The sequence below is a fragment of the Sceloporus occidentalis genome, unplaced genomic scaffold (assembly GCF_023333645.1).
Source record: "Sceloporus occidentalis isolate IW3139 unplaced genomic scaffold, rSceOcc1.0.p SCAF_221, whole genome shotgun sequence".
Lineage (NCBI taxonomy): Eukaryota > Metazoa > Chordata > Lepidosauria > Squamata > Phrynosomatidae > Sceloporus > Sceloporus occidentalis.
The window spans coordinates 1,195,037-1,305,000 of NW_028317201.1; the positions used below are offsets into that span (position 1 = coordinate 1,195,037).

The 109,964-nt window shown below is 44.0% G+C and overlaps 1 protein-coding gene across 1 annotated transcript; it reads left to right on the plus strand.

Moving 5' to 3' along the window:
* Window positions 1–10,930: 10,930 nt before the first annotated feature.
* LOC149277043 (regulatory-associated protein of mTOR-like) lies at window positions 10,931–101,186 on the plus strand. The gene is made up of 34 exons (XM_089503127.1): window positions 10,931–11,083; window positions 43,377–43,479; window positions 46,829–46,911; window positions 70,246–70,404; window positions 73,175–73,321; window positions 75,012–75,187; window positions 78,350–78,409; window positions 86,810–86,910; window positions 87,658–87,802; window positions 88,984–89,059; window positions 89,221–89,322; window positions 90,161–90,244; window positions 90,868–90,978; window positions 91,337–91,411; window positions 91,958–92,023; window positions 92,534–92,725; window positions 92,828–92,968; window positions 93,083–93,200; window positions 93,279–93,419; window positions 93,646–93,804; window positions 94,644–94,762; window positions 95,465–95,568; window positions 95,668–95,854; window positions 96,869–96,979; window positions 97,197–97,302; window positions 97,662–97,776; window positions 98,222–98,346; window positions 98,439–98,543; window positions 99,564–99,670; window positions 99,850–99,977; window positions 100,153–100,239; window positions 100,328–100,444; window positions 100,667–100,796; window positions 101,118–101,186. Exons 1-34 carry the CDS (start codon window positions 10,931–10,933, stop codon window positions 101,184–101,186), a joined length of 4,002 nt encoding a protein of 1,333 aa, XP_089359253.1.
* Window positions 101,187–109,964: the final 8,778 nt, after the last annotated feature.

The window sequence follows — 109,964 nt, forward strand, 5'->3', positions numbered from 1 at the left end:
GTAGATCCCAAACCTGGAGCTGCATTGTCATTTAAATACACGGGAATTTAAATGATAATGCTGACTAAACATGAATATTTAATATATTAAATGAAAAATGATTATATTTGATACACATATGACGTTAAATGACATTGTAACCATCAATCCTGAGTGACTCAAACAGTAAAGATTAAATTTCTATTTAGAATATGGGGAGAAAACAATGAACATTTCTTTACTTTTTGTCTTTTATTTTCTTTTGTATTTTTGTATATTTTTCTCTTCTAAAAGAAAAAAGTGCCACTTACCCTCATTGGAAAAAAAACGCAGTAAAGGGTGCTTGACATTGATAATGTCTAGCAGTGTTCATATAGAAGTTTGTTCACTAAGGCAAAAAGTTGAGTGCACCTCATGGTCGATAACTACAAAACCATTACCTTTGTTAGTGAACGAATTAACAGTAAGTCAGATAACTGTATCTTGTAGCACCTGGGACCCTCTCAAATCCAACTGGCTTTTGAATTGAAGCAGATGAACATAGGATGGACCTGGCTTTGATAGCTTTGCAGAAATTTGCGATGTCAAATGTCAAACCTAAAGGATATAGGTTACTCATATATAAAATCCTTTATATATAAATATATATATATATAGATTGCCACTGAAAATATAATATCTGCATGTTTTCTGTGACTCTTCGGATTACTCGTCTATAACCTGATCTGAAAGGATCTATTAAGCTAAAACAAGAGCCAATTAGAAATAAACCATGATTCAAAATCAGTGTTAGGTTGCTTGATGCCTCTTGTGTCCTCTCCTGGAGGTGACACAGGCAGGCTGTTAGGGGCAGAGGTGGCACAGGCAGACTGTTAAGGGGCAGCGTTGGCAAAGACAGACTGCTTAGGGGCAGAGGTGGCACAGGCTGGCTTTTTAAGGGGGCAGAGGTGGCACAGGCAGACTGTTAAGGGGCAGAGGTGGCAAGGCAGACTCTTTAGGGGCTGAAGTGGCACAGACAGTCTGTTTAAGGGGGCAGAGGTGGCACAGGCAGGATGTTTAGGGGAAAAGGTGGCACATGCAGGCTGTTTAGGGGCAAAGACGGCAAGGCAGGCTGTTTTGGGACAAAGATGAGACAGAGGAGCTGCTTGGTGGCACTGACATGCTGCTTGAGGGAACAGATGGCACAGGCAAGCTGTGTGAAGGGCAAAGGTGGCACTATGTGGCATATTGCCTGTGAAGTTTAATTTTTTTTCAATAAAGAAACATTAGAGATAGCTCTTAATTAACTGCCAGTATAAGGGGTCATATTAACGCATAACCATGACACCAAAACCCCAGTAACATAACATGGCTACAGCTGTTCACCAAATTACAGATTCTGATCATTTAACGAGTTGTATTTATCTAACCCTGTTCCAGAAGTGGATATACCCTACTAAATATAGTTAAAAAAAACAAAAACACGCGAACACTCAGAAGTAATTAATTAAACCTGGAATGGAGAATTCAAATGGAGACAGGGAGAGGATCCAGATGTTCGCACGTCTGGCAGCACCTGTATATCAATCCATCAATTAGTGAAAGCCACATGAAAAAACACATGTATTTATATAACAAGTTTCTTATTAGCCAACAAATCACCCCACGAGGCATAATGTGTAAATAACAAATAATCTGAGCTATGGGCTTCCATGTACACAACCATGATATAAAAAAATGTCGATATTCTTTCAGAAGAGCATAGATACTCCTATACTCTTGGCCAGCTTCTCTACTGGAGACGGGTGTCTATCTTCAACTTGGCACGTAGCTTCAGGAAGTTTCAAAAGGGAAGATAAAGAACCTGCCAAGTCAACCAGATCAGCCAACTCTGCCATAATGAGCAAAGCGATGGCAGATAAGCCTACTATCACGTCTGTGGCTGCTCTATACTAGTGACTTGGGGGGGGGTACCAGAAGTAGTTGACATGATACTCAACATCTGATGCGTTTACAGACAAATGAAGATCTTGATCACTGGGGACCAACTTATCAAGCATAGGGGGGGTTGGAGCTTAAAAGACCTCTGGATATGTGGACTAATGGGTCCTGAAGCACTTGGGCCGTGAATCCAATATCTTAACCACTAACTCGCTGAATAAATACCATTAAAAGCTATAAAAGTCCAGTGAGACGAATCGAGTAAAGGAATGATCCTGTCCCTGGGGGGAGATGATAGAAAAATATGACATTATGACTCTTTTCTAGAATGAACAAAGCTCGCTGGTCAGAGTGCACTATCGTCATTTTTATGGAAACAACAAACAGATTGTGTTTTAATAGACTGCCAGGATTAGCATTAATAATGTATAGTACCTTTCAGAGATGGTGATGCCGTGTTTATGTTGATAAACCCACTGGCTAATGTCCTACGACTGGCCAGATTTAGCAAATATACATAAAAAATATGATGCATGCGATGTTAAATCTAGAAAGGTACACATTGTGTGCATTAGTTCTTATTTATTGTGTGTATGCGCAACCATTTATGGTTGTGACTATGGTCACCTCTTAGATGTAGACGACTCTGGGGGGTCTCTCTATTTTATGGGGGGGGGTGAACGGAGGAAAATTATTCTCATGACACAGAAGAGGAGAGGAAATGACTTTATTTTCCCATTTCCAGTGAATTTACCCCTGCCCTCCGAGCAAAAGAAAACGTATCTCTTGTGAATGCATCTCGTATAACGCTCGGGATACAGAAATAAAAATGTATATCCACATAAATATTCAAGGTTTTTCTGTCAAATAAAAATTATAATCTTTCCATCTGCCGGTATGTTATTCAAGGTTATTGCCCATGAAAATGCAATTTTATGAGTATTGTGTGTTTTAAAATCATTCCATTTGGTGGTGATGCTGTTTGCTAACGTTCTCATGACCCAAGTTTCGGTGTCAATGCCTCCAAATGTATTGAACTAGGCAGAGTGTGGTAATCAGGGGCACGCTGGAACCTTCTGGCCTGGGGGGACAAGTAAAGTGAAGTGGCCCATCGTGCCTCCCGTCCCCTGTAACTCGCATATGAACTGTCACACATTTTTACGCGTACATTCTCGCACATACACACATATTTACACTAGCACGCACTCACATATATTTACTAACACATACTTACACATAGATAGCCATGCTAAAACACACAAACACTTATACATACACATTCATGCTCACACACATTCATTCTAACAAACACTCCCTTTCCCATATCTTGAAATTATTACTTTTTGGCTATAAGTAAGGAACATTTTAGAGACACCTCATTTGTAAAAGAATGTCGTTTCATATACCAGGAAATTATATTTCTATGATAAAACTTTCTTTAATCCTGGCAAGTCTTGCGCTGGTATTTTTCCATCACTCTCTAACCTTTTATATTTCTGTTCTGTAACTCTGTCCTCCCTTTTTTGCTGACAAAAGAAAAAAAAATAAAGTGTTTAATGATGGCTATCTAAATCTTATCCCACACCATCAAACTCAAAACATCAGCGACCTGAGTGTAGGAACGTTACACGCCACATTACTCCGGACGTGCCTGAAAGTACTGAGTTAGGAAAATAAATCAAACTCAACCAGAAACCATCCATTAGTAGCCGACTCTTCCACTGTTCCCAAGTCGGGCTATGGAATCTTGTTAACAAACAAAACCGTCAATAATAATTCTGCTTCTGGAACTATGTGAAATTATTTCATTTTAGGTACCCACAGGTTGAGGTACACCAAAAGAAAAGGTATGGCTTTCTTGAAATGTTTCCTTCCATGTCACCTTCTAGTTGAGTAAGAAGACCACGGTTCGGGGGTCCGGTTCCCAGATGATGTTTCTTGGAAAACTTTTGTTACGAACTATAGATTTAGAAACATCATCCACCTATATAGGTGGTCCTCAACTGACTTCAGTGTGACCACCCACTGACATCACCAAGACCGCCCACCGATGTCAGCAGGACCTCCCACCCACATCCTGCGATCTGCAGCAATAGATGTCCATATTAGCATAATCTATGGACCGAACCACACCCACTTTCTGATCATGCCCCACCCATTTATGCATATGCTCCTCCCACAACACAAGGCACCATCACTGGAGTGGTAGGTCTACTGCAACCGGGAAGATTCTCTCTGGCAACCCCTAACAAAACATTTACCCCAGGCACTGATTGGGTTAAAAGATGAGCTTTAGATTGTGGACAGATAAAAAAGCAACAACATTTACTGAAAAACAAATGAAAAGGCAGTGAGTCATTTGTTATTTTTACGAAAGTAATTGTTTATTCATTTATTCATCCATTCATTAGTTCCGTTATTTCATCTATTTGTTGTGATATCTGTGCCAAACTCTGTGCTTCCCAGTAATTCTAAAAAGAACTATTACTGTTATTTTACCATTACACTAAAAAACATTCACTGTGCCTTCTGGCACCCTGGGCAAACGGCCGGTGGACTACTGGCCGCCAGCACCGCACACTTACCCGATCTGCCACTCTGTGTGTTCTGACGCCTTTCTATCAGAACCAGCATTAACTGTTTCACCAATCTGAGCTACAGCAGCTCGTCTGTTGGATTTGACCACACGGGCCAGCCTTCCCCCACCACGTGCATCAATGAGCCTTGGCCGCCCATGACCCTGTCACCGGTTCACCGCTTTTCCTTCCTTGGACCCCTTTTGAGCTGCAGTTTTGGAGATGCTCTGACCCAGTCGTCCAGCCATCATAATTTGGCCCGTGTCAAAGTCCCTCAGATCCTTACGCTGGCCATTTTTCCGGTTTTTAACACATCAACTTTGAAGACGAAGCCTTCACTTCTTGGCTAATATACCCCCCCCCCCAACTGACAGGCGCCAAGGTATATTCCATTGTTGAATTACCCCACTTGACTTTTTGCTCATATATCCTTGTCCATGTGCCATGTTTGTAATAAAAATATACACATTCTGCTTTTATTTGTATATTGTTTTGTTGTAAAGAGAACATTCTGTAGCATTTACGAATACAGTGGCAAATTATGTCCATGTCGCTACAGTTTAAATATTAAATATTTTAGCACAAACACTTTTTTTAATTACATTCTGAGCAACAGTTTACCTTATCGCACACCAGGAAGTGAAGAGTGCGAATGAAAATAGCTTCCCCCGGCCGACAGGAAACCCCCCAATTCAATGTAAAAAAAAACATATATTTCTCAGTGCTGCAAATGAATAACCATTCAGAAACCTACATGTAAATATAATTTTTATTCACTCTCCAGCCTTCACTATCCTGACATATCCCTCATCATATCTTTCTCCCACGAAGTGTGTGCTTGTAACAAACAGATGAGGCTTTTAGATAATAAAAGGGGTCCTCTCCATTACACTCGCAGACCCCAGTCTGGGTAGAGGCTCACATATTTCTTCCCTGCAGATAATTAATTCATCTACGTCTTGCATAACCATCTAGAAAGCTTTGTAAAGCTGCCTCCTGCCTGTGCCTGCTCTGCATCCATCAATATTGCATTACCCAGGCTGATGCTGGGATGCAGGGTCATTAAATATTCAATCTGCGGTTTAAAAAATGCAGTATTCTGTGGATTGCTTCGCAAAAATATGCTGTTGTATTTTGGTAGCATAAATGAAAAAAAAAAAAAAGAGGCACAGAGCAATAGCGTAGAAATGTTAGTGACAGCTGTAATGCATTGTTCCTTTATCCGTTTGTCACCCGTGGGATTAGCCAACATTCCGTTGATTGCCCCCGGATGATCCTATAAGGGTTCAGAGGGTATTATCATGCAAGGGATTAACAGTGAGTGCTAGTGCCTAGGGGTTAAATTGAGGAATTTATACCAAACTAACGTCACTTAGTAATACTTGTTAATAATAATAATCCTTTGACACTTACAGGGGTTAACACTTATAATGTTCTGTGTGCTGGAAACAGGAGATCCAGAAATGATATCGGCTTCTGTAAAAATGTGTTGAAGAACGCCATTTTTAATAAAAACTCAGGGTCCAGACCTAGAGGGGGTTATTTAAAGTAAGAGGGTGCAAGATTAAAGGGTAATGCAAGAAATTCCTTAATTTAACGAAACATGTAAAAGCAAAACAAGTCAAGGAAGATTGGGATGTCCATAAAGCTATCCTAGAGAATCAATATTAAGTAAGAAGTCCTAATCCTAAAAGGAGATAGTAGGGTTTTCTTTTTTGCAACAGCGGTTTGGTCCAGAGATCCGTTGGAATTAAAGAAAGTGTAAAGAATAACATTTACGAAATGATTCGTTGAGATTAAATTAAACTGGGACAGGTTGTCTTAAATAAATGCCCCAGAGGTACTTTAGCTGGGATGCTATAGAGAACAGTGAAATAAATCTAAATCTCAGAATGTTAATTTATTCTGTGTGATCCACTTATCAAGCAGATCAATGGTATTTGGCGTTTTGTAGTAGACCATTGAGAATAATATAATTTTGGGGTTTGATTTTGAACATTTCTTACCTTATTTTATTTATTTATTGGTTAAGCTTCATAGTGCACCTTGTAGCAAGGCTTGGAGTAGTCATGGAGTAGGCTCCATGGAGCGCCCCCTCTTCCGGGGGAGTGGCTTCACATAGGGGTGTGGTTAGCCGCATACAGCCTTCAGTCTGAAGCGGGTGGGGAGCAGGGAAATATAGGCGGGGATTGCGGGAAATGTGGGTGGTGAGCTGCTGCACCTGTCTGGATAAAGAAGAAAATGGTCCGGAGACTCGGGGAAGTGTGGCTTTTTGCCTGGAGACTCTGGGTTAAACTCAGAAGTTTCCGAAGTATAATGGTAGGCTAGGGTGACCAAATATAACCACTTTTAGAGGGCAGTTCATTGATTGAGACTCCTGTCCCTAATCTCCATTTGACCCAAGAAATGTCTGATTTATATAGGTTTAACCATCAGATAGCTAGTCCCACGGACGCCCGCTAACACCCTAAATGCCCCAGTAAATCACTCAGTGCTTGAGAGCCCTAATGGGAAATCACAATGAAAATGTGTTTGATGAAAGCCTGAATTTAATTGCTTGGGCTATCTGGTGGGTGGTGAAGAAACATAACGCCCTTCCTAATGAATGTGTCAGAGCCTTGTGCTACGTCAACCTAGACAATCTTCAATGCCTGGCCACCTGCAAAGAATTCTGAATGGCTGGAGAGACCTCTGCTTGCTGTTTGTCAAAAAACATGAATGGTAATCAATGCGTTTTACAGGAATTCAAGGGAGTTCCCTTCCAGGAATAGAGAACATAAGCAGCTTGTGGAAATCCTCAGAGTACTCATGAAACGATTCGGAGCCGTGACACGTCCCAGTTAACTGCACAGGCTCTGAAACCCTAAATGGATCATTTGGCAAAGGCATTTTTTTTAAATATTTAAACACAGCATGATATAACGTTCTTCTAAACTTTTTTATATAGGTGCAACTTTGCATAAAATATTAACAGTGTGTGACTTTTATATATCTGGATTAAATGTATCTACTTGGCTTTGTTTTACAAGCCTGGCCATGCTGAAGAATCGTCTCTGACTCCGGTAGCCTCTGGCCAGTAGAATCCGTAATGACAATACTTAGTATAAAGTTGTCAGGGAATTTGGCATACACAAGCCAGTCCCAGGTCCCAGGTGACGCCTTAATTCATGCTCTTTTGCCAAACTAGAAGAGGACCTTGTGGCAGAAACCCTTACTAAATACCTATTTGCCTCTATGGTAGCGTAGACCCTGAAGCCCAACAGCTTACATCAAAGTTAACAATGTCCTAAGGTGTTGTATTTAGACGGCAGCTGGTCTCCAACCGCCTAAAAAGGTTGACAGCCAGGACTAGACTGCCCATGGTGGGGTGGTTTTGAGCCCTTAAAGGCCAGCAGCCGCCTGACGGCGTAAGTGCAGTCGAGGGCTGGACATGCGCGGCATCTCCATTGGCCGGCTGCATGCTTCATCTCCTGATCAGGCATTTGCCCGGTGTGCCCGATGGACAGTTCCGACCTGCTGACAGCTTAGCACTTCATTCAACACACTACCAGTTGGGAAACGCTCTTATCTGCCATCAAATTCTGCAGCATATGCATAGAAACATTGATACATAGAATTTGACAGCAGATAGGAGATGTCTATGATCTACCAGGGGACAGTACAAGTGTAATGTTCTATTCCACAAGACGGGGAAGACTGGCGGACCTCCTAAAGGCAGAGATGTAGATGATCATACATGGGACCCTCTTCTTCTACGATGCTAAACCAAGAGCCTTGTGGGCAAGTCCACTGTTCATACTCTATTTTATCAGCTTGTAACCGATTGCGGCACTACTGTGGGGGTACTCAACAGCTCCTCTTAGTCAAGGGGCCTCTAAGTGTCTCTTATTGAGACACCCAGGGATATTACCAGGTCTGATTCACATTCCCTTCTCCATTTAAATATTTAATCACTGGAGGTCATTAAACGGTAGAGCTAAAGCATTAATATTTGCATTCTCACCAGTATGGTCTAAATTATTATTTTCATTCCACTTCAGACAAAGTCTTTGTCTAACCTATCGTTAGGAATCTGGTGCAAGCGGCAGCAGCATTTTCCTTTTCACAATTAACATATTTATATCTTTGCCCTTGGCAATGCTGTCCATTTTCCTCTAGACCAACATAACTTGTTTTGCTAAAAGATGAACCTGTTGTCTTGAGACCTTGCTTGGCTGACATGATCTCACGCTTAACTTGCTGACTAAAGCAAGGATTGATCCCATAACACTGTTAAATCTGTTCTTTTATACGCTTTTATTATTCTATGTTCGTCCGATATTAGCATGCGGCTAACTGCTGATAATGTTAGATTTGGGTGTATAATTTTCGGATGTACCGCATTCTGCATTTACTTTGATGAGAAGACTTTCAAATGGTCAAAGAGGGACATTTTTCTTTTAGATGGACCGATCAGAGGTTGCAGCTTTACAAAGACTTTATTGTGACTATTATTTATTTATCTATATATATGTATGTATAAATGTAGGTTGTTGCTTTCATACACATTATTGTGGCATTATAATGCTGCGGAATACTGGGGGGGGGGTGAAACATTGACCCTGGCACGCTAAGGCTAGCGGCGGATAAATGACATTCGGACGGAAGCTTCGCTCTTACATTATTGCAGCATGTGACCATGTATGTCCAGCTATAAACTGCACAAGAAAACATTACAGCATCGGCAAAGAAACATGGGGGCCACTTTTGGGCTCTGGCATACTCTCATACCCAACAGGTATGCTGATCTACTAGAAAAGAGGGATAGAGGCATGGGCAGTATGCCACCGGGCAGTCTCATAGGGTCGCTTGTTTTAGGGACTGTGGTAAGAGGTTATATAGGGGGCCATTTGTGTTACTTTATTATACATTAAAATCTACTTCCATAATTGAGCATGGCTTTTTGTGTCTATTGTTGCTTTTAGGGCTGTAGAACGCCGGCATACACTGATACCCAACAAACATTCTAAGCTCTTTTGACCGGGTCCTCCCTTGCGTAACTCTTTATCTATGACAGTTGCTAAGCATAATTCGCTGTTGTACTTTTTCTTAGAAGGGCTATAAAGATTACAGAAAGTGACATTTTGAGATTAGAGGAAAGGATTTTGTTATCGTATACAGATTGAGTTGGGAATTAGCTAGAAGAGATTATGTGTTGGGACTCATTCACTTCCTTAGGGACATATTTTTGAATATTCGTATTTTTTATTTGCCGGCCGACCTAATATTGTATAATCCATTGGTTTCCAAGATGATTGCCCCAGAATAAATATATATATATATATATATATATATATATATATATATATATATGTATAGGGAATGTGTTTTGGTAATTGTAACACGGATAATATTGGCCGCAGTTTAGACATGGACCCAGTGGGAAACACAACAAAGACTGACCTTTTAAATGATCTTTAGTAAAAGGTCTGAATATTTGTATTCTTATTCAATCTGCATTCTCGATCTTGTGTACACATGCACACCTTCCCAATGACCTTCCTTCCTAATCTACAACTTGTGAGTCACTCCTAGTGTTATACATTTAGCTTATTCTATCGCAGACTATATAAAAGTGTTGGAGTATATGAATAATAAAAAAGCAGGTTTTATGTTTGTTCTACAACACAGGTACAAAAGGTTCAATGCTGGCTTATTAGGTTCAGGGCTGCTACCCCTAGGACTCCCTCAACAAATACTAGGGTCGCACAATGCCTATGGGTGCGATTGGGGACTGCAAGGCTCCAACACATCGTCCATTGGGATAAAATACCTTATACGAATATGTGTATCTAAATGGATTGCTTTATTGGATACAATGCATAATGTATAATAATAATGTGTAATAATGTATAATAATTTGTCTTGGTGTATATACTTTAGATGGATAAGTAAATTTGTTTTGAAAATCAAATTTATACAAACAACCTTCCATCTTCTATGTATCGGTTATATACATATATATATATAAATATATGTGTGTTAAGCACAATAATAATAATAAGATTGTATCATTATTACTACCTTATAAATATGCAATTTATAACTATACATATATTATATCTCTCTCTCTCTCTATATATATATATATATCACATATATGTTTATAAATTACATATGCATAAGGCAATAATTATTATAAATTATCTTATTATAGCGCTTCACATATCTTCTTGCACTATAAGCCTCGTGTGAGACATACAGAAGTCTGTGTGGGTCAGTAATGTCATATTTCCATGGTAACAGAAGTCCCCTTCGCTTTGCATTGGCCCTGCAGCTCAGTGTTTTGTCCCTAGCCGGCCGCCGCAGCCGCATTGCATGGTGGATCCTGTCAATATGGCGCCGCCCGTGCCGCTGCGCTGAAGAGCTTTACTTTGTCGGTTTCCCAGTTTAGAGAGAGTGGCCCAGTCCACGGAATGGAGCTACCGAGCCCGGCCATGGTGCTGGCCGAGGACGAGGAGACCGAGCTGAGCGACTGGAACATGCCGGCCGCCTTCATGAAGAAGAGGCACTGCGAGAAGATCGAGGGCTGCAAATCGCTGGCACAGAGCTGGAGGATGAAGGACCGGGTAGGGAGAGCGGGAGCTGGGCAGTGCCGCGGGTGGGCAGGGTGGCATGGGTACTCTTTAGTGTACTGGAGGCGCAGTTTGCCCCTGTGACATTAGAGGGGGGGGCAGGAGGGTAACATATGGGACGTTGGAGGCGGGACGCATGCTGAGCACAGTGGAAGGTGAGGCAGCACATGGTGGGTTTTACCCATACAGATGGCTGCCCACAGCTGGACAGGTCGGTGGTGGGAGGAGTCAGGCCACAGCCTGGGGACGAAATGATTGGCTGGAGGAAGCACTGCATTCTGTGCGTAAGGAAGGGGCAGATGGGGCAGATGAGGGATTCTGCCCCTCTGTCACAGCCCCCTCCTCCGCTGTTGTTTTTAGTACTTGCCACAAAAGCTTCTTGGTGGAGTCCATGCTGTGTTAAGGAGTGCGAGTTACAGAGCGATGACGGGAATGATTCTGCTCCCCGTGTGCCGGGGTTCACGCCGTCGCCTGGTATGCGGGTACACAGTATTATGTAGACGTGACAGATCCCTGCTGCACACGTATGTTGTTCTCCATACACCTGACAGGTTGATTTCTGATGATTAAGTCCTTTTGAACGAAACGCGTCGGGCGCTCTCTGACGATCGCTATCTGCTCCCGTCTTTTATTGTTTTTTTTACTTTTTGATCTAATAAAAGCGATGTCTTCACTTGAAGAGTTTGGGCTTCACTTCTATGAGTGCCGTATTGCGAAATCTCCGCCATTGCCGTCTCTTTTGAGACGTGTTCCATAGACCTGTTATATTTGTCAGCGGATCAGTCCCATTCTGCCCCATTTAGTGTGCCTGCTTTTTCCTGCTGTAAAGACTCAAATCTGAACCGGTCCTTGATCTTGTCTTCAGGAGCCATGTACCCATCCCATGCATGTTTAAATCCCCTCGCTGCATTCAACTTTACCACTTCTACTGGGAGGCTCTCCCCCGTATCTACCGTTGTGGTTTCATATTGACGTAACGTTCCTTCCGAATTTACTGGTGGGTTCTCCTAAGAACTTGGACACGCAGTGTGGGGTCCTGTGGAGCCGGGTCAGCAGCTGGTATTAAATGATGCTTTTATAAGCTGTTTCCCTTGGGCACGGGGTGAAAGAGTATTGGCTCAGACATTGTGTTTTTAATAGCCTTATTGTTCTCAAAAATGTTAAAAAGCGGCAGTCGAGCGACAAAATATTGTGTTTTTGCGTCTTGGCAGAAACTCGATGGACGTGGAAGCCTGGAACTGTAATGTCGTTAAAGTGATGTATTAAAAAAGTTTCACTCGTGCCGTTGATTTATTGCTCAGCAAACCGTTGATAACTTGCTACATAGAAGCCGTTCCTCTCTTTTCTTTTCTTGCCGTAGAAGCCGTATGATATTTGCTCGGTGCTGTTGCTTGGCTGGTGTCGGCCGGCGGAAGGCAACCTGCTTTGTGGTGTCTTCTGCCCGTTACCTGGCGGGCAGACCGCTGAACAGCGCATGTACGGCTTATATATACCCCATTTGTCATTGCGTGTCTCCGAAGAATGATTTGTAAAAATCACCGATATGTTTAATCCGCCGGTAGAAAAGGTGGCATATGGTTGGGCGACGTTCTAAGCTCCCAGGAAGGTAATATAACCAAATGCCTACCCTACGGTGGCCTGGTTGGCACGCACTCCGCTGAACCCTGTGAACTGCGGAGGCTTTTTTGGTCGATTGGCTCATCGGCTGGTTTTATTTTTGAACAGAACTGCCTCGGCCTGCGATTTTTGGTTCTAGAACAGTCTGGAGATGTGTTATGAGTAAATGTAGGTTATGTGCAGGTACAGCCACTTTTAAATGCTTGAAATGAGGTTTGTTAGTGTCAAGATCTGTGTATATGTGTAGGGACAAGACGGCCAAACCACCGGGAGCCCTCAGAGGTTTACTGCTGGCTCTCAGATTTGTTTGGTACGTCTCCTCGTTGGCTACAATCTATTCCTTGCTCCGAATTGTAAACCCCCTGTATTAAAGTATATTGGAGGCGGATCGGTGTTATGTAGTAGAAGTGGTAAAGGTAATAATCAGTGCTGTACTTAGTTAATATGTAAAATCTATATTTTCTTAAAGGTGCCCGTTTATAGCTTTTCTTTACGTCACATGACTGTCTTTGGCCAGGCGGCGGGTAAAGTTGTAGATTAATAACTGGAGCCACCTGTTGGCATCCCTTGATCCCAGATTTTTCTTCTTTTATACTGAATAAGTGTATAAAGTGCTTTCTGAAGCTTCGGCATTTGACAGGACTTTTGCATGTGCTTCAGGCACGTCGGCAGGTTGTAGCTGGATTAAACCCTTTACCCTGCCATTATTGCATTGGCAGACGGGCAGGAAAATGAATAAATGGCGTTTTAAAACGGGACTCTGTCCGTTAAGCTAAAAGAAGCACATGGGTGCAACGAATAAAAACAGATTACCCCCTTTTACAGAACGGTAAACCCGAAAGCAGAGGTACGGCTGGATGCCGAGATAAAGCGTAGAGCGTAGACTTTTAAACGTATAGAAACCGCCTGTTTAAAGGTATTCACGATGTGCAGTAAAATAGGACATTTCAGTAGAGGAATATTAACAATAGATGAGAACCGTTACCAATAGAAACGAAAACTCTGTACAAAAATCACGTCATAAACGTGTTCGCTGAGAGAATGTGCTGGAGATTCACGATCTGTATTGTTTAGTCAGGGCCTTCTTATGTATATTTATCCAAGATGACAGAGTAAACAATGTTCTCTTTAACAGAAAAAAGAGAAATTTAGAAATTGTAGAAATTTAGAGAAAAAAATAGAAAATTTTTTTAAAGAAAAAAAAAATAAATAAAACAAATAAATAATATAAACTAATAATATTTGTCTTATGTTCTATTGTAGAATGAGGTATAATAGCCTAATCATTTTGTCCCAAAAGGTTTTATTATTTTAGTTCATTTTATTGTATTTTTTATCCTTTTTGAAGAATTTGATCTCTTCTCTTCTTTTTTTTCATGTCGGTATGCTAGCAGGCGTCTCGGCGAAAAAGTTCTCGGTTCTCTCTGGTTCTCGATAAAGTTCTCGGTTCTCCTGCCCTGCGGCCAATAGCTGCGCGGGACTTGGTACAAGAACTACCCCTTTGTCTTTCTTCTTCTCTTCTATGATGTCCCTCTATTCTAGAAGCTTAGAATGTTACAGTATTTTGAATATAAACAAAACAAAACAAATGGTTTATAAATAAAACGCTTCATATAATCAAGTCTTTGGTAAATCGCTCTTCCCTAGCCACGCCTCTAACCACACCCCCTACAAGAAAAGTGCCCCTTTTTTGGACATTTAAAATCTTAGGAGAAGGGATTTATTGGATCATTGAAAAAACAAACAAACCAGGATCGGAACCCTCCCCCCCCTGTCCGAAAATAAATCCAGACAGAGCACTTAATGTAAATGTTTACATCACTAGCCGTTTTCAGGGGTCCAGGAACTTCATTGCCAACGATGAGATGATTACTCGCAGGTTGTGCGTTTATCATTTGTGCCACAAATTGAATTTATATAACTTTATTATACTCCGGTGTGAACACCGCCCGGGGAACTAATCAGGCCCTCATTTGATGTCATGTCTTCTCATCGCCCCCCTGCTTTGTACGGCTGAGTCATTTGCAATAGAAATCCGGACAGAGAATCGTCGCCATATATTACCTTTTCTTCCCTGACAAATGTTAATCTCGTTGCCGTTCATTAAAAGACGAGCCGTTGCCGCAAATATAAATGTATGCGTATATTCCTGCTTTTTATTTATTGCGGGGGTTAATAGAATATTTCCTTTCTGCCCTTTTTTGTATTTCGAACGGCTTTATTACGCTATCGAATAACAGAATAATAATGCAATTAAGCTGCCGCTAGCCGGTGTAATTATAACATCGCTATATAACCGCGCGTTAGCTAAATATATTACCTAGAAGCCGGAAAATACCATTATGTCGCCGCCGGTACATTCTGAAATCTGGGAAGCGGGAGACCGCGTGGAAATATGACTGCAGAGAGTTTCTCAAAGGCTGATAGTCTGGATGTTTAGAGAATATAAATTCCACCTTTTGAAATACCGGAGTGTGCGCTGCATTAAACAGCGATGGTGGGGGGGGGGGGGGTATTCGGCAGACACGCGCCATGAAATACCGTAGCGGCAGCAGGTAATAAATGAATTTTAAATCACCGTTAATAAAAAGGTTGAAAAAAAAAAAAACATTTTTGCAAAGCAATGATTATATTCAGCAGTTTGGAAGGCGGCTGGTGCTTCGTGGGTACGTGTGCCCAGCGGTGCTTTAACGAGAACGAGCGCTGGCGCTACAACTGCTATCATTCTTGCTGGTGCAGGATGATAGGTATTGTAGTGGGGGGGCTGGGTAATGCAGCTATTGAGCTGTTAGCTTAGACTGTAATTGTCGGTTTCGCGTTCTCAGCTGTTATTGTACGGCATTTCCCCAGAACCTCTGCCAGTCGCTCGCTGTGTTTTTGGCCGGCTGAGGTTTGTGGGAGTTGTCGTCGAGGAAGAAGCTGCAGGTCTGTATCCGGCTACCTGTTTAGAGCCGTGTGCGTGGTTCAGATTTCATACCTGACCTGCCTCCCACCTTTCAGTGCCGTCTCCATTTCTACTACATGACGAATCTTCCCAACAGAAAAATCATTCTAAGGAGAGTATGTCTCTTAGTAAATAGTTCCTGAGTGTTTAGTCGAAAGTTCCAGCATGACTGGATCCTTCCATGTTGCGGTGTTCATTCTCTTCTTGCATGGGCTGTCTGTGTTTAACTGTATGACTTGGGCTAGTCCACTTGGCTGTTGGTTGCCAACCTGCCCTCATACCCCGTTCTGCTCCCCTCCTATCACTTTTATTCTCCTCCTATCTGTTTATGTGGCTGTAATGCCATTTAACTTCTCTATATAACGGAAAAAATCTTTTTAAGCCTCATTTGAGAATTCCAGCCCCCTGAGCCGGATCATTTTATCACCCAGATCTTTCCACCGGCTGTAAATTATTTGTAAAAATGTCGCCAGTTATTAGTGATAAATGTAATGTCGATAATTTCCGTCCGATACATTGACCGGCGCGCTCGCTTGGATTTTATTGACACGGTACTTTTTGCCAGACTATCAATCTTCCCTAAGGGATTTTTAATGAATATTGGTTTTTCCAACCGTCCAGCCGCTCTATCCCACCCGTGGTAGGAGCCCCATCATCACGGCATTACTGACTTCAGGAATAACTGGATGTGAATGCTAGATTAAGACGGCCTGTGATTCTGTTTGCGTAATGCAGAATTCCGTGTTAATTTAATTTTTCAGCCTTTTTTCCTGCTCTAGAGTTATGGCTTCAGTAAAATATGGATTATATATAAAAACAAAACGAGATTTGCGTAAAAAAAAATAAAAAATAAAAGGGCAGCCGTTGGGAATGTTTCCTATGGAAACACTCTGCAGATCTCTGGGTGGTCTTCCAAGGTTACATCACAAATGCATACATGGGTTGGCATACTTTCTCATCTGGAGGAGTGAGTTTGTGCGTGGGTGGGACTAGTCATGTTCGGGGGCAGGACTAGCCCCAGATTGCCTTTTGCTGGCGGGAGTGTGGGCGGGGATGAAGCCAGCTCCCCTTCCTGAAGAAAGAAACGTACCCCGAGCCCCGGACAAGCAGGCCTTGACCTGGAGACTGCGGGACACATGAGACACGCTTGTTTCTTTGTTGTTCTTGTGGCTTTCATAGGTAAATTGTGAGTTTATATTCGTATTCTATACTAATCAGTGGAATGGGGAGATGAACAATGAAATGTAAGCGTCTGTTTTCTGCGAGATAATTGCTTCTCCCACACGCACTGTCATTCTCTTTTCTATATGTGCAAGACAGCGATCCCTGCGTTGGTGCCGCATCCTATTACAATATGCAGGTCTCGCCTCATTGTTTGGAAAGATCACAGAAACGACCCAGCGTTCTTTTTGATGCCCCTGTAAACCTGCATCGTGGCTTGTTTCCCATTATGTTTCAGGTCAGGGACTCCCTTCCCTGCCATCTCATTATTTTGAAACAACTCTTGGATTCGGATCAGACTGCAGTCATAGTCAAGAACGGCACCTCTGGATTTATAGGCCGTGCTCTGGTGCTCTAGAATTACCTTATTTTGTTACGTTTGTGTTAAGGTTTTTTTCCAGGACCGTTGGTAGACGGATAAGCGCCTGCATGAACCCTTATCTTGCGGATTTTTACACTGATATTTATGGTTTTGTGTATGTTTTCCATGTTGGCGTTATAATTGTCTGTGGTCATGTTTTAAAGCTCTACTGTCATTATTAGCAGTAGGAGCGGTTCAGTTAGGGGATTAAATTTCCTTATCTATCCTGCTGGCCGATTATTGAGACCGCAGTTCAGATATTGTTATCTTATTGGTCCGTATTAAGAGGACTTAACACTTGATGTGTTTGAATGAATATGACCATAATTCATTCATGGTCATATTCATAATTCATGACCATAAGCGATCAGCCAATGACACCTATGCTTTACTTTGCTTAACTCTACGTTTTGACCTGGCAGGAAATCTTATAGAAGCCACTGCATGGTTCCCGCTTACCCGCCTGAAATGTCAATGATGTGTGCAGAATGAAGACGAGATGCGTATTATTAGCGATGGGTGGAATGAGGTCGGGAACCGGAAACCATTACATCGATATTTGTTGCACCTCATTGAGACAGATCTCGGAGAGACCCAACTCTTATTGGGAACGATATCTTAACCTCGTGTTCTTCGGGTCTGTACGATTCCTCTCTCCCCCTGTTGTTAAGTTCCTGATTGTTCTTGATTGGTTCATGTGTAAGGTTGGAAGTGAAGAAAGGAGAGAAGTTCAGGACAAGAAATTGCTGGTCTTGCTGCATGCCGTCCTCGATTCCAGCCTCCGTGAGTTAATCGTTTCAATGAAATATCATTGCAGTTTTAGTAAATAAATCTACTGGTAAAAACTGTAATGGCACCAGCTCACGTTAACCGTTTTTGGTTCTGAGCACTTCATCATCTAGTGGTTTCGAAATAGAAACTTGTTAGTCATATCGACACCCACAGCTGTTTTTCACTAAATGAAAACTGATTTTTTTTTTCTTCTCGTTGTGGGCCGGGGAGATGAGAATAGCGAACGGCACCACGTCGAGGATCTGATTCCAAGAATTCCACAACCACCAACACAAGAGTTGAATGCGTTCACTCAAAGCCGAAAATATACTTTAAAAAAAAATTGTTTAATATGCATTCGTAACCTTTTGAGTGTTTATTTTTTTTTTTCTCATGATAATCTTCAGAAACTGCCTACGCTCTGCTTTTATTTTCCTAATCTTTCAAACAAATAGTTTTTCATAATCTTCGACTAATTGAAATTTTAGAGATTTTGCATTTTATAAGGTGGCCATTGGAGCATTTGGCTTCATATCTTGTTCTGAATATTTTTTCCCGGTTAAATTTTTTCAGACCACTGGATTCGCTGGGACTAAATACTTAGTGTGCGTTTTTATGGAATTCTGTTAATTCTGTATAATTCTGTATAATTGGGGCAAATTCCTATTCTAACCTCCCTTTTTAATGCCGTTTGACTTCCATCAAAGGGGATGAGTTTCTTAGAAACTTCCCAAGTATTGAGGCCCAACGCTCTTCTTCTCACTCTTCATAAGCTAGCTGGCAGGGGGCAACTGGACAGGCATGGCTTTGTAGACCTGGTGGGGGTTGAACTGGGCAAGAAGTGAGTTGGAGCTGAAGCCCCATCCGTAGACCAGAAAGCTGGCTTGTAGGTCTGAGCCTACAGGATGGACTCAAAAAGGTAATCCCCGTAGATCGAGTGAAGACAAGGAGTCTGCAGTGAAGACTCCTGCTTGAGTGCACCGGAAATACTCTGCCGTCACGACCGCTTGGGGACACAGCTGTTCCTTTGTGTTATGGGTTTACGTCATTTCTAATCATTGCTGAAACCTGTTTGATTCCTCAGCTGATCCGCACGCCGTCCTCTGGTGATGCTTCTCCTTGCATGTATGTCATCATCTGGCTGCACTTTGATCAATTATACATAGCAGATGTTTCAGTTTTACGCGTTTCCACTAGAAAGTCATGTTTTTCGCTTTGAACTTGCGCTGGCATCTCTGCGCTAAAACATCTTCTGGGGATTGGCCCCATACTTGATAAAGTATAATTACTCCTAAACTATTACTTTCCGGTGCATGATGCCTCCAAGGCTGGATTCCCCATAAAATAGAACTGAAGGGGCAGTAATCTCTCTCTTAGAGGGATGTCACTCATTCTGCTCATTTACCTTCCGGACAGAGGAACCCGTTGGGGGTTTATTCATAGAGGGTGTTTGCTCTGTAACAATACTCGGGTATATTCACACTCAATACACATTTTGGGTTGAAAGGAAAAACCTCCGATGCGTGCTTCCCTAGAGGTAGGGTTCAGGGGTTGAACGTATATATTCCAGAAAATAAGAGTTTTTTGGGATTCTCTAAAAGAAATGGGTTATTTTTAAAGTTCCGCAGTTAAGTTATTCTATTGAGCGGCTTCTTCTCCAGACATCACTGTAAAGAAGCTGCTGACACGCGAATCTTTTATTTGCATTGATTTCCGGTTGGGCTTATTAGTATTTGATTACGTACGCGGGCTCTGCAGCGACCCGTGTATTTTAATTTACTGCAAACGGAGATTTCAATTAACGTTTTTTTAAGCGTCTTCCAGCTTTGTACGTAGAATAAGTTGGTTAACGTGCTTTCGGTCCCAAGCGAAGACCTATTTCGTGTTATATACCGTCAGATGTTTTTAAATATCTTTCAATTGTGGTCAAACCATCACCAAACCGAAATTGCTGATATGTTGACGCACACGGGGTGATATTTTTAACCCCTTCAATGCCACGACCAATCGGAGCAATCGGGAAGCAGGGTCTGGGCTGGTCCGTACGAACGATCAAAGGCTTGGGTGGGGGGCTCGCTCTCTTACTATTGCTGGTCTGCCAAGACTTCACGGTTGCCCCCACATGGGGAAATCTTTAACCCACGATGTACCAGCTACCTCTCTGACCCTCAAGGCACGTTTTTCCCACGATGTACCTGGTAAGTCATTGGTCGCGAAGGGGTTACGTTTTTTTTTAATTATTATTATTAGCATTTCCTATGAAGAGGATACACCACACATATGACTCTCCTTGACTCTCCATGAACTGACTGTTCATTTAACTGGTTTTTAAAGGGACAGGCACCCCAGCGGGATTCTTTATTTGGTAAAAACTACTTATTTATTGTATGTATCTTGGATTCGTCTTGTCTTATAACACCCTGCGTATGCTGGGGAGTGAATAAAAAGCTACACATGCTCACTGTGCACTCCCATACGATAACCCTTTTAACATATTTCTTGCGGGGCTCTTCTGTTTTAACCCCTTCACAACAATGCATTGTCATTAACGGACGACCTGTTGTCCATAAGGGGTTAAAAAGTGTCCACACGTCGGGTTTCAGGCACGCCGAATAATTTCTGAATAATATAGCTGTCTGTGTACAGAATATCCTAGGTTTACTAGCCCCAAGAGCAGTGTTTTTAGCCCTTTAGATCTTACTGGTCACAGAAGAATGGGCTAGCTGAAATTTCCATTCCTTTTAATGGTTCTCCTAAATCGCTTATGCCCCCCCCCCCCCCCGGGTGATTTCAGTCCTCGGCATACAAGGATTGGTTGTGTACCCGCTTTGGTGCATACGACTATTGAATTGTAACGCGTCACTTGTGTTCCCTGCGTGCTCCACGTATGTTTAAAAGGGAACGTTCTTCTATGACACGGGTTTTAATATGCAGCAGTCTATCAAGGTGGTCCTGTATAACACACAGAACATGTGTCTCCCCCGGCCAGCGTAGTAGAAGGTCCGTGGCATCTCCCAGCTGTCGGGTGACGGATGTGTTCCCTCCGTGTTAATGCTAATGTCGTTTGGTCCCAGGCTTCTTCAACTCTGCTAGTGAACAGCAACCTTCCGAACCTTTTTATTGATCGCGAATCGCTATGCACACGAAAAACAGGCTCGGCACTCCGGTTACAGAACAAGCCGCGGCTGAAGCGGAAAAAAGGAGATAACAAAAACTATTAGCAGCGAAGAACACTGGGAGGATTGGCCTTGAACTTTCCTCCGCGATTGTACCGGGCCTGGGTGTAAAGCGGGGGCATCCCTATGTCTGAAGGCGTCAGGAATGTTTTTTATTGCTATTTATTAACGTAGATACGGAGAGGGCTTTTATACACAATGCACAGTACAGGGCCTTAAGATTGTGTACCCGAAATCCAGTGACCCCCAAAACAGACGTCTCATGTTATGTTGGCTGCAAATATTTCTGCCCCAGTCTCTTATTTTGAATGAATGAATGAATGAATGAATATAAGTGAGCTCGTTTGAGCAGGTTGTTTCTGTAAGTCTGTTATATACCGCTTGTCATGTTACCAATAGGTTACCTACAATACCTATTTGCACAGCGCTGCGGAATATGATGGCGCTATAGAAAAGAATACATAATAATAAAATGCTCAATATCTTGTCGTACTGCTACTCGTGCTGATTAACGTGAAGAAACAAAGGTGTTTTATCATCTTCTGTCCAGTAGATTGTAAGCTCATAAGAACAGAGCCCTCTTCTCCTGTACCAGTATGTTTTAACTCGTGCTTATTTTATTCTCAACTTTGCATTGTCTTTTTAAATATTTTGCCCTTTTGTAACTGCGGCACGGGATCTGCTGGCGCTATGTGAATGTAAATGCTGTCGCGAGTATATATATATATAGATACTATAATGCTTATACTGTGGTAAACATTAACCCATTTTTCAAGCCTTTATTTTAGGTAGTTTTTCATTTTTTGCTCATTTTCTATGTTTAAATGAAATGGCCAGGTCTGCTGAGCTTTACGCTTTGTAACAAAATGTTGCGTTAGAAACATTATTGCCAGTTCTGTTCGATATGCAAACATTTCCAGGGAATCTTCGAACGTCTAAATATTTCCCTTCATTGAATATTTTATTCTATGAACGCTTAATGATGCGATGCAAAAGCAGGCACTGGTTTCCATAAATATAATAATATAATAAGAATAATAATATTATTAATATTAGCACCCAACCTAAATCTGAACGAAAACACTTAACGGCACGAGGCTTAAATCTGCGTGACCCCAGGGGATAAATAAGACCCGGGTGCCATTTACATCCTAAATGGAATATGAACACAGAAGACTTCGTTCTCCATCTGACTTCTGGGCTGGTGGGGCTTTCTTAAAGCCGAGAGCGCCTTGATGTGGCCGGTTTCTTGAGATTTATTGTGGGGCTTTTCGTGTTTAGCCTCCATTTTTGCCCTACGTTGCCTGCTTGTGGTTTGTTTCTGCCTGTGAGTTTGTATCTACGCTTAGATTTCCCATCATAGCCACTACTTTGCCCAGACTGGCATTTGGCGGCATCTCCATCACCCTCAGGCGCAGATGATGTATCCGCGTGTCAGACTCTACTCGCATCTCCACCTGGGCGCTTGCCAAGTCCTGACGCCTTAAGCGATGAGTACGTCTGGATCTCGTACGTCTGGATCTCGTACGCTCTTCTCAGCTCTCTATACTTTTTCTCCTTTCGCTTCTCCGATGCAAACAAACAGCAGCGGAAATGTCAGCCGTGTAACAAGGTGATTGTTCGTTTTGGGTACGCTTGGTCGCCTCGTAAATTGTCACTGCTTCTAAAATGCCTTCTCGTAAAATGAGCTTCTAAAAAAAATGTTTTCTGCTGGAAGTACCGCTTCCCCGTCGTCCACAAAAAAAAAAAAGAAAGGAACCCTGTCATCTAAAATACCTCTTGATCTTCAGCACCGCGTCTTTGATTGATGCCAAGATGGATTCATATGAGAAGCGTTGGAAGGAGAACCGACTCGTTAGTTCAAATTGTGCATGATTGGATTTCCATTAAAAAAGTGTTTTCTTATCAGCTGAAGGTAAATCAACACAGAACAAGAGTTTTAAAGCAAAGATTCCAGACTGTTTTAGTTCTGGAATATTCCACGCGTGTCCTCCTTGTGATATCACATAGCAGTGTACTTGATTTAAGTCACAGAGATATTATTGGTGTTTAATGACCGATTTATCAATGTATCTTGGTGGTGTTTGGCCCAAGGGTGACTTTTGGATGTAGTGTGACGCGCAACCTTTTACATGATGGTCACTTACCCGGAATCTACTACTAGGTTGAGTGTGTATCGAAAGGAGCTGGCCAATCGAGAAGAGGGTCGTGCACAACTATTACAATATATATATATATGATTTTTGACAACAGAATCTTATGAAAGAGAGAGTTTCAAAATATATAGACCTTTTTTTTTTATTTTTTATTAAAGGGACAGTTCACTGTCCCTGAGAGGGCCACTAAAGAATGTAGGAGCTTCCCTTCTCCATGGTCTGATTCCTGCCTCTGATTGGCTGCTTGAAACGGCCAACTAGGAAGGACTGGCGGTAAGCATATCACATGCATGGAGACGTGTTCGGAGACTGCAAAGAGGCTCCCTTATTGTAATGGTTGGCCATTCACTTTCTTTTTTTTTTTTTTTTAGCCGGTATCGCTTGCAGTGACGTTGTTGGTTTTCAGCTTTCGATGCAAATCGGAGCCCGAGCGTTTTTTGAGAGGTGTGCGGCGCTGAGAAAACCCTGACCCGCACGGTCTGTTCGAGACCTTTTTAGGTGGGTGTCTGGAGCGCTGCGCGAAAAATCTAAAGAATCATTCTCAGGAATGCACGCTCGGACAATCCATATAAATGATGCTATTGTATTAAAATAGAAAACTGGTTACATAGCGATATTATTATTATTCCGAGAGACCAACTTATTTTTTTTTTTAGTTGGCGCTTCCATCAAGTCTTTCTGTTTGTTTTTTTCTGTTTGGTTTTGGACACTTCTGCCAAAATAATGTGTTGGCGCTTTCTGCTGAGCGCGTATCGGGAGATGTAAACTAACCGTTTTTGATTCAATTTATTTTATACTTGGAAAAGAAAACAGTTTTTCTGCATCTTAACGCGGCGTAGCAGATTATTTTTATTTCTTTAAGGAAAATTTCATTGCATTTACATTATACAACTTTTGTAAACTCTCTGTAAAAGAGGTTTTTTTTTTCTCCCTATTTAGTAACACTTTCTGGTCCACATCGAAGCTTTCCTGTTCCTCCTTGTCCCGTACGGGGTCTCCACCTCTCGCCATATCCATTTCTGCGGACTTTTGTTTTTACGAAGGGCAACCTTTTAAGCCCTGAATGTGAAGGCTCGGTAGCCTTTTTTTTTTGCTTTATTATTTTTCTGAGAGCGCTCCAGCTTGTGAACATTTAACCCCGTATTTATTAAAACCTTTCCCTTTGGCCTCATAACAGTCTTCGATTCACTTATTACGTTTTGTTGACCTCTAACCCGACCATTCATTCTGTATCTTATCTCTGAATTCTAGATTATTAGTACATTTCTAGTGATTTGCTCTCCAGAAGACCCTAGCACGGTATTCTAGGTGTAACTGGCCATATAGAAAGTGACCAAAAGTCCCTTTTTGATGCTTTATCTTTCTGTAGAACCTGAAGTCTCACTGGCTTATCTTGCTACCTCTAAATCTGTAGGTCAATTATTTAATAAACCCCAGGTTGCTTGAAGATTCTTCAGTCCTGAATACTGATTCCACACACTTCTTGTGTCATGGGCAAAAAGGCATCTTTCTGGATAATTATTGTTAAAAAAATAAATAAATAAATGTAATTGGCTCTCATATTGTGGTTGGAAACATCACTTTTTTTCACACTCTGGTTTACGTGAAGATCGGAGCAGAATAACCAGACCCTACCCATGAGCTGCGCTCCCCACAAATTATTGTGTTGGGGGATCTCCGTGCCCCCGAATCTCCCTGCCCTTCTCAGAAGTTATTTTTTGAAGTTTTGGGCACTTTAAGTGGCGCGATGTCCTGGTTATGGACCCTGGTTTATAGTATTACGGCCACCTCCTGAAAGAGTCTCCTTTTCTTGTTGCTGGGTGTTTCCGAAAAATGCGGGACAAGCAAACATAAAACGGTACTTCATGCGTGATTATATCTGAAGGTTTTAGCATAAAAAATGAATGAGGATTTGGAGCCATGTGAATGAAGCTAAACGGAAGGAAACACAACTATTTTTATCCGCATGCAAAGTCCAGTAGAAATCGAACGCTCCTTATCTGTGTCTTCTGTCGATCTTGGCATCCTGTAGTTGAGGACGAGGCGGCTGAGAAATCCGCGGGATCAGAACTTTTATCTCGACTGCCTTGTAAACTTGTCTTCTGCTACATAAACGCGAGAAATATGGAGTCACGCCGGCCATAGGAAGCATTAGTCACACAAGCCTCGGATGATTGGAAATTGACAAACACCGGGCGATTTTATACGACCAATTTTAAAGCTTTACTCTCCAGCTGCTAATGGCTTCCTGATGGCCGTGTCCTCGGCACAAGTCATAACTGTTTTTTTAACTCTTTTGTATAGCGTATATAGCGTTTTACCGTTCCGGAAATGTGAGCGGATGTTTTATATACCCCATTATTATATATGATCCTAGAAAACATGAAATAGAAAAGGCAGCTGGTTGGTTTTTAGCCATTGGGTTTGTAACTTTGCCAAAGACCCGCTGTTGGCTTCAATTATCAGTAAAGCCATTAGTGTTCCTACAGGTTTTTTGGGGGGATCACGTTGGCGTATCGTAGACCCGCGATGCAACCGCTAGAACAGGCCACCAACGTAGATCGGCCATTGACTGTTTAAAGGCCTGCTTTGTATGTTAAATTCGTTTTGATCTTTACATTTTGCCTGTAAAACTGAATATCATGGAGACTCCTGGTAAAATGTATCGGTGCGATGAGTTTCTACACAAGCTGGAAATGACGTCTCACGTGAACTGGAAGTGAACCTCCTTAGGTGTCCTTTCTCCACACGTAGTAGCCTCCTCTCGTCTCACGTTGATGCTGAATATGCGGTTTTAATGTATTTTTCCCTCTAATAAATCTGCACCGCGGTTCATCAAACATTAAGCACGTTATAGATCAACCTCACAGTCACAGTGCTCTCCGTACCTGAACTAACGGCGTTGTTTGAGGCTGACACCATAATATTTCATTGTATGTAATTTTCGGTTGCTTGACATTTATTGGTCGGATTTATTGTCCTTGTATCTCATCAGGAGCTGGGGTTAAGTATCCTCCACGTGGCAGCGCTGTGAGGATCGCTTTTTTTTTTTTGTAAATAATGCATAGAATACTGTAATTATTTTTGTCATCGCTTTCTGTTGGGTCCAAGACGCTAATCCCCTCGTAGAGTAGAATGACGCAGCTTTGGCCGAGACCCTCAGCTGAAGCCTGCGTAGACTCGGCCTTCAGAAGCGTCGTGTGCTGAGATGGCTACGAAATTCATCTCGCGCCTCCTTCCTGACTCGGCGGCACCTCGGCAGGGTGCCACGTTCCACGCCGTGATATAACACGGAGCCCAGCAAAGGAAAATGTGAATTAAATGGAAGAAGCAAAATCAATTTCACGGGAGACGGCTGGTGCAACCTGGTTTGGAGCGTGCCCTGCGATGAACCTGTGCATGTGGTGGCGTATTGTAAAAGATTTCAGCAAGTTCTTACACCTTCTGTGTGGCGGCACACACACGCCACAATGAAACAGATTTAACCAATATGAAAATAGACCTTTTCTTTCCCTTTATAATGCTTTGATTCCGTAGATCTGGAGTTAACCGTTTCTAGAACGGGAATCCGCCGTGATATATTTTTAACGTATGCGTTCAGTCCCATCTTCATTATGGTTCTAAACATTTGTATTTTAGGTTTAAAGCAAATGATGTATTTTATTGGTCAATACACTACAATGGTCTTTATAGTGTAAAATAAGCAATATACCAACTTAACTTCTTGTTCTCATGATCTGCATCTTATTCCTCCCCTTTTAAGGGGATATGCCAGCCATAATATGCACTTCAATGCATGTGGTGGAGACCAATTCAGACTCCAGTGTTCACCGGCTGAAAGGGCTACAATTGATTTTAATGGGAGTGCTTTTCTGCTACTGATTGGCTACTTCAAGCAGCCAATCAATGGCAAACATTGTGTGACCATGGACGAGGAGAACAGCTGCAGCAACAGGGCTGCAGTTTCTACCTTAGGCATATTAATATGCATTTTTTTTATGCTATCTCTACCCTGCTGGGTTTCTTTTGGTTCTGTCAGCCTTTATTAGCGAAGGGCGATGAGAAGAAGACCTCAGACCACGAAACTGATTAGATCATCGCCAACTATAAACACAAAACAGTGACAGTAGTTGGACCGCTCTGAAGACGCCGTCCTCCGACGTGTGTTTATAAGTCTCTTTTCTTGTAATTGTGCGAACTCCATAACAGCATTGCTAACCAACAGTTTAATTTCCCTGCTGCCCCCAGGAATAGATGTTTATTACATTTTTTTTTCTTCATCCAGTCAACTGCGAGAAATACTATTTGAGAGAAAAAAAAATGGCCTCGTGAATTATTGGATTCCGATGCCAGTTGTAATATAACATACTACAACATAGGGTTTATTTGGCTTTGTAAATCATTGTAAGAAGGGAGAAGCCCGAGGCTGTAACTAATGACCGATGCTAGACCCCCCCCATCTCTTTTAAATGGAGGTTGTTTATACACGGCCATTACCGGCTGATTTATTTCACTGCCGTTGTAGTATTAGTAATATTTCTCTTGTATTTGTTGTTTTTCTTAGTGCGGCAGAAAGGTTTTAGGCCGTTAAGTACATATTTAGGCAAAATACATTTTTTCCAATATAATTTATTAGTTTTTCTGCATGCCTGGCGTGGGGGATTCTGCGGCCGTTTCACTTGGGGTATGACGGTTCTGTAGAAATGTTTACCAATCAATATTTTTGGAAAATGTACCTCTTAACTTACAGGCCAGATACAGACAAGCTTCTGTAACGAAACATAGACTTTGAGGCAGATAAGGACCAGGTGGCCCATTTGGTCCGGCTACTTGAATGGTGAACTAAAGCAACCAAACGTGTCTTAGGGGGACTGCTAATGATCCAGTTGGCCGTCAAGTTGCGGAGGCCTCTGCGGCTGGTTTGCCTTCAGTTGACTGGTAACTCGGCCACGTGTCTAGCACTTTTTGGAGTTGAGTTGATAATAGAAAGCATATCATCTCAGGCTCATTTTCAGATGAATTAGTGTTCTGATTCAACCGAAGCATCATGATGAGGTGAAGTGACCCAAAACAGCTCAGGCTCTTAATAAATCAAACCTTCTGCCAACTAGGCTGACAAACTCGAACGCTTGAGAGTATTGACATCAACTCAACACATCATGTTTGGAGAATTTTTGCTTAACAGCGACTGACGCTCAACTCGAGAGCATCTCCGCTCATAAGTCTCTTTTTGCTTGTGGCTTGTGGATCGGCGTCAGGAAGGCAAGATCCCTCTGCAGCTCGACTGGCAACTCCCTGAAACCTCGTTGAGGTCCTTGAGTTTTCAGTTCCTGAGTGTAGCTTAGTGGTTAGTGTTGGGTACATTTTCTTAAAACCCTGCTTCCTATACAAAGCGCACATTACACATCCTGCTTAAGACCGGCTTTTAAGAATAAAGGTGATGATGCAGAAATTTGCCGATTGATTTTTCTCTAAGTGAATCAATTGGTTTATCTTCCAGCGCTATCTGCATTTAACACGCTGCGCTGAGTAAATGGCTGGACCGTCATAACAGAGATGTCAGACTGTATGCGGATACCCAGCCCAACATCATGTGAATAAAGTGCAGTTCCGTTTTATAACATCTTCTGGTTTTTTTCCTTTAGAAGAGGCCGCCCGTTACCGAGAAGATCCAAATGACTTTTACGTCCCCAACCTGTCCTCACAATGACCAGTATCTGCTCCCAGTCCTTCCCCCGTGATCTCCCAGTCCTGGTGAATGGCAGCAATAACCCCCAGGGATAATCATGCACCCCAACTGATGGTTGTCAGGACTGCCTGGCAAATTAGGGACTACTGATGTCTATACATTAACATTTAAAAGGTACAGTGATGCATCTACATGAACCACAAAGTGAAGGGCCCCCCCTCTCTTATATCCTTCCATCTATAACTTCAAGAGCTTCACTAGAAGTAAAGTATATAGTTGTAGCCACTTAAGTCTTACTCTCAGTTCTCTGATTTGTATGTAAATAAATTTACCCCAACAGAGCCAAATATGTGCCCTGCAAGCCTTCATATCGGCAGATCCTAGCCATCAGTGCCGAATCCCACGCAGAACCAGGTTAAACTTCCGAAAACGTCATTAAAGCTGATCCGGGAAGAAAAAGGCGTTTTCAGGATCCTTATGAGGGTTAAACTTGTTATAGTTTAAATAAAATGCACCAGGTGTATTTTAGGAAGTCCCCAAAGATGTCAACTTTCTTTTTCCAGCTCTATTGGTAATAAGATCGCTTTCTTATGGGTTCAACGCCTTTAAGAACCATTAAAAATCTATTACAAATACTGTGATTGATCAGTTTGAGGATTAATACCAATACATGGCTTCATTTTTCAATGCCATGTATCGATTTTGTTAACAATTACCCGTTACGAGTGTATATTTATCAACGTCTTTGGTGTTGGCCGTGTTTGCTTGGACTTAAAATGTGAAAATATTTGGCGTTAAAAATACTCTGGCTTCCAGGGAATAATGGGTCATGTCCATTCACATGTTAAAAGAGGTTTCTTCTTGCATATGTATGTTCTCCAACACATACCTAAATTCCAACCCTGGAATCATACTCGCAAAGCGTTTTCAGGATCCCTATGAGGGTTAAACTTGTTATAGTTTAAATAAAATACACCAGGTGTATTTTAGGAAGTCCCCAAAGATGTCAACTTTCTTTTTCCACCCATCAACAAACCTCTCTTCCCAAACAGGACCTCATTTCTATCATCTTGAATGGAATCACTTCTCACAAGCTCATGGTGAGTCTTCAGTCATCCTCCATCCTTCATGTGTTTCTTCGTACTGTCTTGTTCTTCTGGCACACTCACAATTCTTAAAGTAATGGGGTTTTCCGTGGGAAACACTCCGCCGACATGCTTTATCTCACCTCGTGGAGTTAGGGCAGACGCATCCTAATCGGATTAATCAGGAACTTTGTCTCATAGGAGAAATGACATGGGAACGTGCCTCATCCCCTGATAAATGGCTGCTGCTGCGACAGTTTAACAAGACGAGCCGTTTCCCGATGTCTCCGGTTTATTGAATGGATCTGATTGGACAGAAGAGCAGGTCATGAATGATTGCAGATGTATCGGTACATACACATCTATTCCGAACTCCCATACTCCTGTTTCCTCATTCATTGGGTTGGATGTTGGTCTTCACTATAATACTATCTTTGAAAACAACCCTGAAGCTAATTGTAAGTTAAAGTTACTTTATTAAAATAATAAAATAAGTTTAATTTTTTTTAGCTGACCTTTAGCGGTTATTGAAAGGGGTAAATATCACAGATCCGCTTCTTCACAATTGAGGGTGTTGGACTTAGAAGATCCTTCAGAAGAAAAAATTTGCTTTGTGGCAAAGTTTTGTGTCTGGCCTTATTCTAATCGAAGGCTTCCTGAGCAGATGAACCATTTTCTGTTTAGTGACCTTCACGATTAAAACCGAGTCATTTTAATACCGACGGCACGACTGAACAAGTTTCGGATCTCACCGGTACCTTGAGGATCATCGGCTTGGCTTGGCCTCTTTCACAGTCCATCCCGGGGATAGAATTCTACGCTCACGGGTCTTTCTTTTTGTGAGACATTGTCAAACTTTCCTACTTCAAGGCAAATTAAGTTGTGTCTGAGTCACTGCAAACTGAAAATCCAATTTAACGCAAACTCCGCACTTACATAATCGTTTTCTGCTGGGGATTTCATATCTGTGACATCCGTGCCGGGGGGGCTCTGGCTAAAGCCCTCTCCGGGCAGAGATGTTGTTATAGGCAGGTAATACAATCCGTTAGCTACCAATCAATGCCCTGAGCACCGAAGGGGGAGAGAGGAAACCAGGCTGCCATCAATAGCCGTTGTTTGCTTAGCAATGCATCACATTCAGCTGTAATCGATATATTGCAGCAACTATTGATCAGCTATTGATTGTGTTTCGGAGCTGGGTCTGCAGTTTTACGGACGGGGAGCTCAATCTCGGCCTTCGCCGGGTTTGCAAACCTGGAGTCACTGCTTTTACTTCTCAAAGTGTGAAAAAAAAATTCAAAGACTATTCTTTTTCCTCCTGTAAACCAGATCTGTCATTCCGTGAGAAGGGGTAGGCGGCTTTCTCAGCTGCAGAGAAAACGTTGCGGTTTAATTGGATTTGTACCTTGATCTTCACCCTTCTCATGTGGCAGACATCAGCCATGCACCTTGCTGTGTGGGAAATGGCTCTGCCGGTCTCTACGTTTTAGGGAAGTCGGTTTATAGAATAAAATGGGGGGGGGGGGTGTATGTTTCATTTATTCATTGTGTGCCAATTGCTCTGCTTATTGTGATGAGTTGCAGGCTATGGCGTCAACTGCTGTAACAGTATTTGTGGTCCCCTATATTAAAATGCGTACATAAATACGAGTGTTGTGTTTAGTGTGACATATTTAAACTTTTACTATTGTGACCACCCTGAATAAGTGAGTGGTGGCACTTTGAGTTACCATTTCTCCTTCTGCATTCAGAGTTATTCAGCCTCTTACAGATAAGGTGTTGTTGAACGTCCTATATGCTCAGCAACCACCATTAATGGACCACTGGTGGACCACATACTGCAGTAAGAACGGTTAGCTCGGGGATTCAACCCAAGATGATGATAATTATAATTTCCGGCCAGGGAGTAAGGAAGCACACTCTTTATTTTCTTGGTGTGATTACCCTTAGTGTAAGAACTTCCGCAATATGCCTAAACTAAACAAAAGTAACCTTATGAATGCACTCTGATTTACAAAAAAGTGTAGTCTATTTTCTCCCCAAATAACGTAATGCCCACGTGGCTACCCACAAAGGTCTTTCTCATGGCTAGTGGAGACTACAGGCCTCTCCATGAATTCCTGCCTTAAGGAAGACCCTTGCAGGTCCAAACGTTATCAGGTTATTGCTTTTAGCAAATAAACTGCTCCTTTAGTATTTAATAGATTTGTTTTCTGTGTACTTCATGGATGTTCACCCACTAACCTCCTCCTACTTGCACCTCCATCTCCTAACCTTCTGGGCACCGATGTTCCTCCAAGGTGATCTATGAACCGAGGATGACTTCCATCTCCCCCTCACAAAAAGGGGACACCAGATCGTGTCTAGAAGACAATCTAGATTGATCTATGCTCTCAAGTAGAGCAGGTGGCAAATATCCAGAATAAGATTGGCAGTAAATGTGTTCTGTTTGAAAAGGGGGCCTGTTTCACGCGTTCTGCTGCTGAAAATGCTCCGTTCTCTAAACAAGGCTGGCTCTGTGTTTTCGATATCTCTGGAAAAGTCTTGTATTGTTCTTGCTAGATCCATAGGTGCCTCAGACTCTAAATTTAAGTTTCGATTGGTTGCTAGGATAAGGTGTGTTAAGGATCGTGTGCAATCCATGAAGACGTTTTAGAAACGTATGCAAGAAATGTACATGATACGTATTGTCCTCGATGTTGGGTGCGTAAAAATATTTGTGTGTTTGGAATAACTTGCTATCCCCTCGACGAGCACGTCTGTATCTTCGTTTAGTTTAAGATGACTGTGACATCATTTGCACATTCAGGTTCTTCTGTTCATCTTTAGAAACTTTTGGGAGAAAAGGCACAAGTGGGAGTGATGTAATAGACAAAATGAATTTGCACAAAGATTCAAAGAAAAAAGATCGAGGGCTTATGTTTCCGAAACAAAAACATATTTAAATGCGTTTAAAATCCTGCTCCTAGGTTTTCGTTTTTTGAAAAGTTACATTTAGGAGGCAAGACTATTGTTTGATTATTTTTATGGCTTTTAGCATTGTTCATGGTCCTCTTTAGGATGAGTCAAGGGTCTTCGTGTCTCGATGCCATATAAATCAGGCTTTTGTTTTTTGTTTTTTTTCCACATTTTAATACAGTTTTTGAATTTCCAGCTGTATAAGGTACAAACAAGCTTTACTTTTACAAAAAGTTTATTATTATTATTATTATTCAGCTTGTAATGAATTCACTCATTGAATCAGGTCCCAAATCAATGCACTTATTCCCCTGGAGGTGCGAAGCTTACAAACACAAGAAGACACCTGTGTCATAGAAAGCCCACACAGCCCTGTAGGTTCCCCATTCCGGCTTCCTCTAGAAGTGAAGCGTGTGGTTTTTTTTTGCTAACATCGACATCCTCTTATCTGTCAATCTGGCAGTAGACCAAAGGGTTATTGAGCAAGCGTCGGTCTAACATGGCAGTGATAGAGTGACTGCATTTGAGGACTGATGGGAAGGGATGAATAGCGCTACAACCGACACAGCTTGTTGAGACCATAGATGCGCGACCCTGAGAATCTTCACGTTCGCCAGCAGAACCTCCTTAACAAATGCACCGATTGGGCGATCAGGCTTCCTATAGCACCGTTGCTCTCCAGTTAAAAGGGAGATCCCTGACTGGCCCATCAACACAATGGAGGACTAAGCTGGAAGGGCATAGTCCTCCATATTGTCCTTCAGCCCAGCACCTCCTAAACAGTTGAGTGCCCCTGGATGTGGTGCCATAAATAATACCTCTGGTGTCCCTAGAAAAGAACAACGTATTGTTGACGTATCAGATCTGTGCTGATTACTTAGGAGCTGCGAATGAATACGAACAATGCAATTAAAAACTTATTTTCACGTCACATTATGCGAGAAGTCATTTGAATACATGCTGTTCCCACAGCTTTAAAGAAAGCCTTTGCTTTGCCTGTTCAGAGTTACGTGTTTTTGTCAAACAGAGCAGTACGTTCGGGCATTTTTGAAAGAACTGTTAAGCTAAAAGGATTCTTGCGCTCTATAAATAAAATGTAATATAGTGTCCTTATTCTAGGCATGCGTATAGAAGTTCTCATCAGACCCCCCCCACCCAAAAAAAATAAAATAATGCTAGCCTAGCCAGCACCGAAGGCAACCGAGGGTAAATGTATCACACGGCGGGAGATGTGTTCAGCCGGACGCATCTCTGGCATGGTTATAGCAACAGGGACCACATGGAAGTTTAAGGGGCCCCCTCGGCTATGCATTAAAGCACATATGGTTGGTGTGTCCCTTTTAACTTGATGGTGTACTTGGCACTAATACATACCTGTGCTACAGTCATGCCTTTATTACATTGAAATAACCATTTCCATCACCTTTTTCTTTCCTCTCCAGTTCAATTTTATTTCAAGTTAATTATTTAAAGCTGTGGTTTCGCTATATAATATGTTGAGCAAATAAATCTTAGGAAATCTGTAGTTTTAGCCTTTCCGACACCTTTAGTCACATAAAAACAAGACAAAGTTTTAAGAAGCTTTTTATGTTTCTATGGCAGCAACCTCACGGGTGTCCGCTTTTCCTGCCACACGACGTTCGTGGCGAAAATTAGTAACGAAGCAAGATTTTTTTACATGATGGTATTCTGGGAACTGCATGTAATAGCTCGAGGTCCAAAACATTTACCTCTAGCAAATGCACGGGGGTCCTGCAGAATCCTCGTATGTTTTTATCCATTTCTCAACCCACTAGCTATTTGCCGTGCAGGAGATGTGTACAGCTGATCACATCTCCCGACACGTGGTATACTTGGCTCCTGACGGGGGTCCGATAAAACTCATTGCCAGTGCTCGTAGTGGGAACAACGTTCCTGCCACTGATTGGCTATTTGAAGAGTTGTTCAATCACAGAGAAGGAGGGGAGCTGCAGCTTCTCCCAAAGGCAAGTCTACACCAGGGTGACAAGGAACAGGAAATTGTTCAACTATGGCTTCTTGTTTCACAGGGGTAAAATATTGGGAAACACAGAGGCCGAATTCACTTAGGCATTTATCACATTGGGTAAGACCAAGGAATATAGCTGTGATGTGCGGCAAAAGGTTGTTGAGCTTCACAAAATGGGAAGTGTAAGAAAAATGCCCATTTCCACCATCAGGGAAATAATTAAGAAGTTCCAGTCCACTGGAAATGTTATGAATCAACCTGGAATCTAGAGGATGTGTGTCTATATTGTCCCAATGCACCAAAAAATCTCCAAGGATCCCAGCTGGAGAACTGCAGAAGTTAGTTGCGTCTTAGGGTCAGAATGTCTCCAAAACTCCGACGTCGCCTATGTCACCACAAGTTGTTTGGAAGGGTTACAAGAAAAAAGCATCTACTCTCTTATGAAAACAAATGCAACAGTCTTCCATTTGCCAGACATTACTGGAACTTCAAACGGAGTCGGATTCTATGGTCAGATGAAACCAGAATAGGGTTTTTTTGGCAATAAACACCACAGGTGGGTTTGGCGCACACAGAGAGGTAGTCGTATAGAAAAGTACCTCATGGACTCGGTTAATTCTGGGGGTGGCTCTTGAATGTTTTGGAGGCTGTTTTTCTGCCAGATGACCTAGGATTAGGATACATGGCATCGTGGACTCCTAAAATGGGCTGTGGTTGGATCTTCCAGCAGGACGATGATCCAAAACATACATCGAAATAAACACAGAAATGACCACAAATTCAAGGTCCTACCATGGCCATCCCAGTCCACCGACTTGGACCCCATGGAAAACCTGTGGGGTGAACTGAAGACCAGAGTCCACCAGCTTGTACCTTAAAATCTGAAGGATCTGGAGAGGAATCTGTACGGAGGAACGGTCTCAGATTCCGTGCCATGTATCATCCCACCTTATCTCCCATTATAGAAGACTCAGAGCTGTTATCTTGGCAAAGGGAGTATTGACTAAAAGGATGCCAGTACTTGTGCCGCAGGCGTATTTTCCTATTTTATTATTTTTGGGGAAAACCTACATTGTTTTATATAATTTTGTGTATTTTTTCAAGAAAATGATCAAAGGGTGAAACATTAGACAATGTTTCACAGCATTCTTTGCTCATATTTACCAAGGCTGTCTATATTAGTGGAGGGCACTGTATATGAGCAAAGTCCTGTTTGGTTAAGTGGCCATGTCTGCTAAGATATCATCACTATTTCAAAAAAAAAATTGGCTTCAATTAAAACATTTGTTTTTTGTACTCCAGCAGACCCCATGCATATGACATTTGTTGTTCAGTTTCTCTGGATAGAAACACTGCGTTTCCGTATTGACTCCATCAGAGGAAGCCTTTTGCTCTTTTTTATATATTTTTTTTTTTTAACAACACTGTTGAAAAAAGGTACAAAAAAAACAAAGCTAATCGGAGGCAGCAGAATATTCTATTACCAGGAAGCCGAGCAGAGACTGTTTTTATTAGTTATTGCAGAGTTTTCTTTATCAGTAGATGTCCCTTGATGGCGCATTGCCTTTTATTTCAGCTAGAACTTTGCTTTGTTCCCCTTTATTATATTTTATATTAAATGTTCCCTGTCTCAAAAGCTCTTACAGAACAACCAGGAAATCCACTTTCTGTGCAGATTTCTGCATTCTGTACGTGGATGTTTAAAAGCATCATTCTTTAAATTTGTGGCAATGGGCATTACTCAGGTCCAACTGGACGTTTGATTACAATGACTAATGTCTAAAAACCCTTCTTAGCAACTGCGTAGGATAGTCTTCAATGGGAATTGTCTCCAAATATTGTTTAGCAATCGGCGTAATTGTTTTGAAGACACTTGGACACTGAAACCTGTGGCAAAACTAGCAAAGCAATGTCCTGTCTTGAAGATATATTTCACCACCCTTACAAAGGCTTCTTCAACTAACCATCGTCCATTAGATGGGGAAAAAGAAGTAATAACTTCAAGAAGAGGGAATAATCTTGCAGAGAACGAGCTGCTGATACCATTTTAAACCCATATGGTCCAAGGACCTACTAAGGTTTAAGGTTTTTAAAGCAGATGCTTCCCTAGAGATCTTCATCTTCTGCTCAATAGACCAAACGGAGTGTGTCAGAACATGTATTGAAGCTGCATTGAGGAACATGTCTTCCAGGGAATGGGAAGCAAGTAGATGGGACTGGGTGCCACTTTTCCAAGATCCAAGGGTGCTACGAAGGTCCAACATTAAGCTGTCGTAACTACAGAGTACTGGGCAGAACTAGAAAGGTCCCCATTTGGTCATCGGGCTGTGAGTTCCTCAATCGTACAAAGTAGGCAAGAAGGCCTGTAAATGATGTGGATAGTCTGCACACTCCTATTAATATGTAGGATTTAGGTGGGGTGTTGGCCTGTTTGCGTAGGGGTAAGAGATCTATTTTTGGTTTAAGTTGTGGTTTCATACCAAGCTGTGCAACGTGGTTAACCCAAAGACTCTTCTAAATCCCTACTGGGTCACCAAACCAACAGGTTGTTGGCAATAGTCAAAGAAAAAACCGTAAAACCAAACAAATTAGGTACACCCTGCTTTAATTACCCTGTTACAGCTCAGCCCTGAGCCCCATCACACGTACTGTGAAATATATCGAACACACTTAGTGTTTACTGATCTTTGAACCCTGATATCCACGTTATCGTTGCCAAGCGAAGGCATAAACCAGCAATTCCTATCCTTTTTTCTTTTTTCCCCTCTGGCCTAAAAGCTGTTAAAAACACTTCAGTGAAAAGAAATGATTTGTTCTGGTGGCGCAAATACCTAGTGGACACAAAGAAAATGAACAACTTGATTGATATTCTCTGTTTTTGTCGATCTTCCTGTTAGCTGCAGTGTTATGTAATGCCGAGAATTAAAGGGACATCACAAGCTTTACTTACTTTCTGCCAACTTCAGGAGGACGCTCCGCAAAATCGCCCTAAATGTAATAATAACGTAACCTTTACGGCCTGTAACGCAACTTAGTGTTTGATTATGATTAATACAAAAATAAATTGTGTTAAAATGATCAAAGGCACCATTTGCCCCTTAAAATGGATACCCAACCTTACGTTAAGTAAACCTAAAATAAAAGATGAATGTGTTTTGCTTACTTCTCTCTTACGCTCTTCGCCAAATGAATGTGCGTTTAAGAGAAACGCATTTGAGAAGAATAACGCGATTTAAGTCCTAGGAGTTTTGGGGACATCGGGTACCGCCGCAAATCGGCTACAAAGACGAGCTCCAGGTGAGCGTCTATTGGAAATAAAGAATATGTATCGCGCCGCGTGTTTAACATTCAGCATTTTCCGAAGCTTTTGCCAGAAGACGGAGCGCCTATGTTACAGTCATATAAAAGGTGGCCTTAGGGCAGTTATTGAACATTTTGAATTCTTGCAGCGAATGCGCGGAAATCAGCACGGTTTAAGTGTGAGTTTTCGCCCGAGCAGCAATACGAGGTACCCTTAACTCTCTATAGTGTATTTGCAGCAGTGCCTCGTTCTATATATATTATGGATCAGTTTATCTGCAATGCAGTTTTTTCTTTTTTTACCTAGCACACACTGTGCTGTTTGGATGTTTTGTGTATAATACAACCACTTGTGCATTGTATTCACACCGTGTGTGTGTGTCTAAGGACACGCTAGATAACCTAGATAATGTGTATAGGAGCGGGACGCCATGGTGTTTGTTTAATAAGCGCGCTTATATGCTGTTTACACATTGTTGCCGGTTCTGTCAATGTTTGAAATCGTGGTATTATATGAATCTCTCTTAACCTTGGGCAGAACCTCTGTGGGACCCAAATCCCTTAGCCCCTCTTTCCTCCCCTGATGCCCCTCTTTTTTTAGGAGCGCAGAATGTTTGCTGGGTATGAGGGGATCGCAGGGTCCTCCCATCCTAAAAGTAGCAATAATGTGTTTATCAACAGCCAGTGTGTGTTTTATAAGTTGTCTAAATAAATCCTGGTAAAGCGTCACCCATCGACTTACACCCCTAAAACCCCCATTCAACAAATGCCAGTGTTTGTGTTACAGGTAGTTTTTGGCATGGGGCAGTTATCTCCTATTAATACCCGAACGAGGTGGTGTTCAATTTAAGCGCCTTGGCAATCCCCATCTAATACTGGCCCAGCTTCCAAAATATTAGTATTGGGGGGGGGCATTTGATCTCTGGCCGTGTGAAGCAGCTTTTTGGTCCTGCTACTCCCCAGCCAGTTCTGCCCAGTTTCTACCCTCGCCATTCCCCTTGGGTAGCTAAACCCCACCAGCTCACCTCTCGCATGAAATGGAAGGGACCTCCGGAACACCAAACCTACGATCCTCTGCTTCAAAGAAATTCCAGCAGCCAAACCTGTTTTACTTAGATTAATCATAAACTCATCTGCAGAAGGGACAAGTTGGTCGGATGACTTGGAAGCGACTCGTGGTTTATATCTCCTGGTCTATTGTCTGTCTTATCGGCTTTCTATAATACTTGCTGCATCCCAAATAAACGTACGCACTATTCATATATTTTCATCAGAATTGGGACTGACAATGAAGTATCCCCCCCCCCCCAAAGCCTCATCGCCCTGCTTTGTCTCAATGTATCGACAAAAAAATATATATGGTACCATAGACTCGGAAGAAACACCAGCCTGTTATTGTGAAGTCTACATCGCTGTCACCGTTCTTTATGGCTCAATGCAAAGCGTTCAGCTCATCTCTTGGAATTCTATTACGCTCTGTGGCAGAACCAGGCCCCAATTAATCTGCATGCTTGGGGATTTTGATATAGCATTTTTTAAGTCGCGCGTGCAGCTGGGACGCGAGTGTTGGCTGAAAGCAGCCTTTCATCTTCCCAAATGTATGGGTCCCCCCACCCGCAAATATTCAAAATGCAAGGCTATATAAACACGGAGATAAGAAGAATATTGTTAGTTATTTATAAGAGAGAGATTGGGTATACAGCATACCCGTGCTATATATTTAAAGCAGAAAGCTAAGCCTAATACAAACATTTTACTTTCTTCGTAACATTTCATGTATTGAGCTTTCCCCATTTTAATGACAGTATGGTCTCAATTATCGTGTTTTTTGATAATGATTACGTAGCGAGCATTCCCCTATTACCTGATTTCCAAAAATCATCCTCTATCGACGGTTCAACGAACACAAAGTATTTGGAGCCCTGAAGTTCTGTTCTGCTGAAGCCTTCTCCAAGCGCGCCCATCAGAAGACTACCAAACTATGGGCATGTTGTTGATATTTTGTTTATTACTTTAGATTTATCTGAAATGTTAGACCAGGTCATCCTTATTTTTAGGCTATATTTGGCTTTAGATTATACGCTCCCCTTTCTCAGAAGATGATGGCATTGGAAGGTCAAGGCCATTGATCTGCTGTTTTTTGTTATTCATGTTGTGCAACCTTTCGGCTCACCTAGCTTATAAGAGTTCTTCTTGAACTGCGTGGCTGAGAACATGGTGCATATTTCTAGGTCAGGTTATCTTAAGTTAAACATAATTCAACATGACTCACAAAGTTACTTGGGGCTTGAATTCTTGAAGAAATTCAATGAGAACACAACCCAGCAAGCATCGTTGAGAGTCCACATTGATTCATCTTTGGTGTGAGAGTGGAAGCTCCCCTTTTTGCTGGGAAAGTGCCACTGATGGTCGCATTCCAGAACAGTAATATTTAATAGTATAATTGTGAAATAGGTTTTGAAGTGCTTATGGTGGCTGGAGCGCCCCTTTAACTGAATGAAGGACAGAGGTCCACCATAGCATTTTAAATGATTAAAATGTTCAATGAGCTGCCATGACTGCGAATCAAAAATACTCGTCCTGATCTGGCTTTCCGGAAACGTGAACGCATGTATCTTGTAGATCTGTAGACGCTAAGTAATTTAGAGCTCTTTTTGACTTTATTGCTGCCTTGAGGAGCTCTCCTATAAACTGTGATATCTTGATAAGATAACTTCAACAAATTTTCCTAGCTCATCATACAAAGTTATAACTCAAGATTTTCATATCTAGAATTGTGGAAAACTTTTGAATGGCAAGGAGGGCTTTTTTACGGGAGCCATCAGGGAATGGGCTTTGAGACTTTTCTTTTGACTTTCTTAACTATTTATTGGATTTATGGAGTTATTTGATTAAAGAATAATCCATTGAATTTAGAAACATACTCTATGGTGTTTTTTGTTTTTTTTTTGGATATGTTTTGTGGGACAATGTGATACCCAGCAAACATTCTCAGCTCCTAGAAGAGAGGGGACCACCTTGGAGGACAGAAGGATTCTGATACAAAAGAAATCACTGTCCCTGCTAATGAGCGATACTTACAAAGTAAGTTGTGGCCAGTACTGGCTGAACTCAGATGAACCCAACACTGTGATCTACATGATCAACACTCTTTCTCCATGCGCTTTTAAGCTGCCTCGAGGCATTGCCTTCACACACCTGTGTTCCTGTGTTCTTCCCTATTTGCCCCTTTCTGACTACAACCAAAGTGTACTGGTTGCTCATTTGGCTAATCAGCTCCTCACCATTAATGGTAGAGTTTGTGTGATAAATCTGCCTGCCTGCCCATCGCCCTTCTCTGCTGTACATTCTAGATTCCTTCTTCCCTTATAAATTATACATTTGTGATGACATTGCTGCAAGTTATTCTTTTTTTCCCGTCTCCTCCTGCTCAGAATCTTAATGAAGACTCGGGGGAGGCAGGGAATCGGGGTGGCTTTGCTTCTGACAAGAAAGCACATTTTTAAACCCTCATGACGTAGATGCATCCTGCCCGGTGGCTGTTTGTTGCCCACTTCGTGCAGAGGGGGGTATTAATGGTGTAATGGAAGCAGGAGTTGTGTGGGAATCGTATCTAAGCCACATGCCCTGTACAGTGGGTTTGAATGGAATATTAATCAGTTCATACATTTCTTTACCGACATCAGAACATTTGATAAAGGGATTTAAAGCAGATGGCGTGTGTGTGTGTGTGTGTATGTGTGTGTATATATATATATATCTATACATCTATCTATCCACGGCGCTCCACCTTTGAGTGCACGGTTTTTGTAGCTCTGCCGTGAGCCCTCTCCGTCTTAGCGATCATGTCTTTGTCATCTGTATACGCAGAAGCCAACAGGTCATCCTGCTGTGGAATATGAAAGCGTGCCTGATCCTCCGACACGCTCGTACCGTCTGCTTTTTTTTCCCATCCCTCCCTAATTTGGTTAAGGTTTTGTTCTTCCCTCTCTCTCTGCGAGGCGGTTACGTGCACCCACCACTTATTGCACAAAGCAGGACTAGCTCACGTTTCCTTTCAACTTCTTAGCATGACCTGTACATTCTAGGCTCTCTCCCCTCCTAGAGATTGCTTCCCTGCTAGATCTGTTATCCTTTATTTACAAAGAGGAGTTATTTTTATTGTTTCAGACATCTGAGGATTTAGTGGAGTGAAATTCCAGAATGCGGTTGCAAAAATAGCCGTATTCCAAGCAGCGGATATGCGTATCTCTGCCTGCGTATTACATTCTCCATTCATTCAATGTCTCGGAGATAGAGGAGTGGTTGCCATTCTTCTAGACTTCTTTGTGGTTGCCCACTTCATACACAGAACGCTGATCTGCACATACATCCTCGCGGCTTCCTAACCGCACGGGTGTTACGGTCTTACACTGATTTATTAGCCTCTGCCTATTTATATACCGTACTGCGCGCTGCGTATGACGATTTCTCTTTACTCCTCTGGACGTCTCAGACAAATGTCAGGCGGATTTTCCAGATGTTTTGTTATTAAAGAGATTTTGTGTGGATTCCACACTTTGTATATAGGGTTTGTGTGTGTGTGTATACATAAACATACATACATACATACACACACACATCCACCCAAACACACACCCACCCCCACGCACACCCCCCCATATGTATGTGTGTGTGTTTATAGTATACATATATGTACATGTATATATCTGTATATTCTGCCAATGTACATAGTGCTCTTTTCCAGACATGTCAGCTTAGCACCTTCTGAATAATACATAGGTTTAATGGAACCGGTTCATAGACAGCCCAGCAGAATGAAATTTTAATATCTTTTCATATATGTTATGCAGACATGTGATGTGACTACACGTGTGTCGGTCGAACATTTAACATCGGTTACCTCTGCAATACTTTATTCCCTCTCATCCTGTGATGTTTCTGCTTTTTGCGGAGTGATCTTTACGTCAGTCTTATATCCGCTGCCCTAGGGATGACTTGTTGCTCTTTGGTTTCTTCTAGATGAAGACAGTGAGTGTGGCCCTTGTCTTGTGTCTCAACGTCGGGGTAGATCCTCCAGATGTGGTGAAGACGACCCCCTGCGCCCGTTTGGAGTGCTGGATTGGTAAGTGCTCTCAGTCTATGGGGGGGGGGGTTTGGATCTTCTGTCCGCGGGGCCTTTTGTTATTGTATTGCTGTATGCACCATGCTATATAATACTTCTCTCCTTAACTAAACCAAACCGCTTTCCAGGTGATGGACACAGATGCCTTACGAAAGGAAGTTCCTCGCATTGATTAATCTGGATTAGTTTCCCACAAATGTTATCACATTTAACTTCAGCATTTAATTTATGTTCTGGTTCAACCTTCTGGAAGGCTTATTCCTGAATGTATCATTCATATTATGCCCCCTCGGGACACTCTTATGCCACCTGCTCGCCTTCTATTTAGCAGAAGGCAGTAAATCCATTTTTTTTTAGAATTATTGTGAGAATTGGACCATTGGATATCCCTTTTTACACCTTCGTTAAAGTTGGTCACTATTGGAAGACTGTAAATCCCAGGTCTGATGGCACGGAGCATTGTGCCGGCGACATGTTTTCTCTCCGAGCTTTGTGTCCCTGGCATTGGAGGAGGCCGCGCGTCACGCTGTCCAATCTTTATTTATTTATTTTAAGGTATATTGGACTACTGGGACTTTCCATGTTTACCTGTTGTCAAGCTTTTATTTTATGGCCCAATATCACTTGTTAAAAAAAAATCCATTATAGGAACAATACGAGCCGGTGTGTCACGGGAAGTCTGATCGCGGAGACTACTGGTTATTTTTTTCCCCGTATTTTTTTAATTTTTTCATGAAAATCTGAAATAGGACATAAATATTGAAATCCTGCCATCTTCACAAAAGACCGCATTCATGATCGCAGTATCAGGTTATATTTTTATTACTTACCATAAGCACCTTTGTCTATTATATGAAAAGTGGCCATTTTTGAGTATATGGGGTGGTAGTTTTGGTTTAGTGAATAAACTGTTGTATCTATTTCCACATCTGTCAAAGGGTTAATATCGCATGTCACAATTCTGTTGACAAAATCACAAATCCATCAAGCGCTAGTTAAGGGTACATTAAATTAAGGCTCTAATCCTTGTCTCTGGAGGGTCCGATGGGCCGCGCTGGTGTGAGATCGCTCTCCGCGAGCCGTAATGAACCGATGCTCATTAGGATCCTTATTAACGGTTTGTCACAAGGTTCGGCTTAATGCTTTCCAGGACGAGGTGAGCTTTTAATAACCTCGCGCTCGTTTTAATGAGGTGCCTCGTGTCCCATTTGCCCCCATCCCACTCCCAAAGATTTAGATAAACCATTTGGCAATGATTTCCAGCTCATTAACCCCGAGAATGTTTTCCTTGATTTTCATTAGTGAGACGGGGTGGAAACGTGTAGCCTGTTCGATTTCAGATGACATGTTTTCCTTCGCAATGATTTTCCTGCAGAACCGAGTGAAGAAACCAACCGCTTCGTAATAACGTCAAAGTAGAGGGGGGGGATGATGTCCGTGTATCCACGGCGTAGTACATGATTTGGTGGACGTTCCAACCGAACGCCACAGTTCTCCTTGGATAAGAGGGGATGTTTTCTAACGGATCTTTTACATTTCCAAATCCTCTCCTCCCGAATGTAAGAAGATGTTAGATTTGTAATACATATCCTTGGATACGAGTGGAAACCTTCACAAAAACTAAGCTGAGAAGCATTCAAAAGATGATGAATGGCCTCCTTACCTAGGGGTTTGCACAGAATCCAATTGAAATGACTGATTTGTAAGCAGGCCACTTTTTAACTCTTTAACCTTTGTTTCAGGTTTTTGTTATTGCGTTGCAGACATTTTCAAGAAAACTGGTGTAATAAGAATGTGCGATTAGCCCCAAAGCCCTATTTCGTCATCGTTTAGGTTTCGCACCGTCCATCCTGATTTATCTTCATGAAGTCATGGATTATGTCTGCTCCCGCAGACAGCCCTTACTCCAAAAACCAGACTGTGACCTTTAGCTTCCGGAAAAGGCATATCCTCCGGTCAGTCTGATGAGCCCCCCCCCCCCCCCCCGTCAGGCTACTTTGTATCTCCTAATTAGCGGGAATGAGAAGTTACGTTGCTCTGTGAGTGGAGGAGACGTCTTATCCCGTTCCTCTCCCGCGAGACATGAAGAATGGGTCCGTTTTCTAATGTGTGAGTTTGTAGGGTTGATCTGTAGATAAATGTGGCGTTGGATTTTCATCTCTTCTGTCCTCTAGACTAATTGTCAGTGCTTTGGATGATTATCCTTTTAGCAAAATTGTAAATCCCTGTTAATGTCACATCTGAGTCATTCCCAATCAAAATGGCGATATAATAGTAAAATGTAACTCGAGGGATTCAGGGTAAATATCTTTAGGCATATTTAGGTATATTTTCTCAGGAGTTTTCTTCCCTGCCGTTGGACTTCACTTTATAGGGATTTTGATGATGGGGTAGTTCCTCTTGGGTGACTTTCTTTGGACTTTTCTCTAGAGGGCCTTTAAGGGCATCTTCTAAGGACCCCGGTATCCAGTCAGTCTGGGTTTCACCGCTGTAGAAGACGAGTTCCGTATCGCTAAATGTGCCTTTTAGTTCTTGGTGATGGGAGAAGCATTGATAGAAAAATCTAAAATAATTGGGGTTAAGTGTAATCCTTAAATGTATCCTTTTACAAGGGTCAAAGCTTCTCTATAAGGTGAAAGCTTGAATATACTGCCATTCTTAATAAGCAGGGACAGTTCTAGGTCCTTCTAAAGTTTGGATAATGTTTCAGTGTCCGCTTGTGGATGTCCGGCATATACAGAGGCATGAAAATGAAATCATCGGCACAATATACGTTTCAGAAATGTATTTATGCGGGGCTTCCCTAAGATTAAGTTGAGGAATAACCACGGCTCGATCATTGTGCTGTTCCACATACAAGGAAAATTGAGAAATCAATCTCTGGAACAAAGTAATAATGGAAACAATTTCATGCTGCCCAAAATGCACAGTTCTGTGAGGTTCCTTATCAATAACAATACATCTGTAATATATCTACCAGCTTCCTCCTAAAACTAGAACCTGTCATCTTCTCATCAACATAAAAATCCCAAGACTTATGTCTCTGTCTCTTTGTAATATGACTGCGGTACCTACAACCCTGTAAAATATCTCTCTCTCTCTTTCTCTCTCTGGTCCCACCTGTACCTTCTCATACCTTTTAGGTGAAAGAACCTTTTTAAGGATTCAGGAGACCTTAATGTAACTTGGTTCTGATGCAAAGTCTACCCAAAATAGCATATTCTTCTTTTACACGTCAAGAGTTTTCCAAGCGTCTCACAACAGAATGTCTTTTATAAAATGCAGATTGTGTGGTTGCCTGGAGTATCTTATATCATCATCTTATTTCTTTTATTTGTCTGTTTTACAGATCCTTTGGCTATGGGTCCTCAAAAAGCCTTGGAAACCATTGGGGCCAATCTACAGAAACAATACGAAAACTGGCAGCCTCGGGTGAGTCTCACGGCGTTGCCTGCCCGACTGATGCCTTGTCTATCGTTGTGTGTTATGAGAAGTGCCGTTGCTATGGACTAGGGTTTCAGAAATCGTACTGCAAACAGCCCAGGACATCCCTGCTTGGAAACTAACAAAACGTAACCATTTTGGTGAATTAGTCCAAGTAAAGAAAGTTTTATAAGGATGTTGCAGCATCTTAAGAACCTCAAAATGGTAGACTTATTTACACCGAGGACGTGGTGGGCCATGTCGATCTTGAAAGTTCGAACTCTTAATACAGTTTGAGAAAGTTTCTATCAAAATCTAAAGTGCTGTTTTCTTTATAACCATAGGATATTAAAAACTTGCGCAGGGTTTTCATTGTCGGCTAATCCTAGCAGAGTAACCAAACCCCAGGGATTGCAAGAAAGTCTTTGATGTTTATTCATTTCAGTAAATATATTTAATAAAACACTTTGAAAAGACATTGGCCTGGGGCATTAAATGCGGGTCCCCGATGGAAGAAAGGTCGGTGTGACACTCGTCACTATACGCAGCTGCCGTAAAGAGTTCCTGCCGGCATGATTTCCAAGGAGGTCTGTATTCTGTTTAGAACCCATCTTACTAGGATTTGTAAACTTATTTGGAATCCTTCCGACTGGCTTCATGCGGCGGTCTCTTATTCCCACGACACCGAATTGTTTATCTGATGGCTTAGCGTTTCTTTGCCCGGGGCAGTGGGGAGTTAAAGCGCGAGGCCCTCTTATGAGTGTCTGTGAGACCGGAGTCTGTCTGGAAGGGGGCAGCGTTTGCGAAGCGAGACACGTTCCGGTTTATGGCACTCCGTAGGGCTCTCGAGTCTTTCTGCAGCAATAAACTGAAGTTGATGTGCAGTCCGCCGTAAAACAATGCTTGCATTATTGAGATCTCCCGGCCACATCTTCACGTTATTACTTAGACAGGCGGTTGGCATCTGTGCCAAAGAAGACGCCGCTAGAACCGGCGTAGGGAGGAGAGGGGAGACAGAGGGCGCTCTAACCTTAAAATCCTTGGACGCTATGATGAAGACGGACGCTTCGGCAGAGTATTGCAAAGTAAAGACGCGAGCGCCAGACGCCATTCACTAACAAACAATAAACCGCCCTTTGGAAGAAGTGGTGTGTGAGTGGTTGCTTAGCAATAGACAACGATGGATATGGCTGTTGGGTATTTAATGGATCTGTTCTATTGAGCCGGACAATAGGGAAAGCAGTCAGCGCTGTAGCAGCTTCAATAAATCAAGCCACGCTTCTGATCACGCGGAACACTGCAGAATATTCTCCCGTGCCGGCATCGACGACATCGCTGCGCTCTCTTGCTCTGCGTGGTTGTTTTGCTGGGGACTCGAATGTTTCCAATGCGTCATTATCTTAAAACTAGCGGGGTTTCGACTGCGTAAATTTGTCTAAATCCGCAGAATTATGTTTTAGTCTCCTAAGATGACTGTGCCGCTGCTCTAAGCTTAATGCCGGCCCTGCGGGCTTCGTGAGGCAGGGTGATATATTGACGCTACGTGCAAGTGTTTTGTCAAAGAGACCGCCGTCGCTTTATCATTGGTTTCGTCATGCCCTCCGCTCCAGTGATCAACCGCCTTCTGCACCAGTTCCCCTTCTTAAACAACATTAAGGATCATCCGATCCCGGGTCAGGATCCGCTGTAGAAGGGGGTTCACTGCTCAGCCAAACATAAAAAAGGGCTGTCTTGCCACCTTTCAAGTAGCCCTAATTTTGTTTTCTCCCCAGATGCCCCTCTTTTGTAGGAGCTCTTTGCTGGGTATGAGGGTATCGCAGGGTTCTACAGCCCTAAAAATCACTATAATATCTATAGAAACAGCTTTATGGGTTGATAAACGAAGTTGTTTTAATAAAATACATTAATGTTTAAATAGAAATATGTAAAGTCGCTGTTAATAGGTTGTAGAGTAACCGGGACCTAAAACCGGGACGGGAGGAGCGGGTCCACGAGATGACCAAAACGCAACCGTAGCCAGTTCAAGAGATTTGCTTTAGCAAGGGCTTATCCCCTAAACGGGTATCACTAAAGTCCGACGGCTCGCATAGACCCCCGGCAGACAGCATCGCCTCCCCTTAACCATGTCAGTGCCAGAGTGTCTTCGTCACCCTTGAGTGGTTGCCATGTCATATGAGAAGGGCGCCTTGTCATATCACATCTAAAGTTCTACTCTATTGTGAGCAATAGGTCAATGCAACAAACAAACAAACAAATATCCTTTTCTGTTGTTTGCACGGCTATCCTTTCAACAGATTTCCGTCTCTCGGCTCTTTTACCTCAATTACCTTTAGAAATCTGCTTTGTTTCGACTGCGCAGCTTCATAAATCTGTATTGCTGCAGGGAGGTGTGCGTGAGAGGTGTGGGAATACAATACAGGGGGGGGGGGGGGGGCGGCGGGGTAAAGACAACGGATCGGCTTTTTTTCCTCCCCTAATCTGCAAAATGCTGCAGTCAGGTGGAATTCTGGTTCCCGGTAAGAAGTGTCCAGATGAAAGTTTTATCGAGTGCAGCGACCATTGATTCAGCCGATGCACATGGCTTTCTTTTACGCAGATTGTGCTGTTGCAAAAAAAAAAAAAAAATGCTCCTTTTTGTTACAATTCCGGTGTTTTTCTATATTTTCTTTACAAGTTCTTGAACCCAGGGGCACAAGTATTGCTGCATTGTTTCTTTATAAGTCTTCGTTCGTATCAATGTAGTTACGAAGTACAATACATCAAACCTGGGGCATTGTGTGTCGAGGCGGTGCTCTTGGATAGAAATTTTGATTTTAATATTTCAGTTGCCATGGTTATGGTTTTATGGCAACTTTGCGAAGCACAATCACGGCGTGTTGGCGGTGTGTTCCCGGTGTACTTGGCTGTGCCGCCGACCGGAGAATCGGTAGGCTTAGCGTGTATCTGATGAGAGTCGCTGCTGGCGGAATCGTTTAGTCTAGATGTGTCCCTTGCGTGGCTGCATCAGTCCCGACATCCATGCTCATGTGTCGGCCGTCCCAATCAGCGCTCCAGATGCCCAACGGTCAAACTCGGAAGAGAGGTGAAGATGAGCGCTCCATGGCGGCAGAAGGTCCCATGATGTGACAGCCCTAACCCCTGATGAGGATGATGACCCATTGACCGTATGCCCATACGCACACTCCCGAAATATTTAATCGTGTCACGATCCGGGAAGCCTACTTTTCCAAATCTATGATGGAGAGCGTGAGGGCTTCTTCCGCATCAGTGTTACAGAAGTACGAAGCGCTTGCTTTGGACATGGTGACAGAAGTCAGATGAGCCACGTGGGCTGTGGGCAGAAGTTCAAGGCAAACGCTTCTGACTTAATATAAGATATGTAAATCAAATAAGCGTGAAGCGCCCCCGGTGTGCTTTTATAGGCACTAAAGGTTGGTCCAACGGAACCCCTTAAACTGTACATAAAATAAGAAAGGAATGGCACGAGTGGTCCTCACAGCTGGATTCACTAATGGTTTTATCGCAGACGTGGCCGGTCCTCTCTATGGTGAATAAAGATGAGCTTTTGAATGAGGAGTCATGTCAAGCCCTGCTCGCTTACTAAAGTAAAGTAACGGCCCATCTAGCGTGCCGCCGAACTTCTGTTATGTGATGGAAGCTTCTCTCCTGCTTGTTACTACCTTCGCCTTTTTAGGTTTTTGCAGGCGATCCTCATAATCATCGTATTTCTTTTTCGTTCCGTTGATCTCGCCCACCTTCCACCCTTAGCATGCACCACATTTTCCTCTCCCCTTTCATTTTCTTTTCCCTCCTCCTTCTCCCCTCCTTGTATGTATTGCTGTGATTAGTTATGTTTGTACATCGGTGACAAACTGTAAATGAGTCTCGGTAGCCAGAGGCTCCGGTTTCCTGGCCGCTTTTCTCCGATGCCATAACTCAAAGCCCCCCTGCCCTCTACAGCATCTCAAAACGTTCATTAAATTTGCATGAGATTACTCCGTTGCAATCTTTTCCCCTTTATTTATTTAGTTGGTCAGTTATTTCATTCCCCGACCTTTACCGAGGGTTTATTTACGACCCCGGCAGCTCATTATGGGTCGTAAAACGGAGTGTTGGGTTCGCAGCGGCATAAACAGGGACGTCTGATTGAAGCGGCTACCTGCATCCTTTATACGAGATGTAGCTTTATTATTTATGTATTGTTTTATATAGCGCCATCGTATTCCGCAGCGCTGTACAATGGGTAACCCAGACATGACAAGTACCGTATTTGCTCGATTATAAGACGACCCTGATTATAAGACGACCCCCCAAAATCTGAATATTAACTTAGGAAAAAAGAAAAAGCCTGAATATAAGACGACCCTAAAGGAAAAAAGTTTTACCAGTAAATGTTAATTCATGTAAACTATTTTTTTTAATAAAAGCTATGATTGAGAAAAATATTTTTTTTGTTTTTATTTCTTGTATTTTCCAGCCTGTCCCCCAGTTACGCACATCTGCCCCCAGGCTTGCCACACCAATATGGCACTGTGGCCCATGATATGCCTTTTAACCCTCTATATGCCACTGTGCCCCATGGTATGCCTTTTGACCCCCTATATGCCACTCTGCCTCCAGAAATGCCTTATACCCCTATATCCCATTCTGGCATTTAGGGGGTTAAAATGCATATTATGGGGCAGAGTGGCATATAGGGAGGTATAAGGCATTTCAGGAGGCAGAGTGGCATTAAGGGAGTTAAAAGGCATTGTATAGAGCACTCTGCCTCCAGAAATGCCTTATACCCCTATATGCCACTCTGGCATTTAGGGGGTTAAAAGGCATATTATGGGGCAGAGTGGCATATAGGGAGGTATAAGGCATTTCAGGAGGCAGAGTGCTCTATTAAATGCCCCCTTAACGCCACTCCAGAAATGCCCTATGCCCCCATTTAACTAACACACACACACACACTCTCTCCCCCCCTCCCCTCTCCTCTCTCCCCTCTCTCCCCTCTCAGCCCTCTCTTACCGGTGCTTCCAGCCGGGGCAGCGGGTTGACGTCGCCTTCTGCTGCAGCCGGAAGGAGGTGGAGTTGGCAGCGGGGGTTTGTATGCGTCCGTCGCGTATACTTTCCCCGGCTGTCAGAGATCAGAGATCTCTGACAGTCGGGGAAGGTCTACGCGACGGACGCAGACAACCCCCGCTGCTAGCCACACCTCCTTCCGGCTGCAGCGGACGTTGTCTACGCGGATCGCGTAGACGTCAACCCGCTGCCCCGGCAATACAGCAGGAAGCACCGGTAAGTGTGTATGATGGGGGGGGGGGTGAGACAGGAGGATCCAGGTCCCCTGCAGCGGTGCGGGGGATCTGGATCTTAGTCTCCTAATCAGACTCTATTTGAGGTCTGATTAGAAGACGACCCCGATTAGAAGACGAGGGGTATTTTTCAGAGCATTTGCTCTGAAAAAAACCTCGTCTTATAATCGAGCAAATACGGTAATAATTATATTATATATAAATTAGAATTACAGAAACCTGGGTTAAGGAGAGCTCTGCTCAACGAGCTTACGGTCAACACCATGTTAAGGCAGCTATTGTCTAAGCTTGGCGTTTAAGGTACACTCCAGCCCTATTCGATGGACTTTAACGTGTGTAACCTGATAATTACCCCCCCATTATTAATAAAGTTTGGCCGTAAGTGTGTGGTTTGTAGAAGTTACGGGAAGGTAAAACCTTTTCGGTGGAAACCCTTTACCATCGCTGTCTACACGGGAGGTGCAGTTAGCAGCACCGAGGTTCCCCTCGCAAGATGACACAAAGGAATCCGTACCGACGGCCGCGTTCGTGTATTATACCAATTACGAGTCTCGTTTACATGACGGTAATGAAATTAAACACGTCTATGCTTGGCAGAGCTGAACCTGGGATAACCACGCGGGTGAGACTACTAGAAATACAGGTTTTCCTAAGGGTGGGGGCGATAGGAAGCAAAACGGGGGCAAATGTGGCTTCGAGATTTTCTGGTCTATAGCAGAGATTCCACGCGTTGGATGAGTATTTCATGGGATACACAAAAGGTTGGGGTCACCTAGAAATGTTCTTGTTTTTTGAAAGAAAAGCAGATTTTGGCCGTTATAACAGAAATCCAGTACCGATGAGGTTAATGTTGTAAACATCGGGGGCCACAGTTTAAGGGCAATGGGACTCTGTGGCACCTTGCCCCCTGGTCTTGGTGTAAGCGCTCACAGAGCGAGGTCTCCCGTTGCTGGGTCAGACTCGATTGTTGCCGTTCTATGGCAGGGTAACAGATCGAAGGGTATTAGGGGTTCCTTCCATGGGAATAATGGCGCCTGCGAACTCTCTCCTTTGGATAGGGGTACTCTTACCGAATCAGATAATGCTCCACGTTGGGGGAATTATGGTGTATTTGCCCCGTCTGTGGGCGTAATGGCGCTCTTACTCTTAGTTTGGAGATAATGGTGCCTGTCCGTTGGCGTTGGGAATTGTAACATTGTATCTACGCGGTATGCGTTTCTAGCGAGTATTTTCACAGTTCGTGTTACTGATATTTATAAAAAGTGACCATAGGTAATACGCGTTCGCTCTGTTCCAAGCAAGGAGCTGGTGATACGTTCCACCAGCAGCCGTGAAGAACACGTGGCAGCCTCCCAGGTGTGCTTCCAGCTTCGTGATGGCCCTTGCCCTTTGTGGCCAGTCTCGCTGGTGTCATCGCTGCCGGTTTGAGATCTGTCACCCGGCTTCTGTTTTTCCTGGCTCTGTGCGGTCGGGCGCTGTCGGTGCTACGACGCTCCGTAAAGAGTCTTCCCTTGTTTAATTAAGCGCTGAAGTGTCCGCAGCACATCAAAGGGAGAGCAGCGTGACAGCCTATGGAGAGGGCCATGAAAGCTGGCTGAGCGCAGACCTAATTACTGGGTCACCTATTACCTAAGAGTCTCCTTCCCCCGGCCCCCCTCGCCCTCGCTGTGACAGTTCGGATGCGGCGCGGGGAGTATCGATTCTCCGCTCTCGATATTAGTACAGAGCTTTTAAAGCGCTGGGAAGATTTAGCAGACGCTCCAGAATATAAAGAGAACAGAGAACGTTGTGACTGAATCCACGTCTGAACAGGAGACCCCCTAAGAGAATAGGGAGTTCTTTTGCTGCCTTTGGATTTTCCTGCAGTTTCCTCATTCCTGTGTTTTAATATATATATATATATAAATATAATATACTGCAAACCCCCCAAAAACTTCATTCTGATGAACCAGGACAGATGTGTGCCGTGAAGAAGGAGGGCACATCGAGAAGCATATATGTGTCACCGAATGTGTTGTGACCATCTGCCCATCGTTCTCTGGTAGAGAGCCGATTATCTGGCATTGAAACAAAAATGTAAACTTTCAAAATCGTTTTAATGAAAAAAAAAATCCCTGGTGACCCGCACTGCATTATGGGAAGGCGATCTTCAGCCAAGGGGCAAATCCTGTTAAAGGAAGCAGCGCCAGGTCTCTGCGGGTACGGACCGGACGGGTCGTGTCGCGCACGTAGTCCTGGAACCAGATAAACTTCAGTAGGGAAATCGCTGCAGGTTTTCCGCCCCAAATAAGTCCACCTGTTCCGGTCACAGTCCTTGCTGGACTAGTCCTATCATCCCTAGTCACCCTTTAACCGGCTGTCTGTACTGGGAGTTGCGTAGGCAGTACGGTACGCCCTGTGCTCAGTTTTGGTGACGTCGGATATGTTTTGAGCAGAAAAAAGGGTTTTAAAAAAATCCGGCACAGGGTTTTCGTTACGGGGTGGGGGGGGGTCAAAGCTGGGTTATTTACAGCAGAATTTCTCTCCGTGATCGGCGCGGAGAAACATTTCACCCGAGGGGCCCGGCGGACGACGCGCAATCATCCTGAAATACAGAGGAGGAGAGATTGCAATTTCAGCAAAGAAAATGACACTTTACACCAAGGGCTGTGAACATGCGGAGTCCGCCGACAAGGGAGCCTCTGGCCGTTCATCTCTTACAGAAACCGGTTTAAATTGAACTGTGCCCAACGCGGCTAAGCGGTGTGTTCCTACCCACATGGCTGGGAGTGATGAGAGTTGCATACTTGAGGTCTCGTAGTTCATTTTACATACGTATTGCCTATTCATAAATCTGTCTTAGCCTGCAGTTTGAGGGTTAACCACCTGATTAAGTCTCTAGCCGTGTTCCTCGGTCCATCATCGCCAACTTTCTGCAAGAGGATCGATGGAGCCAATAACGTACAACGTTCTCCGCCAGCAGCGGCGCGCTAGCCTGCACCCGATGAACTATAAGATTCATGGGAGTGATAGTCCAATAACAGCTCAAGGAGCTGTATTTAAGTCCCCTGCTGACTGCGTTTATTATTATTTATTAATATTATTGATTTAAGTAAATCTGCACCAAAACTCAAGATTCATTTTTTGGTAGTGGAATTTTATCCTCGCCCCACTCAGTAACTTAACCACAGGTGAGAAATGACATCATGTGACCATGGAGCAGGAGGTATGGATGGCTGCTCCCGTGGTATACGTGCCAGATGTGTTAGGTGTTGGAGGTTTCTTGTACCGACCTGAATAATGTTTTGTTATAAGTGACAGATCTGCTTTAGAGAGCGTTACCCCGTAATAACCAGATAGAACCCTTGGCTCGTTTTCTTTCTTTCTTCTGTTTTTGTATGTTGAGCTGATCCTAGCGCCATCTCTGCTGAACGCTTAGCGGTAACTCTAGGCTCTGTCCGTAGTTAGAATGATTTGGATCGCATTCAGGAACGGGCATCTCCTCGGTTTGCACTCTGGTATCAGATCTTCAGCATTGTGCATAGAGCTGGCATTTTGCCCCCGTGAGCGGGCTGTTATTGCTTCCAAATCATCGGATCAGGGTTTTTAACTCCTCTCTCTGCTACGTGACGGAGGAAACATGGAAGATTCTAAACCTCTGTTTTTTGTGGAACAGAGAATGACAAAATCAGGTCCCCAACGCTGCGGCCCCACTCAATAAACTGGATATTGGAGTCTGCTTTGCACGTATTACTTCATGGAAATTGATGCAAAAAATTCTTTTTTTGGTGACCTAGAAAATAAGACTTTTTCCATACATTTACTGCTCAGCTCTGTTGAAAGCAGGAAGTGTACCTAAGTACACTTCCTGCTTAAGTACACTTCCTGCTTAAGTACACTTCCTGCTTAAGTACACTTCCTGCTTAAGTACACTTCCTGCTTAAGTACACTTCCTGCTGTTACAGACCCAGGGAAATCAATGGGAGTTGGGACAGCGATACCCTTCGGTTGTCTATTTCTGTTGATTTCATTGGAAGAGCTACATGTACGAGAAGAGCGTTGGGGACTCTGTTGGTAGTCGTTAGACGAAGTAGTCGTATCTTAAAAGCAAGTGAATTGTGTAAAAATAAAGACTTTTAATTTTTTTTTTAAATACATTTGGTGCAAAGGGCTATGTGTTGATCAAGAAGGAGGGTCACTTTATTAGTTGCCATGGTGACTGCCCAACATGTAGAACGCTGTTCCAGTATAATCCTTTATAAATTCTCCTTGGTTTGTCAGTTTATTTCAGCAACATAATGTTCCCGATATAAATAATTATATTAAAATGTTGTGTTCCGTTTGTGCGTTTTTGTTAATCCTGTTTACAGGATGATGACAAAAACCCAGATGTTTCTACTATAGTATATTTCCAACACGTTTTAGGGGCAGATGTCAAAGTTTTCCATACTTTTTATTATTATTATTTTTTTTTTTTTTTAAGGCGAATACAGGATGTTTTGTTCCAAAGGCCCTAGTGGGACATAACATTTTTTGTAATATATTTTCAATGGAGACAAATAAGATGACGCTATTTCTTCAGGGATTATTTTGAATAGGGTCCCCGTTCCCCTTTTTGCTGCCAGGCGGGTTCACCTAGCTTCTGACACTGAAATGGTTAAAATGCCACTTTTTCTTGCTCGTTTTTGTTTGCCCCCTCCTTCCCGGGTAGAGATGGGGAGCGCACGGTGTGTTCGGAGCGAGATGGGAGTTGTGATTGAGAGCACGGCAAGTCTGAGCAATAAAGGTGAGATTAAATCGCATTTTGTGTCCCAGCATTGGGGGAATTATGCGGTATTTTACCATTCTTATTAATCATGTTTGCTGGGTGGCTCCAGGGAGCTCTGCTCACCGCATTAGGGTTTTTACAGCTCCTATGGAGCCTCTATTTCTGAGCCTCCCGTCATAGGGGTGCATGTGATGTGAACTTTTATTAACGAGGAAATCCTTCGGGTTTAGCTTCAGAATTCCAGCGGAAGCCGCGCTGCCTCCGGTAAACGACGCGGGGGTCTCATAAAGCAAAAATGAACTCCATAACTGCCCCCACCGCTGTATATGTCGGCGTCGCCCTCGCTGTGACATTTAAGGGGATACGGTTTGCCTTAAGGTTAGGTTGAGTGGAGACCCGAGGATAACTCCGATTATCGTGTTATCATGCGATATCTGAACAAAAGAAGTGTCGACTCGGCAGATGTTATCCGTGGGATCTTCGCGTGTCCTCTTTGGGTTTATCACATAAAAAAAAAAACACGCTGGCTCCTAAATTCTAGATCTTCCCAGCCAAACGTGACTCCACGGGGGGTTCTTGTAGCCCACTAAGAAAATATGTTAGTTTCATCCATCAGACTAAGACAGGGTGCGAGCTTTATATAGAAAAGATAAAACAAGGATCCGAACATCCTCCAAAAATCTGTTTTACAACTAAAACCGGCGGGACAATGTTAAATGTTTGAATGGATCACCTTAGAATAAATGCGTGGCTTTATTAATTTGGATTGATGGTCTCATCTTTTATGGAGGGACCGGCGCCCTCCGCATGTATTCTCTGGGATTCCGAGACCACCGTGACGTTCAGACGCGTTAATCGCTGCCCTTGTGAAGTAAACGCGGCCGCTCGCGCGCTGCTCGTTACCGCATTACAGCGGACTAAAACGCCAGTAATCTGCCTGCGACGAGCGGCTCCGTGCAGGTAATTGGATCCCCGCCGTGACATTCTGCAGGAAACGCTTGTCTCCGAGCCTAATTACGTGAAGCGCGTCTTCTGCAATCGCGGGTCACGCGTGTTTGGTTGATGACGGTCCCGTGAGTTGTAAGGGCAGAACATCCCCGCAGCGCTCTTCAGGTACGACACCGACAAGTCCCCGCGGCTTGACATCAAACTTTAAGAATTCAATTTGTTTAGCGATGCGATTTAATAACGGCGGCATCCAAATGGCTCTAATAACCTGTCAGGCGGGAAGGTTATTCTCAATAGTCACCTGTATTCAAGCAGGGATTCAGATGTGACATGCCAATAAAAAAAAAAAATTACCAACTGGGATGCTCCGATAGATTAGAATAAAATATGAAGGAGTTGGCTACATTGTTTGCCCTGATACAGGGGTAGAACCCCTAGGGCTTTCCAGGGTATGCAGGTTGGTCCGTTTAATGCAGATCCCTCTCCTTGTTCTCCTCCTTGTTTGTTTTTGAAGCCCGAGTGCTGGATAATATGGTGTTTGAAGCGCTGCGCACCCGGGTTATTTATAATCAATCGATGCGCTTATTACATAGAGTGGCGTGGAGTACCCAGCCTCTGCCATCCGCTGCCAAGTTGTGCATTTAGCTTGGGGGGATGCCCACCCGCTAAGGGACACACAATGCGTCGGCTCTGCCGGGCCTCCGCCAGCCGGCCTCCAAACGATACCAACGTGCTATAAATAAACCGTGACGGCGGAAAACATCCCCTCGGGATGCTGAATTAACCCTCCCCCCCCCCGAGCATGCCTTTCCCCGTCCTTTGTGATTGCAGCTCTTGATACACAACGTAACCACACTTAGTTACAAAAAGTTTTCTATGCATCTCCGAGCCGTCAGATTAAAAGAAAATAGACATGAATCTGACGCCAACGCTGTTATTCACCCTCTCGCCTAACGCATAAATAATCTCCGATGCTGGGTCTCAGTTTATCGGAAATTATTAAGAATAAAGCGATACAAAGTATCCGGCCGGTTTAATATTCTCTCCCTCGGAGCTAGCAATCTAAATTGTGACTCCGTTGGCCACGATCTACGGCTTTGGAAATAGACACCTGTGAGCAGCTTTATAACCGCAGCCTTCTCTCAACTTCAGAGACAAATTAGAGGCTGGGGAGAAAAAAAAATAATAAACGTTTGCATTTATAATCTGTGTTGTAATTAAACGTTTCCTGTCACTTCACCCAAAAGTAAATAATGAAATAAAAAATAATTACTTTAATCAGTAGAGCAGCAAGAACTGTCTACGTTGTGTTAAAGAATTTTAAATTATTAATCAGGTTTTATTAATATATTTCAGTGGTTTACAGCAGTTATTCCAAAAAAAAAATTTTACATTTTTTTTTCTTTTTATTGTCTCCCTTTTGGCAGCTTTAAATGTTTTTCTTTTTTTTTCTTTAGGACCTTAAAAAATACAAATGGTGTAAAAAAACAAAACAAAACCAAACAGGTAGCAATAAAGTGATGTAGAGGGATTATCGTGGGAACAATACATCTTCATTTTGTTTTTTTAATATATATAAATTTTGGATTGATTTTATGAGTTTAGTGTTTCACGGTTCATCTCGTAGCCAAGATGTGGATATTATGAGGTTATATTGTGTTCGTATGCGGCACAGACAGGCTTAAGCATGAGCAATAAACAGGGCTACCTGCCCCAAAGGCAGATGAGCTCTTCCTCTTTTGGGCTTTGTGAAGCTGTATGTGGGGTGGGGCTAGTGGGAGGAAACTGGGAAGGGTTCTGGGAGTGGGCGTGACCAAATGGCACTTCCCTTGCCCGGAGAAATAAGGACTGACCAGGAGACCCAGGTCAACCCCGAGACTCCTTGTCATACCCAGAGAGCTCCCAGGTACGTGGAGATGACCCTGTCCCGGCAGGCTCATCAATATTCTTGTTTTGCCCCAGTTTTTTCTGTCCATATTATTAAGTTTCTTTAACCTCTTTGGTGCCAGCAAGTTAGGTGAACATACCTGAAGCTTTGGGCGTCGAGGACCAGTATGTTAAGGGATTGATGGCATCCATTAGTCAGTTCCACATGTACGAATTTCTAGGGAAAACGTTGGAAGTACGTGGCTCACAAACTATGATCAGATCTGCCCGATCAGGGGCGTTTGGCACGGATGAGGAAGGAGAGGGGGGGGAGTGATTAGATGCTCTAGTTATAACACGTTGCGGTCACAGACCCATGTATCTCCAAAACCGGTTTACTGGTTGGAATTCCATAATAACGAGCTCCAGGTAGTTTTACATAAAAAAAAAAACGTGAAAGCATTTCAGTAATTGAGATAGAACCACCTGTGCTCAAGCAGAAATATCCGGAACAACTCAGGCTCCTGTCCCCAAGGTCTGGAGTTTGACTCCCCATATAAAATGTATAGAATATGGAAATGCTACCCCGCAGGGACATTGTGATGCTATATTGATTTACTTTAGCATCTTTTTCAGGTGATAAGAAACATGAGCCTTGTCATCTCTTTCATGGTTTAGACTCCGATTCTAATTTTGGAGCGCTCTTGTCGTCGTCAGATGTCTCTTTATAGTGATATGACAGAGACCAAACGGTTTTCACGCCGCGAGAGTCCATCCATTCGGGTCATGTCTTCACCGCTGTCAGTCTAATTAGTGATTTCACAGACAGCGTTCAATTACTGATTAATGAGAAAGTAACACTAAAGGGATTCAGCCACAAGAAAGGAGACGTTTAATGAAACACTAAATGCCATGACGAGGACAATCACACATTACACGGCCCTCGGCGATCACGCAGGTATCTGCCGTTGAACCAAGGGAACATAAATGGGCCGCTGCGACTTAAACGTTACAATAATGTGTATAGAAACCGCAAGAAACTTCCCTCTTCCTGCTACTAACGCCTCTTGCTATACGCCCCAGCACCCTGCTTGTCTTTCAAATGCTTTATTGCATTGCCTGCTTACCTTAAAGTCTTCAGAAATAATTGCCCCCTCTCTTCTGTTGTCACTGAGAGGACAGCGTCCGCAATACTGTGTTCTGCCTTGGAATTTTTATTTCCCAAGTGCATTATTTTACATTTATCAACATGAAACTGCAGCTGCCAAACTCTTGACCATTCTATTTTTTCCTTATTTTAATGTAAGGTACTATTATTTACTATTAAATACTTTATATGTTACACTGACCCTGTCCCATTCTACACCTGGACACTGAGACCACAACTGGGAAGATTATCCACAGACATTCTTCAAGGTCTTACCCCCCCCCCAGTTAAGTTCTCCCTTTTTTTTTTATTATTTTTGAAAAAAAAATTCTATATTTACTTAAATTACTATCATCATGTGGTGATAGCGCACTTATTAAACCCCTTCTCTTACCATACATATTCAGACCGTCCTGTGTGGCCACCTATAAATATTCAGCAAAAGAATAACGCTGCGGTACATTAGGCCGCGCACATTAAACCATAAGGTTATGCCTGTCATGAAAAATGACAAGAATGCCCTTAAAGAAGTAAAATGCGTATATTCGTGTTTAGTGTATAGAAGCGCGTATGTTTTTAACTCTTTTCTGCGCTCGTAAGCTTTTGTTAAACAGTAAACAGTATTTAGCAAAACGATTCTTTGTTTCCACATTTAGTGTTTCCCCTCGTCTTCTTCACTGGGAACAGGGCGCGTTGATGGTGTAAAACCTGGGAATGCTAGGGCACGGTCTTCTTCTGAATGCAGCGGCAATCTGAGGACAGCTGTCTAAGTTAAACGTGACAGTTAATAAGTCCGAACCCGGGGTGTGTGACTTATTACACGCACTCCCCATGGCTCATTACTCGCTTAGCTGTCCTCTCTGCTTTCCCGTTGAAGGTGTCCATAATGACTCTTGCCGTGAGTCGCTTCTGTGACAGGTGTCCGGTCTCGGCTTCCTTGATTTGCACCGTATGGTATACCTAGCTTGACTTGATTTAAAGGGAAAGCACACATTGTATGATTGTACACAGCAGGGAATGGTACATGTAATGTAAGGAAGTTATTATTTACTAAGGGGTGGTAGATAAGTAGAACATGCATGGGATAGGATCTACTGAATCTATGGCGAGACTCACGACCCACGAGTCTTTACGGTACAGGTCGGATCTCACGTCAAAGTCTATGTTTCTATGTAATGCAAGCAGGATGCGGGGCTGTATCGCTAGAGACATTAGCAGCGGGAAGAGATGGTGGTTATGCCACATTACAGGTTCCTGGTCAGATCCGGACCTGCGGTAATCCTATGAATTGTTTTCCCTGTATCCGTGTCGGACATAGAGTGCAAGAGCCGCGCTTCGTAGAATAAACATCTCTTCCGACGCGGTGACTGCTGCCGTAAACTGAATGTAAAGTGGGGGAGAAAATTATGTAGAACAAACATAATTAAGTTTAATGGAGTTATTGTGTTTGCTTAGAGAGCTTGCAATGTTCCCTTTTATTGCTTTGGTAGGAAGTCTAGTTCTTTGTTGGGGCAAAACCAATATTCGCAGAAGCAGCGTTATAAAAAGTTGCGTTGTGACATTGATTGGATTATAAATATGTATGTCTTTATAGCCTTCGTGTTGCAGGCAGCTTGTGCCAGCGTTTTCAAACGGGAATAGATTAAATGAAGCTTTCTGGATAGCTTGCCTGTTAAACGAAGCAGTATGCTCAGCCGGGCATATACGCCTCGGAACATGGGAACATATTAAGGTGAGCGTCATATCTCATGATCCTTATGCAGCCAAAAGCCTCGTGGAGATCTATATGATATGGCCAGGTCAACGCTAGGAAGTCAGAAGTATGAAAATAGTTATCTCATGACTCGAGTACTCGACTCTACAGAACTCTAGGTATCGGGGCAGCTTGGAGGTAATCCTATGGTATCATCATCATCATCATCATCGTCGTTCTTTCTTTAGTTAGTCCCACTCTTGCTAACGTTTGCCAGTTTATCTCATGTTACAGGAGAAGCTCACTAGGCTTGACTATTGGTAATGTGCGTTAACGTCATGGAGTTGATATGTTCAGCTCATTCTTTAGTGAATAAGACCCTGAGGTGTCTCCTAGACACACCAGTCACTCAGTACTTCCTGGCTATACATCTTCGTTGATGCTTTCATAGATCAAAAGACAACCAGAATAACCACCTGGTTCAAGAAGGGACCTGTGGCTTCCAGCTTTTACTCCACAAGAAGAACGATGGTCTCACCGGTGGCTGAAATCCCTACTGGAGGAGTCTCATGAATAACGTTTCCACCGAACTCCTGCTGTGCGTAGTCTTCGTGACTGATCCACAACAACGAGTGTGAATCAAATTGTGTTATTGAAATATGCGGCATGTGTTGGATCTTCCAGCCCTGGTTCTTGCGACACTTGCTCTCCATTTCATGGCACGTTTAATCTGTTAACTTTCGTTTTAAAGTTTCTTGAGGACTCAAATGACGCTACATCTGATTAAAAGACCTCTGAGGTGCCGAAAGCTCTTTTAAATTGACATTTTTTTTTTATGTTGCCCAACAAAAGACCCATTTCTCTCTCGGGCTTTTATGGCTTTATAAAGGTTTTATTTCTTAAGAAATGAAAAGCAAATGAAACCAGTCCGAGGACTGCGGATCCTGGAATTTTTCCCCTATAGGTAAAGAATAGAAACATAGAATGGGACAGCAGAATCCGTCTTGACTTCTGTAAAGGGCTTGAAAGACTTACCCTAAAATGCAAAGTGTGGCAGATAATTGTGTTAAGTAAAGAAAAATATGTTTAAAAAAAAATAAATAAAGTATTTCAAAGAAAGTGATTTATTAGGCGGAGAGGAGAGCAGGCGATCCGCGGAAATAAAATGACACCTTAAAGAAAGGGGGCAGACTGACGCATGCAGCCCCCCAAAGCCCCCTTTCCTAATCTTTCTACTGCTTTGGGGAGCTAATCCTCGGTCTCCCACACAATCTGCCTCTCCGCTCACCTCTGTAAATTGAAAGATTAACCTCCAACACTCCAACCCTCATTACAATGCAGCCCCCAGAACAGACGTGCGCCTAGCGTATCGTATGTGTTGTGCGCCTCGTGTTTCCCGTGCTCGTGAATTTATATCATTCACAACAGAAGAAAACCGGTTCTTGCACAAAATGTTTTCCTGAGCGTTCTTTCTTTTAATTACAATAGAGGTGCGTTCTGCTCCACGCGCGTTTCGCTAAAATCCGTGACCTCCTGGAAGATGGCGGCTTCTAAATGGCGGATTTCTTGTAGACGGCGGACAATCGTCATTTCAAGGGTCAATTTTTTACATTTTAAAAAATCATTAACAACATGGATTATAGGAATAATAGCGGCGAGAAGCGCTCCTGTTCTTTTAGGCGCATGCTGAGCTGTGAATGGGTTAACACGCGTTTCGCTTTAGCCGTGGCCTTGGTTACAGAGCTCTTGATGCGCCTTTGATGCAATCCGTGGCCCGTTTTATCCGACACGCCTGCCTTACAGCAGACGAGGTCCGGATTAATTTGCAAGTGTTACTCTGTTACAAATCTCTTTAGCTGTAGAATAATTGAGAATAAAGGGGAGAGGGGGGAGCGCTCTGGAGGCGTAATTAGACGCAGACACAGCAGTTCACTACGCCGTACCCTAATTGCCATACAAACCTTTGCAATGTTTGTTTTGCCGGCTCGGCAGCTTAGCCGCGATACAGACTGTATGTTTTGCCTGAATAAGATGGGGGGGCATGGAGTTGGGGAGCCGGAGTTACGCAGAGGTGAGAAGTTGTCAGCGAGGGATCCGGAGCTCGCTCTGCGTCATACGAAGATACTGGACAGAATTATCTATCTGTTCGCTCGCGGCCATGATTTCCCATCTCTAGCCTCAAAGGCACTAAACAAATTCTATTACGTTACCAGTTAATGAACAGCCGTCTCATCTCCGCAATGTATGTGCAGAGCGGATCCTTACTAGAATATAATTACCAGGATTAAATCTGCTCTGAATGAAATAATCTTTAGGAATGCAGGCTAATAGATGTCCTCACTTTTGAATATTATGAATCATACAAGAATCGTTAAATTCTTAATATACATTTAAAGCCACGCTGCCGCTTTTCCCAAATCTTACATTTTACAGTTCATTACTCTAAATAAACAGATATATAATAGATATATCCATAACATTATGACCGCCTGCCTAATATTGTGTAGGTCCCCCTTTTGACCCGTCAAGGCATGGACTCCACTAGACCTCTGAAGCTGTGCTGTGGTATCAGGCACCGATGTTAGCAGCAGATCCTGTCAGTCCTGTAAATTGCATGGTGCGGCCCCCGTGGATGCATCCGGGTGCCGCGTGTTCTCCAGGTAAGCGACTCACCCGGCCATCCACGTGATGTAAAAGAAAACGGGACTCATCAGACCGGCCGCCTTCTCCCATCGCTCCGTGGTCCGGTTCTTCTGCTCGCGTGCCCATTATAGGCGCTTTCGGCAGTGGACAGGGGTCAGCATGGGCTCCCTGACTGGTCATACGCAGCAAACTGCGATGCTCTGTGTGTTCTGACTCCTTTCTATCAGAATCAGCAGTCGCTTTTTCAGCAATTTGAGCTCCAGCAGCTCGTATGTTTGATTTGACCACACGGTCCAGACATCGCCCCCCACGGGCATCAATAAGCCTCGGCTCCCCATGACCCTGTCACCAGGTCACCGCTTTTCCTTTCTTGGACCCCCGCAGAGCGTGAACACTCCACAAGAGATGCTCTGACCGAGTCGTCTTGCCTTCACGATTTGGCTCGTGTCAAAGTCACTCAGATCAAAAATTTAAAGTTATTATAATCTAGTATATCGGAGAAGCTGTTCTAGCTTCCTGTTCCAGGATCTGCATGATTGTTCCTCCCTGTTCAGTTATCTCTGTCCCGGTAAGTTGCTGATTATTGCGCATTGGTTTCAGGCACCGAATGTAGATAGTTTATATAGCTGAAGGGGAAAAAGGGGGATTTGGTAACTCCGATCCGAGCAGCGTCTTGTGTCTGAGTGTTTGGTAAAAGACAGTAATGTAATTCATTCATGGCTGGGAACCGCCACAACAGCTGCACGCTGCAATATAATAGGCGAGATGATTATATCTGCCGATGGGACTTTTTGTCTGAGCTTCTATTGTATGGCGGGATCCGCACCTTACAAAGAAATGCCATTTAAGCAAAGGCTGTTTGTTCTAAACACTCTAAACGCTGAGATTATGCTGCGCGGGAATTGTCGGAGGGAGACGCCGGTACGGTTGACTACACGGGGCTCTATTGTCATCATTCCGAGTTGATGAGAATCTGTGCATCATCTTCTGCTGTTGGTCTACACCTCTCAACAATCCAAGTCGGGTATATTAAGAACAACTTCACGTTCATTTGCTAATGATTGCTTGGGTGGGAAGAGGACTCTTCTTTCTCATTCTTTCCCCGCACTGATCTTACCCTGCTTCGTGGTCTAATCGGAAATAATGTCACACATACTCGGTTCGGTTCTTCACTAAAACTAGATTAGTATGTACTTGCACTCAGGCTCCAGAACTGGGATCACGGTGCTTTTACCCTGGTGGCTGGGTTCATTATTGACACTTGAAGTGTCTTTTCCACCGCAGCAGGATCGAAAATGGCAGCAGAGTTGGGTGCCGACACTGAGATGATGAGCCGAAGACCCATTGTCTCGACCCAATAGAAAACTCATGAAACGGGGCATTTTGCCAGTGGAAGCCAAGCTGACCTCACAGTCACTGTCAGCAGGGGGCTCTGTGCTCTCACTGTCAGCGGGGGGCTCTGTGCTCTTATTGTCAGTGGGCGGCCCTGTGCTGTCCAAGATATGGGGGGGTGCAGTCTACACTTCTATTGGATTACCCACCTCTACATAAGGATACCCTTTACTTGCTACATTCTATATGTAGCTACACACGTATCGATAGTCTAAAGTGTGGTTGTTCAACTGGGTAGCCAGGAGTGAAAATCCATATGTTCATATTTTACAGCAACATTATTGGCGTTGGCCCTTGAGCCAGTCCATTAGCCCAGTATGTGCCCCTCTGTGTTGGGACAACAACGGTAGATTCTTCCATCAGTTACCCAAACCGCAAGCAATAAGACATGGGTTATCAGTCGTCTGAAGGAAGCTGGAGAAATAAAAATTGCCATCATTCCCCGGAAAAATTTCTTCTGAAATGACAGCAATCCAAGTATAATATGCAAACTGGTCTTTATGCGTACCCAAAGTTCTCAAAAGGTTCTACAACAAACCAATAACAGCAACATTTTGAAGCTGTTCTTTTATTCCTTGGGTGTCTTTAAATGCATGGATTTCAGTGCAGGGTCAGACAAGGTAGTATGAAATGCTAGCGGCAGGGAAAGCCTTGGAGATCGATGTGTTTTCTTCTGCTGGGAGAGTAGATGCAAACCCCGCTCCGTGCTGCAGTCACACAGCCGCTGGTTTCTGCGCTGAGCTTGGCTCGTCAGATATGTAACCTGCTTTCTCAGGCGTTACAGCCCTGTTTTATGTTTGTTGGCCAGCTGGGTCCTCTTGTGGTCCACATGCATCAGTTGGACCCCAGGTCCCTGAGCATTGAAACGCTTTGGTTTTTTTTGCACCAGAGGAGCGCTGACCTCATCAGACAATCTCTTCATCACGCTCCCTCCTCCCTATTCCTTTCTTCTTCTTCTTCTTCTGTATCGATTCGTCCTCACTTTGTTCTTCGCCACAAGCTAATACATGCACATTTCAGAACGTGAAGTGTTTGTGCAACCACTTTATTACAAAGCCCATGTGCCCTTGAAAATTAAAAGCTGCCGTTTTGATCATTCCCGATAAACAGCCTTTTCTGCCTCTTGAGGGGTAAAATGTGGGAATGAGGAAATGTATATTAGTGGCTCTGGCTGGGTAAAGGGAATCTATAATTGTTCCCTAATCCTAAAACTCACACTTTTATACACTAAATTCTTTGTAACTGTGGTTAGAGATATAAGTAAGCAATATATTTGTATTCAAAACGAATTAATTTCAGGAATATGTCACGTGCTCCTGATCTTTGTGATTATTTCTCCCCATTAAGTTCTCTCTCTTTTTTAAGTGGCTGATTGCCGTTGAATGGGTAAAGCAGCCCTGATAAGGGCGGGAGCCGCGAGACTGGAGGGAACTACAGGAACCGGAGGCTACATTTGTAAAGCTAAAGGTACTAGATCACCCTATTTTGGCCCATCATTCATCCTTCAGAGGTTCCTCCGCAGAGATCTCGCGTGCAATAAGGCACCGTGGTGCGCATGAATCTCAGACTGGGTTGCAGGTAACAATATGGATGTCCTCCAACTTCTACCCTACCCAGATGGATTCTAAAAGAACCTGGGTTGCCAGCCGGCTGTGACGCTTTTGAAAATGGAACCTTCAGGATAAAACACTCCCTTGTTTAGAATTCTTATCTCCAGAACAATGACATTACATTGAATAGCAAACAAACAAAAGCTATAAGAGTTTGAATGGATTTAGGCGTGTCTTTCAAATCACTAAATTATAAATATCAGTGAATACCCCAGAGCTGATTTGTATTCTGTTCCTTTCTCCAGTGACATCAGACGTTCCGAGCTTTCTTCTCGCTACGCTTTGTGCTCCGGAACAGCGTGTTAACAAACAGTGACATTTCTGGCTTCATTTTTGAGGGTCAAGTGGGTGTTTTCTGATTTGTAAAAAAAACAAAGCTATTGATGGCTGATTAATCAGCAGAGTCCTTTACGTGACATCCGTCTGGTACACCGCGTACGCAACACGTTAGTCGTGTGTTCTGCAACACCCACAACCTCTGGTCTTACGAGGGCTCCATGAGCTGCAAACATCTGCTCCTCATCTGTTCTCCGATAATCCTTCTAAACTTTTATTTTTGTCAAGCTGGTCTCCCTCGCTTCGTCCTTTGACGTGGATGAAATGCACAGTATTACGCGCATGCTTCATGGATCATTCGATGGGCACGGCCATCGCTGCCAATAAAACAGTTTACGAACAAGGGGAAGTAAAATAAATGATGAGTTCCATCAGAAAACCAGTAGAGACCATGCGTGCGCATTCTAGACGGCCTTACTCAAGCGTGCAAATTCCATTTTCTGTTGATTGCTTGGCATTATAAGAGCCAGTCTTTATCTCCTTTACAGTCTTTCTCATTCAGTAACCGGGTTTTACGGAGTACCATTCATAATTTTTTACGTATTTTGTCATGTTGCACAAAAGCAGGCGCTGATAGGTTGTTTCTATAGATATTGAAAAAAGCTTCCCAAACAAACTTAAATAAAGTGTATATTTCTATTCGCTCAGCATACTGGAGCATGCAATTAATGTTTTGTCTAAGTGGAACGGCATCTTTAAGCCACACTGCTTCGTTTCCCATCCCTTCGACTCGTCGAGAGCAGTACTTTCAGACTTAACACAGCACAAGAACAACTCGAGTAATGAATGTGGGCCAGAGGGATATTACATTTCATTCTCGCACGTAGCCGCGAATGAGGCTAGCAAAAGCTGCAAAGCGTATAGGCAAGAGCTCTCTATTATGCTAATTCGGTTACTCAATAACATTTTATATGTGCAATTTGTGACGATTCCCTGCAGACTGTCCTTTGCAGTAAATTTTAAGTTTTTTTCCTTTTTTTTTTTCTTTCTTCGTTTCTTTAATTTAGCGAGTGTAGCGTATGAATGAAGATATATAGCGCTTCTGTAATGGTTAGTCTAACGCATCTGGTGCTTTGCACCCCCGCCAATAAAGTCACTTCTTTCCTTGCGCACTTTGTATCGTTTAATATTAATCGTGATGCCGTGCGATCAAATTCTTGTTCTAGGTTTTTATTATATCGGCTAAAATGCTATTTTGTTGGGGGGGTTTACTGCAGCCTAAATGGGGGAGGGGGGCATTAACAAAATAAATATATATTTTGGGTGGTTGTTTTGCATAAACGTATTAAGTTGGTGTCGTGCGTGACTTTCCAGGTGAGTAATGGAGTATAACAAATTAGTCTCTGTGTTCTGCCAATTTAACACACTGGGGGACGACCTGTTGGCAGGTACTTTGAGTAACGTGACTGTGGACTTGTTTTTTTTCCTAAACAAAATAAAGTCCTGAACAACATGTCTGTAGATTTCCATGGTGCCTTTTTTGTTGCTGTCAAAATAAAACCAGGGGATGTCCAAAAAGTGAGGTTCAAAGTCATGGGACTGTGCTGAAAGTTTACAAATGGCGCGGTGGGGAGATCTCTAAGCAGCCCTGTTTTGCTGATGCTGCATCTTCATACATTGTTCATAAATACTAGTTTTCCTTTTTTTCTTTTGTGTTTCAGGCGAGGTACAAGCAAAGTCTAGATCCAACAGTGGACGAGGTGAAGAAGCTGTGCACGTCCTTGAGACGCAACGCAAAAGAAGAGCGAGTTTTGTTCCATTATAATGGGCATGGTGTTCCACGTCCCACAGTCAACGGCGAGATCTGGGTCTTCAACAAGGTATGTAATGAAGCCCACCCAACGGAGCATCCTACTGACTACTTGTTGGGGTGGTAACCGAGTTAACAGGGTCTCTGGCATTCTTTGCAGGGAAAATGTCGGTGGATTAGTCTATGAAGGCACTTCACGTACTGGAAAATGAGGCTCCATAGATGACATCGTTTTTACTATCGTTTAGGCTATAAATGTTCATCTAAAACATTTACTAATACTAAAGTAAAATAACCCTCAACCTATACAGTCATAGCATGACCAACCTTTTATTGTGTAGATATGGAACCAACAAGTGGGAAGGATGCACCGATCCTAATGTCTTAGTGTCGCCTTCTTTCTGTGTGTTAAGTATGATGTCATGGGCAGCTCCACTCACTAGACATTGGTGGCAGAATGATGTCACCGGGCCCCACCCCATGGAGCACTACATCACATCCGTTTAAACGGGACATTAACTGGGACTGCAAGCGGCGTTCTGTGCCCCGGACAATGAATGTATATCACACAAACGCGCGGCGTACATACCAACAGCTAGCGATGTGTCGCTTTATGAGGGATGCTTTTTCAAAAGACATATCCCCGTCCGCTAAGCCGTGGAACGCGCTGAGTGATTACTGATCGTGGCTTCTCCATCTGTAGCATCTGTGGAGTCATTAATAATGAAGGGTTTCCAGCCAGGCGTGCAGCGAGGGTTTTTGGCAGAGCTTTTACCTGCGAGCGGGAGCTGCGGGCAGCGAACCACTTCAGCGCGTTACATTAACGAGCACAGAGAACACCTGCCTTAATCACTCCGCTTAATCAGTATTTCCTTAAGTCGCCAGCGTTCCTTGAATGACACAAATGCATACGTTTAACCCTCTGTTACCTGGAACCACCTTTTCCGTTATTTTAGCATGTTTTCGGATGGCGGGTATTTAACATACGGTGAGGACCAACGCCTCGTTTTAATCACGCGGTTCCAGGAGGGCTTTGGCTTTGATCCCAATTTAATGGCAAAAGGATAAGATGTTCTCAGCGTCTTATTGCCAGATTTATTTATGTCGTGTTTTGTGAAGTGTGGGACCTGGAAATCACTAAACAGAGAAACTTTGTGTCGCCTTTTTTTCCGGCCAATGTGAATACGTAGAAATCGCACCCGGATTTAGGCTAATCCTCAGATTAAGAAGAGCAAAAACCATACTTATTTATTTTTTTTGCCCGTTTGCTGGCGATTACATCTAGGCGAGATTTGCTGCCGCGTATGTTCCTTAACCCAATATAAAGAATGCAATTTGTCTGAAAGTTTGTTCCTCTGTTTGCTTTTCCCGGCCCGAGAAAATCCTACTTTATCCAGCCTCGGCCCCCGAGCTGCGATCTCTCACGGTCTCCCCGCTCTCTGATTTCCCGGGTGGGTTTGCAGCATCGCCGCATGGATTGCAGTAAATACTGGCGCCGCTTTCCCGCAAGGGGCCGGTTATTATACCCCAGCCCACAGCCTACTGGCACCGGTAATCGCGGTATTTGGGTGATTGTTATCTGTACCACGGTCTTACAGGACGTGCCGATGGGCGACTGATTGGTTGGAACGTATTTAGAATGCTGGAGAAGAACTGCTTGGCACCGAGTATGACGTCCTAAGGATACGTAGTCTATTGTTTTTACCTGCGGTTAGTTCGGCCCCCGCTTTGAAATGAAATTGTGCCGTGTTAATGTAGTCGGGTCTTGCAGATAGCATTGGATGGTTTTTTTTTTTTCTTACCGCTAATTGTTCACAAACCTCCAACAATTCAAAGATTCAAACTATTTCCTTAGGCACCGCAAGACATTTATGTGACTTTGTGACTTATTGATAACCATTAATGTAAAGGAGAAAGGCTTTTAGAGAAGGACGAATGTATTTTATTTACATAATTTAATTTATAACACGTTTTCTGCTGTTTTTATACACATCGTCATTCAGGCTGTAGAATATTGTGATACTAATAGCCGGCAAACGTTCCGAAGGAATGAGAGAGATTTGGGACTGTCCCTCCAAAAAAGGGATATGTGGTTGGTATAAAATAGCATCTGATGGCATGTAACAGCGATCCAGCTGTACCTTATCTGCCTTGTCTTATGTCCTGGATAGCATTATAACAATCCCAGGCACGTTTAGAGATCTAGAGATTTCGTATGAGACACGAGCGCTCCGTTTGTTAGTAGCGCCCCGGAGACATTTTATTTTTACATGAGAAGTGCAAGTTGGAGCCGATAACGTGTGTGTGATCCGGCCTCTAACTATATCCATCTGAAAGCTTCTTAGCAAAAGGTGATCACTTTTAAATGTGTGATGCTTGTGTCGTTCTCACACATGGAAAAGGGAGGAATAATTAACCAGGTAGAGGTTGGAGAAATCCTTGAGGCTTATATTAAGATAGAAATATTACCTCTGATTATGACATTTTAATAATAGTATGCGGCCACGGAATCCCTCTGCCCCTCTTTCCTCTCCTGATGCCCCTCTTCTCTGGGACCTCAGAATGTTTGTTGGGTATGAGGGGATCGCAGGGTTCTACTGGCCCAAAAGTAACAATAACGTGTATAGAAACAGCAAGAAATCTAAAGTTTAAAAATTAACCTACGTAAACAAAATGCATTCTCTAAAGTTACGCGCTCGGTTACATAAGTAGCTATCACCAGTTCTTGATAAGAAGTCATAGAAGACATGAGAGATCTCTTTAAAGGGTAAAAGGCCGAGTTTCAGTGAGCTGCCTGTTTGGCCGGACAAGCTCCTAATTTATACTCTCTTGTATTTTAGAATTACACCCAGTATATCCCCCTCTCGATATACGACCTGCAGACCTGGATGGGAAGCCCGTCCATCTTCGTGTACGACTGCTCCAACGCTGGGCTCATCGTCAAGTCCTTCAAGCAGTTTGCCCTACAGAGAGAACAGGAGCTGGAGGTAAGAGAACGGGCTGTTTGGGGAGACACTGGGGGGGGGGGGAAGAGCCATTGTACCCAATACAGAACTGTCTGATATCTCAAACATGCCCTGGAAGGTATCCAATGTAAAATGGGCTTTAGTTTCCAGAATCTGTGTGACTTCAGTAAACCTCAAGCAACTCCTTATGGGGGTGACATTTTCAGGAGAAGGTTTGATGTTCCTTTGTGAGGTTATCATCCTTCTAAGGGCCGTTCCACCTAAAAGATGATTTTACACCAGAGTGTGTTAGAATAACATTATGTCACTTTTGTGAATTAAAGCACAATGATGTGTCTAGAATATTTGTATCGGTTCTTGGAAACCTCAGAAGTACATGTTCTAAGCATTTAACACTGGAGGCCGGAACGATCTATAATGGAGTGTTCCGCTTTCTAGGACTCAAAGCTTTTAAGTACTCATGGAGAGGAAAAATATTTTATTCCTGATCAGCCCTTTTTTAAGAGTTTGTAATCCATTAGTGGACAGTCACGTAATGATCTCGTATCCTGGAGTCGTGACATTCATTCATGCACTCTTTCTGTGAATGAGGAGGCTGCTCCGAGTGGCTAAGCGGAGGCTGGTAATAATTAAAAGGAGAGGCCGATCATAATGGTGAATTATAAGATGGGAAAAGGATCATCGTGGTGCTGGTCTGCTTTACAGAGAGTATGTTAAGAGCATTTCAGTGCAGGTAATGGGCACATTCATTCTCACACTCCACTTAAGAGAAGAGGCCATGTGAGCGGATACACATTAGAAGCGAGGACGTGGGTAGTAAAGGGAGTATAAGGGGAGAAAGAAGAAGGTCTGGGGACTCATCAAGAGCTGCAGGTGAGAGAAAATCATTTAATTTATGCGAGAAAGATGTCCCAAATAAGTTTCTTGTGCAGAATTTAAACCGTTTTTTGGATGAAAGGATCTCTGTGTGCTCCATCTTCCCTGCCATGGACCAGAACTCCATCCGTCCGTCCGTCCTTCCCCACCCCCTCCGCTGTTGTATCTTCTTGGAATGTAACCATAAATATGTATTGAGCAGCAAGCATTTTGCTGGGCGATTCCTAATTATGAGCTCTGAGACTATAGAGGACGGCTCATTTATTTCTTAGCTGCTACGAACAGCATTTCCAAAGACCCAAATTGCATTCTGCTCAGCAATAATTGGCACCGAAAACATCCAAATGATTATAATCTTGCTCAGTTTCAAAACAAACATCTAATTTCAGAAGAGGATATTAATAAGGTCAGGAGAAAGGCAGCCACAAAGTAATTCTTGGTGCAAGAACCTGAGGAATCTCGCAGGGAGTAGTAGAGACTGGCGTAGCTGCCCCTGCAGTCTGAAACTGCATTTCACACCTACCCCTTCCATCTGTACGGTGATCAGAAAGCCTGCGGGTGTCGGTCTGTATGTCCCTTTAAACTCAGCCAGCCACGTACCAGGTGATCACGGTGGACTTTCTACTCCAATAAATGGAAGATCACATCCGATCTTCATAACCTATGAGTGGTTTATGGTTTCAGAGTAGGAGATGTGTGAGCGCGATGGAGTGCGTGCCAGGTGTTCTTAGTCTATTGCCCATTTACTCTGCGCTGTACACTGGTTTATTCCCCATATTCTCTAGTGGTTTTACTTGTTGAGGCCGTTAACTCCAACACGCATTGCCTTTTGCAGGTCGCAGCCATTAACCCCAGCCACCCACTGGCCCAGATGCCATTGCCACCCTCTATGAAGAACTGCATCCAGCTGGCTGCATGTGATACCACCGAGCTGCTGCCCATGAACCCCGACCTTCCAGCCGACCTCTTCACCTCTTGTCTTACCACCCCTATCAAGATTGCCCTACGATGGTGAGTACGGGCATCTCTCTTGCTCTGCACGTGGCCAAAAGGGTCAACATTGGACAGGGCCATACGGGACACTCTCGCAAAGCAAGATAGTGCGCAGATCACACCAAGTTAACACATTTAGGGCCACATTCATCAAATCGTCTGCATTCCCGCTTCATTTGTACACAGTTACAGATTATATCAACATCTGCAGATAAGAGGCTTTATCTTACCGCCCTGTTATTACCTATCGCAGGTCTTGGACCTAGTCTAACAAAACAGGTCATGTGATAAATAAAACCCTCAACCTATGGATGTATCGCCCAAACCCCCCACCTGCAAAATAATAGCCTTAATAACCCATTGTATGTTTCGCAACTTTAATGGGGTTATTTATGAGAAACAGTTTTACAAATAAGACATCTTTTTACCAGGATTCCATCAGGATCACTTTCTGTCCGTAATTCTTCTGCTTTCTGGAAATGACTGCGCAGAACAATACAGCGGATGACACTGCTTACAAAAAACCCTAAATCTTTCTGTTTTCACTCATGGCGTCCGCTTTAAATTTCGCGGTTCACCAGGAATAATAAATGTCACAAATCTTTAGCACGGCGAACGTATTCTTCGTCTGCGGTCATAAGAGCCTGGCGAGAGGGCTGTCAGTCATGCGTAATAATAACGCAGGTCTGTTTAAATCATACAGTGTTTAGTTCTGCGATGTGACAGCCGATCGAATTCATTGCATCATAACCGGGTTTATTATCCATGCTTCGGCATCATCGCCATCACAGTAAAGCGCTTCTCCTCTGACATTGATGCTCTCCGTTTGCATAACATCGTATCAGCATTTAGTGACCTCCATCTGGTCTCCATCCCCCCAAATCGCTTGCAGCACCCCTGCTGGTTTGCAGATCAATGCAATCGTTATACGGTTTCTGCAGACGCAGGGTACGGTAGGTGAGGATTCTGAAGCCTGGGCACTCGCTGGTCTCCTCAGAGTATTAATTGCCCTCCACTCTGTCCTGTTGCCCTTTACGCTAGAGCTTGTAAGGTTTTAATAAGGAAGAAAAAAAAATATCACAGGAGGTTTTTTTTTTTCCCTCCTGGAACTCAGAACATTGATTATTATCGTCGTGTGAAAGTCATGAGGCCGTACCCAGAAATCTCTGCCCGCTCTTGACTGCGTTGCAAACCTCTCGACGTGTATCTCTGCAGCGATTTAACCTGTTCAGAGCTTTGTCTTGGGCAACAGCTGTCTAAACGGCTGATAGTGATGAGACATTACGGCCTGTCACCGGTGGGCCAGACGTCCCTTGGTTAAGTAGGTTTTTCAGCTAACATATATAGGCTTTCTGGCAGTTAAGGGGTTACAGTGCAAAGGCTGAGTGGTAGAAACCTGTTAACCACTTCTTGACAAGTCCGACCCCTTCCCCTATGGGTTTTGTATCGACCCTTTGATGCAAAACCTAGCATTCAAAGAATAAATTCCTTCCGTCAAAACCCTGCTGTTTTCTTACAATTCCCAAACTTTGTATTAAACGCAGGATTTTTTTTTTCTCAACTATTTTAATACCCAGAAGAAAGCCCACATCTGATAAATTAACGTATCAGGTCTATGTGCTTTTAATAGGGGTGAATGGTAAAAAGCCTTGGTTACTGAAAGGGTTAACCGTTGGTCGGTCAGTCGGAAGGAGGATTTTACCGGAAGGGTTAACGGCGCCTCCTCTCCTCATTTGCGGCGCAGATGAAATCCATAGCGGGCCGCGTAACAGCCAGTCAGGTAGCGGTAACACGTAGCCCGTCCATCGTAATGGAGCTTGTGCCGCAGCCTTAATCAAACACCCATCAGCTCGAGTAAACATCTCTTCCTCACCTCGGGGGCTGATTTATATGGAAGCTCATGTGCATTATACTCAATAACTTCACTGCTTCGGGAAGTATTATTCAGACCTATGAAAAAGCTGCCAGGAATCCATTGATCAAAATCTCAGGGCGAGCGCGTCTCAGTGTGCGATAATGAAGCTCGGCTCGGAACCGGACCGTCTTCTCCCCGCTGCTGATTTACATAATGCGAAGATGTAATCGCTGGCGTTAATTACAGCCGACGGAGAAGAAGTGCTGTTTTTTTTTTGTTTTTTTTTTATTGTGCTAATAGAAGGTTGGAGCCCAAGCAGATCGAGAGAAAATGAGATAATATTTACATTGTACTCTGTGACCCCAACGCAGAGGATATCTGCAGCCGTTATGTGAATGAATCCTGTGCTGGGGTTATTGGTCTGAGAAAAGTCCTGCTTTTCATACAGTGTAGTCCAAGTGCTGGTTTTATGAAACAGAAGATACCAGGTCACCATGTTTGAGGCCATTACGTAGGCTTAGGTTGATGTCCCATGGTGTGCCTGCTTAGATAAAATGCAATGAGAGGCTCTGGTGACCTTTAACTTCGGCCCTTACCAGCTAATTCCTTTTTAAACCAGGTTTTCAACCGCCAAGACCCTGCTGAAAATCAACAGTTTGTTGGCTTAGGTAGCAGTCCGTCTTTTTATAGCAGGCGTGCAATCTATGTATGTATGTAGGGGCCAGCTGGGACTGGGGACTCCAAAGAAGATAGTCCTGAGAAATTAGTGAGCTGATGTTCACGCCATAAAATGTAACATGGAATCGGTTTTTCAATAGGACAACAAAACGTGACGTTAACAACAGGTCCAAATTGCTCGCGTTCCATTTGGGAGCAGATATACCCCTAGGGCTCCTTCTCTAACCCCCTACTTCCATCAAGCTCCACAGGCGGAGGGCACGGCTGGTTCATTATAAGTGCTTTTATTTGACACACAGAATTGGTCACTACTTTCCCAAACCGATATCACACGCTTGTAGAGGATAGAATTACATGTGACACCCATACAAAGATGTTCTCGTATACCGCAAACTATCTTGGTAATTGCCAAATCCAGGACCCTCTTGCTTTGAGACGGGGTCTTGCTTGGTTTAAAGCCTTGGCAGTTAAAGTTTAGAGAATATGTCCAGAACCATCAGACCCAATCACACTTGTGACCAGACGTGAAAAGCGGGTATTAGCGTTTTGAACGGGGAGGTTATTTATTGTACGTTTGTGTATCTTTGGGTTCTCGCTGTTCTCTCTGTCAGTCTCTGATATACTGACTGTTTCTCCTCATCCTGCAGGTTTTGCATGCAGAAAAGCGTGCGGTTGGTCCCCGGCGTCACTCTGGATCTTATAGAGAAGTAAGTAGTTTGATCAGAACATGTTTTCCTTGATGTGTGTCTTTCATCCATGTCCTCTCTTCATAAAACCATCAAACTCTCATACTGTGTCCTTCACTCTGCTGCATCTTCAGCTCCGGTACCTTCTCTGGTCATACAGGGTTCTCCTCTTGATGAGTGATGTCCCACAGGTAGTGTCATGCTGATGAATGTCTTCAGGAGAAGTTACTGGTGCTTTTCAGTTGCCTTCCTTACAGTCTTCTACACTCTCCATGCTCTCGCCTTTCCCAACTAATCAATGAATTTAAATATAATGCAATGGTCAGCCTCCTATATGGGCTATGATGAACTCCGCAGCTCTGTATAATGCCACCCAGCTCTTCTGCAGGGTCTTGCAGCTTTTAGTTGCTGATTCGAAGGGGGTTGTGGATGACTTCAGCTTACTTTACTTATCCTGCTTCAAACCACGGGCAGAACACAATGGCTAATTGTAGCCACCAGCGGCATTGTGTGTGTCTGAGTTCAGCGGTACTCAAGCGGCTGTTACAAAATGTGATGCCTAAACATGGGTGTCTTTTTAACCTCCGTACATCTTCTCCTGGCGTAGGTTCCAGAGGATCCCCTCGCTGCCCAAAGCATAAAGACAACCAGGAGAAGATAATTGGATTTAGAGACACAGGCGGTTCAGATTAATTAGCAACATTCGTGTACTTATTCACGTGAACCGCAAGTAATTATTCAGCCTCTGATGCAAGGCAGCCATTATAAACACATTAACCCCTGAACCATGGACGCCCGCTTGGGGGGTTGCATCATGTCCGTATCGAAAGTTAACCCCTTAACTCTATTATATAAATTTATAGAGCGCTAGCAGATTCCATAGCGATATTATATTGGAAACATAGGAAACAAAGGCATATCAGCCCCATTAGGCTCCATCTAGTCGCCGTCCATCAGTCCTCGGTCCTTTTATAGACTGGACTGTAAGAAATAGGATGACCGCTCGCTGTTCCATTTTTGTTGCCATCTCCCACACCTTCCTGTTTGGGAGTTTAGTCCAGGTCGCGGGGCTCTAGGGCTTAGCTAAGAGATCCGATTACCCAGAAGAACAAGCTGATCCATCGCTGTTACCGGTGTAAAAAAAGTTTCAATAGGAATTGGATGTCGGGTGTTTCAGATCAAAGTGCTTATATATTATTATATTATATATATATATAATGCTTGGTCCATGCACTCCAGACAATGGGTAAACACCCCGGTGCAATAAGAGCAGGATAATACTGGAATTCAGGGATCTCCGACGGACGCAAAAAATGTCGGGGGTACAGGAATGGTTATCTTAGCTGAGAAAGTGCTTATTAACAAGAATTCGCTGCAGAATGCTTGGTACTCGCGTTAAGTGGGATACGGCACTGAAGGAGGAATGCTGCTATTTCTCTCGTAATAGATTCCCTTTAAATCTCATTAGTAGCCGGGTGCCTGCGCGTTTAGAGCTCGGAGCCGCGGTTGTTCTCTTTAGGAATCGGATCATCCGCTCAGCCTCTTCATGCATTGTTCTGCTTTCTTGATTATTTGGGGAGTTCGGAAAGCGCTGGGCTCGGCACGGCCGCACGCGGAGCTGTTAAACTCCAATAATATAATTATGTGAATGAAGAAAAAATCTAAAAGAGTTGTCCGCTGCATAGAGAGTGGGGAGAGAAACCGAGAGAGAGAGAGAGGAGAGGGGGCTGACTGCAGATACACGGATAATGTAAATCACGTTAGAGGCTAATGTATTCTGTTCTATTACGCGGGGTGGAAATTATAGATCAGAATCCGTGTGAAAAGGAATGCGGCGTGTTTTGTGATATGGTAGAAGATGAAAGACTTGCTGAGATGAGCGTATAGACGTCTGTACGCTATACTGCCTGTATTCACGTGCGTCATACGTTAGGCTTCAGTAATTAGTATAATTAGTAATAAAATTATTGTTTTGGGGTTTTGAATATTCACTTTGTTAGTCTGACAAATACATCCCACAGTCCGTCCCTTAACACAGAGCTGAATGATTCTTCACCGTGCAGCAAAAGTTGAACCGTATTTTTGGGGATGATCAAAGAAATGTATTGACGGCTCCGTTACGGAAATGTTCCAAGGTTGCGCCCCGGGTTAAAATCGTTAGTGGTGTTCCAGAGCTGCGGTTAGGTTTGGATATCATGGCGTAAATCAGGCACACAAAACATTCGCTTAACGTTCTTGATCTATACATTTGCTTTTCATTCTGCCGTCGCCCTTTCTACGTTCACCCCGAAAATGGTATTTGCTTTCACCAGAGCTTTGATTTTTTTAAAACGCTTTGTGTCTATGTCCTTCACACCAAAGGATACTTAAGCTATGAAGCTTGTTGTATCCAATGTTCCCGTTTTCTGAATCAGACATCGAGGAAGATATATTCTCTATTGCGGTGCGGAGCTGTCTCGGGGACTGCAGGGATTCCAACGGTATCTTTAAAATGTAGCAATGAAGGAGTCCTCTTTTCAAATTAAAAATGTTCTTAATTGTTTGAAGACTCTACGTTCGCCGCGTCTGCTGAGGAAGAAGCCTTTAAGGAAGCCCCAAAGCCGACTCGCGAAGAACTCATTCATACGTCAGAATCAGAAATGCACCCAGGAGCCGCTGATTAGAGAGAGAAGCCGGTGTGACTGGTGGCTATTCTGCCTCATTAGAACAAAGCGATGCAAAGAAAGAAAATGTTTATTAATGAGAGGCAGTCGCATTTGATCATGTCCTCCAACACTCCCCCCTAAAAAAAATAAGGGCTCCTTTATTAATTTTGTGCCCGCCTGGCATTGCCCTCCGGAATAGGTATGAAAATGCTTTTAATCTCCATTCCTGGCAGGATAATAACTCTGTGATAACCTCCCGGTGGGCTCGAGTATTAAAAGAACAAGATGCAGGGTCAGTTTTTATGGACCCAGGAGGTCCTTCTTTAGACCTACGTGATAAGATACTTTTTTTATATATTCCTTGGATCTGCCTAAAACTCCTTAAAACCTATAGCTGCCCTTGACTTTACCCGCAACGATGGTGTTTTTCCCCGTTACTGTACAACCAATCCATAGATAATGACATGTAGTAGGAGTCGCACATCGCTTGCATCCTGGAGATTATTGATCTGAAATTGAAATATCTTAAAAGGATATTTCAAAGAACTTTGTGATGAATCGGAGCCCAGAAATTAAAGACCTCGGGGACCAAGCGTGGCTGTAGCGGTAGTTCAGTAGTTTTGTTAAATGATCTTTCCATAAAATACCTGTTCAACAACCTTTGCAGTGATCAGGAGCCTTAGGGAGAGGAGACGCGGGGATCGGGAGCCTTAGGGAGAGGAGACGCGAGGATCGGGAGCCTTAGGGAGAGGAGACGCGGGGATCGGGAGTCATAGGGAGAGGAGACGCGGTGATCGGGAGCCTTAGGGAGAGGAGACGCGGGGATCGGGAGCCTTAGGGAGAGGAGACGCGAGGATCGGGAGCCTTAGGGAGAGGAGACGCGGGGATCGGGAGTCATAGGGAGAGGAGACGCGGTGATCGGGAGCCTTAGGGAGAGGAGACGCGGGGATCGGGAGCCTTAGGGAGAGGAGACGCGAGGATCGGGAGCCTTAGGGAGAGGAGACGCGAGGATCGGGAGCCTTAGGGAGAGGAGACGCGGGGATCGGGAGTCATAGGGAGAGGAGACGCGGTGATCGGGAGCCTTAGGGAGAGGAGACGCGGGGATCGGGAGCCTTAGGGAGAGGAGACGCGAGGATCGGGAGCCTTAGGGAGAGGAGACGCGGGGATCGGGAGCCTCAGGGAGAGGAGACGCGGGGATCGGGAGCCTTAGGGAGAGGAGACGCGGGGATCGGGAGTCATAGGGAGAGGAGACGCGGTGATCGGGAGCCTTAGGGAGAGGAGACGCGAGGATCGGGAGCCTTAGGGAGAGGAGACGCGGGGATCGGGAGCCTCAGGGAGAGGAGACGCGGGGATCGGGAGCCTTAGGGAGAGGAGACGCGGGGATCGGGAGTCATAGGGAGAGGAGACGCGGTGATCGGGAGCCTTAGGGAGAGGAGACGCGGGGATCGGGAGCCTTAGGGAGAGGAGAAGCGAGGATCGGGAGTCTTAGGGAGAGGAGACGCGGGGATCGGGAGCCTCAGGGAGAGGAGACGCGGGGATCGGGAGTCTTAGGGAGAGGAGACGCGGGGATCGGGAGCCTCAGGGAGAGGAGACGCGGGGATCGGGAGCCTCAGGGAGAGGAGACGCGGGGATCGGGAGCCTCAGGGAGAGGAGACGCGGGGATCGGGAGCCTCAGGGAGAGGAGACGCAGGGATCGGGAGCCTTAGGGAGAGGAGATGCAGTGATCAGGAGCTTAAGGACGTCTCACTATGCATCATGAAGGGCCAACCCCAGTAAGCGTCTACAGCAAGGGAAGCTACGGCAGCCCTGCAAAATGCATAGATTATGAAGCGACAACTCCTGGAATTCATCTCGTACATTTAACTATGCATTACGCTGAGTCCGTATATATATACCGTATTGGCTCGGATATAGGCCGCCCCCGTATATAGGCCGCACCCTAAAAGTTTGGTGCTTTTTTAAAGAAAAAGTTTTTTTCTTTAAAAAAGCACCAAAAAAACATGCTGCCACTCTGCCCCCCCGAGATATGCTGTCACTGTCCTCCCTCCCCGAGATATGCTACCACTGTCGTCCCCCCCCCCGAGATATGCTGCCACTGTCCCCCCCCCCTAGATATGCTGCCACTGTCCTTCTCTGCCCCCCGACTTACCGGAGCTGACTCCCGGGTGTCTTGCGAGGCCGGCGGGGGACATCTACGCAATACGCGTATACAACTTCCGGTGCCGGATGTGCCAGAGGTAAAACGCATCGTGCGGTTAGACAACCGCACGATGCGCTTAGACAACCTCCCGTGCCGGCACCCCCCCCCCCGTGGGAAGTGCTGGCAGGGGAGGCTGTCTGAGCGTATCGGGGAGTAGGATGCAGGTCCCCTGCACCGCTGCGGGGGATCTGTATCCTTAACCCCGCTGCCTGCCCGGCGCCCGGGACTGCATGTCCCGGGCGTCGGGCGCTAGACCCCGAATATAGGCCGCACCCCCACTTTAAAGACTTAAAGTGGGGGAAAAAAGTGCGGCCTATATCCGAGCCAATACGGTATATATATATAGTGAGCTGTTGGAACTGCAACCCAAATTGGGATTGCAGCTTTGCTTGTGATTCATCTGCTTCGTCAGCCCTGCTCCATCACACGGGGAAATTATGAGCGGGATCATCGGCATTGGCCACAGCAGCAACAAGGTCGCCCTGATTAAAATCCTGGAGAGTGCGTCGGATGCTCAAAAATATTTATCTCCTACGGGTTGTTTTTTTTTCTTTCAGGAAATATTTTTCTGAGACTGAGTTGAAAAAGATTATTTCCAGAAATGCTCTTGATCGGTTTTCCCCGAACGGCGAGCCAGGGCTTGGCTTGTACTGCGTTGTTTGTGTTCCAACGTTCTTTTAGAATTGATACCAAAAAAGTTTTTATACACAAGATAAGGAATGATACTGAATGAGCTGCTTTATGTTATTCCTTGTAATTATCATATGTTAATGATATATCGTATATTTTTTACACTATATAAAATGACCGATTGTCATAAAATACAGTATTAGAAACTTTCCTTTTTCACAAGAGACTGCTACAGGCTACAGGATATGATGTCATATATATGCGCCCACATTTGCAACTGTTGAGGAGCCAAATACAGAATCAGGGAGCCAGGGGGGATATTTGCCTGTGGTTTTCATTCTGCCGGTTTGGGGGAGTAATGGCTGTTCTGGTAGTTTTTCTGGGATTATTCTTTTTTTTTTTCTTACCCCGTATAGCGGAACCCATGTGTCACCGTGGCAGAGACTGACGTTATTTGGGTACATTTGCTGAACATACCGACGATAAGAATATATAATAATCCAAGATACCAGGGTCTACGTACCCCCTCGGCCAATCCCCATGCGCTGTTCTCTGGAGATATGGCAAATGACACGCAGAATGTGTTCTGATATAAGATCCCTTTTTTTAGACACAAAGATCCATTCTGCGTGGGGTGAGTCACGGTTTGCACTCGCTAACACTTAGAGCGTCACGCGGCTTTTGTCTTTGCTATCTCCCCTTAGCAGGCTGCACTCCGCACGCATTATGTCAGAAGCTGCATTATTCCACCTGTCGATCAGGGCACACGGCTTCATTTCTGATTAAACACACAGGGCCGGGGGGGGGGGGGGGGCGAGGCTGGAACAGCCGGACCATCAGGCTCGCAGACTGCTGCATCAGCTCGAGATCCGTCATTTCCATGGCAGGCTGAATGATGGCGTTTTTTCTTTTCTTTGTTTATGATGTCATTTTTTAATTAATCCTTCGCAGCCGCTTGGTAGCAGAGAAAGAAGCTGGTGCGCCGGCGGCTTTTGCAGATGTGCAGATCCCTTCTCGGGGGTACAACATACTGGAAGCCCTTCCTTCTAAAATCTTCCCCCTTGCACCGTGATATGTCCGAGCGTTCTCTATTTCGCTAAACGTTATCTTTTCCGGACAATCTGCTATTTCACTTTTTTTGTTCCGTGCTGCTGAATAAATGTGTGTTAAACTACTCCTCGAAAAACCTCAAACGGAAGACCTTTAATCCACTTTAACCCTCTCAGGGCCGCAGGGGTTAATAGATATCTTGCAGTGTATGTATGTAGCTGTGAGTCATTACCCGTTGGCTCTTTGCTGCATTCATTCCCTGCAGAAGAATAACCGCCTGGGTAGTTGCGCAAGGTGGAAATCCCCCCTCATCTGAAACATCCCGTCTTTTCCCGACTTACGTGCCGGAAATATCAATTATGAGATCCCCGCTGCCTCCCGGCGCCGTGCGTTGGAGCTGCCACCGGGGGACTTGTAACTCACCATCTCCACTGTCTTTAAAAGAGGACCCGCGGTTTGTTCTCTAATTAGTGGGTCTGACAGGGAAATTACCCGAAGCTGCCTTTAGCCTCTCCATGTTGGGGAATCACAAATGGTAGGGTGTTCTCTTGGGCTGATGAGAGAGCCGGCGGAAGTGTCCCAGCAAACCGCATGGGGCGATGAGAGCGTCCCCCCATAACTCATGCTGGTCTCCCAATAATGGGTCATTTTATATGTTTGAAGCCATTTAAGTATCGCTGCTAAGGCTCTTGGTTCACTTTATAAGCTCAAATGACCAATTCACCTAAAGGAAAGCAGAGGGGTCAGGCTGCACTCCGCACTGGGTAACAGGTTGGACAGTCAATCAGAAGTGAGAGCCAAGAGAAGTCGATGGGTTCTGAGATGTCTTTGGGTCCAGAAAATAAAGCAGCCGAGGCTTATTCGCTTTCCAGGGAATACGTTGATCGCTGGCAATAGTGGCAGTCAAAAGGCTAACGAGACTAAATGAGTCTATTTATGTGCGAAGCATGAATGATTAAGGCCAGCGTGTAGTGTGATAGCGCCAGGACAAGGAGAACATGAGGACACCATCGTAGCTCATCGGGATGCATGCTTGACACTCTGATTCTTTAAGCAAGACACATTATATGCTCACAAGGGGACGTTGTACATCAGAGCCTTTTCCTAGGGCGGCGAGAGAGCGCGGTGTCATTTTGACGCTTCCCCAGGGACCTAAATATTGTAATAGCGATACCTGAGTGACTGCGCGCTTCCCCCCCATCCGTGAAGACTTTCTGATACCTAGTGGAGCATAGTTTCAATATTTTGCCGGGTTCTTAGTTATTCTCAGCTCTCTTCTCCGTACAGCCTGTACTGGTAAAAAAAAAAAATTGGTATTTCGGTGGCTTTGGGGGGGGAAAAAGGCATGAAAGCTGGTGTTTTATCAGTTGTGTTTTTACATCTATACAGCCCTGTTAGCTAAACAGCCTAACAGTGGGGAAGTAATACACCCTCTGGGCTGGATTTATAACGTATTCCTTATTTTTATATACCTCCCTCCGAGTTAAAAGCCCTGGTGGAGGGAACGTAATCGCCACATAATGTTTTATTAGTTCTGTAGAGCAGAGAACAGCAGAGTCTAGTTTTCAGCTCATACAAAGTAACACTTAAGGTTGATCAGCAGGGCATTAAAAACTATTTAGTTATTATAACGTGAGATGCCCTACAATCCGTGTTCTGGTGGGGGAATTGGAGCAGTCAGCATGGACATTCCATTGGTTACTATGGTGACTGCACCAGGGTTTTTCTTTTTTTAATAGTTTGCGCCAGAACTTATATTTCTGAAGATCCAACTGTATTTTAAAATCCAGCCCCAAATTGGTCACTTCAATGTCATGGAAAACATGTCGTTTTATGCATATCTGTTGTATGGTAAAAATGCTCAAAAAGGTTCCCCCTGCTTCATTATGTTCCTAGGATTCCCGGCCGGTTGAATGACAGGAGGACACCTCTGGGAGAGCTGAACTGGATCTTCACTGCAATCACAGACACCATAGCATGGAATGTCCTGCCCAGAGGTACGGTGATCCCAACTGCCCTGCAGGCACCGCCATCTCGAATGCCTGTCCTCGTACTCCCCCTGCTGCTCTCAGACCTCATCAGCATAGCGCAGAATTGTTAAAAAAAAAAAAAAAACGGTCCTGTTCTTAGTGCACGTTCAGCAATTCCGGGAATAATCACGAGGACGGACGTGATTTCTAGAGCAATTAGTTCTAACGTGTGTGTCCTCTTCTATCATTCTCCTTCTTCTAGCAAGTCCATCTCTATCCCAATGCATGAACCGTAGATGCTGCAGAGGGGGATGTGGTGACCAGGCCTAAAGTGCCAAAACCCCAAAGGAATGGGTTGTGAGATAGGTGCCCATCTGGTTAGAGACCTTCCAAGTTCTTTGTGACTGATGTGATTGAGCATTATAACGTATTGCTGGAGAGCAGGAAAAGTCTTCTCCTTCATAGTAGACCATTAAGTCCCTCTCTAAATAACAGAAACGTAAGAAAGCTGGTGGTAGGGCCACCAAAGAGACACCAGGCATGGAGCCGCTGCTCTATACTGAGGAGCTTTCATCCTACGTTTCTGACCCTTGTCCTTTTGGGTGAAGGTTTTAGGAGAAGGTTCTTTATAAAGTTATGTTTTAGAATGCAGTCTTACAATCTTCGTTAGTTTTTGGCCAGTTCTGTTACCGCTAAGAGTGTAGATTTACCCAAAGCTTCCCAAAACCTTACCCTGGTCCCCCATTTTTTTTTTATTTTTTTTTAAACATTCAGACCTGTTCCAGAAGCTGTTCCGACAAGACCTCTTGGTCGCCAGCCTCTTCCGCAACTTCCTGTTGGCCGAGAGGATTATGAGATCATATAACTGCTCTCCCGTGAGCAGCCCTCGGCTACCACCAACCTACATGCACGCTATGTGGTAAGAGGGGTGAGGTCATAAGAACCATGTTGGATATGTTTTCTCGTGACCAAACAATGGTAACAGTCTGCAATATTGATACAAATAATGAAATCCCATTCCTTTTTTTTTTTCTTTACTGAGAGGGTGGTAGTTAAGTGGAACAACCTCCCAGCAGAAATAGTGGGTTAATACAATGAGTGAGTTTTTGAATGAAGGGCTTTAAGGCACGTCTAAAACAGCTTTTCCATAATAATACGTGAAATATTTTCTGTCTGTCCAGAAGATTAAAATCAGAGGTGAACATATCTGCATTGATTTTAGTTTTTAATAAGAAGCCTTAAAAAGGAGATTTACCTTTAATCTTCGGAAGTGAAACCCAATCCGCTGTCACTGGCCGGCTTCCGGAGCTCGGTAATGTGACCTTGACTTAAATCCAGTGACCTAAATAGCAGGGCTGTGCATGTACTCCCTGTGTATAGAAAATCAGTTGTGAAAAATGACTAAAAACAAACTGGCCCAGCGTCATGAGAGTTGGGTTGCGGACCTGGAGATGTAAGGGGATAAGGAAACTTTGCCAGGAAGCCTTCTGATCTTCTAACAGTATCTGAAACCAAAAGGCTGTAAGAGTTTATTCACTAAAGCGGGAGTTCCCAGTTTCAGCTCCCTGACTTCACTATGCATCACTATTACATCACTATTACATCACATCAAGCTCGTCGTGTCTTTTGCTCCTCTGGAGGGGATCCGATCTCCTTCTGTTTTTAAAACCCAGACTGAGATTCATGGCCAGTAACCGAAGCCGCATGATAATTCCCACTCTATAAAAAGATCATCCTTGGTTGCTAAGTACATTGATGTATAATCTTTGTGGCTATTAAGTGGCTTACGAGGCACATACTCTGAATCCACAGGACTCCTTTAACCCTTCCCCGCCAGGCGGCTTATTGCAGCTATATATTTAACCCTTCCAAAGTCTGTGTCGACACACAGTGATGTGTATGGACGGGGATAACTTTAATCTTGTACAGTTTGTAGTTGGCGCCTGATGAATATATGTACACGACCCGTCACCGTTGTGTATGTCTGGGGCAAGCGTGCCGTGTATTGTTGGATCAAACCACTTAGCAGCATTGGCATTATAATTCAAGTAATAAAATAATGGTAACTAAGACCTAACCACCGTCTTCTCCGCACACCAGGCAGGCATGGGATCTTGCTGTTGATATCTGCCTCTCCCAGTTGCCCACAATCATTGAAGAGGGCACAGCATTCCGGGTGAGTGAAACGCACTGGGGAGTTGTAAAGTAAAATGAATGGGAGGCGAGACAGAGAAAAGCTCGGTTTTGGGTTTATCATATCGTGTGATCTCTGTTCTCTAACCTTTAGGTAATAATCTCCAGATCGCTTGGTTTAACCCCACACTTTCCCCTTTACAGCACAGCCCTTTCTTTGCTGAGCAATTGACTGCATTCCAGGTCTGGTTGACTATGGGAGTAGAGAACAGAAACCCCCCGGAACAGCTGCCCATCGTCTTACAGGTAATACTATTTGAGTGGACACTCTAGCCGTACTATGTCATCGGTTTCTTTATTAAATGGGCATTGAACACCTATTGCCCCTCTGAAGAGGATGCCGTCTTTAGAAAATGTTCTCTATTAACGGTTTCAGCCATGGATTGTTCCTCTTTGAGGAAACGTTGCCCTCCAGTCCTGACTCGTGTCTTTTCTGCCCACGCTCTCTCCTTGCCTCCTTCAGTTCACCTTCCATTCTCTCCCCGTCTGTCCTGTGTCTCTAATTGCACTGTGCATATATCTCCACCATCCTCCTTAATCTGACACAGGGCTTGTCTCCTATCACGTTATATCACAACTGCGGTCCCGGCCAGATGCTCGAGGATAACAAATTACTTGCTCTCTTCTGCATGAATTGAGGGCAATGACGTGCGTCTTCCTAATGAAGATGAGCTATGCTTTGCGGTCTCCACTGGACTGTTCTCTTGCCCGGCCGGACCGGAGTTCTCCGAATTCAGGGGCCCTGGGTTTATTCGGCTATTGGGTTGCAAGTTGGACCCTCATTGAATCCTTTAGTGCCTTCTGAGTTTTGTGGAGCTCTTATGGTCTCTGTAAGGGTTAAAAAAGCACGTAATTCATCTTTCTCTCCTCATTACAAGCTGACCTTTTGCGTTTCCCGTGCCGATGTGTGTTGGCAAACTTTGTAATAAATCACACTTTTATGCTGTCAGAGGCCGGGTTCTGTTCATCGATATCTCTGAGATGTAGTAGGTTTGTAGGACCTCTCAGTCCATCCCATCCAGCCGCACGTACTTTGGCACGTACGCCGTCTTGATTAATATCCGTTTTCTGTTCCCCTTTCCAGGTGTTGCTGAGTCAGGTTCATCGTCTCCGAGCTCTGGACCTCCTGGGAAGGTTCCTGGACCTCGGGCCCTGGGCCGTGAGTCTGGTGCGTATTACACCTGCTGTTATCTGGATGGTATGGCAGCCTATGAATGTTCATAAGTAACAGCTGGAGAGCTTCATACTGCGTACCCCAACGTGCGCTGCTTTTAATATCCCATTGGAGTAAGAAGCCTCGATAACATTGCACGACCGTTTACCACTGAATGCGTTCAGACCCTCTCGTATCACAGCGAGATGACCTCTGACAGATAGACATCTCCCATATGGACCAGGAGAGAGATATGAGGATATTTATCTTCTACGCGGCTGTGTGGTTTGTTACTAAGTTTCACCACATGATATTGACCCAAAATTTGATTTCATGTACTTTGATTTCACCCGCCTGTCCAACCACTAAGCCGCCTTTTAGAAGTAAATCACTGTTTATATTACCCCTATACCCCCAAAGAACTTTATATTTAATGAATGGATCATCTCTGTATGGTTTGCTGATTATTCTTTTATATAAATGTTCAGCACTTTAACAGAACTGTAGGGGATTATCATTCATTACAGTGCTGCAGGAATCTAACCCCTTCCTGATTTCTGCACAGACGTGGAAATGAACGTTATAAAAGCATCCGGTGTATCGGCGGGACTCTAGCGCTGTCTCTCTCTCTCCCGTAGGCTCTATCTGTGGGGATATTCCCTTACGTACTGAAACTTCTGCAGAGCTCCGCACGGGAGCTGAGGCCTTTGCTCGTTTTCATCTGGGCCAAGATCCTGGCTGTGGATAGTGTGAGTATTCATGTGCGAGAAGAGCGTCCCGACCTTTCATCCAAACGCTTCTGCGTTCCGGCACTGTGCATATATCACACCTAAGGGTACATATATCACACCCAAGGGAGTCCTCTCTAGGTGTGAAGGACGCACCAGACACAGATATTTCTGGAAAGATTTTGATAGAAGAGGAAATGGCTAGACCTTCACTGAAAACTTTGCCACAGATATAGTTCTATAGGGTTTAATAAAATCCGCTTTAAGTTAAAAGAAGAAGACTGTCTGTAATAAAATAATTCTCCCCTTGCAATATTGTTCTTCTTTCTCTCTCGTCATCTTTTTTGTTACTTTGTTGTGTCTCTTTTGTCGTTCGTAGTCTTGCCAGGCGGATTTGGTGAAAGATAACGGCCACAAGTATTTCCTCGCTGTTCTAGCCGATCCCTACATGCCGGTAAGACTGGCCACGACCCTCGCTTACATTGTCCTTGGTTAAAATCAATTGTCAGCCCTTTTGGGTTTGGGGAAAGTACTATTGTTAAAGGGGAGTAATAGTTTTGTATGAAAATTTCTTTTTTTTTTAATGAATAAATCCCGGTTTCCCAAACCCTTCGGTTATTTAATATTTTTTATTCTTTTTTGGAAAATCTAAATCGTCTAATCCTGTTTTGGTACAGGGAAGATCCAATTGGTCACCTTGACATTACAGTGATCTAGTAGCCAATAGGAGCTCCCAGCTCACATAGCATTTTAGATGCGGCCAAACAAGATGCACCATTTTAGGATCGTCATAAACTTCTTTACTCGAGCTGATCCGAGGCTTCATTGTTATCTAAAAATATTTTTTTGGGGGTTTTTTTCTCTTTTTTTTTTTTTTTTTTTTTAGTGTTTTCTTTTTATGTAATTATTCCTTGGTGAAATTCTGATCCTCTGCAGTAATTGTCCGTTTGACAGGTGAACAGTCTCTTTGTTTTATAACTGTCTGTTCTGATCCTCGTAGGCTGAACATCGCACCATGACCGCCTTCATTTTGGCTGTGATTGTAAATAACTACACCACTGGCCAGGTCAGTGTCTGTAAAACCAAGGGTTAAAAAAGGGGGAGTGTTCATAAATGGTTGCAGCGTGAAAGGGACAGAAAATGGGTGGGGTTTGGTCAGTGGGTGTGGCATGGTAAAGAGTGGGCAGGGCTATCATTAAGCCCCTCCCATTCTAAAGACAGATATACGCTATACAGGGCAGTCTCCATAGGCAGAGATCTGTCACTACGTTTTACGGCTGAGCGCTTTGCTCCAGCTCCTGCCTGATGCTCGGTTCTCTGGGGGTGGCTCACGCTCTTGGGCGCCTTGTCAACACTTGGGTTTTGTAAAGGTCACTCCATACGATTAAAGTATAATTTTTCATGGCGATATCAACAAAGTGTAACAGCCAACTAACTTAAAAATACTGTTTAGGTAACTGTACTGTGTTTAGTTATATTAGTGCGTTGGGGTTTGTCAGAGAAGCTTTAGATAACCTGGAGGCGGTGGCATGTCCTTTTAGAATCTTTAAATGACACGTTTCTGCTTCTGCTGTAGGAAGCCTGTCTACAGGGTAACTTAATTGCCATCTGCCTGGAACAACTCAACGATCCGCACCCTCTGCTGCGGCAGTGGGTTGCAATCTGTCTGGGGCGCATCTGGCAGAACTTTGATGCCGCGCGATGGTGTGGCGTTCGTGACAGCGCCCATGAGAAGCTCTACAGCCTTCTTTCGGACCCTATGCCTGAAGTAAGCATTGGCCGGCATTCGAAGGGCAGGACAGTAATGCTGTGCATGGACTTTAAGCTTCGGGGGTTCATGTCTTCCATTAACTCCTCTTATGCACGGCAGGTTCGCAGCTCCGCAGTATTTGCGCTTGGGACCTTTGTTGGGAACTCAGCAGAACGAACAGACCACTCAACGACAATCGATCACAACGTCGCCATGATGTTGGCGCAGCTTATCAATGATGGAAGTGCGATGGTTCGCAAGGTAGGTCGATCCATGACGGAATGCAAAGCCTTTTATACGTGCATAGGGTGGCCACAGTTTGGGTAGCCAACGCTAACCACGTCTGCTAAACGGTCCTTATTTTCTGATGCGTAGGAGCTGGTTGTGGCTCTCAGCCACCTTGTTGTGCAGTACGAGAGCAACTTCTGCACTGTGGCTCTCCAGTTCATGGAGGAGGAAAAGAATTACCCCCTGCCTTCCCCAGCGTCCGCTGGTACGTGCATCTTCTCTGGTCTTTTATTGCAAAGTCTTTGTGACTCCATGTACTTACACATCACCTTTTACAATTCAGAGGGGGGCAGCCTGACACCAGTACGGGAGACTCCCAGCACCCCTCGCCTGCGATCCGTCAGCTCCTACAGCAACATCCGAGCAGTGACCACTCCGCGAAACCTGAATAAATCGCTACAAAACCTCAGTTTGAATGAAGAGAGTAAGATTTCAAGGGGCTAAAAGGGAGAGCATTACACAAAATGCAATTAAGACAATAATCCTGTGATCCCCTTTCTTGTGTGCATGCACTGTGTATAGATAAGTAACTTATTGGACATCGAATTACTTTGTCATTATCTGTCAGGCTTTCACAATTTATTGCCATTGCGAGACCAATAGGCTGGGGAAAACATTCAGTGTTTAAGATGTTGCTGTATTGTCCTCAGTGGTGAACGCTGTGGTATTCTCCCCTGGAAACCTCAGCACAAGCAGCAGCGCAAGCAGCACCCTCGGCAGCCCCGACAATGAAGAATACATCCTGTCCTTCGAGACCATCGATAAAATGAGACGCGTCAGTTCCTACTCGTCTCTGAACTCTCTGATAGGTAAGAGTTGGTCCCTCTCCTCACCCCTCCATCTCCCTGGGATGGTTATTCTAGGGTTTTCTTAACCCACCATTACATGCACACAAACATGGCGGCCGTACCCGATACCCCTGTCACTGTGACATCCAGGTCCTCCTGCCTAGCCTGGAAATCCAGCCTGACCCAGCCGGCGGTACTTTCTCATACACTTCGCAGCCCAAATCCTCACAAACATTGCTTTATTTAGTTTTATTTGTGTAATAACCATGGTTTCTGCCAGTAATATGTTCTTCGCTTGTTACATCCGGTGATCGTTCCCAATGCCCCATCACCACCTCCTTCGTTGATTTTTGATCCCAGTTGGCTGCCGTCAGTGTTTAGTCCTCCGGGGCTCCCAGACTTCATTACTAAGAAAAAAGAGATTTAGGGGAAAATGTTTACATCAAAAGAATATTCTTAATGAGATGTCAGAAACCACCAGGGCTGTTGTCAGGATCACATTTACTCATGAGCATTTTTAAGAGATCACTTATTGAACGTAAGAGAGGATCTTCCCTTAACCATTCAAAGGCAGACGTAGAATACACATCAGCAATATACATCGGTTAAAGATTTGACCTCTGAGCTTTAAAACTCTTAGGTGGATTGTTCATTGAGTTGGTCCCACAGAAGCCTGCAGCGATAGGGAGGGAAGGTTACGTTCTGATGTTTAATTGTCCAGAATAATAACAAATGCATTGGGAAGGGGAAGCTGGGTTGCACTTTGTTGCTGGTGGGCATTATCTGGCGCCGCAGTAACAGAAAGTGCTGCTTGGTTTTATTATTAAATCATTCCTTCTGCTCGTACTCTGTATCCGCAGGCGTCTCGTTTAACAGCGTCTACACTCAGCTCTGGAGGGTCCTCCTTCACCTTGCAGCCGACCCGTATCCAGAAGTGTCCGACCTCGCCATGAAAGTGCTGAACAGCACTGCGTACAAGGTAGGCGTCCCGTCGCGTGTTTTTGCCGGCTGAGAGTGAGGGAGTTGGAGTGTGATCTTGCAGAATGCCCCTTGCCCCATCTCTCTGTTAGCTCCCGGCCCCCGCGTGCAGCGGTAGAGATGCGCGCTGGCTTCAGCATAATAGATATTTCTTTATTTAGCTGTGACAGCTTCTGCAGAGTCTGGGGGGAATTCCTGAGCTTCCCTGCCCCACTTTTTCTCCTCTTGTGCTCCTCTTTGCCCTACTGCAGGTGATTGCCCGCCATAATATTCCTCTTCCCTTCGAAGACCGCATTAGTTATGCAGCTCGTTAACGATGCATTACATGTGCGATGGGAGCTGTTCTGTGCAGCTGCCTCGCAGTGAATGCTTTCTCTGTCATTTGATTTTCATTTTGTTTTCTTTTGGTTAGTTTATTAAGTACTTGGTAGGGTTTGTCTGCTGGAATCTAAACATCAGAAACACAGACTACGTTAAGTATCTGAGCAGGAGGCAGTAATGTATGCGGGCAGCTGGATGGATATGATGATACCCCCTTAACTCCATCGGGGAGGCAGAAGTGATCCCCCATTAACCCCATGCAGTGAATACCCGGCTTGTGTTCTTGCAGACGACGCTGGCTGCGGGTCGTTCGCTCTTTTCCTTTTGAACACTTGTCCTTTTTCCTTAACATTTCTCGAAACTTTGTTTCCTCCCGTCATAGGCTACCATGAGTGCCCGGCCCCAGAGGATCCTGGACGCGTCGGCCCTTACTCAGTCTGCCCCGGCCAGTCCCACCAATAAGGGCATGCACATCCACCAAGTGGGGTAAGAACCGCGGCAGGGAATGAAATCTCCGAGCGCACGTATGCTGGGTCTGCGGTTTAAACGCACAGCCTTCTCACCATCTGTCTTGTATGATTCCAGAGGGTCTCCTCCAACTCCCAGCGCAAGCAGCTCCAGCCTCACCAACGACGTGCCCAAAGCACCAGCCGCTAGGGAGCTTCCTTCCGCCCGGCCTGCCAATGTCGGCGCCAACATCGGAGTGCAGTACACACCTCATTCTCATCAGTTTCCCCGAACCCGCAAAATGTTCGACAAAGGCCCAGACCAGGTGAGCCACTGAAATATCCGTCTTTTATGTATCGGGTCGTCCCTGAAATACTAAGCTGAAAATGAACCGCTGGAGGGTGACGGACAGATTGATGGGTGTGTGTGTGATCCGGCCGAGCGCTCTTACCTATAGCTGCACGCACCGTACGGCCAGCAACTCCTGCCTTCTGAACGCAGACGGCTGTAGAGGAGCTGTTTGCTTGGTAAATATTCAGTCCTTGTGCCCACGTCGCTGCCGCTGGAGGGCAGAGCTGTCTGTTCATCCTCTGCTACCCAGAAGTTACATGGCTCTGCAGTCTCTGCGATCCGGTTAGTGACCTGGGTCCCCGGCGCAGGCGTGATATCGGCTGTCAGTTATCAGAGTGATGTCTCTGGCATTACAAACACAGCTATCAGAGGGCTTTAAGTACCTATTGGGCAATCAGGCTGTGCCTCTGCCCAAAAGACCTATAAAACAAGGGAGATCTCCGCAACCAGCTCATGACATTATGGCGGACCGTACTGAGCCAGCACAGCATCCGTAGCACCTTACCCAGAGCTTCAATTCATGTGCCAGGACGCTATATCATATACAGGCGCTCAGCGGTACGGACGGTGGCCGCAGAGGGGGTGGCTGGGGCTGCTGGGGTCACCCTAAGCCAGCGCACACCATCAATACAGCACCAAATTAGATAGGTATAGCTTGCAACATGGCAAGATAACTTCCAAATAAAAGGGTACGGTGTAAAAGAACTGTGTGGAGGGAATGGGTTTAACCTGAGCAAGTCTTCATCTTCATTTTAGAGTTGTGAATGCATGGAACAGACTTTCAGCAGATTTGGTGTCTCCTAATACACTGGGAGTTCACAATTAAAGGTCTTATTTAGGGAATAAGCGGGCTGTAAGGTTCTACCTGTGTTTCTTCTTGTCTCATGAATGTTAGTACTCCTGGCCTTCTTGGTACAGCGCATGTACCTTCCTCGCTTCCCTGGAATAGTCTCGTTCTTTTATCACATTTGGTTTTTTTCCTCCTCAGACCGCGGATGATGGAGACGATGGCATCGCTCACAAGAGCTTTGTTTCAGGGACACTACAGACCGGTTTTGGCGACTGGAGTGCGAAGTACTTTGCTCAGCCGGTTATGAAGGTAAAAGGAATCACACTAATATTTTGGAAAAGAAACAGTCGCGCCGGGCTGTAGCTACTCGGCGAAGGGCCCGTCGACATTCAGTTGTTGGCCCGCGTCTCCAGCTTGTGCTTCCTAAAGAGAAACATCCAAACTCAGGGCTGTATATTAAAAACGATATAATATCAAAGCGATCCCTGATCTTCCAAGAGTGGCAACTCCTTTTATCTTCTCTCAGATGCCGGACGAACACGACATGGAAAGTCAGGTCCGCAAAGAGCGAGAATGGCGCTTCATGCGAAACACGAAGGTCAGGAGACAGGCGCAGACACTAATACAGAAAGGTGAGACGGGGACATATCCATCCATCCTTAAATCATGTTCTGCATCCGTCTACATTTCGAGTTCTCTGAATGTTTTCCTCCACTTTCCGGTTTCTTTTCCTGAGTGTCCAGATACGATTTTATTTTTCCCCCCTCTTTGTTGAAATGAGATTTGAAGTGTCTGTATTAACACGGCGCCCGTCCTGCCAAGCGGAGATAATCCGAGCCGACTACACAAAGGCAGCCAGAACGTTATTAATATATGTGAGTGAGCGAGGAAGCCACATCCACTTGGAGCTTGAGCCATTAAGGAGCCAGATAGTCTCTGGAGAGATACATGCACATGAGACGTTTGCTCTAATGTTATAATTTTATTTCAGGAATATCCCGGTTGGATGATCAGATTTTTATCAACCGGAATCCAGGCGTTCCTTCGGTGGTGAAGTTCCATCCTTTTACTTCATGCATTGCGGTGGCCGACAAAGACAGCATCTGGTAAGAGTTTTAAGAAGTTATTTTCTGTTCCATGGAGATATACGGGTTCCGTCCGTGCCTGAGATTACCGGCACTGGATGATACCAATGTTTGCAGTAGTTTCTAAGGCTGGGATGAATCGTAGGATCCAGGATCTACACAGTATCGCCAACGTCCAGTATCTGTCCTGGGGCTACCGCTTATAACATAACATAAGCCGACTTCTAAAGCTCTTCGTCTTAAATTGTCTATACGTTTAGATTCTTCTAGTCTCCCGGATTAAAGCCAAAATTCTTCCAGCTTGATTTTTATGATATGCAAGGCCTTTTAAACAATATACTTTCTGAACTCCAGACGAGGCTCTGTAAATTGCTATATTTTGTTTGAAGCTCCATTTGAAGTGCTCGATTCAAAACTACCTCTATGTCTATGCATAAACTTATGCTAATTGTTTCTTCGTTTGTAGTTTTTGGGACTGGGAAAAGGGAGAGAAACTCGACTACTTCCACAATGGCAACCCGCGTTATACTCGAATAACAGCGATGGAGTATTTAAATGGACAGGACTGCTCCCTGCTGCTCAGTGCCACAGGTGTGTCCTGCTGGGTCCAACGACTCTCCTGTCTGCGTTTCATTTTCTTCCCGTGTTCTGTATGTGATTCGAGGTCTCCTCTCCGCCTGTAGATGATGGTGCCATCCGAGTGTGGAAGAATTTTGATGATCTAGAAAAAAATCCAGAGATGGTGACGGCATGGCAGGGTCTGTCGGACATGTTGCCGACTACGCGAGGTACGCCTGTGTCCAAACGCTCGGTTAGATCTTGGAAGGAAGGAAGGAAGGAGACGGAAAGATGTCTCGTCAGTAGTCATCCCCACTTCATGTATCTCCAGCAGCCTCTGTGTGCTCCCTCTGCCTCTTTTCTACCCCCTTTTGTTACCTCTGTTCTAGAACTCCCAATTCTGTGTGATAATCATGTTAGGGGCAGTTTGTGGCTTACTGGACCTTAAGGGCCTGCTCTTTAATGGAACTTCCATGTTTGAATTGGAGGTTCTAATTCTTTAATGTTTCATGTTGTGACCATAACTTTTCAGAAAAATTGAACTAACTTCTTGTGCCAAACCATGAGAAATGTGACTTGCAGCTGCGTGTGATTGAGGTGGAAGGGTTGCATTTAGCTCTAGATTTGGGGGTTTCTGTGCGTCTCTTTGTCTTCTTACCCTTTGCTTGCTCCAGGGGCTGGTATCGTCACAGACACGGCACTGCCAGCTTCTGGAGCTGTAAACAGGGGGGTCACCTGTGTTCCTAACTTTTTGCCTCTTTTGCTCCTGCGTGCTGCCTCCCTTCCCCCACTCTTGTCCCACAGGCGGGACACGAAGGGTTTCCATCCATCTTGACAGGAGTAAGCAAGGCGGTAAGTTCTCCCGTCACCTCCGATTAGAGCCATGTGCATACTTTGGTGAGTTTATGGATATCGGTGCATCCGTGTGTGATATATTTACCCGTACCTATCCATTTACGATTCACCACATGTACATAACAGCAAAAAAAAAATCCACATACGACCCAGTTATGTCTTGTTATTTACGGGTATTGAGAAGACAACTTGCGATTTTTCCATAAATGCCATACAAAACATTTATCTGATAATTATAGACTGTTTTTCTAATATTCACATCCTTTACTTCCAGTTTTAGGTGACCTCTTTACTGATACACATTACATCCACACGTGAAACGAAGCCCCCCCGCTACTGATAATCCCGCTTGTCTGAGGTTTTGGCTTTATTTTTTATTTTTTTTATCATCACAGGGGCCGGGATGGTTGTGGATTGGGAGCAAGAAACCGGTCTGCTCTTCACGTCCGGCGATGTACGAATTGTTCGGATATGGGACACAGACAGGGAAATTAAAGTCCAGGTAAAAATAAATAAATGGCGGGTGGAGGTTCGGAGCGTTACGCTCCTGCTTCCTTTACAGATTTGCATTAAACCCTCAACGCTCGTCTCAAGATACGCAGCAGCTGGCAAAGAGCAGAACAAGCCAAGGCCAATGTTTTTTGTATAAATTGTATATAAATGTTGTATATATTTCATCAGGATATACCCACCGGCGCAGACAGCTGCGTTACCAGCCTTTCCTGTGATTCCCACCGTTCCCTTATCGTAGCCGGGCTGGGAGACGGATCCGTGCGAGTGTTTGACCGCAGGATGGCATCGAACGAATGGTAAGAGCCTGGCTGCCACCTGACGTTTCCAGCCAATCACATCCATCTATGCCGCATTTATCGCATAGGTGTATCGTTGGGCTTCTTATTGGCAGAGCAGACTTGGCTGAATCTTAGATCTATTCACTTAATGTGCGCTGAAATCATCACGCGTTTCTGACACTTCTCGTTACAGCCGCGTGATGACTTACCGTGAGCACACGGCCTGGGTGCTAAAGACTCACCTCCAAAAACATTCGGACGGCAACATCATGAGCGTGAGGTACGAAACTCCCCCTCCTGTTGACGTGTTGTGAGACCTACGGGTGGGCATGCGGTCCGTTAGTAAATCTGACTTCTCTTGTTGCCAGTGTGAACGGAGACATCCGTTACTTCGACCTGAGGATGCCCGAATCGCTCAACGTGCTTCAAATCGTAAAGGGTCTCACCGCGCTGGACTTCCACCCGCAGGCGAACCTGTTTGCATGGTGAGTAAAGCAGGTCTTACTCTGAGAGATACATTCGCAAACAGCTTAAAAAACACACAACCTTCACGACAGTATTTGTAATCCTAAATTTCAGCCTCCCTCCCATAGAAGAGACCCCCCCCCCCACGGGTAGACTCCACTTAATGAAGACCCCTCTGGGGAGTGCTAAATCTTATGTATTTTTGCTGTTTTTAGTTAGCTTTTATTTTCTCTCTTTTCCAGTGGTTCTATAAACCAGTTTATTGCCATTTACAATGGAAGCGGAGAAGTGATCAGCAACATCAAATACTACGACGGATTCATGGGGCAGAGGATAGGAGCCATAAGCTGTTTGGCCTTTCATCCCCACTGGGTGAGTTGCCCTTCATCCTTGACTTTTGTGAGGATGGGTGATTTGGGGTCAGACAGGGTATTTGATGTAGGAAACACCATGTTTTTATATGGGGGGGGGCTGTGTACATTGATTGATATATATAGGTAAACCTATTTTTGATACAATTCATTGGACACAAGCAAGTAAGTAATGCTAAAAACATCCTTTAAGATTCTCTTCACCTTTCAAGAGAATGTGAACAGAACTGTAACAAGGACCTGCAGGGAGATTGTTATAAGGAAGCGATGATCAGACATGGAAGCAATTCTTTAATGTTCCTTTCTGTCTTTTCTCCTGCAGCCCCACTTAGCTGTTGGCAGTAACGATTATTACATGTCTATTTACTCTGTTGAAAAGAGAGCAAGATAACCTCTGCGAGAAGATTCAAGGACCTGCCATGTGGCCTCTTCCTGTGTATATATAAGAACGATGACCCCAAGTCATGGCATTCAATTGCTGCTGCTTAGAACTTGAAGAACATTCTTTGAAAGGACATAGCGAATGAACCCAGGACAGGACGTAAACCTTTCCCCCACCTTTCCTGTTATTCATGTTCTTAGTTCGCGTTGCTTTATCTTTCAGAGGCTCAGGTGAGGGGAACCTTTTAAGTTTGCTGGTTTTTCAGGTTGGGGTAGAAGATGGTAGGTGTTTTTAGCTGTGAATTTTGGTTTGAGCCCCTACTCCTTCCTGCTGCCCTCATAGCTGCTACTCTGGACTCCTCTGCATCCTCCTGAGGGCTTTTGTAGATGAACTCCGTCGGGATCTCCTACGTAGAGCACTCAGGATTTTATCCCGGTGGTCAGAGCACAAAAGTTCTCCCTCCTCTAAAGACCTCATATACTCAACTTCTGGTCTCCAGCCTTTCCTCCACGGTCCCCTTCTGCTCGTGTTACGGACTCTATTGGCTTCTCAAGAGGACACATCCTCACAAATGTAGAAAAATCCCCACTGAAGGTCCGGAGTTCACTGAAAAAGAATGCAGTTCCATCCATTTCATGCAACCTTTACCTTAAGAGAGGCCCGGGATGGCCGTTAATGTCGCCCACGATTCTGCACAAGTCTCAGTTGAGGAAGGGAAAAGGAGCGGTGTCCTAAACAGCACACACTGCCTGCCCGAGAGACGCGGAACGGCATTTTAATTATTGCGACGCTTGTCCTTAAATAAAACATGCTTTGCATTCGTCCCTCTACGGTCCCACACCGTCCCTACCAAATGGTAATAAGACTGTAAAAAGTACCAGAGTCCCTGATCGGAGTGAACTGGCTTTTCGAGGTTTGATGTCCTCTGTACCTCACCGAGATGTTACGGAGATATTAGACGTAAGGGTATCCTGAGAAGACTCTTTCGGACTCATTGTCACCTCTGTTTCATGATTCGTTCTGTTCCAGTACCACAGCTTCCAAGCCACATACGTGAACAATTGAATCCTTTAGCCACAGACGTTACAATTACCTTCTGATGCAGGGTGTTACAGAGCCTTCACATCCAAGTTGAGTAGCAATGTTTACACCATTTTAAACAACAAATCTTTGGTTTTATAAGGGAAATTATTATTTTGAGTGTTTTCCATGAAAAGCTATAACAGAACATACTGGAGTTTCAGTAGATGATGATTTCCAATAGTTGAGGGTCACTTATCGTCAATACCGGTGTATAATATGGAGCAAACCGTGCATCATGACCGCAGATATGGAAATATGCAACGAATTGGCATGAAATGTAAAAAAAACCACTCAAAATTAATTCATAAACCAGATGCCAAAAGTTCTCACACTTCTGTTGCCTTGAATTGTTTAGAAAATCACTCAAAAAATGACTGGAAACAAATAATCCAGAAGATACTTTTGATTGGACTTGTTATGGCAACTTCTACAGTTAGTCAGTGATTGGAAAGCATATTCTGTTGCCCTAAGAAATGAATATCGGGTGGTTTGGGTGTTTTTTCCCCCCATCATTTTTATCAAAGAAAACCGGAAACCTTGGGGAAATGATGTCCTGCTATGTCAACCCTTCCTAAGGATTTATTAAATGATATATATATATTCCAAAAATAAACTTGTTCTGTAAATTATTTACTGTGCATAGATAATGATGGTGCTACGACTTGAGGTTGGGTTTTGTAATTGCCTCTAGGAAAGCACAGCAGCGGCAGTAGACTTGGTCCAGCGGTGCTGCCGGGGTCCATCGGGTTGGACTCTAGATTGATTACATTGCGTTTTCCTCACATTTTCTGCTTCCATTGGGTAGAATGTGTATCTGCACCTATGATTAAAATATCTAGTTGAAGAAAAATGAAAGCGGTTATCGTGTGGCTTATTTAATTTTGAGATCCGTTAATAACCAGCATGTTTGTGCCACGAAGAATCAATAGGCAGCTGGTCCAATAACCAAATACCTTCAGCAAGCCCAAAAACTTGTTTCTCACTTCAAGTTTCCCAAGCCAATGCTACAAATCCAGAATCTCTGGGGATCGAGTGCAAAGAGGCAGAAAAAAAACCTTAAAGTCTGGGGGAACCAATCTTGAGTGGTCTTCGCCTTTTTGTGCCTTCCAGTGTCCCAAGAGTGTGATGTCATTTCCTGGCCCCATAATGTGATGTCATGCCCGGACTTATGTACAGCTGAAGGTACAAAGCCTCACGGTTGATAGAATGCCATCCCCAATCCTCCAAGACCGGTGGAACTAATACTATTTGCACAAATCCACTCTTAATAAATAATAAAATAAATGTCCCTAAATTAGTAAAAACTATTGGTTCTCCTTTATGTACCACATATTCCAGAAGCAAATATATCTGTCTCATGTTTCGAGTCGGGGCGCCTCTATTCATATCACACCTCAAAGCTGTATATTTATATAGACTCACACGCGTGTTGGCACAGCATTTACGTTTGATTGTACCAGAATGTAATTGGGAATCATGCACACTCGAATTAATTGTAACATTAAATTTTGTGTTTCGGTTTGATTATTCACAAAGATTCCAAGTGAAAGTTCTTTTCTCCACACGTCACACAATCTATACCACATCAATAATGCTTCACCCCCTTTTACCAATATCTGAACCAAAAACTCCTGATTTCCTGACATGTAGTTTGGCAGAAACAGACCGGAAAGACAATCCAGATCTTTAAACCGTAGATCAATTCCAACATTCCTCAAAGGGAGTATAATCTCCAAAATTATTTTTAATATATACATATATTTAAAGGGCTGACCATTGAAGATGGAGTTGACAACAGAAATGATCCTTACATGCAAGTAGCACGATAAAGAACAACTTAAACATTCACAGAAGGTCAAATCAACTGCAATTTCCATATAGATCATAGACAATGTTTTGGGGCTGGAGTATTGTACATCAAAAAAAGATTTATTAATAAAAACTATCAAATCATATGACTAAGCCAGTGTTACCTTGGTTATGAAGGAGTTCTAGAGATGTTAACACTAGAAAAAGGTCAGAGGGGATAGAATATACATTATATATATATATATATATATATATATATATATATATATATATATATATATATATATATATATATATATATATATATATATATATATATATAATAGGGCAACACAAGCCACTCTGATGACCTGTTCATTGATATGACAAAGAGGTCATCCATTTAGACTTGAAGAAAGGCATTTTTTTACTTAAAGCAATGAAAAGGGTTCTTTACAGTAAGAGCAATAAAGATGGGGAATCCACTACAAACAGAGGTTGTGCTGTGAAATGTAATAGATGCCTGGGAAATAGGGGCTGGTGGAATTATTATTATTATTTTAGCAAGGAGTAATAGACAGGGATATAACGGGATATAAGGGCAGGTTTAGTTTGCTCACTGGATCACCAAGTTCTAGCAAAGGCCATTTTGGGGGCAAGGTTTTTGTCGCCTTCTGCTGGGTCAACCGGGAGGTTCAAAGTGATGGACATTTCTCAACCTACATTACTATGTTACATTGTTACCCAGAATGGTGTATTTCTCCTTAATACTATAAAACGTATACTTTACGATGGAGATTTTCCTTTAAAATCAGCTTTAAACTCACTCCGGTTCTTTTTCTTTATATTCTCTGTGTTACATTATCTACCCTTATTGGTTTAAATAGAATCTATAAAGGAGAAAATGCTATAAAACGTCTCTATTCTGCAGCAAGCAATTTTCTGAATTGGTTTTGACCTTCGGTTCTGTCCTGAACATACACACAAATCAATGAGGTTTTCATTCCTTGCAAAATATAACCGAGTAGATCGACAGATTGTGATAAATAGCCCTTTGGTGGCAGAAAAATAAAGCAGAGAGAAGTGTCAGGGATTCCAAGGAGAATGATTACTCGAGACTAGCTTTCAAACTAAAAAGCATCTGTGAGCTAAACTTTCCGTCAAGTGTTCAGTCCTAACAATTAAGGTTTCATTACAACACATCTAGAGAAGAAATGCAGTGGATGCCGATATCTTATCAGATCGTAATATGACTTGACAGGAACTCAGGGATGTGGAGCCATAATAAGAAATAATTGACTCTCTCCAACAAAGGAATGTATTTAAACATAGACTAAGCCAAAAACGTTCATTTCTCTCTCTAGCACCTTAAACAAGCACTCCATCCATAGTTTTGTGTCACCCGTATGTTATTGGAAATAAAAAATTAGACTTCTAGCTCATTTAGCTCCTCCCCCGGCGTGCTCTAGTGAAAGCAGGAAGCGTACTTAAGAATGCTTCCTGTACATGCTCTGTAACACTCCTAATGCAGTCATTGAGAGCTGAGCTCCCATTGGAGCAATCTCCGTATTAAACTAGCATGCATGAGATTGGCAATGCAAAGTAGACACCATAATGCATTGAGGGTTGAACTAAATAAAAACGCTAGGGAAAAAGTAGTTTGGGAGGGTACAGCAAGCACACCCAGGCATACTTCCCATTCAAGATATTTTTAAATGGCCCGTTTAAATAGCCTGCTCTGCATCTCTAAAAAGAAACTAGAAAGATATAAAATGTTAAAAAAATATTTAAAAAAAGTGTACAAATCTTGTCAGATCGTGTCCATGGTCGCCAAATCAAAACTGTCTCTACAGTGCTCTAACGCGTTGCTTCAACGCATGGAAACAAAATATCTTTTTTTTGCTGCCAATCTTGTTGAGTTGGATCCGAGGGTGTTGGTGTTTGGATGTAAATGACTACAATTCCTGTCTGGATGAGGCAGATTCTATTGGCAGTTAGGGCCGGGATATGAATAGGGGTCCATTTCTACACCTTAGGAGTCGATCCTCGCTTCCCTACTCTTTACGACGACGTAGAAACCGAATCATTGACCCTCAACGTAATGACGATGAACAGACAAGCTGTGGGTCATCAGCGGAAGGCCTGAGACGCGGCGTATCCTGGGGATTCCATTTACGTCAATTTTTAACCATTTAGGTTCACACAAATGTTTTACCGGCAGAATTTGGTTTCAGAAGATTGGGAGACAGATGTAATTGCCAAATGAATCTTAAAACCTGACATTATCCTATCCTCCCTGCTACCTTTTTAGTAATGTCATTCATAAATTCATTGGTTTTTAGAATTTGTTACATTCCATCGGCTGAATGCTTCGAGAAAGCATGCGTCTCATGCCCCCGGTAAGGAATACGTTAACCGCCTGTTTAAATCATCGATGTTGTGTTTGCGGAGAAATAACATATCTCCGAGCCCGACGCACTTGTGTGTGCGCGTATCTGATTTCTATGCGGTTGCGGCCACCTGCCGGGCTCGGCTCCTGGAGTGTTCCATTAGCTCCGTTCGAGATGAGAGGCGCAGCCGTGGAACACGCGTGCGTTCGTCTAAATAACCAGGCTGTAGGAGAAGAATGATCGAGGAGGCAGAGGCAGAAATCACTCAGGGTCTGGGAGAAGCACTCGCCTCGGAGCGCTAATGAACCTCGCAGGGCCTTCCACAAACACAGACGCACACGGCCACAACGTGACGCATGTTTGTCAATTTGTTTCTGCCGCCAAACACATCAACAAACTTGTGAAAATCAAGTGGGCCGGTCACCCGTAGTATACATTAATCAACAGAACATAAACGGCAAGCTGCAGTTCTTTTAATGTACGCAGAACACAAAACCGGTCAACTAGACACAGAAGCAGTCATGGTAACCCCATCCAAAAATCATCCGAATTAAACACCAGCACGTTAAGGATTTGGGGGATACAATAAAGATTAAAATAAATACATAAACACCTAAACTGTTTGGCAGATATGGCTTATGGTACATAGTGGGGTCCCCCCTCCCTAGTTAGGGGTCTATAACCCCCTCCCCATTTGCTTCAAATTAATATCGAAGGATAAGTCGATTACGTTTTGGTACAGAAGCCCCCCAGGTCTCACTGGTATCCTTGACAACATACATATTTTGGAAGTCCGTTTGCCTCCTGAAGACCACGAGTAACGGTGACTTATGACTTCTCTGTGTTGGATCTATGATCCTTTACCCTAAATCCACCTGAACCCCAAAGCCAGATCAGAACGACAAACATGGCGACAAACTGCATGTGCGAGTTGGATGTTAGTCGCCAGCCTCTGCCATCGATCCGGTTATACCAGTTCTATTATTTATTAGTATTCTGATGAAGATTTTCACCGGTAAGCAGACAGCTAATCAATTACTTAGTTAAGTTTCTATAAACTCCGTTCGTTCCCCCAAAGATATTGTGCTTTTTTCTAAAAGGGGCCACAACGCGTTTCTGATTTTCACATCTGCGTTGGTTAGTCTGGATACAGGGCTCTATATAGTTTCCTGGGTCTAACGGCAAGGTCCCCAAATTGCTAGGGGTATTAGGCAGTTACAGGTAACCCCGCTGGATGCGAAGTATGACGAGAGGTAAGAGTTACCCGGTCCCAGCTGGTTACACGTCACACCAAGCTGTCTGCTGACACTGACTCATGCGCCCCCCGCTAATAACGTCAGCCTCACTCCCCCCATCCGTTGTGTTCAGTAAAGCTCCGTCTGATGCCCCTTTTTTCTGTGCCCGTCACGCACAGTGTGGGCACGGTTATAATGAAGAGGGAGGGAAGAAAAATCTATGGAAAGTTATTAATGAGGTTGGATTAAAGGACACAAATCCATCTTCATGTCACAAGTTCCTGTTTTTTTGTTAATCAAAAGAAATCGACCGCAATAAATTCCAAAGACGGGGCAGAGTTCCCCCGTCACCAAGACTATACCGACTCCTGCGAGTACTGCTTGATTCACCCGATGTTTCAGAGAGTTCTAAATAATAACTTTAAGAGTCGGTTTGGCCGGCTCAACCCCGAAACCACATTTCTCGGTGCCTAAAATTAAACCTTTTCCTATGGGCATGCCCCCCCAAAATGTTTAGGGAAGACAGTCCGTCTTTGGAGCTCTGGTCTAAACCATCTGAACAGATCATCCTGACTCGACCAACTCATCCCCATCCAAGCCGTCCTCTACTCCTCCTTCATTGAACCAGCGACTAGATTGTAAGCTCACCAGAGCAGGGCCCTCTTCTCCTTCTGTACCAGTTTGTTATTGAGTGTGATTTTAAATATATCCTACAGACTCTGTACATCGCTACAGAACCTGCTGGCGCTATATAAATAAATGCAAAGTAATGCAATATATATAAAACTATCTTGGCTAAGAATATCTGTATCGATAGCCACATGCTTGCTAATCACATCTTGTCTCCCTAACTTGTTTTACAAAACTATTTCCCATAAATGGACTTCTCGTCTTCCTCTCCTGGGACGCCGTTACCACCAAGTGCTTCACACCTCCCATCTTAAAAGGCATAGGACATAACGGCCCGGAGACAGCGGAGAACATTAGTGCTCGGGGGGGTCCCAGAGGAAGAAACCTGTTTTTGGGTAACCCCAGTTAATTCAGTCTTGAATTTAACCCCGTTGTTTCCATCAATAGGTCTTCTGAAAGCAGGTCCAGCCACTTAGCAGATCTATCAAGATTTTCAAATTAGATCTATGCCTAAACCACAGGCTTCCTTATGCGACCGTCTTCAATCCCGTAGCCCTGGAATGAACTTGTTTCTATTGGAACTAAGGACTGGGGACGTGGCACAGGCAATCGTGTCTTAAAGTGATATATTTTTAACAAGACAAGAACATTAGTGTCACGTCCTTCCCAGGCTGCGGAGCTGCATATCTCGCTCTTGTTTCAATTTCCCGGTTTTGCTACAATCCATTCCTGGATTTCCTTTTGCTCTGTTCTGTTCTTCCATTCCTTGCTTCTGCTTCAGCTCTTTGCTTCAGCTCTGTTTCCTTTATAAGGTGCGCCCCACCCGTGTGTTCTGTTTGTCTCAGTCTTCAGTCTAAAGGTATGTCTCAGTGCTATGTGTTTGGGTTACATGTTTGGTTTGTTTCGTACCACTGTCAGCAGGGATTAGCGGTAGGACCCACCGTCATTGGAGCACTTATGATGTGACGGAATCTCCAATTGTTATCAAACAGTTCTAGGCTAGTTCCTGTATTCATGTTTGTTTGTCTCTTATGTACCTTTGCCCTTTTTCCTTGTATCATCTGAGGATTCTGGTTCCTCTCTCCTCTCCCTATGTCCTAGTTTATATGGCCTATCCTTGCTTAAAGGAGAAGCGTCCGAGGATTCCGGCTCCTCACTCCTTCCCCTGTGTTCCTTGCCTTGTTCCCTGTCCTTTGTTGTGCCCTGTATCATGTATATCTTGTCTAGTAATGTTCATTGTAGTGCCCTGTAACATGTATGTCTTGTCTGGTTATGTTTCGTGCTTGGTCTCCCTGTCCCTTGCTTGTTATGTGTCTGCTATATTTCTCTGCTTAGCTTCCATACTCCCAGCTTGCAGCATCCTGGATATGAGTCTTGTGTGATGTCTCATGCTTGTTCCAGGGTGCCTGCAGGATTTGACTTTGTTCTGGACTACATCCGCTGCTATATCAGGGCACTGGTGTTTGGCTGCACATCCCTAGATACTCAACACCTGGGTGAGTGTGGTCGCCCTGGAACCAGGCCCTGTTCAACTCCAGTACTGCACCATAACTCCTGCACACAATCTTTGGGCGCGCTGGGTCTTTTAGTCATCTGTTTGGGCCCAGTCCGTGACAATTAGAAGATGACATTTGACTGCTCTCTCACGTCAAGACATTCGA

Bases quoted from the DNA above. Each gene is read 5' to 3' on its own strand.
- LOC149277043 (XM_089503127.1), top strand. From the start codon at position 10,931: ATGGAGCTACCGAGCCCGGCCATGGTGCTGGCCGAGGACGAGGAGACC. The intron at 43,480-46,828 runs GTAAGTGCTCTC...TCTGTTTTACAG, and splicing joins CCGTTTGGAGTGCTGGATTG to ATCCTTTGGCTATGGGTCCT. The intron at 73,322-75,011 runs GTAAGAGAACGG...TGCCTTTTGCAG, and splicing joins AGAGAGAACAGGAGCTGGAG to GTCGCAGCCATTAACCCCAG.